The following is a 131,824-nucleotide window of genomic DNA, read 5'->3' as shown; positions in this document are numbered from 1 at the left end:
TACCAATCAGTGAGACTTAAAACGACCACAAAAGGAACTGCAAAGAGATACAAAATAACTACAAAACAAAGGAGACACAACCACAAAGAGACAGGAAATTTAAAATTTACCTAAAAAAGACACATAACAAAACAAAACAAACATAATGACCACAAAGAGATACAGAGTCAAAACCACCACAAGGTCTATGTTTCTTGCTCCTATGTAGGAGAGATGGTGGGGCCTTTTGCATATCTTTGCCCAGCAGCCCATTGTTTTATAATCCATTCATGGTTATATGCACTGTTTTTCAAGACATTTTGAGATATGAAACACACACACACACAAAGTTGTGGACTCCTGCAACCTATTTTTGTTAAACTATGCTGGAATAGAGTTGGGTGAATCAATGTTTAGCTGATAAATCTGCTGCATTTTAATCAATGCCGTAATTATCTGGTGTGCTCTGCAAATCAAGATCCCCAACAATGTAAAAAAAACAAAAAAAAAACTTTGTCTCAAATATTTTGAACTGAATATTAAGTCAACAGAAGAATATTTACTGAATGATATTAAATTTCTTCAGATATAAGCATAGATATGGGTTTTTTGAGAACATATTTGGGTCTGGAGCACCAGAAGCCACCCCTTGTTCTGCCCCTGCTAAAAGGACAGGAAAGACAAGAAATGAAGAATAGTTTTGTTTATTTCTTTGGGTGAATTTTGCATCAACTTGTACAAGTAAATTAAATCCAGTCACTTTATTTTCCAGTGGATTACACATTCTAAGAGGTTGAATTTAGTGTACCTTTTTCACTCTCACTCTAGGACATTTCAGTGTAAGTAAGACCCCATTAATGTTGTTAGTTTTGTCTGTGGCTTTCACTATGACTGCAGAGGCCTGGTGATGTTGTCTTGCTCTTATTACACCTGCAGTATAACAGGCAGGTGAGTCAGAAATGTCAGTGAAGCACAGTCTATACCTGCCCACACAGTCCTGAGAGCAGGTCTAATCAGGCAAAATAATTGACTGTGTGGGTAGAAATTTGGTGCGGAGACTTTTTAAAACAAGGACAGACATCTGTGGTGCAATAGGTCCTTTTTAAAAGTAGAAAGTTACCACTGGTAAATCAATTATTATTCTGTATTCTGTACTTGTCTATTATAAAAAGAGATGTATTTATCATAAGAATGTGACTTAAGATCGGTGTGTTTGTAAATAAATTATCACTGAATTGAGTTATTCTGAAGATATGGTCCCAGTTCTTTCATCTGCAAGATTTTTTTTCTTTTAAGCACATTTTAATTTGCTCCAGTAGTTGTCTATTAGACTATGGCCTATAAAGCAGTTTAGGACGAACAAACCTGGTGTACATTCAAGAAATTGTGTTTTTTGACACACCAAAGCCCAGTACAGGATAAATTTTCACCGAACAGTCAGCACCAAGGAGGACATCTAGTGTCCAAACATGAAGTAAAGCAACATCCTGCCTGTGTGACTGAGTCACATATGCATACCTCGGTGGTAGATTTAAACTGTGAGGGTAATGCATGGCACATATGCCCTATAACATCGATGGCCTCATGGTAAAAAAGAAAAATCACAGGGATAAGTCAGTGACCAATACAAAGGGAACAGTTACCAGAATCATCATAAATGTTTTCAACATTTTAAGTAAAAATAGAGTATAAATCATCATTAACATGACATTTTTTCATGACTGAAAAGTGTGATCCTTGCTGATGCACAAAATTGGTCTGTCTCACTTACATTTTTCAAATTTCAGCAGTTCAATGCCCTTTTAAATGCTGCTCAAACTACTGCGTCTCTCTCCCTGAATTCCACAAAGGGAAAGTTTGGCCTCTCTCCCACTACCGCGAGCTAACCAAACAAAAATGTTTGGGTGTTCTACAAACCTTTTCATTTCTGTCTCCCTGCCAGTGGTTCACACTATAACTCTCCACTCCACCCCAGACAGGTTCTATTGTGTCTGCAGAGCTTTTCCCGGCTGCCTGTCTCACCTCATCAGGCTAAGGAATCAAAGAATAACATCACAGCATGTCTATAATCATTCCGGCTGGTGAACAGTCACAGCAACAATTTGTCTGGCATACCATCACTGTGAACCAGGATCACTCTCCAGGATGAATCTGGATAAATTAGCATCAACACCTTCCACTCATAGCCTCGGCACCACATGATCCCTGGCCTCTCACCTCTCTACCTGCTGTTTTCTCTGTCTGTCTCCTCTTAAACAACTGGCCCCATGATGCTTTAGTTTAGGCCATTGACATTTTATGGTCACCACCATACTTACTACACTTACATACTAGTTTTTTTTAAAAATATAAAGCTACAGACAGCTTAGCATATTAGAGCGGGGGAACAGCAAATCTGGCATGGTCGTGGATGTATAAAGAGAACTGGATGGAGGCAGGGCCCCATTCATCACTATGGAAGTTGCCCAGTGGCGCATGAAGCCAAAAAAGTTCAACTGCCTCATAAAAAATAATAATATTACGAGTTTATTCTCATAGAATTCTGACTTTTTTCTTGTAATATTTCGAGTTTGTTATAATAATATTACTCCTTTTTCCCGCTCATAATTTTAGGACTTTATTCTTGAGTTGGAAAAAAACAAAAAAAGAATTCCTCAATGTGGCCCTAAAACTCTGTCATTGCTTCCAGATCACTAGGCCCATAGAGCAGGCTTCATTAAGACTTATTATTCAATTCTATTCATTTACGCAGCTTTTCTGGGCTTAAAAAATGTCATCAGAACAAATGGGTTAAATTTTGATAGTGAAACGAATCATTTTTGGGTCATAAGACTAAAAAAAAAGTATTCATTGATTTACAGATGTCTCTCTTCCTATGTAGGCCTATGTCTATGGAAAAATTTCTTTTTGGGCCACATAGCATCATGTGATGGATATACTTCCATAAAAAAAATAAAAGATTGCATTAAAAAAACTGCTATGACGTCACCCATTGGTTAAGCCCGCCCATTTGACGTCACTGCCCGCCCAGCTAACGTTCAAGTTTCTAAACAGGAAGAAGCCAGAGATGCTATGTATACAACAAACAAAATGAAAAAGCTTTCATCGGCAGAATTCAGATTTGAATAAAAAAATGGATAGGAATATGGTTTAAAACCAAGGACATATCAGGTGAGAGAGCTACAGCCGCTGACGACCCTTCACCTGCAGCAGCTAGCCGAGAAGTCGCAGGTGCTAGCTCATTTTTAGCTTTGAAAAACGTTCACCGAAGAAGTAAGCTTTATCTGCGCAAAGCTAATTCAACCCGCTTTTGAAAAGACTTGACCCATAAATACCAGGATGAGTGGAGGGACTGCGTATGGAGGAGTTTCAGCTCCACGGGAAAACGGCGTTTCCAGCTTTATTAACATCAACAAGGAGCGGAGCCGCACTGACTGGGTGAGTAGACTGTTTCCGTGTTTTTCTCGTGTCTGCTGTTCATTGCTGTGGATTATAGTGTTGTTTCTCTGTATTGCGTGTATTTGTTTGCTTGTGGTCAGCTGGTTGGACAAGTGTAGGGCTGAAACAAAGCTGTTGTGGTGGTTTTTGTTGCGAATTTAGCCTATGTACCTTTACACAATGGTTTGGGTCATGTTGTTTAATTATGTCACTTTACATAGTTTTACTGGTAATGCTGTTCAACTCTTGTTTATTTCTGCCCTTTTCTGCGCCTTTACGCAGTGCTGCTGGTCATGCTGTTGGGTTGATTTGTGCGTATGTCCGCGCAACTTGCGTCTTTACTCAGTGTTGTTGATTGCGCAATTGTGCGCCGTCTTCTAGCAAGGAGTGCACCAGTTACTGCTGCGCGGATATGTCCTGGAGCTGGAGCTGGATCAGCACTTCAGCTTTTGCCAAAAGTGAAAGTTTTAAGGTGAGACTCTGGAGCTTGGGGGAGCTATGGGTGGATCTGAGAAGCCGAGGACACTATCAGTAGACAATGTGGCCTATGTTGTTGTTGTGTTTTTTAAACCAGGCGTTGATCATGTTTATTTTAGCTGTAAAGTTGGGTGATTTAACATGGGTGTCTGTGGGGACTGACTATCTCCTGGAGCCAGCCTGAAGTGGCCATTCAAAGAACTGCAGTTTTTGGCACTTCTGTTTTGGCTTCATTTTTCAACCAGGAAGTTCCCGCTTACTTTTAAGCCCAGCGCACCTCCTGGGGGCCTGTGTTCAGTCCAGGGCAATTTTTGGAGACTCCAGGAAGTCGCTGTGCCCAGCCAAATAATTGTCCAACGCTTAAACGGATCAAACAAAGGACATACAACATAATTAGCTTTAGTTTTTGTTTTTTGTTTTGCCTTTCCGATAGAGTCTGGCTAGCTGTCCCCCCCTTCTTCCACTTTTTATGCTAAGCTATGATAACGGTCTCTTGGCTCCAGCTTTAGAATTAACTGGTGGAATCTTCTTGCCTGGCAATAAAGAGGACAAGCATAATCCCAAAAATGTTGAACTATCCCAAAAGGATTTGGTTCATAGCAGGGTCTAACTTGTGGCCTTATGTCCACACCTACAAAAACACACAAGACCAAAACTGCTACTGTGGAACTAAAAAACTTGCCAAAACATTTGTGAGTGCAGTTATTCTTTATACAAAGTCATCAACATAACCTCCTGGCTCAAATACTCTGTCGAGGTCTGGAAGGATTTTCCAGGAGAAAGTGGAAACAGGGTCTGCCGGGCGGGAAAGCCACCAGACCCCCCAAACCACATGTACACTTCAATGCATACACACACACACACACACACTCATAACACAGCCTGCAGAGATTGTTAATGTGAGGTCGAGGGGTCGGTAAACTGCATGTGGGTGGTGCAGCGCTCTAATGAATGCCTCCCCTCAGAGACACGCATCTCTGCAGAGAAGGGCTCATCAAACCAGAGAAACACTGTTTTATTTAGACTGTTTACACTGACAAAACAAGTCCACGGCTCCACGGCCTCGGCCACTGATTTAAAGGGAGGGTCAGAGGGAGTTAATGCTCAAACCGATGAAAGAAATCATTGTCTGTCATTTTAATTTTGCATGTTTGTGCACATGTGTCATTCATGAGATCATACAGTGTGTGTCCTTATACATGAGTGTGCAATCCTTAAAGATTCTTGTGAGTTTCATGTTCAGATCAGAGGCGCAGTGTTCATGTGGCCCTGCAGCCCACGCTCATTTACGTAGAAGCAGTAACCTCAAGGATAAACCCTCTTTTTTGACGACATCTGCGGTTTCTTCTCCTTTCCCTTTTTGTAAACTCCATAATCTTTCCTCTGAGGTTTTGGTCACTTTGCCAAGCCAGTAGTTTGCAGTTTCTTTTGACTTCTTGTGTTTTAATCATACATTCTATAGCTTTTGGCTGTTCTTGCAGAAAGACTTTGTTTCCAAAAACTGCTCCATCTGGATGAAATTTGGTACAATGAACATAACATATTTCAGTGCAATTCTTTATGTAACAGGTCTGAGGATGAACACTAAAGCTAGTGCAGTTCAAGCAGGCTTTAGTATAAAAAGAATCTGTTCACAATTCACAAAGTTATTAGAGAAAGAGAGATTATTCAGAATGTACAAGAGACATTAAGTCTGCACCCTGACGTTATATAAAGCTATGATACAGCTGAACAAAAACTAAATACAACTCAAAGTGCTGCAGCCACAATATTAGAAATACTGCAGTCATTAGTCCAAATTCACCAACCTGACCCAACTGAGAATTCTTCATATGTAAAAAAGTCATGTCATGCTGTGTGGGAGGGGGGTGACATCTTTTGATGTACACAGTCTGTTATCTCTATTCATAAAGTGTATGCACTTTGTCAAAGGAAAAAAAAAAGATAGCGTACAACGTCTAGTTTGATTTATTTGCACTATGTTTTATTGTATGTTGTCTTAACCGGTTCAGGTACATTAACATTTCACTTTGCATTGTACTTGTATGATTGTGTATGTAACAAACTTGAAACTTGAAACTTTCATTAGTTACGGTACTACGCTTCATTCTCTATAGGCATCACCCACACTTTGTAAGAGTTTAACAGTAATTAAAAATTTAAAAAATTCCCATTTGATGTTTTAATTATGATTTAATGCATTGAGTTTTTTGCTTGCACACATGGTTCAGTTGAAAAAAGACCACAGCTATGCTTCCTCCCACTGTACAAACATGAAGCCAGTTCACGCAGTAGCGATTTCCACCGTATCAGGTTCCCGTCCATTCACCCGTCAAAGCAGAGCCATTCACACGGAAACACAAAACTGTCAATCCTGTTGTCAAATCTCCTTTTTATTGCATCAAATAACAAATTAAAGTTATCAGCAAACACTCGAGCGTACATCAGAGTGACAAGGCCTAGTCTGCCTTAAATGACAGAAACCATCTTTGGGAAAAATATATTTGGCATGCATAATGAGTTTTTAGTTTAGCCTATGTCCCATTCACTATCATGGACGGGGATGGGTTTATGACCTACAATGCAGCCAGCCACCAGGGGGCGATCAAGATGTTTTGGCTTCACTTTTGGGGAGCTGTTATGTTGTCCATCTTTATATACTTTCTATCCTCATGCACAAAATTTAGTGGCAATTTATGTAGTAGTTGTTAATATATCATTCTGGACCACGGTGCATACATAACTAAAATACCAGCATCATTTAAAAAAAACAAACACAATAACGAGTCATTATATCCCAAAATTGCCTACAACTAAGGACATGGTGTCCTCAGTGTTCTTTTCTCCTACATTTGTGGCAGTTTTGCATGTGGTTGGCTGTTTTTCTGAGAAATGCCCAGGTTTGGACATTTGTGGGCAGTCCGCTTAAAATGATGATTGCTTGTGTTACCTCTGCTGGAGCTGTTCTCCAATGGGCTGGGCCCGTCACTGCGCTGAGGACCTGAGTGATTTATTTAAAGGGATCCTCAGTCACTGCTGTCAGCATCAGTCCTGGGTGGAGACTCCCTCTGTAATAGAGCATATCAGGTCACATGTTATTAGAGGCTTGTTGTGTGTTTGTTGATGGGCTCTGGTGTGGTTATGCGGTATCTTCCTCTCTACTTTGTGTCATACGCTCTCTGCCAGATGATCAAGTTATCTGCTAACACTCTATTACTCCACTGTTCTCTGTCAGCTGCTAACAGCGTCATAGCAATTTTTGGGTTACATCCTTCTTTTAAAAGCATTTAAAGCCAAGAAAGTCATTATACAAGTTCAAGATGACTTGAAAAAAAGTGTTATTGCTCAGAGAGAGTAAAAAATATATTTAATCGTATGGATATTTAGATAGATCATTATTAATTTATTTTTTTAGTTCTTTGGATCCCCATGCAGGGGAGCCCATAAGGGAGGTAGAAGGGGAACGCTCACTGGGGCCCCGCCACCAGCAGGGGTTGGTGGAGACCAGCAATAATCGTGCTCCTCCTAAATATCAACAATGACAACCAGTTTGATTAAAATATTCACCATTAGGCTACTTACTAAAACAACAAAAATAAAATTAGCATTTTCTTAAGAAAATTGTAGCCTGTTCCACAATGAAAAGCCCCTCATGAAAAAGGTGAGTCATTTTTTTGTATGCAACCATTGCAAAAAAAAAAAAACCAAAAACAAAGAACCCACAGTTTTTGCACTGACACTATGTGAAGTAAATAAAACAGTTACAATACCAATAAAGCCACCCCAAAAATGTTCATTAAAACACCTAATTTACAGCCTTAAAATAGAAAAACTGACAGTTAAGCATAAAAATAATAACGTATCTAAATGTATTTGCACATCTATTTTGCAGATAAAGCTAAAGAATACTCATTTTGATTGTGTTTTGTCTTATAATATATTATTTAGTTGTTTCCTAAAACATCTTTGTAGGGATTTTTAGGTAACACATTACTTTATTCCCTCTTTTTAGCATCTACAGGTATATTCACACTTAAACAATGTTTTATATCATATCATGTAGTTGTTGTATACAGATATTATCCTAAAAGTTAATGAATGATGAATAAAACAACACTAAACATGGATGTCATATTTAACGATACGATATGATACCATACGATACTGATCAAATAATTTCACACTTTGAGTGTTTACTTATAAATAATTCACGGCTGGGTTTAAAACTGTTTGTAATGTGGTTTAAACTCATACAAACATGTCTGTTTTCTTGACAACAAAAACAGCAGGATTGCAAAATGATCTTCACCCAAAGTCCATTTACTAGATGTCTTTCATGGCATCTGTTAGACTTAGTTTTTACGTATAAATGCCTCATGATTAAATAGAATAAACCTCTTTTTTTATACTTTATTGTACTTTACAATAGTTCCTTCAGGCTTTTCCAGGTAATTTGTTTACATTACACTTCAGTCCATTGCACATTTTTTATATTTGTTTTAACAGTTAAATTAATACAGATAACTAAGAAGCTCAAACACAAACATATTCACACAAAATAGACAAAGCTAAGAATTTGAAGCAAATTTGCACAAACCAACAACTAACCAAAAAAAAGCAAAAAGCACATAAAACAACTCAAGTGATAAAATAAACCAAAAAAGAGAATAGAATAGAAATAGCATAAACTTAATGATTAATTACATAACATTTGATTAACATTTATGTAACATATATCTTAAAATACACAAATATAGATAAATGATAACTGTGTCATATTGCCTATCACTCATTAACTATTTATACACCACTTACAGACATTTAACAAGAGGACTTAATAAACGTTTCTAATAGAGAGAAAAGAAGAGTCTCACGGCTGCTTCGACACTGTTGAGTTGGGCAGGAAAGAGTCAAAAAGGGCAAGAGAACATACGTGTGTGGAAGTATTTTACGGAGAGGCTTAACTTGTAATAATAGTGATTATAAGTCTGGGTTTCCCAATAAAACCACCTCATTATGCAACACATCTCATTACAGCTTCCTCCTCAGCAGCTCCACAGGACCTGATGGTCTATCAGTGTCCTTAATCCTCGACAGCGCCGAGGAGAGCTGTCTCTAAGCACGTATCTGTATATCAAACCAAACCTAACTCCTGTGGTTGAGGTCTAGAAATCCAATAGAGTACACCGACCGCAGATTTATACTGCTATTTTTATGTTGACTATAGGAACTAAATGCATCCTACAACCATGTCCTTGTGTAATATTGTTTTGTGGTCAGAACCTCACATAGAGGATGCCTCAAGTGAAGTGTTACCATCTCACCCCACTTTTATTTTCCTTGCCAGTCAGCACAATGTTGTGTCCCTCAGCGTAGGCAACGGCATGGCATCGACATTTGGTTGTAGATCCTACAGGAAGGGTGTCTAAATAAAGAACAGAGGAAGTGAAAATGAGACATTTCGGAAAATATGCCTTTTTTGTTTTACAGCTGAGAGTTACATTAGAAGATTGATGCCACTGTCGTATCTGTTAATAATGAAGCTAATATGCAGCTAGAAGCCTGTAGCTTAGCTTGACTGAAAAGGGGGACATGTATAAAAATATTACTTATTACTTATAAGACTCTCTTTACCTTTATTACCGAAGATGCCTGCGGATTGCAGATTTACCGTAACTGTCTGCATCGCTGTTTTTTGTTGCTCTCTTGTAGGGGTCGACTGTTATGGGGGCGGATATTTGGCAGTTTGCTGGCTATGTATTTCGGCGTTTTATTTTAATGATCACAGATAAAATTAATTAATGAAAAAGTGCAAAGAAAGTGTCAGCATGGGAGGAACTTTTACGTTGTAAACCCTCAGGGAGCTACTTTTATTTATTTTTTTTTAATTTCTATTTTGTATTTTGACTTTATAAAAAAGTTGTAGGGAACTTGCTGTAAATGATGTCGAAAGTCTAAGTTTTGATAAACATTTGCCAAAGGCATTTAAACAAGGTTTTGTGTTGGACTTTGTTATATGATTCACATTGTAAATATTGATAAAAATATTTACATTTTTATTGTAAATGCATATCAGTCCCAACTATCAGTCTCATTATCTACTAATAATCGGTTTGGTATCAGCCCCGAAAAACCATTATCAGTCGACCTCTTACTTTCTAGCAACAGCAGTCGTCTGGAAGAAAGTGTATCTCAAGCTAAGGTCGGTAAAGCAATCCTCTCTATTTCTGCTGGCCCCAGATCAGTGGTCTCATTGTCCTCCTTCAGAATGTGATCTTAATCTGACCTGAATAGAGTTCTGTTTCAGCGCGGACTTTCAACCAGCCAGACGTGAGACACACTGCAGTAAGCTGCTTTTCCACTGTGAGGGCTGCAGGCAGAAGGTTATAGCACTCTGATTTTCTGCTGGTCAGCGGGTTTTACTGCTGTCTTTTATCTGTGCATTGTATCATGGGGGTTCTTATTATACTTTTTATTGGTCTGCCTGCCAGAACTTTATCTTGTGTTTGTAATTTTCTTTTACTGAAATTCCTTTTCGTTTTTATTTGAAGGAGCTTTCAGTGGATGCTAACAGAGAAAAAACGTGTCTGTGTGCTATGTCTGTGCAGTCCATTGTCTCATATTGAGAAATAGAGGCAGCTATTCTGTAATGATAGCTCTGACTTGATGTGCTCGGCTAGGGGAGCTCTATTCTTGTAGCAAATTATTCTTTGTGTTGGATCAGGTGCCAGAAAACTGGTTTTGGGATTATTGTATCTTGCTAACCCTCTTATTTTGTCTTTCCTTTGGTTCTTCTTCTAATCCTGGAAGATGCTTTCTCACTTTCACTGCTGTCTTTCTCACAGTCCTTTTGCATGTCTGCATCCGCACACCCAGACATGCAATAATGCAAATGACGCAGAGACAGGGAGAATAATGGACAGACCAGGCGATGTGAACAGAATCTGTTTCCCGTGGCTTCTGGGATGTTTTAGGGCCCGGTTTGATGTTGTTGCCTGGTCCACTCCTCACTGGTCGGCTGCTATGTGAAGAATGCTTGTTGTGCATCTCCATAGTCAAAGGGTCTTTACTCACCTCATCTGCCTTACATACTTAACAACCTAGCCACTGCTGGCACAACTGTTAATTTTCTAAAAGGAGCACTCCACTTTCTTTTTCTACACCAACATCAGTTTACTTGTCCTGCAGATCATCACACAACCTGTGAAAACAGCTGTGTAATGACGGGAGCTCAGGGGAGTGTGAGAAAAAAATTCTGAGTATGTCATTGTCAGGCCGACATCATCAGCCCTGATGATGTCATTAGGGGTTATCATGGCTTTGGTTGGAGGACTTTTGTTAAAGAAGGTGTTTAAAGAAAGTAATACAAACTGGAGGCATGTTTGAAAAATGTTAGCAGTGAGGAAATGACATAAAAGATGCTATCAAGTAGGGGTTGACTGATAATGGTTTTTCAGGGCGGACACCGATTATTAGTGCTCAGTGAGACCGATAACCGATATTTGGAACTGATATGCATTTACAATTAAAATGACAATATATGAAATTTAGAATTTAGTATTTAAAAAAACAAACAAAAAAGTGAATATTAAATGCAAACTGAAACTTTCATAATCATACACAGCAAGTTCCTTGCAACATTTTTTATTCTAAAATTAAGTGAAAACTTAAATTAAATAAAGAATGAATAAAAATAGGCGTAAACATGAAGACCCAGAGCTGCCCACTTGTGACCGGATTACCCAAGACACGTGTTTATATGAGGTGTAAACAGTGATACATAAAATACACAATACTTTAATACTTTTGGTAGAAATTTGATTAATTATAACTGTTTCTTTATGTTAGAAACAGGCTGAACATGAGCATGAAGCATGTTTATGCAGCCCAGTGGCCTTGGGGTTAAGGTGAAGTCCATGAACCGCAACGTTGTTCCCTTCTTACCTGTCATCGTTCTCCTTTTTTAAAAAAATATTGTCACACTAAAAACTGCCAGAAATGCACAAGTTGTTGGAGAAACTTCAGTGGAAATTCACTGTTTACCATTTCAGAATGTACCAAATTTGTGGGTTCTTTGTAAACATCAGAAAATATTTAGAACAGTCCAGTTGGCACCTTGTTTACAATAACAACAAGTTGGCCAAGGATGTACAATAAGGTATGGAAACTGTATGAGTTATGAAGTCAGAAAGAAGACGAGAAATAAACAATGTCGTGAGGGATGAGAAGCCAAGAATATAAGACAGATATAAATATAAAACAGAATAGCATAGTGCCATAGATTCATATAGAGTGAAGCTGTAGCAGAATCACATGTAGGTATGTGAGTGTGTTTTTGTGAGTGTGTGTGTGTGAGGATGAAACCACATAAATCTATGTGGTTTCATGCCAAACTGTCAGCTCAGTTTAGGAGCATGTTCCGGGAAAACAACTGCATGCAGGTTCCAATAGACTTCCTCTGTGTGTGTGTGTGTGTGTGTGTGTGTGTGTGTGTGTGTGTGTGTGTGTGTGTGTGTGTGTGTGTGTATTATGCAACTACAGAAATGCCACTGTATTGTTAGATTTGTGATTTGTTACAGTCGCTCCTGAATAAGGTTGAGCTGTCAGTAAACAAAAACTGTAAGCCGTTCAAACGCTCAGGTGTGGCATCTCAGGTGGAGACCCAACGCTGATTTCTGGGGTTCAGAATCATCGTTTCACACAGCTGCTCCACTGTTTGGATATGAGCGTTCCCCTGACCCCTGGGTTTGGGCTAAGCCCTGAATGTTTACAATGTCTGGCTCCGTCCCTAGTTACCTCAGTTGTTAATTTGTTAAATGACTAATCAGAGTTCAGAGAAACAAACACTGGTCCATAGTGCAGCATGACAAATGCTATGTTAAGTGTACATAAAGTTCATGTGAAAGAAATTAACCCCTGTGGCAGATGCTGAAAAATAAAAGCAGATGTTAACTTTACAAACAGTGCATACATTGCTGAGCTCTCATGACAGCTCCCATACTACTAAATTTAAAATACAATATGTTCAGTAAATAAACAGTGAAAGACTACAAAAACGAGGAAAGGAAAATATTGTAACTGTTTAGTTCGAAACTGGGACTCAGCTTCAGAGAAAAGCAACAAACATCAAGAACAGATTTATCAGAACCAACTCTTTCCTTTGGAGATCAGAGGTCACATATGAGGGCAGTCAGCTACGGCAGAAAAATCCATTCAGGGAAATCACACTAGGAACAAAATCTGTAAATGCACCTTGCTGGCACCGGATGCCAAAATGACATAAGAAAAGACGTCAGATTCTTATTAAAGAAGAAATTAAAATTGGGCTGGCAATATCTTAAATGTCTGTTAACTTCAGAATGTCATGTTGTGTGGACTTTAACATCATGGCGCGTTGCAGACGGTGGGTTTTGTTTTCCATACCTTTCGACTAAATGTCTATAGGAATTAAGCATAAACAGCAAAACTAAAAAGTAAAGTTTAGCTGAAAAAATCTGCTACACTTAGTAAGATGAACTTTTGGTTTCCAGACAAAGAAGGTTGATGAAGTTGGTGATCCTGTGACCTTTCCTTTAATATCACCACCCAGCAGCCACCAGACATCAACATGACATCAGTTGATGCCAGACTGATGGTAAATTTGGAATGAAAAGTCAGTTGACAATATTTTAAATGTCCAATCCGTTAGAATTTCGTGTTGACGTTAACATTATGACATTTTGCAGATGTTGGGTTTTGTTCTCCATACCTTACGACTAAATATTGTCAAGATGGTGCTGTGGATGAGACATTTAAAAGATGTTGGATTTTGGTTTCTTTAGACGTCCTGACATTCAGTTTTGTTCAACTGATTCTGCAGCAAATTCAACCAAATAACAATTTCCACCGACGTCTATGGCTAGGTGGACATGAGTCTGACATTTGTGGCTTTCAGTTAGTGACACTATTGGATGGTAAAATAGAGTGCCCCAGGGATGACGTTTTTCTGTAACCTGGAGGCTAATGTCGCCCTGGTCCCCTCAGAAAATAAAGTCTGAGGTAAATAAATGTTTCTGATACTTACACATTTTGTTCAGCAAGATAATCTTCAAAAATGAACATCGCTTACAAAAAAGCTAGGCTAAAATAAACAATACTCCTGTTGTGTCGCCAGCACTACGGAGCAGTTAAGCTGTGTTTGGCGCGGTTTGGCGTGATGACCCATTACTTTGAAACTAGGGAATTAGAGGAGATGATAAACGGATTTCCAGGTTTTAGGACTCTGAGGTTTTTACTGGGGTTCTTTATGTGTTACAAACAGGACTACCATTTTCATGTAAATAATAATGTCTTCTACTATTGAGATATCTACCAAAAAGACACATTTGAGGATAATTACACTCATTTCTCAGTAATGTAAACTATCTCAGAAGTGAAGATTATCCAAGGTTCAGAGGGTTCAGTGTGAAAAGGTCTTCTCCTCCTTCCTCCCTCCTTTTCAACTTCTATTCTATTCCCTTCCCCTATATTTTAGGTCCTACGTAGAGATGACTGAGTGAAAATGACTTTGGAAGTACTGAAATTATAAGTCATGTTATAAAACTCCTGTGCCGGCTTTGCGTGTGTGAGCGCTGTTATGTCTTGTGTAGCAGTGGGTGCAATATTTAGCCTCAGGGGTGCCACTTCTTTTGATGCATGTTTACAGTTTATGTTATACATACAGTGCGGACGCACCAGACGCACCCACACGCACCCACACGCATTCCTTCTTCTCCTGTGGCAGACTGAATGTAGTCTTTTAATAGCAGAAAGGGCGCCACCCTTTTAAGTACAAAGTTGTAGATTTTCTGAATATGTTGGATACTGTATGTTCTTGTTTCAGTACAAGTGCCTTCATTTCATGTCACACGTGTCAACGCTGTGACGGTATGTTGATGATTGTGCTGTTGCGACCTTCTAAGGCTGAAGGCTATGATCTTGCTGTGCCAAAATGTTTCCACATTGCCGCTTAACATTAAAGGAATCATTTTACAGAGGAAACCATGAGAGAATGGAGTTGTTTCAAGCACAGCGAAAGCTAACTGACTGTAAAAAAACTGCAGTTAATCTGGAAATAGATGTGACAAGCATGGAAAGTTATTAAGATTTGAATTATGAATTCAAACGCATCAAGCATATAACTTTGGTGAGAGTCCTAAAGGCTCAGGATTATCTGACCTCAAACATCAACAACTGATTGACACATTGTGTTCACCCTGTGCATCGTAAACAATATTATGTTGTGCCATCAAATTACTATACATATACACATGAATATAGAAGCAGAGAGGGTTGTCATCCAATTAGCTAAATCCCCCTCTACAGGTGTGAGAGATCGTTGCGACCACATTGAACATTATGCACACAATGCAATTCAATAAGGTCAACCATATTCCTTTGATTTAAAGGGAAATTTCCATTATTTTGGAGAGAAGGCAGACATCTCTACAGCTGATATCTTCAACACTTTGCAGCTCACACCAAAACAATTAAGATTTATGAGTAGCACTACAGGTAGTAGGAAAAATATGTATTTTTAATTTTGGGGTGAACTGCCCCTTTAACCTTAATGCAACGTTTTGGAAAAGAGGCCTCTCTGTGGTAGCTACATTCTGATGCTGTTTGTCCTTTCCTGCCTTAGTTTGCGAAGTGAAATTGAATCAAACACAAAATTTCACACATCAATGACAGAAACAGTTTAATTTATTCAATTTCTTTAATTTTAGTGGTTTTCATTGGTATAAAAGTAGGATACCAACAGTAAAATAGTACAGTAGCTGGAAATAACACACGAATAAAAACCATGCATTGTTCTGTGTGTCATACTTAACTCTCTCTAGGAGAGTATACCATAAAAACTTGATATGATCCATCTTCACTTTTGCACACTTATTTGCACTTTTTTTTTCTTTTTTATCGCTCTTTCTAATATTTTGGCTTATTGTTTGTTTGTTCTCTGTACATATTGTTCATATTGTACATTTTATTTTATTCTATTTTATTCTATGTTATGTGCCTGCCTTTGTGTGTGTATATATATATATATATATATATATATATATATATATATATATATATATATATATATATATATATATATATATATATATATATAGTCTCATATATATATATTGCCCTCATTGACGAATATTTAATTCAATAATTTGGCATTTTGTCGATTACCTGTATCAACGTTTTATTTTATGATCACCGATCAAAATAATGAATTACAAAGTGCAAAGTGCAGTTTTGATTAAACATTTTCTAAAGGCATTTGAACACAGTTTTGAGTTGGAATTTATTCTAAATTCTATTCCAGCATTGACAGAAAGATTTTCACTTTTTTTGTAAATGCATATCATTTCCAAAATATCAGTTATCAGTCTCATTAACCACTACTAATCGGTTCTGCTATTGGCCCTGAAAAACCAATATCGGTCGACCCCAATACAGAAATATTGACTGTCTAGGAAGTCTGTCCAGGAATTGCAGCACTGTGCATATGAGCATTTATGAACATACATGTTCACATAGTGAGGAGTGCCCTGTGCAGAACAGAGCGGGCACTTCATCCAGTGGTGGGGGCCACAGTTTTTCATCATGCAGAAAATATGAGGGCTACATGCAGACTATCACTAATCATGTGAAGGAAGGAGCCTCGTACACAGAAGGCGCTTTCGCTGTTTATGCGTCGGAACGTAAACAGATGAGAGAGTCAACAGGCCAGGCTTAGGGTAGAGGAAGGAGTTAAAAGGCTCATCTTTCATCTCTAGTTAAATGAAGCCTTTTGATGGATGTTTTCTGTGAAACGAGCCTCAGTGATGCCTTAGTGAGTGCCCTTCATAAGGCCGAGCCCTGGCTCTACACAGGCCTGCTGTTCTAATGGGAGGCAAACACGGGGAATTCTCAAAAGTCCATCTGTCTCTTCCTGACCTGTTTGGATTTCTGCAGGAAGTTCAGCGAGCGAATATAGGTGTGACTGTACTATGATATTAATGAGTTTTGTAGAAAGGCCCCATTCAAAATAGGCCCTGAAAAAAAAGAGAAAAAAAACACGGCCCCACCGGGATTTCAGTTGAGCTTGCATCCTGCTTGCCTCTGAGAGAAGGAAGGAGTGAAATCAAATTTTATAAATTGCACACTTATCTTCTATTTCAGTGGCTGGAACCAGAAACAGCTCAGGACAAGTGTGCCGATGCCAGTTTTTCAATGGCTAAAATAACATTTTCTCCCATAACCGGAAGCAAAACCAGGAATATAAAAGCAAGGAGCGCATAAACACAGAACAGAAGATATAGGAAATAGACATAGACAAATAGAAGTGCCCAGAGGCATTTTTACAGACTCCAGCTTTAGACAAGCCTGTCATTAAGGTTTGGTTTACTGGGACAAGTGTGGCGGTTTAAGCCAGGAGGCTTCATGTGAGACAAGGCTGCATAAGACTGAAGCTTGTTGGGAAATGACAGTGGCCTCCGCCTGGTTGCTGGCACCAAAAATACACAGCTGGAGATGGCTAAGCATTGGGTTTGGGAACGTATATATAAAGTTAATTATTGTATATGCTCAAAGAAAAATATAGTAGGCTGTTGCTAGCTACTAATTTTCTTTCTGTCTCTTGACTATTAGACTTTCAGTAACAAGCTCTCTGCATGTACAACTGGATTATTGTATTTGTTTACTGCTTCTTGTTGTGGAAATATTACCAGTTTTTTTTCCTCTCTGTTTTTAAGGTCATGTCCATTATGTCTGATTGAACGCTGATGTTCTTTCCAATTGAAAGTTTTGGAAAAAGTCATGAAACTTTGTTTTATAATTGAATTAATTTGTACAAGATCCTTCACGGAAAACCTCCCTCGTAATGTATAATGGCAAATTTATTTTCTATAGCTGTAAACATCCAGTGTGTAGGATTGTAGAAATGGAATTTAATCTAAACTATGTTTTCATTAGTGTGCAATCACCTGAAACTAAGAATCATTGCGTTTTTGTTACCTTCGAACGAGCCATTTATATCTACACAGGGATAGGACCATTTGCGTTTTCACATTTTCATGTTGCAATAGTTCTCCTAAACGCTTGGCACACAAGAGATGTTTCAGTTCTGCAACCTCACCGCTATATGCCACCAAATGCTACACACTTGACCTTTAACATAGCTTTAAATGCATCGGTGTATGGTGTTTTGTTAGCATCCCATACATTTCTTCATTTCCTTCAGTTTCTCCCTCCATGTATGCCAGCTAGCTGGATTTATCTTAAATAGAGTTTGAATATAATGTTTTTAAATAACTAGGAAAGTGGGAAGTTTTTAAAATTTGTCCATGAAAATGTATGGGAGTCCTGCACTTCTGTGTCAAGTTGCAAAATGTATTTTTCTGAACTATAAACTGAGTGATTCTGCAGCATGCATTATGCATATACAACCACCAGAGGTAGCATTGTGCCTCTGTGGGCCCATCACTTGGATGCATCACATGAACACTTGCAGTCTGATCTCTGTTTATGCCATAGGTATTGATTTTTACACAATTGAAGACATTTACGCCATGATTTTTTTTGCAGTTTGCGTTTTTGCAAAGTCACACACTGGTGCATTAAATTGACCAAAATGCAGGAAATTCTATGTTAATCGCTCAAAAATCTTTGGTGGATGAGCCACCACACTGCCCGTTTCATATGTCCCCACTCAGCTTTGAAATGAAACCCATGCCCTTGGTTTAGGCATATCAAAAAAAACTGACACACTTACATTTTCAAAATGTATTTCAAAAGAGGATTAAAAAAAAAAAAGATGTCTGATATTTTAGTTGTTGAAAATGTCATGTCCAAATCTGAAACTCTGGTTGTGATGCTGCTGGTTTGTTGGTCAACAGAAGACGCGTGTCTTCATCCTCCAACACTTCCACCTTCACTTAAGGGTTTGTGCATTTTTACGTTGCGGTGTGGGCCGCTGATGGCCGCAGTCACCAGACTCTCTCTCAGAGCGTTCATTTACCTGGATCCAGGAAAAAGGGAAAGACAGAAAGAAGCAGTGAAAGGGTGTGTTTTGTGCTAAAAATGAAGAGACAGGAAAGAAGCAGTGTGAATGAAAGGAGAGAGCCTTATAAAATGAAAGAGGAGACATTCATTTAATTAGACAGGAAGTGAGTGAGAGATTAGAGTGACAAGAATAACCATGCGTGGAGATAGCTGCATAAGAGAGTCATATAAAAGTGACAAAGAGCACATGAGAGGCAGCACTGTGCCCTTCTTCTCCTCCTCTAGACCTTGGAGCAAGTAAGCATGAATCCAGCTTTTGTGATGTAACAGTGTATTGACCCTTGGAGGGGCCCCAGACCAAAAGAGGGTGTTTACTCGAACACGCAAGGAGCTCTAAGCGTTTCACAGCCTCCTGTTCTCCGAGAGGTTCCTGCATTCGTTGACTGCCACTTGAAATGGCACTGGACTGGCCCATCTCTCCTCAGCTCCCTCCCTCCCACAGAAATAACAGAGGCACATAGAGACTGTATTCAATGTAAGTATAAGTCACGCCGGCTACAGTCAGTCACATGTGCCAGAGCCGCAGATTAACATGGCTCCGTGTACAGTGGGAGTCCGGTCCAACACAAAGCAAGTCATGACTTCTGAAAGACTGTTTGTTTGGACGAGAATCGTACTGTCTGTCATTAGCGTGGACACTGCTTTTCCATAATTCACTCTTTTACTGTATGTAGAGTATTATCCACACGTAGAGGATCCCAGTGGGAGCTGATGTCATGTCTTAAAATATCCCAGAGGCTAGGAGAAGTCTGTCTCAGACCAGGAGGTGAGACAGATTGAAATTCAGAATAAAATAGAAATACTCTGACTTTCATCGTTTTTTTTTTTTTGTTTTTTTTTCTTCTTTTGTTTGGTTTTGAGTCTCTGTGGTCATTTCAAGTTTCTTCCTAGTTAATGTGATATTTGACATTCTGTAAATGAAGGCTAGAGGCCCCTCTGGAACATGGGCCCCTGAGACTATGCCCAGTAGGCCCATTCAGTAACTATCCACGGTGCTCTGGCATATAAATGCAAGATGATGCTTAAAAAGCACACTTTTTAATATTTTTATCTTGATTAAAAAAAGCTTAAATATAACTCTGAAATTTGAATATTTAAATTTGAAAAACTGGCCCACTTAAGATACCTGAGCACAAATAAATCCTGCACAATTTTATTTGGTGGTCCTTTGGTCTCTCTTGTGGACTCTCTTGTGTATGGAATCTCAGTGAGGTTATGTGTTTGTTTGTTGTTGTTGTTTCTTGATATCAACATAATCGACAACATAACCATTACATCAAGACAGGGAAAGGAGGCCTACTTCTCCCATTATGGCACCATAGACCCTAAAAATAATGTACATAGCTACCATGACATCACTCATGTTTGTGGAATTATGGGTATTGACTCGTTTTGAAGCCAGTCTCAAGTGGATGTACAGAGAACTGCAGCTTTTGGCACTTCCACCTCTGGAAGCACAGAGCACACAAGGCGCCCAGCCAGCCCAGGAAGTGTGTTTAGCTTGCTGCATAATTGTGCACCTGCACGCATAGTGATGGCAGAAGGCTAACATTTGTTAATAAGCAGTAAACACAAAGTCCTGAGGGTGATGGGGAATGGCATCATTTTGCAGATATTAGGGCCTTAAACCAAAGTATTTGACAGGCCTCAAAATGTTGACCTAATAATGGCGCTAGAGGAAAAGTCAGGGGATCGACAATATCATTAGGATACATCCTCTGGGAGCCGTGGATGTCTCGTCCAGATTTTATGGCAATCCATACGATAGCTGTCAAGACATTTTACAGAAAACCGAGAGTGTCAACTTGATAAATTGAAGATAAAACCGGAGGTCATATTCTAGAGAGGAAGAGTACAGAGTTAATCTTACATGTTCAGCTGAAAGTTAGGGAAATCCTGGATTTTCATTTCCAAATATGTGACTCATAGAAAAGCCTGCTCTGCAGAAACTGGGATGACTTGTGTGTGTATGTTACTGTGGTAATTTGTGCTCTATCCTGCTTTGTGTCAGTTTAACTTGACCTTAACCTGACCACAGTATAAACAACTCTGACTAAACAGTTTTACATTCCTCCTCTCAGGCTGCAAGTTTTACCCTTTATCTTATAAATCAGGGTGTGTAAACTACTTCTGAAATAGAATAGAAAAGTATGTTAAACTTAGCATGCAGGAAAAGTTTTGAATTGCTGGCTTTATGAGGTTTTTGGGACCGGGAAATGGGGCCGTGTCCCAAAAAAAATCAGCAACCACTGAAAATATAACAGTAGGATAATAAAAAACTAGGTAAATAAATCAAAAAAGCTGAGTCTTGGTGCATTATACACTAACACACATGCATCAAGGTTCATCACCACACATCAAAAAAAGTCTCATTCAGATTAACCCTGCCCATTACCATAAATCTTCTCATGTTTCACTCACTGGATGAGAAAGTGGAAACCAGCTGAAAAGCACAATGAAGACAATGTGAAGCAAGACGGTGGAAATGTGCAATAAAAGCAGTTACAGTTACAGTGATGTTATGGAACAAGCTCATTTACACTGTCCAAGAGAGGCACTTATTCATACTGTGTTGTAATTATTTCCTAAATATTTTGATGATGTATTACTCGCCTCGAAGCTTGCATCTGTTTTAATGCTGAGTTTTTAAAATGATCATTTCCAGATTCTAACACTTATTGAGCCATAAAACCATTCGACAATGTTTTACAGGAAGGAAATAATGCTGATTTAATTTGACCACTGCAAGCGTAGACAAACAGTCTTTGTGTCTTTAACGTCACAATAATTTCAGCTGGAATTAAAGTGATCTGACTTCTGACATCACGTATTTGGTTATCAGACATGGGATGTCAAAGCATTTGGTATAGGTGTTTTTGAAATGACAAAAATAGCTGAAAAACATCCTCTACAAATTAGTGCAATTGTGGTGCTTTCAATCAGCTAAAATATTTTGTCATCCTTCAATCCAATAGCCCTCAGTCCTTTTCACAGATGTCTTTGTGGGCGCATCAAGCTGGGCTTGCCATCCACGCCCAGCAATTCTCCCTCCGTTCTCACAGAGCCTCTGCACCCTAAAGGTCGTATCCGGCTGTATCATTATCATTTATATGCTCTCACAGGAACATGCCTCCATGCATTCCACTGGCTCCATGAAAATATACTCTTATTTTATCACCAAAAAGGGTTTTAGGATCAAGGAATGATGACTCTTTAAAAAAAGACAAGAGAAACACGCTAACTGTTTCTCGTTTTCCAGGAAGGTACTGTATGTTCTCAGAAACAGTGCTATAATAAGACCAAGTCTGTGGTCATAATTGCATACGTACTGCCCACAACATACTCACTGTGTATGTACTGTGTACTGCTTACTAAATGAACAATTTAGTAGCTTATGCTATTACCAACAGACTGTTTACTCTGAATTATCACATGCATCACATGATGGTATCACATACATGACAGCTTGTCTGACCCAGCCAGCGGCTCGCACAACCCTGGAAAAGTTGAGGCAAATTTCCAAACAGGTGTTATTTGGACACTTTCTTGTCTGAAAAAAAAAAGAAAACTCAGCAAAGTGATTTGTTAATAGCTTACAGTTTCTGCTGTTGCTAGCCGTCGCGCAGCCAAAAGAGACACAGTGCATTGTGGGACAGTTGAGTATTTCCAATTAGCTCACATCTCATTGAAAAGCTTGCTCATGCAGTAGGCTACACATCCAGGCATTTCTGATACACACCAAATCCATATACTATGCAGTGTGAACACACTACATTCTAAATTTTAGCCATACTTAGCATGAATGTAGTACGCTATCTTCCGAGGCCATGCAAAGGAGTTAACAGCCAAGCAAGATCAATGCTAACATCAGCATGCTCATAATCCTAACATTTTAGCAGCGCCTTTATAAGGTTCACCATCTTAGTTTAGCATTTTAGCATGCTAAAATTTGTTCATCGGCACTGAGCAATGTTTGGATATCTGACTTGATGAACGCACAAGATCAAAAGTCAGGAGGTCACCAATGTCAGTAGGATGCATCTTAGAGGGAATATGTGCCTATACCAAATGTATAGACTGTACAGTAAAAATGAAAGACATGACAGCTCCAAAAAAATGACGGTTTCTGTCATTTAATGTAATGCTTTTCGTGCTTATGTATGTTCTAGTGTTCGTTTTTTGGACAAGTTGTAGTTAGGGTAAGTTTGGTTTTCATGTTATTTGATACTATGAAAAGGCAGTGGCTCCAGATGACATCACGCATCAGTGATCTTTAAATGCAGTCTATGATCAAATGTCATGGAAATCCATACAGCTCTTTGAACATTTTACTCTGATCCAAGGAATTCCCCTTATTGGTGGCAACAGAGAAAAGGTCAAGGGTTCACCACAGCCTTGAAGATAATTAATTTCAGAACCGAGTATGGGTCACAAATGTTGAGTCAGTTGATCTCATAGATGTCAACACTGTCATCTCACTGAATCGAAGAAAACTTTGACCCACTGGTGCCACTAAAGAAAGTCTTCAAAGTCTTCAGTGTCATTGGTATTCATCCTCTTGGGACTTGAATATCTAAATCACATTTTATTTCTCAAATAGCTGCCAAAAGAATTCACTCTGAACCACAAATATTAACCTGCTGTTAGCATTGCAGGAATAGTCAAAAGATGACTAACGTTTGTAGTGAACATTCTCTAGGGACCAAGGATGTTTGTACAAACGTTCATAGCAGTCCAGTAGTTGTTGAGATATTTCAGTGATGGATCTACCGACAGACTTACATTGCCATCCCTAGAGCCACGCTGTTACTGTGGCTAAAAAGATGAGGTAATCCAGACACATGGAGATTACGTATTTCACCAATCAGACTTTTAAAATGAGAGCAGAAAGCAGCTGAAGGCAAGGTGCAGCTCTCAGATTAGAAACTAAAAGAATTAAGGGTTGAGAGCAGTAATGGGTACTTATTTGTCCAGAGGAAAATAAGCATACAGCCTGATGGAAACATCATATTCCTCTGATCCTCCAGCCATCCCACATACTGCGCAATGGTTTAGCAGCAGCATGGAAGATGGCTGTGTTTCATACCTAAATACACTGTAGGTAAATGCAGGAAACCTAAGTATTATCATTACTAGTATTTATTTTGGCTAGGGTGCATATGGTAATGTGTGCTGGGTGTAACAATCTGTTAGAATAATTGACAGTCTGGCACTAAGAGTAGAAAAGTGTGAAGGGTTCCTGTGTTAGTCTAGCCAAAGAGGGGGCAGAGCATTTATATAGGACCCACTGCAAATATCTGCATTATTAAAGAACTATTAAATAATTGGCTAAAGATCCACATATAGTTTCCAGCGTTAAACCCATTTTCCACCATGCTGACGTCTCACCTTGGACTGCCGCATTTACTTGGAGATCCCACTGAGATGCACCACCCACTCCCACGCCATGCCCACTTCAAAGGGCACAAAACTACTTAATGAGCAGGCAAAGGTTGCCAAATGAACATTTGAAAGTCAAGAAAATACCAGATTGTCACAGAGCTGCAAGCAAGTATCTTTTTCGCCGGAATGAAAAATCACTATAGGTGACAAAGAGGCTTTGTTCTACTTTTCCCATGTTTTTCTGGCTTTTGATTCAATTTCTGCTGTTCTCATACAGTAGCTTTGATTTTGATGGGAAATATACATTGTGTTTTTTATATATACTCTAAAGTTACAGTTCAGGGCCATTAAGTTCATCCTGAGGCATGTTTATGGGATGGGGTGGTTTTCTTAATATTTTTTGAAGTACACGAAGGAGGGAAGATCATAGTGTCAAGATGATGGAAGATGAATGGGAAAAAGTGCAGAGCAAGGTTTCTCTCACCAAGTACTTCAAAGTGCTCCAAAGACTTTTTCTTAAAGGATAGGTTCAAAAATCAATGTGGTCTTTATTCCCACCACTATGGGATGTGTGGCTTGGCTTCTTTGCACAGAAGTACAGTTTTCAAAAAACTTCCAGTGTCCAAAAAATATCCCATCTGTCAACCAAACTCTGTAATAATATTTAATAATAGTTAAAAGATTTGTATAAGGTCTTTTGAAACAGCTGTTAAGGACGAATGTCAAAAGGTGAATGTTCAAGTTGTGTGGAGTATTACATAAAACAATTAAAGTTCCTCAAGAAAAGTTTATGTCTAAATGTAATTGACAGTAATTAAACAAAATATATGACTGGAGCAGTGTAGGTTGTTTTCATACACTGTTAACAGGTATAATTACAAAAATACTGTTTGCTTAAAGTTTGCTTAAGAAGGCAGATCGGTCAAACAAACACAGGACTTTCCCCCAGGAGACCAGTGTTCGGGACCATATTAAAACAAGATAACTTTGAGATATTTTGAGGTACGTTGTCACAATTTCTTTACATATACCAATCCATTATCAATTATTTTCCTTACCTAAACATAACCTCTGTAACTTTATCACGCCCAACCATGGTTCTGTTTCATAAACCTTACCTGCGTAACTTTTCTTGTCTAAAGCTAACCTGCGTACCTTTATTAGGACCAACAGATTGTTCTCATGCACTGTTGGTAGCTTTTTCTACAAAAAACAATGTACCAAAATTCACACACATCCCACAAAATGATGAAACAGTAAGTTAATTATAACCCACGTATTTTGGAAGGCTCCGATCACATCACCAATGCGCTGACGAGAGTACAGAAGAAAGGGATCTACATAAGGGATCTACATAAGGTACATAAGGAGGTAGGTTGGGCAGTGGATGGGTCACAGAACACAGGACTTTCCCCATAAGACCGGTAATCGGAACCATTTGAACTTCACAGGTTGAACTTTGAGTCGTTTTAATATACATCCTCATCATTTTTCTTTTCTTAAACCTAACCAGAGTAACTTAATATTAATTACATAACTTTATGTTAAGGACATAACACTATGTCTGGGGCGCTAATTTGCAGGATATCATATCAGCTTACCATTTTTGTAGGATACAATACATTTTGTGAGGATACATTGTGCACAACCATGTTTCTTTTCCTAAACTTAACCTGCATAACTTTACATTAATTATGTAATTTTACATTAATTATGTAACCTGAAGAGATCATTCGTGGGCTGCTGCTTATTTGTTTAATATCACACATGAAATTGTATGAGTTGTAACAAAAAAAGTCTGAGGGGAAAAGGCATGAACTTTTTATTGCTTTTAATTGGGTACTACATTCTGTAACCAACACTGTGCAGTTGTCTGTCCTAACAGACCCTGTCAGGAAGGATATTTTATTTTAGATCATACCTAAATACATAATTTAAGATGGGACAGTGCAAATTAAAAAAATACACAAGGTATGAAAATACCAGAATATGCCAGGAGGCTATTTTTCATCTGTCATCAATCACATTCCTCATGTGATTCATTTGGACCTGTATCTTTGAATAAAACATGTACTTTTATATTTACTCTGTTCAGAATAAAGCATGTCTATCCCTCTGCAATAAGATAACCAAATGTCCTTCAGAATGAAAAGCCTCTTCATGCAGTGATCCAACCCTTCAACCGGAGGAATGAACCTGGCCTGAGAAACTCAGAATGACAAGCATTTTTCAGTCGCTATTTCTGCTCTTTTACATGATATAAGCCTTCCTATTGCTTGCCAGAGGAAATGAAATGTTTATTATATAGCCCTGAGGGCTTTTGCAGCGTGAGTTTTGGTGGACTTAAAGAAAGGATCAGCTCTTCCTCTCTCCCCTCCAAACTTGGATTCCTCCCGTGGCATATGAGAGGCAGGAGGTGGAGGTAGGGTCACAGAAATAGTAAAAGAGAACCAGCATTAGGAATGAAAGAGCAGGGAAGAGGGGGTGAAGGACTGGCAGAAAAGTCAAAGCTCTGCCATTCTCCTGCATGGGCCTTGGCCTACGTGCTCCGCTGGATGCAACCAAGCTAAGCACAAGGACATCTGGTCAAATAAGCCTTTCCACTCACCTGGGACAGCTCTGCAGCACGTTATAGCCTCATGACCTCCCCGCTGGGAGACTTGAATTTAAATGGATGGATCTTAAATCTGTTCAATCTCTTTCTTTCTCTAAAGAGGTTTTGATAAATGGAGGCCAAGCTGATAGATTTAGAAATAAATGCATTTAATGGGAGTGAACAAGGAAGGCTTGCCACAGGGCCTGTTTTGCTACAAACCCAATTTACTTTTTTCAATAGCAGATTTGAGAAAATGTAGTCTTCTTATCTGTAAACCTATGAGATATGCTGGAGATGTCGTTAATAGAAAGCCCTTCGCCTAAGGCTGAGAGCGGTACAGTAAGCCACTTTTTGCTGTGTAAGGACTTTGGGCTCCAAGTTAGGGTCACTTCAATAAGAAGAAACATTCAGGTCGGCCATACTAATAGCTATGACTTGTGTCACTGTCCGGAGGAGGAAGTTATCTCACTGTTGTGGACAGGACACGGGGTCATATGGCCCCATGACTCGTGTCCATAGGAAAATTCTCCAATTTCCTGCAGTCACTGCGGCCACAATGAGTCAGATAATATCCCATTATCAGAACCATCTGAAAGTGATTCCCAGGCACAGCCACTGGCCTGGAACAGTTTTGCTTTACAGGACAGTTAACGGCAACTATTCTCACACACATACACACATTTTGTGTACAATGTGGTCGCACGCAAACACACACCAACAGTGCATATTTGTAGTATGCACACAAGCACTTTTTACCTGCATTACATAACAGCCCAGTCACCAGAATAAAATGTTGGCATCGTAAGTTTTTGAAATCCACAGATATTATATTTGTATGTTTCATACATATGACTTACTCTGTATTACATGTTTATGAGCTAAGTTCATAAGGAGGAGGAGGGCATGGTGGTTAGCGTTAGACAAGACAGGCGAGATGGAGCAGCCGCAGACAGCACCAGACCATTGTTCAAGACCAACAAAAGCTGGAGCTGGGGATATGTTCAGCTATGTTTGTTGCGACCACGGTATTTTTAGCCAAAATATGATCTTTACTAACCCTAACAAAGTGTTTTTTGTCCCTCAACCTAACCGCACGCTAACCACAGAGTTGTCACAACATAAAGTTGAAAATTGAAACATTAAGTTTTATCATACAATGAAATGAACAAGTCTAACATATATGTGGTCTGCAGAAACATGCAGTGCCAACATTTTTGTGGTAAGTGGGTTGGCATTAATGGACTTCATTTATATAGCAGCTTTATAATCACTCAAAGCACTTTCCACTGTATGCCAAATTTACATTTACACACTGGTGGACGATGTTATCATACAAGATGCCACCTGTTTATCAGTTAAACATTTACAAGCACTTAGAATCTGGGGTTTAGTATCTTGCCCAAGGATACTTCGATATGTGGACTGAGGGAGCCACAGATCAAACCGCTGATCCTGCAATTAGTGGACAACCTGTTTTACCTCCTGGGCCAAAGCCACTCCGACCAACCCGGTCTCCAATCCTTGTGCTCAGTTCTGGAAAAAATGTGGTTTGATGTTTTAAAAAAAGTTCAGTTGGTCACTGTCATTTAAGGGAAAGTTCTTGATGATGAGAAGACTGATACCACTCTCATATCACTCATATGCCTCAAAAAATAGTTTGTACAAAGTGTTGTTGAGCCACTTTGAAAGTTTTTAGCACTATTTTGAGTGGCCACTCTCAGAGGCAGAATAAAAGCCGGCTACCACAAAGCATGTGAGACACGGTGATAAAAACAAATTTTAAAATGTAGATAAGGTGAAACGTCCTCAAGAAACTCAAGAAAGTCCATTTGCCTTTGATATAGCATCTCTCACTCACTCATTTGTACATACAAAAAAAATGTTGTACAAAGAATGGAAAATTAGGGAAGAAAGAGAAGTTCAGACTAAGTGGCAATCTCTGAGGCTGAAAAATGAAGCCAATGCAGAAGTGCCAAAAACTGCAGTTCCTTTCATGACCACTTGAGGCTGGCTCCAAATCAGAGTAAGTTGTTCCCATAGACCCCATGTCAAAGAGAGCAACTTTACAGCAAAAATAAACATGTTTACTGCCTGGTACAAAATGGTCTCTTTAGCTAATGTTAGTATTCATGACAACTGTACATGAGGTGAATTTTTTTGTATCTCGATGAATCGATCTACATTTTATTAAGGCTTAAAGTTATTTATATTTCAGGGTGGGTCCACTTGAGTGACAGGCTGTCTGTAAGGCGTCACCGCAGTCTATAAGTCAAATCCTCCCCTTGGTCCTTCACAGCTCCACCCTCTCGCACGATGGCGACGGCCAAAGTGCCAAACTTGAGGCTTCAGAATGGCTTTCAACAAACCAATGGGTGACGTCAGTCTACACACATGCATTATTTGTACAGTCAGTGGTTTAGACCATAGACACCTCCACACACCTGGCCAGTTGTTGCATGAAGTGGGCATGAATAGTTGTTGGTTTTGAGAGTACAGACATTTTTTTGGCGCTAAATAATGCAGAAATATTCCTTTAAAATCTGCAGCCGACCTATGGAGACTACATCAAAATGTATGTCAAAATGTCCCCTCCTATGAAGGGGAAACAGTTTACTGTAGGTAGGAAAAAAGATGGCTCTCTAGCTGGTCATCGGAGGAATCTGGGACAGTAGTGTGTGTGTTTTTGTGTGTGTGTGTGTGTGTGTGTGTGTGGGTACGTGTGTGGGTACGTGTGTGTGTGTGTAGGCAGGAAGGTGGGAGTGAAGGTGGAGAGGGGAGTACAGCAGTAGTGGAGAAATCTGAGTGAAAGACCATCTGTTTGGAGGGATCTGGGGGTCTTAAGGAGTGACACTTCCTGACCACTTCTGAATTATGTCAGAATGATGGCATAACAGGTAAATTAAAAAAATTGAGGGGGGCTCTTCCTCAAAATGCCCCCCTAGTGTTCAATACAGTTCTCCTCTGATTATCAAAAACATAGATATCAAACTCCTAATGCTCTGTGATTCTCTGATGGCAGTCTCTATTCTTTTAACACTTCAGCAATGCGGAAAGTGCATATTGTATTTCTTCCCGTTTGGCTCGTGTCAGGAAGCAGACAGAGCGGCTGACGGGGGGTAGGGTGAGCCATCTCTGGGATGCAGAAACACTGAGTCTGGTGTAGGACCTGGTTCCATGTGGGGAGTGGATACAGCATCATAATGACCAAGCCAAATATTTGTCTAGTCCATATTCTGAGAGCATAATGAAGTCCTTTTACAGAGGGCATCATTGGAATCTGGACACTGATTTTATGCCAGAGAGAGCAGGTTTCACTAGGCGCTGCTGTTTCCACTTAGGCTACCCAGGTCTCTGGTGGCCCAATCCAAATTCAATACAGAGCCTTGTGTCCAGAATAAGAATGAATTATGGCTCTGTTTGACACATGATAAGCAGTGAGTCGGAAATTGAATTTGGATTTAATCAGGATGTGAATTGCACTCTCAGGTGGGATTTCATTATACTGTGATTTGAATGAAAAACTTGCCTGGAATTTAAAAAAAAAGAGGTTTCTCCAACTGTACATGCTGTCAGGCTCCACTGTTTATGGAGGGAGGAGCTTGGAAGGTGGAATTTCACAGCACCCAATCCAGCCAATTTCTCCCTCTCACATCTAAGACCCTGCATACCTGTGCACACACTTACAGTATGTATATACAGTACATCTTCTATATACTCACACAGGTGTGGACTAACTTCCTAGTGTGTTGCGCCTTTCTGATGGTGCCAAGTTGGTCCTGTGTCAATATTCTCTCTGACTGCCAAAAAATGTGTCAGGAATGAAAAGAGGCAAAAGCAACACAGCGCGGGACTCTTCTGCTTCACTTTTAACATGTCGCAGAATATTTCTCCTGCAGCCTAGCTACCTGCGCAGAGTCTTTCCAAACTGGAAAGTATAGGGGACTGTATGGAAATGATCAGGGTGGGGAGGTGGGGGTGGCTGAACATTATGGTTCTCTCCCTCGGTTACGCTCCCTCGATCAGAAAGTTTGTTTGTGTTTATGTGTGATTTTGCTGAATCTGAACAAACCATTTAAAACACCAAACTCACACAATAACAAACAAACTAAGTGATCGAGGTGGTGGTAGACCAGCAGCCTCCATGTTCATCAGGGTAAAATACGCATTTTTGACAATGTCTAGCTTTGAAGAGAGCATAAATAAGTTTCACTTTTAGCTCAGGTCCCTTTCAGAAGGGAATGTTTGTTTGGGTAGTATTGAGAATATGACTGGATAAATGAGACTTGTATTATATATATGTAGACTTATATATTGTTGTGTGAGAGTTTGTTTTGATAAAGTTTTGCTCTTGTTAAACGTGGACCCCTGTGACTTAAATTCCTCAATAATTTCCTCTGCGTTTGTATTCTTCATTACCCAAAGGCAACGTTTTCCTCATGAATTCAGTGTAACATGGGGTGAGTAGTTAATATACATATGGTCGTTTGGGAGGTGAAGTATTGCTTTAAAGTGAGTATGATGTTTTTTTTGATCAGTAGCAATTTATCAAATGACAATGTGAAACAGCTTGCTGACAGTGATGAACTTACAGAGAATTATCACCTAAATCTGCAGCTCCTCTCAACTTTACAGAGCTCTGCTCATTGCTTGATCGTCCAACCTGCAACTTTACTTATTTTGGTTCACTGTCACTGCTGTCATAGTGTTGTTTTTGGCCACAGCAGGCAGGTATTTTCTCTGAAAGAGCTCTAAAAACTACCTGTACACTACCTGCTCAGCATCAGACGGACACAGTTAGCGACGAGGGAACATAGTGGAGCATTTAGCAGCTAAAGAGACAGATATTTCCTTCAGGATTTTGTGGACACCAAAAACAGAAGAGAGTGAATATTTGACATTCACCAGGTGGCCAAACAAAAACATGACCTCAAATGAGTCATAGTGTTGCTCTGAAACTGCTGGATGTGTAAATAGGCAACTATTTGCAAAAAGTCGGTGATAATATGTTAATATTGTGTGCAAACTTGTTTCTGCTGCCCTCCAGTGTAAAAAAAACAAACACCCTTGTAGCCAAATACAAGATGGTATTCTCCAATTTAAATCTAAAAATGTAGTAATTAATAACCTTTTTTTACATAGCAAACAAACTGCACAATGGAGATTAAATTAGAAAGTTAAATTATGGAGTAAAAATTATATTTTAAAAATATGATATATCCGTTTTACCAGATATTCCAGCCATTCTTTATTTTTGAACCTAGAGCTGTGACTGTCATTATATAAGACACATAAAAAAACAAAAACACATTTTAACTTGCTTTATTTCTGCTTTCTATTCAGATAAAGAATAAAGTGAAGGTGGAAGCTGCTGAAGGGTGGTAAAAAAAAATAACGTGCTCTGTGGAGAGAGAAGGTTCAACCACTTTCTGACTCTCCCATATAAATTAGACTACCCTCCCTTTAGCGAACACAAAAAGCACATTACCTCCGTCCCTTCCTCCTAATAATTTTAGAACAATCCCCAAACACAGGTGTGAAAGGCACTGTGTTACGATTACAGTAAACATGCATCATTTTAGCACCTTACAAATACACCTCAGCCCTGAACACAAAAATACAGCAAGAAAATAGCAAACACTGCAGAAATCAATCTAAAAACAGAACATGTGCAGAAACACGACTCCATATTTCACACTTCAACAAGCATGGGTCTGTGTGGTGTTGACACTTTGAATTCAGGGTAGCCAGGTCTGTGAGCCTGCCCCCAAAAGAGCTTGTCTCCCCCAGCAGGTTATTCTGGTGTTATTATGAGAACTCAACATGCTCATTATGGTTGTGGCACTGCTTTCGGGGTGGCTGTCTACTCTGGTGTGCCAGCACTGGAAATGCTTGTGGTGAAGGAATGACAGAGAGAAAGAGAGAGAGGGGAGAGCTAAAGGAAACAGGGAGAATATTTGCAGACAAAAATACAAAAACGAAAGAAGATAAGGGTGTCGGCATAGAGTAGGGTGTGATAGATAAAAGAGGAAAGACAAAAAGGAATGAAAATAGAAAGACAAGGACATGGAACTGAGCATAACACACATCCTGGCAGACAGCAGCTTGTTTGACCACTTTCCACCTCCTAGTGCATCACCAAACCGTCCCTATGCACAGGAAGGAGACAGAACCAGGAACACAAACAAGTGGACACAACCACCTGTAAAGGAAAAACACAAACCGCAGAGACGCTCCACATACACACACACACACACACACACACACACACATGCACATGTGCATTCACCCACTCGGCACACATTCCTGGTATGAACAGTCTGCTTGTGTGCAGCGGAGCTGAGAGAGACAGCACTGTCTGGTTCACCGCCACCACCTCCGTAACCTCTGCCACTGCCCAGCGTGAAAACACACCTACACAGAGGTGACTGTCTTTACTACCTATTTATTTGTTGGGTGACATGAGGATATTTTATGTCCACACGTGCTCTGAAAACAGTGCTGCTTGCTTTTTTAGGGTGTTTTAAATTGAAAAAAAAAGTGCACAAACAATAAGTTTTAGAAAAAAAAAACATTTGCAAAATTACAGTCATTTTCACTTCTTTGTCACCTGGAAACAACTTTAAAAAATACACCCAGATAAATATAAACCATAAGAAACATGTGAACACCCAACCAAGCCCAGCACCCAGTGTTTTTTGCTTTTAGCCTGCAAAACACTGTATTGGCTGTTTGTATGTATGTACAGTACACAGCTCACTGTAAACACTGATATCCAAACAGCCTGTGTTGCTGTTACTCTTGCCGTGCATCAAAGAACAGTCTTGTGTCCTCACGAGGCCCAGGCTGCAATTTGGGCTCAAGGCGTGGCTCAGCACCCATTGGGCTGTGTCCGCCCTGCGCACCAGTAATGACCCCTTCCCTATGGGGAGCGTTTGATCTGGGCTGCCTGTGTGCTTCAGCAGGGCCTATTTCTGGAGCGTGGGGGGGATAAAGGGAGCTTTCAGACTTGGTGCCAATGACCATAATTAAGCAGCTTTAAGGGGTGGCAGTGAGCGCGCTAGCAAGCGCAGAGTTTGTAATTTGGACGAAGGGGGCAGAGTCGCTGTGGCTCATTGGAAGTATATGGGAGGGTCGGGTGGCACCCAGCGCTGACACACAAGGGACAGAGTGTGTGAAGGGGACTGTAAAGAGGATGTTAATGACTTGCGTCCATTAGCACCCGCCCCTGAGGCAACGCTTACCAGCGGCCTGCACAGAGATCCATAGCTGACACACGCAGTCGGCCCCGCCCTGACATTGTGTCAGTCAAGGCGACCTTTCAGGGCTTAAGGCCTCTGGCCAGTCAGCTCAAAGACTGAGCGCTAATGGAGCCAAGTCACTTATTCTGTAGCTTTCTCAGCTAGTTGTTTGTCCACCGATGTTGCTGTGTGCAGCATTCATCACGACAATTTACTGTAATACAAATTTATTAAGTGTTTGGCTACATTCATTCAGATTTAGTGAGTTTAAACTGATAAGATCGTCTTATATTAAGGATCACACACACCTTTACTTCAAATTGATTTAATTGCAATAAAAACAGGATTTCTATTAAATTATAAGTCCTTATTTAGAAATGAGACGATGGGCTGAGGTCTAAGCAGGTGTGTTTTTCTCAGAAAGGTAATTAGTTTAGATGATGTGGGAGCTGTTAGTACTGTTTGTTCATTTGCCCTGTCGATTAAAGGTTCTGTTCACCAAAATTACAAAAAAAGAAAGAAAAGAAAAGGACACACTTTTACTCATTTACACCCAGCATCATCTGGCCATGCACATAGTTTTGGTTTTACTTGTTCATGTTTTGAGATTTTTGCTTCCACCCTAATGATAAAGGTGAATGGAAATTTGTTTGTGGTGCTCACAGCATGAAAAATTACACTTTTCAAATTCAACAGCTCTCTGGAAAAACTAAGTTCCTGCCACTCTGGATAACCCACAGACCTTCCTGTGAGCTGCTTTCTTGAGATCCACATAAAATCATTTTTAAAAAAGTTCTTATGTAAACTCCTTTTCCCACATTTTTAAGGAACACTTAATGTCTTATCACCTTGTTAAGCTGGCTGTTCATGAAGCATCTCAAACAGATGCCGGGTAGTAATTATTGGCTCTTGTGGCTGTGTGGGGGGCTTTGGTAGGCCTTATCCTGCAGCAGGCCATGACCCCTCTTAAGGTAATGGGAGCTGATCCAGGTGCTGCTCCTTCTCCATTAACACTTCTCTGACACAATGCACAAGACTTATGACAATGCTGATGTCTCACATGGGGAAATTTTGCAAAACAACCTGGCCCAAGACTTTGCACAGTGTTCAAACCGCATTATGATATGTTTATCTTTGTGTGTGTGTGTGTGTAACAAAATAAGAGAGAGATCTTTCCAGAAAATTACAGTGACTAAGATCTTAAACATCATTGTGAGTGTGCTTTGCAGTCATGGATGGATTACCAAAAAGGCCTACAGGGCACAGGCCCAGGGGTCCAAAGTGTTAGGGCCCCCCAGGCCTTCACCTGCAAAATGCCACTCAAAGAGACATGTACTGACCAGGAACAGACTTAAAATTACCATAAACAGATGCAAAGGAACTGAAAAGACACAAAATTACCCTATAGATACACAAATTAACTACAAAAAGATTAAAACAGATTTAAAAAAAACTATTACAAAAGGCTACAAAGCAACCACAAAGAAAAAGGAAATTAATACATAGAAACCTCAAATGGAAAAAAAATAAAAAAAGGGGGCGAACAACTACAAAGAGACACAAAACAACCTCAAAAAAAGACACAAAGGGACTACAAAGACACAAAATGACTCCAAAACGGGTGAAACAACCACAAACACACATAAAATGACAATGAAGACACACGAAATGACAAAAAAAGACACAAAATTACCTCAACGTAACAAAAAATTACCTCAGAGACACAAAATAGCTACAAAAAGGACCAAAAGAACCAAAAGGAGACAAATTGACTACAAAGAGAAACAAAATGACTACAAAAGGGAGGAAATCAACCAAAAGTACTGCAAAAAAAAAACACACACACAAAAAATGGAGAAATAATGACCCCAAAGACAAAATAGGTAGAAAGAGGGGCAAAACAACCACAAAGAAACACAAAATGAATATAAAACAAAAAGAGGCAAAACCACCACAAAGTCTGTTTCTGGATCCTGTGTAGTACAAGTGGTGGGGCCTTTCACATTTGCCCAGGGACCCATTTTCTCATTATCTGCCCATGTTTGCGTTGCTTTTCATATTTCAAGAAGATGGGACACATTTGCAAAGTGCACAGTGCAGTAATACAGATCTCCTTTGCTGGTAACAAATAACAAGCCATGCCTCTTCCAAAGAATTGGCTTGGATGACTGGAAGCCATCATAATGATTTGCAATAACCCAAATTGTTCCACACATGGAGGGATAATAAGGTGGCGAGTTTCTGAAGGAGCTGTGGGCGTCCCTATTTGGCAGTTTGAGTGTGTGCAGCGCTGCCCACCGTGTGTCACCGTGGTTCATTCATATGTTTACCGGTGCATGAGGCTTTGGGTAGGATCCATGTGGCCACCCCCTGGAGAAGGCGTGTAGTTGCTCGATGCAACCGCTGGGTTTGTAACTTGACACCTGGCCGCGCGGTGCATTTGCCATCGCTTTACCCACAGAAAGCCTATTTAAAAAGGAAAGGGATGAGTCCAACGCTCCTGACTCCGTAACCCCCCTCCAAAAAGAACCCAGCTTTCTCTCCGGCTGCGCGTCCCTCAATCTGGATCGGCATAAATGAATGAAACACAGGGGAATATCGACAGACAATCGCACAGGAAAACTCTCTGTCAAACCAGCCTGCTGCCAGGAGGAATTTATGTCGGGCTTGACAGGCAAATCAACATGAGTTTTTCCCTCTGGAACTTCATCTCAAGCTTGTCAAATGTGTAAAACGGCGACTGGTGTCTTCCGCCCCCCTTGCAAAGGAGTCACGCTGTGATTAACCGTCAGGTTTTTGACTGCCAGGACAAATGAATACAAATGAATTTAGGCACCCGAAGGAGAGATTGCAGAACCTCTCATCTAGACACAAAGTAAGTACCATTTATTTTTAATTTGTAATAGTGTGTGTGTGCTCTGATGAGAGGATGTCGGACAGATCTGAGGTGATCAGTGGCGAGTTACAATTGAAGGAGCTGCTTTCCTCCATGTGCGTACCTGTGAAGTGCCGGCTGGCTGTGGTCCAGCTCACCATGCAGGACTGGTGTCCACTGGGGACTGTTGAGGCTTTGCATGAGGTCTGTTTGTAGCGTCAGTTGTTTTAACATTTACCATAACTTTGCCAGAATTCGTTAATTTATCCATATGTTTGTTTTTTCAATTTCAATTTCCATTTTTTATATTTTCTATGATACAAAATGACGCAAAATGAACACAAAAGGGATCAAAACAACCATAGAGACACTAAATTACCACAAAAAGACACAAAACAACAAAATAAAACGCAAAATTACTGCATAGACAGAAAATGACTTCAAAATAAGCATAAAACGGGTAAAACAACACATTTTCCCCTAAATTTCGTATTGTTTTTGTGTTTATTAAACTGGACATACAGACAAGATATGATCGGAAACTTTGCCATATAGTTTTTGCCTCACTCGCAAACACAACAGGCAATTATTTAGACCCATAAAGTTTCATGAGAAGTCCATCAGCATCCATGGAGGGTTTGCTAGATAGGATGCTTTCCATGTTTTCCGTTTTACGCATTCAGTGTCCACAGGCGCTTTTACGCAGAGCAATTAAAAGATTTTATAAGGGTGGACTAGATACCCAGCCTCAAAGAAAACACTTTTACGGCTAATTAGCCAAAACTATGACATCAGCTTTACCCGACAACGTCCACTCATTTATTTATGTAAGAAAACATCTGCAACTGACATGAGTTTTACAACAACGAGACATAAAATGCAGATGTTTTACGCATGTGTGTACGCACTTATAATGTATGGGGCAAAATATTTGGTTTTGATTTGCGGCGACAGTGTTGACTTTTTTTTAGGCAAGCAGCCAAAGAAAGTCACCAAATTTGTGCATTCATTCATTTATGCATGCAATGCAATATTTGGTTTTGTTGCGCAATTGGGTTAGTGGCGGGATCCGTGGCGAGGTAGTGAGGATGCAGTCATTTAGGGAGCAGGAATGTGCGGAGATTTAATCCACAGTTGTGTTTCATGAAGACAAGTTGATCAAATTTCTATTTATCACACCTGATTGGATGTTTTGCAGGAAATCATGAATTAAGAAACCTCGTAAAATGTCTGTGCAGCCATTAAGAGACCGTTTTAACAGTGGTACAACCACATTATTCATGTAAGATGTGCATGACTGCGCATCTACCTGCGAGGTGTCAGCTGCATGGAGCATCAACATGTCCACATGGTGTCGCCCTTTATGCCTCACTCCTGGCTTTATGCATAAATGGGGTTTTGTGCATAGTATTGGTATATTTTGACTTTTATTTACAGTGGAAAAACAACTAGAGACTTTCATTTTTATGATACACCTATACACACAAACACCTTTTTTTTGGTCTTGCTCTTACTTGTAGTTTCAGTAGACACTATTTCCAGGCAGAGCAATATCACAGTGAGTCACATATAATTTTATCTGCTCTTAGTCATAATAATAATAATTGGAACATGACTTGTGTAGACAATTTGATAAGTAGAAAATGGTCTGGAAGTAAGCATCCTGAAGTGGGAGATTACTTGACTGCTTCCAGAACAGATGATGGACCGTCAGCTCCCCTCTCCTCCTCATCAGCCTCTGTTAGTGTCCACTCATCCATAGGAATTTTCCACTGTGTGTGACTAGGTGTGAGTGTGTCTGTGTGTGTTTGTGCTCGGGGTGGGGTGGGGGGGGGGGGGGTTGGGGGGCAGAATCGCCTTTGGGAAATCCTTTCAGGGAATCATTGAGTTGTCCAAACTTGTGAAAAGGAACGGAAACTATAGTGGCTTCTTGGTGTGTGTGTGTGTGTGTGTGTTTTTTTTTTCTCAACCTTTGACTGGTTGCTGGCCTACAGACGGACTGCTGTTTGAGTTGTGTGGCGGGGGCGGCCATGGTGGTTTTGGGGGTCGAGAGGTTAGAATCAGAGTTGGCTTTTGGATATTGCAGGTTTAGGAAAAAGAGAGCGCTGCTGCAGATGTTACATTGTGGCACCAGATAATTTAATGGCTAAAATTCTTTGCCACTCAGGCAGATTTTGCAAATATTGAAGGCAAAATTTGAATACTCTGACTCTTCATATTGTTTGGTCACACTCCTTTGTAGGGCTGGGCAACATATCAGTATTATATCAATATTGTGATATGACACTAGATTTTGGATATCATATTGTGTCATCTTTTCCTAGTTTCAAAGGCTGTATTACAATAAAGTTTGGTGATTTTTCTGAACTTACCAGATTGTTTTAGTTGTTCTGCCATTGGCCTTTACCCACAAATTAACCAAAAATCTCATTGTGAAGTATTTTAAGTTTTAAGTCAACCCTTTAATATAGTTACAATATCAATATCACGGGATTTAGTCAAATATATTCTGGTATTTGATTTTCTCCATATCGCCATTTTTAAAATCTATCTGCAGTTTCCTTTTACATTAAATTGCTTTATGATACCAAATGAGATGTATGTGCTAATAACATATAAGATGAGCTCAATAAGTAGAGGAAGATGTAATCAAAGTGTTTTTCTTCCTTATGTCTTTGAAATGTGAGTTCAGTGGCTCACAGCACAGTATATAGGTTAGACTGTCTGCTTTAATGGATGACTTCGGAGGAGGTATTGTTCATCTGGCCTCTATTTTGTCCACTCAGCTTAGCCGAGAAATCCCTCAAGGACTCATGTCATAGCTCACTGTTGCAGTCTGAAAACCACACCAGACAGGGTCAGCGTACAGATGTCAGCCCCACTGATTTAAATGTCCACTGTGCACAAATCCACCTCGCTGCAAACGCCTTCGACTGCTCCACTGAAGAAAAACCCAGACCTGTCACGTACACTTCAAAAAGCACCCTAATGAAAATCTAAACAAGCTACCGAGAGCTTTTAATATGAAAAGCCAAAGAAAACAGCGCTGTTGGTTTCCTAGGAAACTTGGTCCAGTTTGCACAGATGTAAACAGCCCAAGGGGACAGAATGAGAGTCGTTTTCACGGCAGTTATAAAAAAAAAACCAAAATCTCAGCATTCATGACTCATTTTCGGAAAGCGGATCTCTGCTCAGCTGATAACACTGAATCAGACTGCAACCAGCTGGTAGTCTGGGAGATTCTCGCTCTCTCTCTCTCACACACACACACTCACTCACTAGGCATCCTGAGTAACCACAGCCAGCTGTGTGTGAGGTTGATTGTGATGAAGCTTTATTAGCAACAAGGAACTGTTAGAGAGGTAGACATAGACACCACAAACACACACACATACACTTGGACATGTACATGCACTCTGATTATAATCACTCAGGCCAGTGGAGGAAGCAGCCGCTGGTTAGTGTGGAGGTTGTTTTGCTTTCTAAAGAGATCTCATCCTGGGATAGTGCAGGTAAATATGTTTATGCAACGGTTAGCCTCTTTCCAACGTCTTATGTATTTGGAGCCGCCGGCCTACACCCCCAACTGCCTGCTCCACTCTGGCCCTGCAGCTACAGCTGTTATACACATTTCCTCCTCCAATGTGTGTGTGTGTGTGTGTGACCATGTGTGTCTGGATGACCTCCAGCGGTAAACAGTGGCTCCCCTGCTTGTCACCAGATCTCAGTCCCCCGCTGAGCGCTCAGTCCACTTTCCAATCAGTCTCCTCAGCTCTCCTGCACACCTGGATGCAGTGAGGGTGTTGAGACCACTTTGTTTTTGTTTTCTCTGTGCGTGTGTGTGTGTGTGTGTGTGTGTGTGTGCATACACATGTTGGTTTTGGGAGGAGAATTGATGGATAGGTCCACTGTAGTATTTCTGTCTTTCAAACCACAACTTGAAGCCGTGTATGTGTGTGTGTGTTTTGGAGAGCTCTTCTTTACTCTGCGAGTTGTAAGTGCTTTTGCAGAGTCAAGTTCCCGTTTGTTATTCACATGGTATCAGTAGCTCAAATGCAAAGCATATGACTTTGTTTGTGATGTAAAAACAATGATTACAGATTATTATTCTAAGATTGCATGATGCCTGAATATCCAGTTTTGTAATCTCAGTCCATTTGATGATGTGAGTGTCTGTAGAGCGCTGCAGGGATGACGTTTTTTGTTGGCTGACTCGGAAGTTAACGTCGTCACCGTTTCCTCATTAAAAACCCAATGGGAATTTTCCATTTGATTTTGGATTGATGTAGAAAATGAGCTCTACATCAGACATTGATGATACGTACAGGCTTTGTTTAACAAGATAATCTTCATGACTGATTATTTTTTGAGTCTAAATGCAATCGCTAAAAAGAAAAAATAACATTTGGCTTACAAAGAAACTGCACCACTGTCACGTGATTTTAACGTCACCACCACAACAAGACTGTGAAGTCGTGTTCTGTGTGATGGCGTTCTGTAGTCTCATTTAGCCACTTGTTAGCAACCGCCTTTTTTAACCACCAAAATGATGCTAAAGATATGCTCAACATCTACCTCAGTAGTCCTGTTTAGCCATTTGCAACCACCCTTTTTACACGTAAAAGCTTAAAAATTCACGAGTGGGGTATTTACAGACTGATGTTATATTACAAAACAAAACATGAAAGTCTCTTAAACCTGTGTTAACCTTAGACCTTAATTCTGACATCCAACCAAAAACCCAATGACTTTGAGGTGAGAGACCCAGTGCAATGCAAATATAACTCATTTTGCGGGTTTTAGGACTCATTCCTGCAGCGCTCTGTTAAGACACATGCCTCAGCTTTCCAAATGACAGATATTAAATGTTTATTTAAACACACCGTAAAGCTCCAGTGTGATGGATTTGTGGGATATATTGGCAGAAATGGAAAATAATATTCATAACTATGTTTTCATTTGTGTATAATCACCTGAAGCTAAAAGTTATTGTGTTTTCATTACCTTAGAATGAGTCGTTTATGTCTACATATGGAGCAGGTCCTCCTAAATGAAACCTGCCATGTTGTAGCCCATAACAGACAAACCAAACACTGGCTCTAGATTTGTGTTTTTTGGCAGCCAACATAGTTCTCTCTTGGCATCCTGGAGAAGTTTCAGTTGGTTGCAATCTGCAACCTCACCACTAGATGCCACCAAATCCTACACACTGGATGTTCAACATGCTCCTCCTGTGGCAAAATAGAAGCAATTCCAATACAAAGACACCCTTTATAAAGGGGTTCAAAAACCTTATGGTTTCCTTAATGATCAATAAATCATCTCCTAATATTTTATGTATCTACAACAAGCATCAAAAAGGACAATTTGCTTTGGACTTTTTGAGCCCCCAGACCAAAATCCATTTATAAAAAACAATTATTGCAGATTTAATTATCAAAACCCTTAATTTACACCTATGCCTTCATAAGTTAGAGGGTTATTAGAGACTGAGAAACCCAAGAACCTTTATAAATTGATTACCAACCATTATAAATGTATTATTAGCAGATAGAAAGGATAAACACCAACAACCAACCTGGCAACCCAAAACTAGTCCCTATTTATTTGCCTGTTATTTAAATGATGTATCAAATGATGATGAATGTGATGATGTATTTTATTGTACGAGATAAACAATTGTAAGATTCAATGACTGCTGCCGCTTTCTAACATCCTCTTTTCTCTTCCCCCAGGAGAGCCCTATTGCTCTGTACCGTATTATATTGTACTTGTTACCTGGGACTTACACAAGTACACCCTGAAGGTAAGATGTGTCTTCATGTCACCTCTACTTCCCTCACTCCACTTCTCAGTCACTTCTGTCTCTCTCGCTTTTTTCTTTTTTCCTGAAAATTTACTGGTGGAAAAAACTGTAAAAGTTCTGGGAGCACTGGGGGGATTTTGGAGTTATTCTTCGCCTGTTTGGTCATTGCCCAAGCACGTAAACACATTGCTATGAGAATTGGGGCCAGCCGTTGCCATGACGACAAGTGTTGAGTAAGCTGAGTGAGCAAAGGGAGTGATCAGATCATAGATTCAAAGCTGACCATTGCGGAGAAATGTTAGTCTCAAAACACTCCTGTCTCACCTCTGATTTACAGCATTCAGGGGACGGGACATAAAGGTCACTGTTAGTGATAACTCCTCAATATTTTTTTTAAATTAATGTATCAAATGTGACAACAGTTGCTCTTTGTGAACCTACAGAAAGTTCTAACCAAATTTGCTTCCTCATCTTTATGGAGCTTTACAGTGAGTTTTAGCTCATTGTTTAACCGTACGGCTGCAACTTTATGCCTTTGGCTTACCCTCACTGCTCTTATTGTGTTGTTTTTAGTGCATCTGTTTTCACAGAAAAGCTCTAAAAAGTCATTGTGCATTACCTGTTAGGCCCTAAACAGACACAGTTAACAACTAACAAGTGAACATAATGAAGCATTTAGCAATTAAAGAGCCAGATATTTTCCTCAGGCATTGGTAGAGAGCAGAAACAGACTGCAAAGACTACCAAATAAAGGCAAAATGCAAAAATTTCTTAAGGGGATACTTATCCAACATTCAACCGGGTTTGTATCATAACAGTGTGGTTGAATGAACTGTGATAAATTTCTCCCCTTCTTAACAGCACCCAGATCTCCCTGCTCATCTCCCAGCTCAAAACCGCAGCATAAAGTTTGAATTACAGATTGTACTTCTGCATTTTTGTATGCCCACCACAGCGGACACAATGAGTACAGAGGTAGATTGAGAGAGTGTCGCCCCTCTCTCCCTCTCCCTCTCAATGTCTGAACAGTAAAATTAGGCAGTGCTGATCAAATAAAAACCAAGATTCTGTTACTGTGTTGCCCTTTTCTCACCTAAAATATCTTGAGAAACATGATTTAATGCACTGTTTGGTTGTAATATGAGAATTTGTTGATGAAAAGTGGGTGCCATACTGTTTCCTGTATTGTAAAAGAAGAAAATACTGAGATCAAATAGTAAAACTGGGCAGTGCTACTAAAATATGAACCAAGATCCTGTTACTGTGTTGCCTATATCCTCAGATGTTTTCAGAAATATATTTTAGTGCATTGTTGGACTATAATTTGGAATCAGTTGTTACCAGCCAGCCACCATATTGTTTTCTGTGTCAAAATGGTCAACCCCCCTATATGCCCCGACCTATTGGGAGCAATGCATTCTGGTAATTGTAGGTTTTCCTCTGGAAGCAAAAACAAATACTGCAGAAAAGTATTTGCATTTTTCTGCTGTATATAAAGTCCAAATTTATGAATATAAATACTTATGTAAAATGATACTCTCCCACATTTTGTCTCTTAAGTAAATAACAAATTATAAATCATGAATCCCAATCTGATATTGTGGGAATTCACGCGACTTGCTATTGCGGGGATGATTTTTTTTTTTCCTCTCAGAGATATCGTACTGTAAATGGCTCACTGTGGACCCGGATAGGCCAGCCAAAGAGCGATCTTTTTGAGTGTGTTCAAATGAATCGGTGACTTCATCCTCTACAAGGGATAACATTACAGAGTGAAGAGCCTTGGACTTTCTCTCTGGCCTACTTGAGTGACTTGGCACAGTGCAAGGCTATGAACTCCAGCCATGTGTTAAACACAAGGCTGTGTGTGTGTGTGTGTGTGTGTGTGTTCACATCCATACAGTACGCTGCATATCTAAAACCACATGGTTGATGCATGCCCCAGTAATAGTACAAGTGGTATTTAAATAAAGAAGTTTGGAGACAGGAGTCTATGTACAGAATAGATACATGTAATGCACCCCCCGCCTCTCTGCCAAGTCCTGTTGTCCTTTACTACAGGAGAGACCACACAGAGAGGAGAATCCGCCATGTGGATGGGTATACACTGTATCCCATGTAGGTCTCGTTACCTCTGGCTATTTTATAAAGCCTTAGTGTTTTGAGGTAAGGAAAATATTAGAGCCCTTTACAGAGCATGAAAAGGCCATAAAGAACTGGCTGCATATAGAAGAGACATGCAGCTCTACGTTTCACTGTGCAACAAAATATTGTTTTAGATGTGATGTGCAGTGCAGTGTTTGCTTTGAATTGTGTTAAAAACCTGCTCTGTATCAGTAGCACTCAATGATTCCAGACTTGACAGCTTGTTTGACATGATGCATGCGAGAACACTTTCTGCAAAAAACATTTGCGTTCGGAGCAGCTTGCTCCCTCAAGTCTAATTCCTTGATCACTACCACGACTACCAGGGATCACATTCCCACTCTTTTTTTTTTTTTTACTTTCCGTTCAATTATATATTTCCAAAGTCTGAGCCCCCCATCCGTGGCCTAATGAAGCAAAAGCCTTGTATAATAGAAAGACAAGAGTCTCATTGAAGTCCTTTCTCTCCATGGCTTACCGACTGTTAGGACATCCCATCTGTCTTTCCCTTCATCTTTCTGTCATGTCATCAACATTGCTCGTTTCTATCTTTTCACAAGCAGGGCTTCTATATGCACGTCCCCATTAGACAAGGCCCAGTGACCACAGGTCAGAGTAAGCCCAGAGACAATAAAGATGTTGAGGGGCCTGGGCCTGGGTCTGGGATCAAAGGTCACATAGGGAACGAGTCGGGACCCCTGAGACTCAAGCACTGAATAGAAAGTCAAAGTTGACGTAAAGGCTGGAAACTGTATTCTGCCTTCAGGCGGGGAGATGCTGCGCTCACTTGCAGCTGCTGTGGTCATGTTCTGAGAATCCGAACAGACTCTATTGATGAGAGGGGAGGTTGTCTGATGATGCCAGTGTCCTTTGGTTCATTAATCCCCTATAGCCTTAAAACAAAGAGGCCATGACTTGATATTAGAAAAGGGGACAACACATATACTTTATTATAGAGAACAGAGGGCACTCTGATGTGCTAATTGGTGAGGCCGTTATATAATAAATGTACATTTAGAACCTGAACTCTGTCCCTTGTGCCTCAAAATGCACAAACACATATTGTTAGCTTTATACAGTGTCCAACAGTCCCTCTGCCCCCTGTAGGGGAGAGTGTTGGCCAGATGGTTATAGGAAAGGATTAGGGCTTTTAGCCCGATTGTGCGTTCCTGGTACTGGTTGCTGTGGCCTTGACTGAGCTCCCTTTGCAATTACATCAACCAGTCGTCATGTTTCCATCAGCACAGGGTGAACACCAGCGACAAAGACTTGCCTCGTGCCTCACAAAACCATTGGGAACTAGATGCCAGTTATTGGAAATAGATTCTTTATAGAAAGTATTTTTATATGGTGAAGGGATGTAAAATTGTTCCTGTTATTTTTTCTCTGTTGCATGGGCACAGATCTGGGCAATATATCAAAATTAGATCAACATTGTGACATGAAACAACATGTCATGTTAGACTGTTCTATCTCTTCTATTATTGGCCTATACCCACTTAGTCATCGTATTGACAGATTAATCAAAAATCTCATTGTAAAGTACTTTTCAAGTCAATCCTGCAATGTAGTAACATTTGATAATTAATCAGAAATTTGATCTATCCCAAAGCCCAAAATGACATCCTTGTGTCTTATTTTTTTCCACAACCCAAAGATATTTTGTTTATTGTCATAAAAGAGTAAAGAAACCAGAAAATATTCTTGTTTAACCTCTTCTGTACTGGGTCTCTGGTTCAGACCTTTGCTCAGAAAATTAAAAAAAATGAAAAGAATATTTCTCTGCAACTACAAGGTCTGCACGGATATTTTTTTCCTCAAATTTAATGTAACACTTGATAGTTTAACTGCATAGGAACAGATGTTTAAGAAGCTGGAATCAAAGAATTTTGACTATTTTTCTGAAAAAAAAAAGATTAGCAAATTAGCTGCCAATTTATTTAATTGACGGCTAATCGATTAATTGTCGCAGCTCAACAATTCTGATGATTATTTATCAAACATCTAATTTTGTAAGTATTTTGTGAAAGCACCAATAGTCAGCCCTACAATGTTGTTGCGATATCAGTATTGAGGCATTAGGTAAAAAATGTTGTGATATCTGATTTTCTCCACATCGCCCAGCCAGTCACATGCAATTAAATGTTCATAAATGCATGTAACTTGATTATCAGTAGGAATAAAGCATTATTTATTGTTGTTTGAATAGCCATTGCATCACTTTGCATGCTTAAAGCAAATCAGACTTCACATGTTCATATTTCATTAAAGTTTTGCTAAATGTAACCCCCCCAAAAAAAAAAATTCAAAGTTTTTTTTAAATCTCACTTTGATGACCAAAGACAGAAGGGCAAACTTAGGAAAAAATATTCGATTTGGAACCTTAAACCAAATATTTGGCTTCAAAACTTAAAAATGTTTTTCAATGTATATTTAAAATACTATTTGATTACATTTCTTGGCCTCTATTCTCAAACTTAGGATAGCTTGTCAGGGTGTCCCATTTCACATCTATATTATGTCTGGTGATTTGTACTTGTACTTTAACTATTTTTGTGAATAAACTGAACTTTACTGAACTTTTTCTCCCTCTGGAGCTGTTAAAATTAGGCTTACATTTTGTGGTGAGCAGCACCTTTCATAATTCTCAGACCTGTACAGCAATAAACATGCTGTATTCTGAGGCCATCTGTTGCAGGTATGCTTTAAGCTGTTTCATGCTTCACATAAGACACATGGTCAAAATGATGCCACAACTTGCAATTCTGGAGGGAAGCGTGAGACTGCAAACCGCTGACATTTGAAAGAAAGGCCACCGCAGCACCTCTGTGCAGCATCCACCCACTCAGAGAGCAACCATCCAAGGTCACTCCATACTCCCCTATCATCAGCCTACTTTTATGTCCTTGTGGACCTATACATAGTCATTTGTTTACCCCTGAAGTTGTACTAGACAGCCTACAGAAGCAGTTTGGTGGCCTCGAAACCCAGTGAGTTTATTTATCTTTCTATTTCATTTTTTGCTTAAACCATCTTTTTTTCCATATCTCTTCCCCGAAGTGTTTTAGCTGAGCGTTGGCAAGAAGACCAGTCTGACTTGAATGTACGGCTATGATGCCTGTTGTGTGATAACAAAAAATAGACTAATGGGAATTTATTGGAAAATTGGCAGATAAGTCAGAGTTGTCATTTTAAACGTTGCCACTGTCAAAGACAGCTACAACATTTTGCTGAGCCTCGCTTGTTTCAGGAAGAGCAAATTCTCACAATGAGTCCAGAATGGCCTATTAATAATTTTAAGATGTTTAACAGTTTCCCTCATCGTGGTTCTTCTCATCCGTGTCTGCTGACTGTTAATGGTTTTGTGTGTAATCAAGTGGCCATGTTTCTGAGTGTTACTATGTCAACACAACTGGGGCTCTTATTCTGCCCATTTTCCCCTGTGTTTCACTCCCTGTTAACATGGATATTTTCACATTCAAATGTAAGAGGATGTACTTTGTCCCTGATGATGTATTTCAAGGTTCTGGATTATGGCGGAAAATATTTCCATCTGTGTATAGTGAGGTTACAGAACGTGGACAGACAAAACAGATGTGGTCAGAAGGACAATGTAAAGTCTTTAAACTTAAAATAATTCTTAAAATATACTTCAGGCACCAAAGAGAGTACTTAATAATAGCCTTTCATTTTCACTTTTGTCTAGCTGCCCTGGTGTGTAACCTTCAAAAACAAACCTGTCATAATTATTTGCACCTCTAACACCACTCTCTCTTTTTGCCAGATGTGGACATCCTCCAAAAGTTGGGGCTCAAGGGAGAGAAACCGTCGCGCTCGGTGCCAGCAGGGGTCATTCCATTCAGATCGGGGATCATCCTCAACCAGCGGGCGCACATTGAAACTCCATTGCGCTCAGTCATCCCAGCGGCCATCTGGCCCAACCTGGCACTGGTCCTGAGTGTGCGCTCACACCGTGTCAACAGTGCTTTCCTCTTCACCCTGCTCTCAGGCCGCAAGAAACTCCTTCTCGGTCTGCAGCTTGCGCCGGGCAATCTGGTCCTTCACACAGGACCTAACACCTCGGTGGCACTGCCCTACGAGCCCCATGATGGTCAGTGGCACCAGCTGGCGGTGGGAATTAATGGACAGAGAGTGACTCTATATGCCTCCTGCGGAGAGCAGAGTGTTCATGCAGACTTTGGGTGGGACAGTGAGGAGGGACTGGCTCCAGAGCTCCAGGGCTCCTTCCTGCTGGGGCGGGCAAGCCAGCAGCAAGCCTCAGCACACTTTGAAGGAGCCATCTGCCAGTTTGACCTGGTCCCTTCTGCACAGGCAGCTCACAACTACTGCAGGTACATTAAGAAACAGTGCAGGGAAGCCGACACATACAGGCCTAACCTTCCTCCCTTGTTGCCTATCCTACCACGAGAAAGAAACATCACAGCTACCGCTGCTACCCCTAAACGTGGTGGCCCTGTAACACCCAGGAAGACCACTGGGGTGAGCCTTGCCAGGAGTGTCGCTGCCGCTGCCTCGGCTGTCAGATATGTAGCACCTGCCCAAACAATAAAACCCACACCTGGGACCATTCCTACACCTCTTTTGGCAACTGCAGTGCCAGTCACAGTCCAATTTGGTTTGGCCTCCCCGCCTCCCAAGGCCAGGACTGAAACTGTCACTGCGCCACTCAGGACAAAAGTACCCCCAACAAAACCACCAAACCCAACGCCCACCAACACTAAAGCTTCAAATCAGAAACCCTCAAAACCCACTCCCCCAAAGCCCACTCCTCATAACTCCAAAAAGACAACTTCAGTAACAGACAACAAGAAGAAGCCTACTATTCCAGCCACTACTAGCACCAAACCCTCCAAGACAAAGCCTGATTCTACCTTATCAGACCAAGGTGCAGTCCCAAAGAAACCACAACCCACCACAGCCAAGAAAACACCTACCAAGCCTAAAGTTACGCCATCCAAAGCCACTCCGTCCAAACCCAAAACAAATTCTGTCAAAGTTGTCCCTTCTAAACCAACGATATCCAAAGTCAGCCCATCCAAATCAACAGTCTCCAAATCTACAATTGCTAAAACATTCAAGCCAGTCTCCAAACCGGTCATCAAACCAACAAAGCCAGCCAAAACTACCAAGGCTACGGTTACCCCGCGACCAACCAGACCTTCATACAACGCAGTAACACCACCTGCTACTGATGGCTTCCAGAGCTGGGAGGTGCCACCTACTCAGTTCTCCCTGCTGGATGGACCTGTAGGACAGAAAGGAGAGGAAGGCCCATCGGTAAGCTCCTCTGGTCTGTTTGATTGGTTTGTAAGTGTGCTTGTTTGCATATACACAAAAAAAAGGCAAATTAAGTATATTTACAACAGATGCATGTGTTGCATATGATTGAGCACTCTTTTTTGACTTAGATCAAGGGCTCGCTAAAGCAAAGTGCCTGCTTGGTGAACTGGTACGGACCAGTGTAGGGATATCAAGGAGGGAGAGGCTATGGCTAAAAAAAGCACCGTATAGTCCCTTTCCCACTGTACAAAAAAACCACGAAGCATTAACGCTCGCCAACATTTAATGTCAAAACCCGCGGCCCTTTGCTGCATGTCATCCCCTGTCTCTCCCACTTTCACTTAAGCTGTCCTACATGATAAAGGCAAAAAGCCAAAAAAAAAAGAAAAGGCATACTTGTCTTCTGCAGAGCTGTGTACGAAACACGTGCGCATGCTAAATTTGGTGGGGAAAAAGGGTATAAAATGCTTCTGAAGTTGACAATGTGACAGTGCAGAACAGCTAAGATTGAGCCTGACTGTAGCTTTTTTTTTCTAGCTGAAGGCAAGACAGACTAATATGCAAGTACACACATATGGAGACTTAACGTCATCTTGATTTTGCAGAAGTTAAGCCTCTAAAAAATTAAGAAAAGCAAGAAACATGCAGTCTGTGTCTTAGCTGTTTGTGCTGGCAGTTGTGGGTGGCGAGTTTGATGGTTTACATTTGTAAAGTGGTGAGAGTGAATGAAGCATGTTTCCAGTCTGTGCTGGTCTTTGTCATCAGTAAAAGACCAGGTTCGATTCACGTTCTCTGGAGCTGGAAATAAGAGACCACAGAGATACTATGTGGGTCAATGTGGCACTATATCCTTTCCCACACAGGTTAGAAATCCTACTTTTTTCCTCCCTCCTCTGTGCTCAGAACCCTCCAGGCTGGGTGTGACGTGTCAGGTCTGACGCCTTGCCGTCTCTGCACCAGATTCCTCTGTCATAGAGGACCAGTGGAGGTCTCATGGCCCTCTTTCAAAGCTAGGTCAAGGGTCAAAGCAGTCTGTAAACATCATCATTCAGCCTCTCAAAGGAAAGGAAGGCTATAGTATATCACAAGGAGCCAGAAAACTGAGCCAGGCAGGTCTACTTTCACCTTTTCCATTTTCACACCCAGTATCAGAGTGCGTCTCAGTTGCATCTTGACTGACCACTGGAGACTAAATGTTGATTCAAAGTTTGATTTTATTTGTGAACAAAGTTTTTACAAGTTGCTTGCCATAGACAAATCAACTGTGTTTGGGAATTGTATTGTTTTTTTAAGCTCTGCATGATCATCTACCCAGTTCTTTACCTTTTTAATATGGTCTGAGTAATCAATCCTCAGTGTCTCGTCAGCACATCCAGGGTGTGTTTGTACTTGTATTTAAAGCCTCTGACTGAGTCATTTTAGTGTAAGGTGTGAGCACGGCCTCAGTGTTTGATACATGTGCCTCGGTTATTCTTTGTAGTGGTCTGTAATTTGCCGCTGTAGATTGCAGAGTGCGGTGTGTCAAGGGTTTACTAATTTACATCTACGCTGTGTCCACACCAGACTTGACTGTAATTACAGTGAACCAAATGAGTGCCATTTAGAAAGCACGACCTGCAATCTCAATATGAAGTGCTGCAATCTAGTAAAGAAAAGTAGAGATGCACTTATTGCAAGTTTCTTGGCCAATTTTTTTCTTTCTTTTTTTTTTTTTAAGTCTAACCTGCCGATACCATGGGCAATTTCGATTTTCAGTGGTGTGATGTAACAGAGTAATCATACTTCATTACAGTACTTAAGTATTTTTTGGGAGTATCTGTACTTTACCTAAGTTTTTATATTTCTGTCAACTTTTGCTTTTACTCCACTACATTTTGTAAATCAAATTTGTACTTTTACTTAACTACATTTTCCATATACACTTTAACCTATGCCTGGGTCATTTTCTGGTAAGATATCTGTACTTTTACTCAAGTACGGCTTATATGTACTTCATTCACCACTGCCAATTTTCTTTCTCTCCAAAAATTATAATTTACAGCATACACAAACATATTTTGAACTTTTCTTTCAAGTGTTTCTTTAAAACGTGGCTTAGAATAGTAAAAATGCATAAATGTGATCAAAGATGGGTCTCATTGAGCATCCACAAAATGTGAGTGCAAATAAATGTTCATTTAGAGCGAACAAATTTCGTAAAGGACTCACTTTGCTGCTCAATCCATCTCTGAGGATTGAGGGGGCGTGGACAGATCATGTTTGATTGACACCTCCCTTTCAGCTGAAGAAATTTTATTTTCCTTTCAAACACAGTTAAAACGTTTTGCCACCACGGAATAAACTGCCAAATCTATAAATTGGACCATAGTTGGTAAGAAAGCTTACTAGACTTAACAGAGAACTAGATATGACAACCCCGGTCTGAGTTTTATTTAACTATGCCTCCCCATATATGGCGCTAATTGTTTTAGCATTTTTCAGTTAGCGGAACGGTTAGCATGTGACTTTTTTAAGTTATCTTGCTAATTTTTTTTTTTTTAACAAAGGAACAAGGTAGGACCACCTTTATTTGTGTTTTTATTGAGTTATACCTCCTGGCCTGAGACGCTAACGTGAAGTGTTTTAGCATGTTCTGCTCACTTACTTTAAATGGTTAGCATTAGCTTTGCTATGCTATTAGCTTTGAGCTAAGTATCAACTTCGTGACTAACATAAGCTACATAGGTCAACACAAACCATTTACAGCATGCATGGAAAATAATTACAAATTAAGAGAAGGGTTGCGGCTCTGACAACAGTCAGTCTGTGCTGCTGCATGTAGTGCAGGCAGTCATGTAAATTTGATCTGCATAATATTGGTTATATTGGAAATTTGTCACTGTCATGGCCGATCATGTGGAAAATCGGCAAAGGTCACCTATCAGTGGTGCGTCTTTATACAAGAGATTGTAGAAGGATGATTAATTGATGATTACTGAGTTATTGTCTGACACTTTTAATGTCGAGGCTATGCTGATGCCAAAAAAAAAGCATTTTAGGAAAATAGTAGCATGTGCCCCAGTTACGTCTCCGGAGTATTCAGAATCTGAACAAATGTTGCAGGCTGAATAAAATATGTACGTTTTATCTGATTTGTGACAGGATGATATATTTAGAATCACATGGTTTTATGCTGAGAATTTATCATGGATTAAACAGGTGCTTCCTGTCAAAGTATGTGCGTCTTTCTAGGCATAATATGTGAATGTGTGTGAGTGTCTCTGTGTTGCCATTCAGATCCTCGGGAGATCCCGGATGAACCCAGCCATGCTTCCTTTTTAGCCGAGTTTGGATTTCATAAGCACACATGCTATGTGTATACTACTCTGTCTCTCACTCCCTCTCACAGGACAACACACACGCATTCATTTTAACAAATATGAAAGTCAGAAGCCAATGAAAAGCATTCACTGAGGTTTAAGCCAATTGCTTAATCATTCATCACTCTCTCTGCCCAAAGCATTAAGAGTCTTATACTGACAGACACAACAGTCCATGACTCTGACTCTTTTTTTCACTGTGCAGATTCTGCACTCTGGCTGCCAGGAGAAACATCCAGTGCAGGAACAGATACAGCACAGTTCCTTATCCAAAGCACAGTTGCTTAAAAAACCTGTTCTGCTGTTCTACTGGCTGAAAGTGAGAGTTGGAGTTTTAATCTGATTACTTTTTAATTGGAGCTGGAGCAGTGAGTTTAAATTAGATTTAAATTTGAACTCATAACTCTCAAGACTAGGGTTCTGTATTTAGTTAAATTGCACTTGCAAAACCGCAGAAGTACTTAACTGTTGCCACAATAAGAATGTTTAGTTTGCTTTAAAATCATGGCAAAAAATTACTTTGGGAGTTTGCCGATTTGTACTGTGTTTTGAGAATTCTTCAACAATAGTATAACAAGTAAATTCATGGAATTTCTTTATAACTTAGAAACAATTGCTTTCACAGAACGAAGCACAACTTTGAATACAAAATTACGGTTCAGTTGTCAGGTGGCACAAATCATGCCCTTACTTCCTCACAGGCTTAGTCAGCAAGTCTAAACCCTTCTAAATAAAAACAGCCTTTGACACCAGACTGTATTTGAAATGTGGTGATTGGTAAATGCTTGCTAATGTGAGAATTTTGCGAGACTGCTACCTTCCTGGCTGGAGAGCAGTCAACAAATGCATTCTCCTAGAAAAGAAAAATATGTTAAAGATGGACAGGTGCAAATGGGGAAAGATGGTCAGAGTAAAAATAAACAAACAAGTATAAGGTATGAGATTCCAGAGCAAAGGGTGGAGGTGTGAGGATGGACAGGGGCATTTGTTGATGCTGACAGGTCCTGAGGCCACCATAGAACATGCCACCTGTAACAGTGGGGGTGGTCTCAACCATGGAGGTCACCCTGGAAGAGATAGTGGGGGGCCAATTATAATCTTTAGAGTGATACACCAGACAAACACACAAACATATCACAATAACCTTCAAACTCAGGTTGGCGTTTTCAAGTTCAATCGTTCTTGAAGTTGCCTCATATAGTTCATAGGCTTGTGAAAATTCAGCTGAGGAAACTACAGAAAGGGTACAACTTTCACACTACAGTAACTGCACTTTATAGTAGAAGCTGCTGTTTTTATATCTGTGTTATCTCAGGCATCAAATTTAACAGCTCCATAATACAGTGAAGAAAGCATTTAAAAAATGCCCTATAGAGGCTGTAATGTGCATTTACATCAGGATCCAGGGCACTGCAGGTAGCTTTTAGCTACCCACTGGCCCTCTGCTTTTCCTCCTTCTCCCTTTCCTCTTTTTTGATTAAAAGAAAACGAATGAGGCTGATAAAGCCACACAGGGGGCATTGAGTGGCGCAGGAAATGACCTGTTATTTCTAGTGTTTCTACGGTTTCCTGCCACACAGGCTCAGAACTTCCTGATGGATAAAGCTGAACTCTCATCACCTTGAGATGGAATTACTTCAGGGGGAAAAAGGTGCCACTTTTTACTCTGCAGTCTGTTTGTGGAAAACCACAAAGGAGCCTTAATGACCCGATGGTTTTGATAGAGTGTAGAGCTGGATTGCTTAGGTTTTGAATTAGATCATCTGTATGCTGTCACTCACTGTTCTCTCTCCCTTTCTTCAGGGACTGCCAGGACCTCCAGGAAAGCCAGGCCTGCCAGGCAAGAGGGGTCCACGGGTAAGTCTCCTCTCAAATACCTCCCGCCACATTGCACACACTGCCATTTTTAACCTCGAGGAATTATTTTTCTTTTGTTTGCCCTCCAATGTATCATTTTATGGAACCATGTTAATAAGCGTGCCTTTATTTGGTTTTAGTGTGGGTATCTCTGCGTGCACAAGTGTTTGTTTGTGCTTTTGCTACTGCGGCTGACGTACATGTCGACGAAAGCTCAAACACAAACAGTGAATAACCCCCCTTGGCAGGAGGTGACTCAGAAAGACAGACAGACAAACAGACAAGGACAGAGAGGACAGCGTCTGTGTGTTCCAGCCTGGAAGGCAAAGTCCTGGACCATTTTCTAAAGTTACAATAATAACCTGCCAACCCAGGCTCCCACATCACTTAAACTCCCTCCCATCACCCAGCTGACACACACACACACTCTCACATACTCACACACAGTTTTCCTATGCAGGCAGATTGACCATATTCAGCACGGGGCTGTGAGCGCTGACCTCCCACCCCTAAGCATAAACAGGAAAGCTCCTATAAAGACGGCCTTTCAAAAGGCTGCCTGTGCCACAGGATGCCTAATAAAAGCACTGTAAACAGACAGAGAACACATGGCTCCACTGGACTTTCTTCTCCTCACTGAGCTGTTGCAGCAGGCTGCACCCACACTTCATAGGAATCCCATTCTGGACTAATGAAAGGCCTCTTTCTCCAAGGCAGTTAAATAGATATAGTCTCATTCGTGGGTCTTCTTTGAGGAATTCTCCTTGACTTCCTCTTTTTCTCTCTGATGTATGGATTCATACCGTATTATTTTCAAATATCTTAACAACTATTGGATGAATTCCACTGATTTTTTTAATACACATTCATGTTCCCCAGGGGATGAATCAAGCTAACTTTGATGATCCCCACACTTTTCCCCTCGTGCCACCATGAGTGGTTGTGGTTTTAACAGAAATGACTCTGCAACAAAAAGATGTATTAACTTGAAATTTTGTATTCACATTCATGTTCCCCTCAGGATGAATTGTCATCACTTTGGTGATCTCTTTAATTTCCCTCTAGAGATGAGATACTCAGCTTGCTTTGCCTGGGGGCCACTTTTACAAAATGACAGGAGGCCAGGGTCCAGTTAATGAAAGAAAAGTATTTATTAGTGTGTGTGTCTGTCCTCACTCATCTCAGCCGAGAGGCAAACGTAGTTGCGGCAGCCCAGCACAGGTCAGGTGTGTATATAGGAGCATTTCAAGGGTTTGAGAACATTCAGGGCTTAGCACAGTCCTCTGTCGGTTCTGGGGAAATGTCCTATGGCACTTTTTTTGTTTTTGTTTTTAATGAACTATATTCTTTCTTTGCATTCATTGTTTACATTCAAAGCAATAAATGTCAAGTGTGAATACATTTATTTTTATTGTGAATTAGAAAATGGACAGGCAGCAAGTTGAGAATCACTGCTCTATCTCCTCTATCCTGTCAACATGTTTTTATTTGCTCAAATTTTGCAGTTTATGACTAAAGAGACCACTCTATAAATTAATGAGATTCCCATTAGCCTCGATTTTAGACAGACTTTGTTTTTAACATTGTTAAACAATTATTAGCATGCTAACACCATAACTAGTTACTAGTTATTGTGTGCATGCATGCTGACGTTGATATTTAGCTCAAAGCACTGCTGTGCCTAAGTATAGCCTCACAGAGTTTGTAGCATGGCTGTTGTGTACATTATAAACCAGACAAGCCTCTGGTTCCTTGTTTTACAGTTTAAATTTGTAGGCAATGCTACAAACAAGCTAGTCAGTCAGTCTAGACCAAAAAATAATCTAAATGCATCAGATGTAGTGCAAATGATTGACACTTTATGTCTGTGGATGCACATGCTTGTGTCTTTTTATGTCTGTCTTTTAATTATTACTTACTGTTTGTGTCTGTCTGTGTTTTAGAGACTGTTAAGCTAAAGTCTCTGTGATCCCCCACAACTATACATGTATAAGGAGGTCTTTGTCTGGCTCTAATTAAAGCTATTTAAGCCCCAGCAGCACCTCCCATCCCGTCTCTTGTAGCTGTTCCACAACATCAGGCCCACTTAGGTGGATTTCTTATGATCCAAATCAAACTTACCTGGAATAGAACTTTAATGGGGCGTAAAAATGTAAGCACAGAGCTGCGTTTACTTTTTGAAAGTGTTATATAAGTGTGACTTTGGGTGGAACGAGTTTTGTTTGACGGGGCAGCAGCTTTTTTAAAAATATGCAGCATATTTAACTTGAAGGTCTTTAGAAGAATTTCTTTCTTCAAGACTTTCAAATATGCACTGCTGCACAGTGCACACTCAGACTTCACCAATCACAATCAAACAATCACCTCGTGCTGATTTATATCCTGATGGCTTTGTCGACCACAGCAAACCAGCTGTTGAACTGTCTGTGGCATTGTCAGTGGAAGTGGTTTATTTGCAGAGTGCAAACAATGAAAACAAGCGTGTTCAATAAAAAAACACTTGTAAAGGATTTTGGTTTTGATGCCACTTTAACAGAGGTCGCCTGCAAACAGGCCGCCAGTGTCTGACTCTGACCTCACACTCATTTTGTTTAACGTGCATAAGCACACACCAGCGCTCACACGGAAGTGCCTACACGCTACAGCACTAATCCCACACCCTTGTGGCACAGACATACACATATGTGGCTGTGTTTATGACCTGCCTATATAAAGAGTGAGACAGATTATGGAGCTTTCCTGTAAACAAAAGCATTTATCAAGTTTAATTGCTGCTGCCATGTGCAAACACTGAGCTGCATGTACACACTTGCAAAATCGCAGTCACATATGTCTTCCCTCTAGGCCAGATAGGAGTGTGGTTTCAATTTGGGAAAGAAATTCACTTGTTCATCACTGAAATGATTAAATCTGTATTTACGCTGCAGGTTGTTGACGCTGCAGACTCACAGGTGGCGTGGCATGATTTGATCATAAGCATCCAGTATTGGGGGGATGGTTACTTTTAAGTGTAGTCCACTACAGATAACTGAATACTAAAATGTAATTTCTAACATATTCAATTAGATTACTCTAACAGTCTAAATTCTTTGGATTCTTTGTATTTTGAGATACTTTAAAATTGTCTTACTGAGCTCATTTGCCTGCGTCTCATATTTTTATGCTGAAAACACACCAGCAATGCCCTGGCTGTGCATCTCCTTTGCCATTCTCATGTTGCAGATACTACACTGCACACGCTTTCCTTGATCTGTTAACAGGAAATGCGTGCATCATATGAATTTTACACCATGTCCTAAAAGCAAGCAACATCTCTCTCCACGCAGAATCTGTTAAATACACACTACTGTTGTGTCATTAAAAAATACACATAGGCTACCTATCAGCTGTACTTTTGACTCAAGATGTAACCTCTTAAAATACAGGCAAGTAGTTTTCTTTTGTCTCATGTTTGTAATTTATGAGCAAAAAAAAAATCCCAACATGTTTTATAGTGTGATATGTACTGGAAATGACATAATATAGCCAACATCAAAAAGGTCGTTATTAGCGGTGGTCATCATTCAGAAACTTTCAATTCCCTAGTGATCTCCCTCCAGCCAGCTGACACCTTATTTAGGTTTTGCAGTTAAATGAGGAGACGTGTAGATAACTCCTCATTTCAGCTTTATGAATCTGCTGTTCCTCTGCCATTGCAGATTTTTCAAAGCGATTGACAGGAATAAATAGAAACAAGGTTGCGTCGCTTGTTGACGGTTCCAGGAACATTCCAATAAAAAACAATGCAATCAAAGTGACAGCGGCTCGCGTCTCATTCACTCAGGACATGGTGTTAGAGCAAATTAAACAAAACAAATAAAGTAATGCCTTCAAGAAATCGATCATGCAATATAGTAGCTGCATTCAGAATACTACCAATTTAAACTGTAATGAAGCACAGTTACTCATAACATAGTTGTATTTAATTACTCCATAACCCTGTAAGCAGCATCTTCTTACGTGCAAAACTAAATTTCAGTGTGAGGGCTTTTGCTGGAGAGCTCTGCCAGTTTTTTTTTTTTTTTTTTTTTGCATGATCCTCTGTAGCCTTGGATTACTGGAAGTCTGCATGTTGACACACAGAGCACCATTGAGCCCACCGAGCACCACCCATGAACCTTGACCTCTGATCCCACACATGTGAGTGTGAGACGCCGTCGCTACAGCAACCACTGAAGCCTGTGCTAGGTGTCCGCGAATAGTCAGGGTGAGCTCTTTCGAGTCTGTTTGTAGGTGTATAATGACGACGGTGGTAGAGGGGTGTGAGAGGATATGGATGCATTGCGGGTACACAGGCCGCTATCTATCTGAAGACTGGCTGTATGGATTCGTCTGGAGCCTGCTGGGTCAAAGGGGTCTTTGTCTGAGCAAAAAAAAAAATCTCTGTCGCCCATCTCTACTCATACTTCTCCTCCGAACCACTCCTCTGTCACTAGACAAAATCCTCCTACCTTGCTTCATCTGCCTGTAAATTCAGATCCCAGATGGGCATTTCATATAAAACCTGTAAAACTATGACTGTAAAGAACTTTTAAATAAGTAAAGGTGTTGAGTTCTTCTTAGTTGGGCTGTTTTGGTTACACCAGGCGACAGATCAGCTTTTTAAGGGTCTGTTTAACCCCAAGTGTCAACTGTGTATATGGAGCTCTCCTCTGGAACGTAACTGTAACAAGCTCCAGTAAAAATCACAGTCCATGATCCAATTCACTCTCCCTTTGGGCACTTTAATATTTTTTTAACACCAGATTTTAAAATTTTTGGCATAAAGTGAGCTCTAGGTTTCCATCGTAATCTTCAAAATTGTCATGGTCATGATGAGCTATTTCTGTTATTGTTGTAAATGGCTAAAAAATACTTTGGATAACTTACCACTTCCTTTTTCATATACTCTGGCCACTGCATGATGCATTTAGCTTTAAAAATGTTGGCTTTCAAAGCAAATAAATTTTAAATGGTTGGCTTTTTCCCAGCACAGCTTAATTCATTCACCCCATCTGCTTCTCTTATTATGAAGTTTTATATAATTTATATAGCATTGGGCTGCGAATTCTGCACTCTTCACATAGTGATAGTAAGGAAAGCCATTGCGACTTTAACAAACAGTGAAATATTTCCCTGACTCATCAGAGGCAATATTTCAAGAGTGTGTGTGTGTGTGTGTGTGTGTGTGTGTGTTGACCAGGCTCTTTAATTAAGAAGACGTCCAGCGGTTTCACATGCTCTTGATCTAATGTTAGTTTATCAGACATTGGCCCTTCGGCTCACATTTGGCACGACATCACACAGAATCTCTTTTATCTTTAATACGGTGACTGTATATACATTTAAACTGGCTTTTACAAGCCAGTGTTGAAAGTCAGACTATGTTTACAGCATTGCCCGTTAAAAGGCATCGTCTAAAATATTCTGTGTGGGAACGTAACCTCTGGAGTGACGTCATGCGTCCAGATTTAAGATCCACAAGTGCATTTACAGTATTTCTTGGCTTTAAGTTGCACATATGGCATTGATATAGAATTTGTAGATTTAAGCATATATATTTATGTACCTCAGAGGAGGTAGCACGCACGTTACCATAACATGAAACATTAGGAGCTATGATTTCTTCAGATTTTGACCATTTTCTCAAGTTAGAATGGTAATGAATTGTGCAGAGCAAGCAGCAATATTACCACAGGAACCACAGTAACGCCCTGTGTCGCCGTTCAGAGGTTGGTGGTTTTTCATTTGATCGCTCTCAGCTTGAGTGTGCCCCACCCTGGTCTTCTCTAATTAGACACCTGTTGTGAGAGAGAAGGACACGACATGTAGGCTAGAGCAAAGTACCAAATGTCGGTGGCAGCCCATGCCTACCAGTGTACTGCCCAAGTTGTGGTAAACCACAGGGTTAATTTCGAAGCATGTAATTGAAACATGTCTAGTTTGTTTAAGTTTATTTAGGGCACAACAGCGTCCCTTAACACTGTCTGGACGCAGTGACTCTCGAGGGAACGCCAGCTGAGTACAAACCGAAAATGAAAGGGGGAAGACAATGTGGGAGGAAAAAAAGGCAAGATCTTAAAAACATGAGAATCCTTGGAATTTAAAAACCATTTGTAAAACAGGTTAAAAAAGATCAGGCGTACAAATATTTCAAATCTTATAAAATCATAAATTTTTAAAAGTAATATTTCACCAAACGAACAATAATTTGTGTATCGATTACTCACCCCAGATTATGCAGAATTTTTGAAGAGAACTGGTTTTCTTGCATGGCTTCACGGTGAACAAAGGATCCAAAATCAGAGAAAATTCTTGATGAATTGAAGTCATAGGGGTCAGTGTTTAACAACAGCTAAACTATATCAAAAAATAAGTTTACAAACTCTCACACAACTCATCCAGAATAATCAAATTCTCATTTATCCATTTGAATGCTCAGTGCCTCCCAAACAGACAGCTCTCTGCAGGGGAACTGAACAAAAAGTGAAATGTAGCTATGGTCGAACAGCCAGACTCAGTTGACAAAAACAGTCTTTTTACCTCATTTATACAGTTTTATGTGTGTTTTTTTTGTTTTGTTTTAGATGCGTGTGTCCCTTTGTATCATTCTATGTCTCCTCTAAATGCAGAGTTTTTTAGGCTCGTTGAACACAGCAGTGGTGGAGCTTTCAATGAGTTGTCTTTTTCCTCAGCAGCAGTTGATAAGATCAGTTGATGAGAGGAGCAACTGGTGCCAGTGAATGCAAAATTAACTATTAGTTTCACTTTCAATGCACCTTACGTTCTTCTGCTCCATCTGTGCCCAGAGTACGCTCTGTGCTCTGACAGTGTGGTGCAGTGAATAACCGAATGATATATATATGTTTCAGTAGTGCACCTAATGAAGGGTCCAGCTCCAAAAATAGATAATCGATTTGTGGCGGCTGGTGTTTTGAACGTGGCTGGCTGGCACAAATAAATGAATGTGTGGGAAACCCTGTATAGGGTACAAATGATCATTCTTTGTTTTTGTTGAAGTCTTGTGGGGTATCTTTTTTTATGTCCGTTTTGAGTGTGGAAATCCTGTGTGTTCTGTGTTTCCTATCAGAGATAACAGCATCTGTACACATGCTTAGTAACATCCTGTTCATTCATGAGTAGCTCTGTCTCAGGTGAATCAGACATGACTGTCATCAAAACGCCCTTTGAAAAGAAGAGCAGTCAAAGCAAAAGGCATTTATGTTGTCATGTCTGCCTCCGACCAGTGTGTCTGTTTTTGAACTTTGCTCAAAGGGCTTTTTTGTTGAGCTAACCCAGCCCAAACCCCACATTACTTTTCTTTTTTTCTCTGTTGGATAATAAAAAGCTGCCTGTCTGGGTGTCACTAGATGTTGTTTTTTGATGCTCACTAAAGTAATGGTTTCCTGATTTGTTTTGACTCACCTCAGTGAAACTCGCTGACCCAGCTCTTAAAGCAATTGTGGGTCTTTTTCCGCCCTCTCTGACTAGTTTGACCCTTGACACACACTGGGGGTAGGTTAGGGGCCCATGGGTGCCACTACACGTGGAGGGCAGGAGTGAGGTCAGAAATCCATGGAAAAAGTCCCCTCAGATGAAGAGAAGGTAGACAGACAGAGAGATAGATGGTGTAGACGTAGAAACATTCCCTTTGTTTCTGTCTGACTATTTTAACCACAGAAAAATTGGTGCAGAATTATTCTCTGTCATCCAAAGAGTTTTCTGCTAAATGGTCCCATGGGGGCCGCTGGACGGGGCAAGATGGTTCACGTTACCAATATACTGCTACTGTAGATCTCGCTTTGTTTGCCTTCAGACACAGTTGTGTTCATTTCCTCAGCAACAGCCAATTTGGATAGAAACACACACCAGTGGAGGAATTTCAAAATGTTATGATACGAGATGATCTGCATTACTCATTAAGATGCCTGGCAAATGTGTGTTTGTGTGTGTGGAGGAGGGGGAGGCGGTTGTGGAGTGTGGAGGCAACAGGAGGCAGGGAAACCACATCCATATGGCAAAGCAGCTCCACAGAGCCCCATTTTCCATAAGCTTCTACCCCCAACACCACCAACCCCAAATACCTCACCACCCAACTCACACACAGCTGATGTATAGGAAAATAGGTTAAAGAAGCATGAGGTTCTCCAGACAGACAACCCGCCCCCCTCCTCTTCTCTGGTCTCATTCACAGTAGCAAAGCCACGGTCTGCATTAGCCCTTCCCCAAATATGATGATTGATTGAGATCTCGAACACTGTTTGATTATGTTTTTCTCTCTTTCCACAGGGCGCCCCTGGTCCCCATGGAAACCCTGGCCGACCTGGTCCACCCGGGCTCAAGGTATCACTCTTACTCCAACTCATGATCACAAGTCAGCCTTTCTTTTTTTCTTTCTCTTTTTTTTTGGTTGTTTTTTTGTCAAGAACCCAACAACCATATTAACTTTTCCATTACATGTTATGTACCTGCCTCTAATTCAATAAGAAGTTTACGATCTTGCCTCTAACAAAAATGACAATCTCAAGAGAATGTGTTAGATTTTCGTTTTTTCTATATCAGCTGGAGTCCATAAAAAGTAACGAGTGTAGTGGAGCTTTGCGGCTGAAGAATCAGAGCCGTCTAAGTTCACGCCAGTGCAGCCACACCTGGCAGTTTGAGACGCCACAAACACCACAGACCTTAATACTGAAGAGCTGTATCATTTTAACATGTGTGCTGTAGAGGTGAATGCTGGGGCTCCCATTTATATTTAAAGTTCAATAAGAGTGTTCAGATTCTTGGAGGAGATCAGCTTGATATAACCTCCAAATATGCTCCAAGATGTTTATGCAGTTATACGCTGTGTAAAATCCTATGTGCTACCACAACAACCTTAGCGGAGAGAGAATAGTAGTTGGACACCAGGGGAGTTAAAGTGATTTATCAGAGCTCCAGGGAAACCCATTACGAGTCGGAAAGTGAGAACTCCAAATAAATCTGTCTCATTTTAACGTGTGAACAGGAGATGACCCTGCCCAGGACAAATTCCCTGCATCCCCCATCATATTGTCTGGACTTATGTATGCTTAAGCAAACACCCTTGACCTCTGCCACCGTGTGCTCAGAGTACATAGTGACGAGCTCTACCTGTATTTAAAGTGCATTATAAAAATGCCTTGCATAAATGACGACTGTGCAGCTGACCTGCCCTGCCCAGAACCTTGACCTCCCCAGGTCACCCTAAGGGACTGTGTTTGTCCTTGTCTTCCTGATGTAATTTATTTTATCCTTGTTACATTCTTCACTTTTTACAGTCTCCTTCCCATTATTATGTAGCCAATTCAATCCCTCATTTGCTATCTAATCAGCTCTTATTTACCTAAGGGAATAGTTTGATATTTTGGGAAATATGCTCATTTGCTGTCTTGCTTTTTGTATTTATTTATTTTATTTTTTAAGCAATTTTATTTTTCACATAAAGCTAGTTGTAGGGCAGGGTACTGAATGCTGTAGTTTAAGGGTATCAAATGAATTACATTGGTAGCTTACTACCGAGAACTTATTCATGTTCATCCATCTGTGCCAATTGTTGTTACTTTAGAGCGCATATGTGTGGGAACGCTGGGTTCAGATACGAAACTGAAGTTCTGCAAAAAGTCTCGAAACTTGGGAGCTCCGAGGTTGGTAATGAAGCTCCACAGATCCACCAGGTTCAAGTTAAGACAGGAAGCAGAAGCACCCTGAATCCGGGAAGCTGTCCATTAAGATCCACAGCTGCTCTGTTGGCTTCCCAATGAGCCAAAACTGCTGCAGATCTGCCATGATAGTTTTGACGCCTGGACTATATTCTTTTCTATGCATGCAGTAACAGTAATGGTAAAAAATACAAAAAGGTAAATATTTAAATCAAGATTACTCAGAATTATAACATACAGTTACAATAATTGTGTTAGCGCAATCCGCCCCAGTCTCCAGTCTTAATGGCAGCTTTATATTGACTGCACAGACAGGAGAGCTGTAGCTACAGTTATCTTCTAATGTAAGAAAGTGTAGATGTAAGAAAACAACAGTATTTTCTCCCAAAATCTCTTCCTTTAAGAGTTAACAACATCCATCACTATATAGGGCTCAAATCTGAAGCTTTGGTAGTGGTAGCTTGGCTTAGCATAAAGACTGAATGCTTGGGTCTTTCCAAGTGAAAAATCCACTTACCAGCACCTCTAACCTTCACTGAAGAAGCTTGCTGCTGTTAAATCCTTACAAAAACTACAGTGTAAAATGACATTTTGTAGTTTTATGTGGGGTTCTGTACCAGACTGTTTCTTGGCTGGGAGCAGTGACCTCCTGGAGTTCTTAGGAAGTCAGTGTGAAAAGATTTAGTTTTAGACTTTGGAAGTATTTCATATATAGCTATATAAAACCCCCTGGCTAATGATAACAGTGGAAAATTAGTAGATGATAAAAGTTACCTTAGTTATACTCAAATATGCCAGATCCAAGAGCAATCAAGGAACACTGACAGAGTAAGGGAGCGCATATATTTGAAACCCTGCCTCAGTGAAGGAAGACTTGAATAAATTCTCTGTAGAGTAGTACAGAGCACACTTTTTCTACCTGGCAGGTGCATTGAGCGAATGATCCTGAAGTGTTTGATGTCCCAGTGTGCGCTGCGATCTTTGCTCTTTCATCGTTAATAAATGAAACACAGTTGTAAATAGCAGGGGTCCATGCTCTCAGCACTAACTCTAATTTCCGATCCGTAGCTTTGATGTGCTGAAGCCCCGTTATTGTTACCTGCTGACAATGAAGCCTGCTGTGTGTGTGACTGCAGGGACACTGAGCCCATATGATGCATGATAACTCAATCCTGTTTATTGGTTCATTGTAGCTTCCTTATATTTAGTGTGGGATTTAAAAAGGCAGCCTTTTGTTGTCCTAACCCTTGTCCAACTGAAAGGTGCTGGCCAGTGAAATTATGTTGTTAATGATTGTTAGTGAGATACCTTGACAGAGGGAAGAAAATGTGGGTAATTTTCACTCATACAAAGTCCTCCTTTGTGCTTTTCTTCTTGTTAGGGGAGAAAAGGAGACCCTGGCATCTCACCTGGGCCAGCACCTAAAGGAGAAAAGGTATTATGCCCCTCCTTTTATTACACGCCACATTAATTTCTAACAGCGTCCAGTTTGGCAAGCTCCTAACACATTTATGATTGCTATTATGCAACCACTCATTGCTGCATTTGTGCCTTTTGACATTCTCACCTTCTTTTTTTAGGGAGACCCAGGGATTCTTGGCCCGGTTGGACTAACTGGCCAAGAAGGTCGGAGGGTAAGAGCGAAAAATACTCCTGAAAAACCATGCACCAATTAAATTTATTGTTTATAAATGCTGACCTTTAGAGCTTCCATGTTCCCAATGATTTTATGAGTGAGTGAAGTGTTTATCTGCAAACTTTGAATAATAAGGCCCTTAGAAAGTTTGGGAAAGCCCGGGAAAGAATGTTAGCATGAGTCACTGTCACCATTTCATAACCCTTTTGCTTTTGTGTTGTGTCTGTGGTGATGTTTTGCATATGTGTGTGCACTTGTGTGTGTGTGTGTGTGTGTGCGTGTGCGTGTGTGTGCGTGCGCACTTGTGTGTGTAACCCCACACACAAGTGTCTTACCCTGTCCCCTCCTCTTTAATTCTCTCCATCTCTCTGTCTCCTTTTGTGCTGTGCTCACCATTTCTTCCATCTGTGTTGGCTGAATCCAGTACAGAGGGGTTTTAATGTTGGCAGGAAAGATGTCGTTGGGGGGAGGGGGTTGTCATCAGCGAAAAGGAGGTTGGGGACCCTGCATTCAAACTAGAAATCACTAGTGTCTAAGCTGTTTCTTAAATCAAAGTGTGAGTGATTCATGAGTGCAGGGAAGAGAAAGTGTGACATAGCTTCTGCTAGACAGGAGCAGAACAAACACAGACCAAGAGTGAGTCCATGTTCATTCCTGTGTGCGTGTTACTGATAGTGCACATTCAAAAGACATCAATACGAATACAGCAGCGATTCCCAGCCACATGTACCTGTACCTCCACAGGTACTTATGCAGCTGCCAGGAGGTATGTGGAAAAAATGTAGCTTTTTTTTTTTTGAAAGAAAGGAGAAGAAATAAACAACAACTAGTTAGCTTGCAAGCTGCCAGCTAGCTAGGTAGGTAGGTATCTGGCAGAGAAGTCTTAAGTATGTTAACATTAATGCTCTAGTGCTAAAAATATTTAACCAAAAGCAATGGGAAAAAATCAAAATGTTTACTAAAAGTTGTGGATAAGTTGTCTAAATAGATGACTTAGAGTATAAATAGAAAGAATAACTTGTGTTAAATGTTTTGGATAAAAGGTTGATAGTTAGCTAAAGTAAACAGTTGAATAGTTAGCTAAAGGTAGTGATAAATGTTTGAAATATAGCCATATGTATTAAAGAGTTGGAAAAGTTACCTAAAATATAGGATAAGTGTTTGAAATACAGCCAAAATTGTGCTATTAAATGGTAGAAAATTGGCTAACAGTAAGGGATAAATGTACAGCTAAAAGAATTAAACAGGTGGAACGTTAACTTAAAGTCATAACTCTTGCCGGAGTTCAGTGCCTTTAAGATAAAATCAGCTGAAATAAATATGTGTGTAACATGAAAGCAGGTGTTGATGAGGAGTATTTGAGTTCATCTGACAGATCTGGAAACTGCTACAATGTAAGACGTGATCACCATAACTGGCTTTTTGCTGGCTGAGTATTGTGTCTTCTTCATGACTAAGCTAAAATAATCTTTTCTTTTCACCTGTTCTTAAACAATCAGATGTAAACATGTCTCATGATGGCAGCTCGTAGACTGCATTCAGTCACATTCTGTATGAAACAGAACTGAGCCATGTACGTATTTCAAACACAATAGGAGAATTGATTAAGTAATAAAATATAGAAGGCAGATAGTGTGCATTTCATTAACAGTGTAAAGTGCCTCAGCATGTATTCACTGACTTCCCAGAGCCATGGTGCTCTGTAATACAGTGTCGGACTCAAGTTGGATGGCTGCCTCAAACTCAACATATGGCTTTTGTTAGGAGTCAGCTTTTCTCTCTGTGTGTGTCTCTTTGTCCGGTTGTATGTCTCTCTCTTTCACACACGCAGACAGAATGGAAAATGTAAAGCTGGTGGAAAACATTTGGGGATTTCTCTCCAGCTTAATGAGTTTTGGCATTGATTTGACGGCCGATCAGGAAGTCAGTGACATGTGAATGAGAGCTGCAGGTGAGACTGAAAGACAGACAGCTGAGTGACCTCTTAAACTACTCTGAGATTAGCTATACATGATTGTTAAGCACAAGCTCACCTGGCTGGGACAGACACTGAAAGTGCATATACCTCTAAACTGAGATGAGCAGTGCAGATACTTAATACATTGTATTCTTATAGCACAAGGGACGTTATAGCTGTCCTTAGGAGTATATTAGAATGACATCACATCATCATGTCTGGGAAGCTGTTGCCATGACTTCTTCATCAACACACACTCTGACACCATCACAGCATGCCTCAGGTATTGGTCGATGGACCACAGACTTGATGACTGCAGAGGAAACTTGTTAAATTATCCGCAAGGAGTTAGCCTCATCCAAGTACAAAAACACTTGAGTTAATTAACCCATTTGTGCTGAACATGGTACAATACCTCCTCAGAAGTCCTAGCAGTGCTTTACACTGTTGATGTTAATGAATCCTGATCCTACATGCCTAAAAGTTGCACCATGATGACAGAGACGTGAGTCAATGTCCAAACTGTTCTGTGGTAGCACAGACTGTAGAGAAACAGGCTTTGTTTTGTTCTGTTCAGGTGGAAAGTCCCGTGCATGTCCTGTCCCGATGCAGGTCTCTCCACTGAGACACTGAGGCTCGCTGCAAGGTCAATGCAATATTTAGAAGAAATGCTGACCTTCGCTGCAATTACATTGCTGCAGTGGGCCACCCTGAAACACCCATGTGCTGTTTCTTCCTCTTCATACCTCTTCGAGCTGTTCGTCTCGCTCCCTTGGCTCATTACGCTGAAGCTGTGGTTTAGGAAAACGGGACAACGGCAGCTTTTCCTCTGTTCTGCTCTGTGTTTTTCCCCTCTAGCTTCGCTGTCTCTCTCACACACACACCCAAATTCACACACACACACACACACACACACACACACACACACACAGGGTCTCTATCAGCCTTAGCTTGACACTTCATCCGGGAATTCTGGAATTTGGCTGCTGGTTTTCCATGGAAAACTTTAATGGGGAAAGCAGTGGTGCTTTGAACGTGCGATAGGAGAGTGTGATTTTACACCGTCAGACAAGCCAAGCATGTTCCGCTCTGTACAACATTTGTTCTACCGAGCAGACTCTGAATGGATTTTCAGTATGGTAGGCAAGGTCAGGGAGAGGGGACACACACGGGGCCAAACCTCAACTACAAGGCCACATTACAAGCCACAAGTCTTACCTTACTGCCTTCGTCCTTCTTTTTTCTATGTCTATTCCTGCTGCTCGTTGATCTGTGTCTTCTCACCGTTTGTCTCCCTTTTCAACATCTGTCTTTTACACTAACACTGCTGTTTTTCTTCCTTAAAGCAGAGACATACCATACAGCAGCATTGTGACATAGCTTTGCAGGGTTTTGAATATATTTTCTTTCATTTTACTTTGACATATTTAAATAGAAGTGCTGGACAGGGTGCAGTTTGTGTCTGTACTTTTAATATATTACTTTGTCTCAATAACGTAAGAGTTTTTAGGGTTTGCAGCTGATTGAGAGAATGGTTGACGTCATGGAAAAATATATTTATTTGCCTATTCACTTATTTTCCAAAATTTAGATGAGAGGATCAATACAGTGCATGCAAGTACACAGCTAGGAAGATGTTGTCAGCATAGCATAAAGAAGTCGCCACACCTGGCTTTTGTTTGCCAGGAAACAGCACGTAACTCCAAGTGAATACAAACATTTACATTTTGACATCTCTGTTTGTGCACGAATAAATGAGCCTCAACCCCTGTCAAGACGGCAAACATCACATCAGAGTTGGGCTCATGTACTAACAGAGTTCATGCTGACACTGAATTGATAGTCGATACTGATTTTGTCTTTTCTACAAATTTTGAGGTGTCAAACAGCGAAGGAACAGCCAAACCTTTTGTGTAGTGTGAAGCAGCTGCAGTAAATGCGCGGTGTAGCTTACAGTTTGCCCGTGGATAAACATTGCAGTTCCTCAGTACCTGTGAAATCACAAAGGAAAGCAGAGTGCTGTTCTCCAGCTTTTTCACTGCTCCGTCTATGTTGCAAAATGTAAATAGATATATTGGTTCAGTGGTTTTTTATTGGGCATTAACCTAGTCCTTTCACATATTGTCAGGAAAATAGACTTGAAGTGTCAATTAATGCTTTAGGCAAGTGAGAGGGTGTTGAGACGCGAGCCTGCACTGAGCTGCTGTAGACAGCTGCATAAATAAAATGAGAATGTATCTGTTGCGTGCGCCATAAGAGTGATGAACATATCTTATACGCTTGGGGTGCATACACACTGTTATGGGTGCTGGTAGGTTTATTTGTAAACTTTAAAGAGAGCAACGCTAGCAGTTTTCCCAATGGATATGTAAAGAGAACTTGATTCAGCGTGGGAGGCAGGGCCCCATTTCCTACAAGAGTTACTCAGTGACACATGAAGCAAAACAAGTAAGATTTCCAGGTGTAAAATTACCACTTTGTTGGGCCCATAGAGCAAGCACACTAGCGTTTCCTTTGACTCTGCCTCCCAACTGCTCGGCCTTTCTCACACAAATGACAGTTGGAAGACAACCATTGATTTAACTATTTATGAACTTCACAATACATAAAGATTTAAATGAGAGCTATTCATGTGTGTACTGGGAAGTTAATGTACATGAGGAAAAATTATGTCTCTTTCAAAATGTAAGTTTATGAGAAAAAGACTTTTTGTGTCGCATGCGTCACGCTACGATCCCAGAAGTTGTAATTCCACGGTGTGGTCACTGTGTCACATTGGCTTTATAACCCAGTGCTGTTCCTGTGGGCTTGGTTGTCCTCCTGTGTCCAGTCCTTGTGCTTTGATAAAATAATTGCATCCTGTCTTAAGCACTTAAGCAAATGACTTCAAAGTGGGATCATCCTCTTATCTGATGCTTGGCAAGAAAGTGAATATGTAGATTTCTTAAAATGCATTGATTTTCTTTTAAAGCATCAAAGTTTTCTTTATCTGCTTGTTCATTTTGGTGCAGTTCTTGATTTTGAGTAGACCAGAAACTATGGCATTTACACAGTCTAGCATTGTCATTTTAGGATTGATCAACTTTATTAGATACAGCCACGCAGACACAAACAATCATCTTGAACATCAGGTGTATATCATAGCCATGTTAATTGTCTTAGTCGCCAGTATATTTTTGAAGTCATTTATCGAAATAATTTTTACTAGGTCAGAGTGGCAGGCAGTTATGAACACTTAAAGAGAAATAGCATTGTCCCAAAAGGTCAGTAAGAGAGCCAGTATGCAGCAACAGTAGTCAGCTAATCAATAAACACTCACACACTCAATTTCTGTTCTGCTGCCTTCTGGGAAAAATATGACTGTCTTGAGACACACTATGTTGGGTCTTTGTTTATAACAAGTGCCGACATGTGCATGTGCCTTTCACATGCAGTCTGTGCCAACATACATGTGCAGGATTTCAGGGTCAATGATGGCTGCATAGACTGTGCATGCACCTTTATGCATTGCCTCCCAGCACACAGTGAAACATTTGTGTATGTAAATGTGTTATGAATTAGTGGATAGTCCAATATCTTTTGCTGACTAGTTTAAATTTTCTACACTTAATTTTCCTTTCAAACTAATCCAAACCGTAGTCCTTCGAACAAGAACATCCTACAAATACAAAGTAGAGTGATCTTCTGTAATTTCCCTGCAGGGGCTAGACAGTGCATTAATCATACTCATTTCCATCACTTATGCAAGACAGTTTATTGTAGACATTAATCTGTCTGAGGCTGCCTAAGACCGGTTCCAAACCAAACTCTCTCCATTCAGCTACTGCCCACTGTTCAAACTAACAAATCCACATGCTCATCATCATTGTAATTATGGTAGGATTCAAATCAACCATCATTTTCTTTGCATGTTTCTGAAGAAGAACAACAAATCCTCGCTCTGTCTTCCACTGTGCTCGTAGCTAATAGTGATACTGCATGCAAGTGCAACATGCTGCTGAAATTGCGGTTCAGACAGGGATGAGATGAGGTTGTTTTTCCGCCGGGTGGATTTCAGCTGAATTGTCTGATCAAGTTCATGCAGTTGTTTGCTACGTCTGTACCCACTAGACATCCGTGTGTAGGGTTTATCTTCTGCTGTACATGAAGTGCATGCATGGAGCCAGACAATTGCTCTGAGCAATCATCCGGCTCCGTGCTGCAGAGGGGATTTGCAGCGAGAGAGGTGGAAAGATGAAAGCAGAGATTAATGAGGTGAGGGGTGTATTTCTGCTACCAGAGCGCTGTCCAGTGGAGGCAGACACTGGATGACACATATTCATCATTTTGTGGTGTGCAGTTGTGAACAGACATGAGGCCTGTGCTCATTTGAACACCCACAAAGTTAAGTGTGTACAGAGTGACTGGTGACGAGTCAGAGGAATGACATGTCTTGTGCAGACACAATATGTCTTTTATTTTAATTCTGCCCAAAATGCGCTTAAGGTTCCCTGGGGCACTCCTTGGCTTAGCGCAGTGGGATAGAGGGGAAAAAGTGTTACAGGGAGCTGTTGTAAATGAAAAGCATTCTGGTGGGTTTATCTGATTGAACACATATGCTCGTTAAGCAAGTAGCACTGTAAACACAGGGAGGGCGGGTGGGAACGGCGGCTCTCATTAGCAAGCTCATAATGAGCAAGATAAGGATCTGAGATGGTCTGGCTGGGGTTGGGAGGGTATGGTTAATACCCAGGACCCACAGCATGTGTGTGCGTGCATGCATGTGTGTGTGTGTGTGTGTGTGTGTGTGTGTGTGCGTGCATGTGTATGTGGCTTGTGGACCTCACAGCACAGCCTGGGAACATAAGCCGCTACACATGTTTGTACTATAAGTAAGCCATGTAATAAGATGCAGTGTACATGTATCTTTGTGTGTGAATGTGCATGTGTGTTTATCTTCCTGTCTTGGCTTACATGCATATAAGGTACATATATGTGTGGATGGAAAAGAAAAATCAACCTAAAGGAGAAAAGCAGGCAACAGATGGACATTCAGGCACATGTAGGCGAGTCAGACAAACACAAATTCATCAACACGTTATTATGCTGCCCAACAGGCCAACATCAAATGGAAATTTTCAAAAGGTCAGACACAGGCGCCATGCGTCTGCAAGTGCATCCATCCCTGCTTTCTCCACACACTGTGCACCAAAAGGGCTTTCACAAAATTATGGAAAACGCACTAGTTTTTGCTTGTGTTTCGGCAGCGGTCTGTCAGCACCTGGTGACATCTCTGTTTGTTTAATGTGTATTACTCATGCATTTTAATCCACGCTCCAAGCGTCTCCTCCTAGTGGTCTTTTGATGATGTGCAACAGATGATGTGAGGTGACAGTGAGACAGAGAAGTACTCCAGAACAAGGATTAGATACAGAGACAATGGTTTAGTGTTTGAGGCAGGGATACTCACATTGCTTTGCTCAAGGCTGACTTTTGAAAATGACAGGAGGCCAGGAACCACTTAATAAATAAAAACTAAAAAATATTTATTTATTTAGTTTTACTTTTCAGTCTGTTAGTGTTTGCTGTCCTCACTCATCTCTGCAAAAGAAGCAAATCTAGTGGCAGTAGCTCCACACAGGTCAGATTTACACAGGAGCATTCAGGACATTTATCCAGACAGTTTATCCAGGCACTTTATTTTTATGTAAACAAGCTGTATGTTCATGTGTTTTTATACACCCTGGCTCATTATTTACATCCAAAGTACAAATAACATCCCAGTGTGAATCAGTTTATTTTCAGTGTGAATTAGAAAATGCTCGCTGGGCAGTAGGTTGAGTATTACTGCATGATTCCCTAACATTCATTTATTTGTGGCTGCCCGCCATGTTTAAACATCTGCCTCCATGTATTAATTTAATATTTTTGTACCTGGACCGTTCATTAGGTGCACCATTGGAGTATACTTTACATACAATTTGGTTAGTAATAGCACCACACTCGGAGTGCTGAGGACACACTGAGAACACTCTGGACACAAATTTAATAGCAGAGCACAAGGCACAGTGAAAGTGAAACTGAGATGGGTCTAAAAGTTTGCATTCACTTGCCTCTGCAGCAGCTGTCCCACTAATCCTTCGATCTGATCAGCTCTGAGTGGAAGTGCTGCTGAAGGGGGGAAAAATGATGAGCTGTTTGCAATGTGTTGATAGCTGTAAAAATATCAGGATTTACAGAGGGAACACAAAATGATTCAAAATGTAATTCTCAGGGAAACACTGCACTTGTTTAAAGGATTATAGGTCTGATAAAATGTTATCTGTAACATATCTGTTTTATTTAAACCCTTATTTCAGGATTAAATTGATTGTTTACACAGTTGCTGTACCTATTTAAGCGCTGAATGTGGAGTATAATGCTGACAATGGCATTTTAAAGTGCTGGTATGAAGGTGTTGGCCAGTGAGTGTGATCATGTAACATAATGAGAAGAGGGATGCTGCGTCTTCTTCCCCTCCTGCAGTCAGATGTCAGGGTTAAAGGATGGTTTACAGGAACTCAGGGAGTCTTGGCTGGCTCTGGAGCTGTGGTTTAGGAAAACAGGACAACAGGAGTCTTTCCTTTCTTTGCATTTCTGTTTTTATTTTACCCCCCTTTCCTTTCCTTTCTCTCTTGCTCGCTCACTCTATTAAACTGTGGTCGGGAAAGGCATGCCCTCCCACCTTTGATTTAGTTTTTCTCTAGTCTTTGTTGGGGGTCTGTGTTGCTGGAGTCAGCAGAACTGCAGAAAAGCACTATGTCAGGCTGTCTTCAGTGTTGTAGTCTGCTCTGCAGGCGGAGGGAGGGACCTGCTATCTGACTCAAACAGGAAGGCATTTATATCCTCAACATGCCATGATCCTGGCACGGCCTCGCCAGCACCATTTCTCTATGAACGTGGCCAGTGGAAAGTCTGATCTTTTGACAGAAGGGCAGATTGATTCCTTGCATATGGCACTGAACATGTCTGTTGGTACTGTTATCATTAACATGCATGCTTTACTTTGCACAAAACTGCACTTGTCGTACCCACACAGAAGGAGAAATGCTCCTGTGAACTGTTTCAGAATGTGTGTGTGTGTTTCTTTCACCAGTCCATTAGTCTATGCTTTAACTAACTTCCTATATCTCTTTATGTTTTTGTCTTTAGGGACAGAAAGGTCACCCTGGTCCACCTGGACTCCCTGGAGAGCCTGTAAGTATCTCTTTACTTTTCTGTTCTCTTCACTTTGATGCTCTGTACATGTTGCTTTCTCACACCACTGCTATTCTTCACACTTCCATTAATCCCACATTAAAAAAAAAATTCAACATTCCCGTATCTTGCTACTCATACTACGATGATGTAATGTTATTGTCCTAATTTCATTCTTATGGATATGGCATCTCTCTACCTGATTCACATCTAATTACCTGCACTCTATGCCTTCATGAGTGTCTGAATGTAGAGGTGTGGACTTGGGTCACGTGACCTGGGCTCGAGTCGAAAACTTGATGACTTTGGACTCAATTTGACAAAATCAACAAAGATTTGCAACTCAACTTGGACTACACCACCAATTTGAGCTTTTTTTTTTTTTTTTTTTTTTTTTTTACTTAAAAAGCACTTGATAGCTTCCTTCAAGGCCAAAGATTACAAAGCCTGTTATTTAAAAATGTATGCTTATCAATTCATTTCCCCTAATTGCCTGAATCATCTCACATTAAGAACAAGTATAGTTGCAGCCACGTTCCATCTTAAGCCTACATAATACGCCCCCTAAAAACCAAATAAAGTAATAAACCACTTTATCCCTTTTTTATTCATATTATATTAAGATGTGATTTGCCTTGTAAGTAACAAGATTAAACTCTTACCCTTAACCTTTACTCTAATCCTAACTTTAACTGCCTTTCTTTTAACACTTCATAGCTAGCTAAACGCTAATTCTGCAGTTTCTTCAGGGTTTCTGCTTACGGACCAAGAAGTAAAGGGGGTCTGATTGTGGACTAATTGTAGGCCAGTCATATAGCTGGTGAGCGGGTCACGTAGCTGCTCCAGCCACGGCTATGCCAACTCAAACATTAATGCGTTTAGCTTATTGTAGCTGCACAATTAAGGAAGTTTTTAACAAATGTGTTTTTGCAAATAAGTGCAAATTTTAAAAAGCATGCATGATTTTTGTAAATTTAAAATTGGCATTATATGACTTTATTAGGACTCAAAATTCAAAGTTTAGGACTTGGGACTTTACTTTCATCTTTCCAGCCTCGACTTCAGACTTTAACTCAGGACTTGTCAATCTTGATTTGGGAATTGAGTGTGGGACTTGGTCCCACCTCTGAATGTTTTGCTCGAATGGAGTCCACCATCAAGACCTTTATCGCTGACTAATCCCTCGTATTCTTACGTCTCACTTCATTCTTTAAAAGCTCACTCGTCATTGGCTCAGTCTGTGTGCATGTGTGTGTTTGTGTGCGCGTACCGAGCATGCCTGCAGTGAAGCCAGATTAGATTAGCCTGTTAGAAAGAACTGGTGAGGACAGACATCTGGCCAAGTGCTGTGCTGCAGCGATGCTCTCCAGGATATCAGAAAGTGATGCCAAAGAGAGAGAAAATAGAGAGAAGAGAAACACGAACAAGCCAACTAGGCCAACAGTGACACACTGACGGCTGTTATGCTGCAGCTTTGGAGAAAGTCCTCTTTTGTGTGACTTTCTTTCTCTGGACCGTTCCTTACCACAATGTTCAGCCTCTCTTGCAGAAATTTAACTTGACGCTTAATCGTGTGCATGCATTTCATGTCTTTTATACTCTTTTCCTCCTCTGTCTGCCCCTCTTTTCCCTTAAACTGTCAGTTCAATGAACTCTTTTATTCACTGCTACAAGTGGGAGGAGACTTTAATTTGGCTGTTCAGTCCAGCCCAAAAGGACTATTTTAAGTATGGAGCATCCAGCCGCATGTCCGGAGCTATTTTCAGTCGGGCTGGGTCATACTACTGTTGGTATTAAGAAAAGGCCTGAGTCATTGAAGGCAGAGTGGAACATTCTCCTCATTGTCACATGGTTTTAAGTAAGTCCCCGTTCTCCGGATGACGTCATCGGCACAAGGAGTTCCCGCACGACTCATCATGAAGGAGTACTCATTTTCTCTCACCGTCATGTCCTTCCACTCTGTCCATCCTCAAACGCCCCCCATTTTCCCACAGAGCTGCTGCAGTTGATGACCACAGCTCTAGCCTTGAATCACTGCAGCACCAGTGACAGAGTAATAAGCACAACTGTTTGGCAGAGTGGGCCTTTGAGAGCAAAAACCAGCTGGTGTGCATAAAGCGTTGATGACTCTTTGTTACTGTAATACACCGTGGGTCATGCTCTGAGCCCCATTTCACAGTTGGCCAGTTAAAGACCCGAACCTCACTCAGCCAAATTTTTGTCTGGTTTTTAGCTGGCTGCATTATGCACTATATATATCCAAGAGAGAGGGAATGACAAGCAGCGCTCATGGCTGCACATCCAGAGTGTGTCAAAGGAAGTTATATATGAACACTCACACACACATAAACATAAATATATCCTAATTAGCTTCTATGTACAGTAACCATGAATCCTGGTACCCTGGTATTTGGTAGCAATGACTAAGAAAACATAGAAAATTCACTAAAGTACCATACTTTAGTACAAGTTTGAGGTACATGCACTTTACGGATGTGTTTTCATTTCATGCCGCTTTATCCTCCTACTGCACTGCCAAATTTTGTAGTCTGTACTCCCATTAATTGATTATTTATTTCTACTTTAAGTTCTTTCTGCTGATAATACAGTACATACTTTTACTGAAGTAGCATTTGCAATGCAGGACTTTGTCTTTTATTGGAGCACTTTTACAGTGTAGTATTACTACTTTGGGTTAAAGGTCCACTGTGTAAGATTTAGGGGGATATATATGCAGAAATGAAATCTTATACAGGTATGTTTTCCTCAGTTTATAATCACCCGACAATAAAAATTGTCGTGTTTTCGTTACCTTAGAATGAGCTATATATAAATCTACACAGGGAACGGGTCCTTATTTGTGGAGATGCCTTGTTCACTGCCATGTTTCTGTAAAAGATTAGAATGGCGAAACCAAGCACTGGCTCCAGTTGGTGCCTTTTGCATTTTTGGCCTCTGAGGTTAGCTTTGTCTCTGCAATGAGCAATTTTGGGTCAATTTGCTTTAGAGAGTAAAAGACCTCTGTGGTTAATTCAGCTCCTGGTAAAAACCTGAACAATGAACACTGCAGGAATTATAATTAGGAGAAGTTTCAGCGAGTCGCAGTCTGCAGTCCTCACCACTAGATGCCACTAAATCCTACACACAGCTCCTTTAAACAAAGTATCTGAATCATTCTTTTATCAATGGCAGAATGGCTAAAATCCTTTGTCGTGGTTGGGGCTGGCACTATATCACATTTTCACTGCACAACTATTCTGACCAAAAGAGTTCATAACGATATTCTATAATAACAAAGTATCTATAAGAAAAACTGAAAAAAATGCTGTCATTCAAATCCATCTTTAACTTTGTTAATTGTGTGTTTGTCTCTTTTTCATCAGCTAAGTATCACTCAAAACACGAGTGTAGGGAGATGTCGAGACAGTCTGTAACCATAACTGTACAATAGTGTATAAAAGGAGCAATTGGATGTGAAAAAGCAAACAGATAGCACTGGAGGTGGGAGACAAAGCGAGAACGGAAATAATTTTAAGAAGCAACAAATTATTTTCATGATATTATCATATGTGTTTAATTAAAGATATCAAAATTTATTTTTTAAAATACTGGTTATCATCAATATCGTTGAGTTGTGACACACCTAATCATGGCATCTGCAATATTAAATCTTTTTTTTTCCTTCCAGTTGAAAGACCAGCTATAGATACAATAGCTAGTTCAGAGGGGATAGTGATAGTAAGTGGGTTTCAGTGATTTCAGTATAAAAAAAACTGACCATCAAAATAATTTACATCCTGGGGACAAAGTCATGCGCCCCTGTAGTGCATTAAATAACTGTTATTGTACTGTCAACATAAAAGTCCACATTTCTGAGCAGTGTGTTCTACAGCAGTGTAGTCCATCTCCTCTGTCTCAGTCTCCCACTCTGAAACTATCTGCTGCTGTGCAGAATGGCCTGGTTGTGTGTTTGTATTACTGTAATTTTGATCACCTCTCTCTCTCTCTCTCTCTCTCTCTCTCTCTCTCTCTCTCTCTCTCTCTCTCTCCCTCTCTCTCTTCCTGCAGGGAGAACAAGGTCCAGTTGGAAGCCCAGGTGCCAAAGGTTATCCTGGCAGGCAGGTGCAGTAAATCCTCTGCTGTGACTGGTACAGTTGTAGTAAGGGCTGAGGGCCAAGTGGAATTAGGTTATGTTGAACAGCTGGTTTGGAGGAAAATATTTGGGTCAACACCATATAGAGGAGTTGGAATATTTAAAAAAGAAATGAGGCGGTCCAAGAGAACAACATCACAAGCTGCAGCTTCAGAAATGACCATGAAGCTGAATGGCTACATTTACTGCAGAGCAACTGAAATGAATTGTATTAAATTGTTCAGGTTGTTGTGTCCATCCCCTCTACAGCATGTAGGCACACTGGCATCCTTACAGTGATTAATTGTCATAAAAAGGATTTAAGAATTATATAGTTGAATGCAATTTTACATTTTAAACAACCTGATGGCATTTTCAATGTGTTTGATAATCTGAAAGTTGCAGACTCTTTAATTTCATCTTGGTGTACAATGGAAAACACATTCAAAGTGTATTTTGGTAAACACTATTTCAGGTGTATATTTTTTTAAAAAGCGTTAAGCCATTGAAGTAAAGTTTCTCTCTTTGCTTTTAGGGCTTACCAGGGCCTATAGGACCAATGGGGCCTAAAGGCGTTCGGGTAAGTAAACTCAACGTCTTCCCTCCAAATGTGCTGCTCAAGTTTGATTTTATCAGTCTAAATTACTAACATTGGTGCTTTGACAGGACCAGCAACTAAGTTTATAGGGATGGCGGTCAGCCTGACAGCTTTCTGACACTTTTTATTACATAATATTTATAGAAAGAGACTCAGTTAAAACACGCAGAGTTGTTTAATTAAAGGTTGCACACTGTTGGTATTTTGTGCTGCAAACCTGTTGCAGCATGAGAACACGCATGTGCACCAGCTTCCGAAGTGCATTCATGTACGAGAGCACGCATGCACTTTGGCGCGCCAGCATCCACCTCTGCACACATAAACACATTCATACACACTCACTCAACCAGTGTGTGCCACTATTAATAGTATGTTAAACTTAGGAGCCTTTACTTGTAATGTAAACATTGTATTACTGTATACAGACACTTATTGAAAGACTGACTGTTGATAAGCCTCAGCATACAAACACACACCCTTAAGGTACACAAACAAAGAAACACACACTCACGGACACAAACAGTGATTTTTATGTTTCGTTCCAATAAAGGTTCTTTATCAGCTCCCCTTGGCTGCTCCAAAGCCTCCCCTGCCCCCACTGGCTGGAATTTCCTGTTTAAGCTCCGTATGAGGCCCTGCTGTCTTAAGGAGGCATTCTAGTCCTCTCTCTCTTTCACTGAGCCACCTTTCCAAATATTCTGCACTCTCTTTTGCAGAAATATCATGCGCACGTAAACTCAAACTAGCATCTAACTGTTCCTCCAGGGTTCTACTGTTGTGGTGTTTGTGCCTGTCTTCCTCTGTGTGTGTCTCCCCCCCCTGCACCGACAGCTCACTGTGATGTCCTGGCTATCTTCAGAGATCCCTGGCGTGAGGGTATGTGCCCTTGGACTACATCGTGGAAGCCAGCACCATGCAGTCCATGGGCATATACACTTGCCTCATGGCTTGGTTCTTCAGCCCACCCTATCCATGCTGGACCCTCGGCCCTTGAAACCCAGCCCTAGAGCCAATGGGGAGTTGCTGTTCTTCCTGCTGCTTTTATGGCGTCAAAATACTCACATCTTCATATTCCTCCTCTCTCCTCTTTTTCCTCTCTCCCTTTCCTCTCCTGCAGGGTTTCATTGGAATCCCGGGGCTTTTTGGCCTGCCTGGGCCTGATGGCGAAAGAGTAAGTTCTTATCAATTTGTCTCTTTCCTCTCAAGCACAGTCAATAATTGCAAAAATGTACAACTGAACCCTGTTAATGGGCCCTGTGAGATGAAAACAGTGCCTCTCCCGCCATTTCACTCAGCTGTCTTGTTGTTGTTATAATGTGGAAAACAGTCCCCAGCTGTCCGAGATGCTGCTGCACAAGGCTGTGTGGGAGTGTTGATGACTCATATGATAAAAGCCCCCTCTTAGAGCCTTTGAACTGCCTGAACTCATCAAGGCCTCCTCCTTCTGTATAGCCTCTAAAACATGAAGCGATTAGCCTACTTATGACATGCTCCAGGAGGTTGCGTCAGCGCAGGGCAGGCTGTAATCAGGACCTCCTCAGCCAGCCAGCCAGTTAGCGAGATGGCTCATACCTTAGCTGCACACAACAGACGGGGTCTGCCTGTCTTCCCCCAGGAGAAACGGGTGTTTATTTAACATATATATGTAAGAGATGGAGACCTAAATCCCTCATAATAGGCTGGGAAAATGTTGGGTAGGCTGCTGTCAGCTGTTCCTCACATCTGTTGAAGCAAGAGAAGCTTACAGCTATGGCTTTTTAATTGTGTGTTTTGGGCTTGAATCAGTTATGCCCAAGAGTGTTTTGCTTTGGTTTTGATATGGGTTTTTACATAATGTCTGTCTTTCTTCTTTGTTTTTCTGTCTTCCTTGAACCCTTTCCTTTCCCCCCTCTGCTTTGTTTTCTCTTCCACCTCCGCTCTCTCTTGATTTCATTTGCAGGGCATTCCCGGTGAACCAGGGAAGAGGGGCAAGATGGGTAGGCCGGTAAAGTTTTGTCTCAACATACTTTACAGATAATCATTGTGATGAACTGTGTTCAGCTGACTGTGAAAGTATAATCTGTTATAAATGGCTTTTGAAGCATAAGAGTTGGGGAGATGGTGACAGATATCAAACAACATTAATTCTTCTATTTGGGTCATATTGAGAGCTTTTGGTGCAACGAGTCCAACACCTACACTACACATGTGAAAATTTATAAGGTCTGGATTTACGTCATTGTGTCAGCTCAGTATTTCCATGGCTGTTGGAAGGGTTAACTGCAGCCTGAGTACATGTGGAGTCCCACCAGCCGCACGTCGGGGTCTTGGATGCAACAAGAAAAAGGCTTTTGTTGAAATAAAGGGCTTTTGGTCCCCCCCAGCATGGAGCCAAGCCATTTGGAGGAAGCCGTCGGTTCTGTTGTGTGTGTCAGATAGTGTTCAAAGTCAGTTTGACAGACTGTGTAACCCTGAAACTCACTGCTGAGATCATTCTGCAGCTGTTGCTTATTGGCTTTTCAGTAAATACGGCATTTATAGACCAAGAGGTCTGAACACACGCGAGCCGGTGTCCGCTTAGTGTGAGGTTTTGAGAACTGCAGTTTATTCTGTAATTAGACAAATGTTTGGGAAGTAGCTGTGGATGCGGATTCACCATGTTAAAGGCTTTGGATCACGTCTTTGCATTAGATTTTTTTGTGCTGCGTGTGTGTGTTCTTCCCACTTAGAAAGTAGTGTGCTGATTCAGTTTTTTATGACATTTTCCTGCCACAAAGACAGTTAACCAAAATCAAGAATGCATATTTTTCCTCTTTCTGTAGTGATATTTATTATTATAGATTGTTTTGGGGTAAGTTGTCAACTTTTCAAGATATTGGCTGTAGAGACATCTGCCTCCTCTAAAATATAATGGAGCTAGACTGCACTCAGCTTGTGGTGCTCAAAATGCCAAAAAAAATTAGAGAATTTTTTTTTCCAGAATTTTATAAATTATGACCTCATTACTCAAGATAATCTACCAACCTCATTGTGAGCAGTTTCATGTAGGAACTGTTTTCTTTCATCCAAACGACACCCGCCATCACAGCACAGAAGGAACCCTGCATTCACTGCTTGCTCACCTAATACTGCTACCCACTACTGCTGTCACAAGTATGACTCTTTCGCTCATGAGGAGATACACGCTTCCCTCTGCACAGTGATGCAGTTGGCTGGTGCAGTTTGGTAAAAAAAAAAAAAGCTGCTAAGTGAGGCTCACAACAAGGTCTGTGGATTATTTTGAGTAACTCGGTCGTGATAACTGGAATAAGACATTTCTGTTGAGTTTTTAAAACTTTTTTGGGCGGAGGGCTTTTTTGCCACCCCAAGCTGAGTGCCATACAGTTCCATTCATGGAGGGATTAATAAATGGACCTACATAGGCCGAGGGTCCCAAAATGTAAGGTGGCCCTCTGGCCCTCACCTACAAAATGCGGCTCAAATTAACACTTACTGACCAAGAAGAGATTCAAAATGACCCCAAAGAGATGCAAAGGAGTAGCATAGAGACACAAAATAACCATAAAAGGAGGTAAAATGACCAAAACACTAAATTACCTCTAAGAGGTAAAACAATGACACCGGATTAAGCTAAAGCTAACGCATGTGTGTGTTCTGCTTCTATGTAGGAAAGGGATGTGGCTGGGGGGCTTTTGCAGATCTGTGCCCAGGGCCTCATTGTCTGATAATACACCCCTGGTTCCTGAGAAGGCAGAAACCCTAACAGCTGATATCTCCAACACTTGGCAACTCACCAAGACAATCTAGATTTTATAAGTAGCACAAGGAAAAAAATGTATTTTAAATTTGGGTGTAAGCTGTCCCTTTAAGGCCGTTCACAGCTCTGACACAGGTCATGCAAAAGCATTGATATGTTAGTACTGTCATTTCTCACTCTTTTGATGCTCCAAGCACATCCTGGAAGATTTTACATCAGCAGCAGCACTGCTATTCAGGGCCAAAAAACAAATTAATGACAGTGTATACCAATCCATATCATTGTTTATGCAGCGTCTTACTGAACAGAATAAAGGAGCAGCACAGTCCTATAAATCCTTTGAATTCCTATTAAAGGTCATTTTACTGCTATAGCCTTTTATAACTGACCTGCAAACGTAAATGGAAAACACACATCTTATTGTCGTCATTCGATTTCAGTGCTGCTGCATGGAAAATGGAAAGCTAGGACACTTACAAGATGATCCCTGAGAGATCATCCCTCTCCTCCCTGACGGAGGAGAAAGAACAGAAGAAGCACCTGAACGGGGGCCAGACATTTTAATGGCCGTAACCACAGTGCTTGTGCTCTGTCGAGGAAACACACACACACACACACACAAAAAGCCCGCCATCTACCAAAGAGTGATGAGGGAACAGATATATCTAAAACATTGGGGCGCATAAAAAGTTTCCGAAGTGCATTGCCAACAGTCCTGCATTTCACATTAACTTCTATTTTGCACTATGTAGGCTTTGTTTGTGGTTTTTTAAGTTGTTGTTATCAGGCTCCTGGTTGCAGTCCTTTCAATTAACCCTGTATCTGACAGTGGATGCTGCTGCAGTGTGTTAATATTTCACCTCAAAGCTGAAGAATGGGGTTCTCTGACATCATGTAAAAGCAGACATACACTGTAGGCTCATATTACTCTCATCAAAGGCCTTTTTAAGTGCTATACTTGGCGAAGCTACGTTTCCCACATTTGTCCTTAGTTTGTACGGCAGCGGTGACAGCTGTATGATTCATCCATTGGGCCACTGTCATGCTTCATGGATTTTTGTTGCACTTGTGCTTCCCCCTGTGCGTACAATCCCTTAGAACCATAAAGCAGTTCCATGCAGTCTTTTGGGGGGGATCCCAAATGTCATCCAACAGCCTCAAGAACAGAAAAGAGCTTTTTGTTACACAGTAGAATTTCAGCAGTTACTGCAGTTATACATGCACCATTGACCTGATGAGATCTGTCAGTAGATTGAACGATAGTTTAACATTAACAAACCATCAGTCACAAGGATTTGTAATCGTTTGAAGTCAAATTTATCTCAGACTGGATTTATTTAAAAAAAAAAAATACAAATACCAAGAGTTACAGATAGTCAGCAGTTTCTATTTCTAAAGCAAGTCAAAGATTCAGATAAATACACATGCTGTATATTTAAAACAACTCGGCTGTTACATAAATAAATGTTTTTTCTAGAGGTGGCAACAGTAAGTAGCATTTGGAATAATGTGTGGAGGCCACAGGAACAGGACCATTCATTACACTGTAAAAAGAAACTATTTAACTTAAAAAAAAGTCTGCCGTCATTTTTTTGTAGGTTGAATTCGAGAAGACAAGTTGAATTATTACAAAAATCCCTCAACTTCAAATTCAGTCATCTTGAAAACTGAATACACTAACTTTTCTAAGTTAAAACAAGCTGTTTCTTTTAGTTATATGAGTGTTTGTGGTTGGTGGAGGTTTCAGATGCGCTGGCCCTCGTGCTTTCTGCAGACGCTTTGCAGCACCACCAACTCTTAGCATTGCTCAAATTAGCATCCCTTTTACTGCTAAATGGACGGAGTAAATTCTTGGCTCCTCTTGTAGCATTTAGAACGCGTACTCAGCCGAAGTAGAGCAGTAGGCTGCCCACAGCCTGCAGCTGATAGCTTTAATACATATAATGAAACAATTATGCTCTTATTTTGTACATATTTCAGATTACTTTTTGTCTAATGTTATGTTTGACGCAAATTGTTATGATTACTGTGCAATTACAGTAGCAGCACTGTTGGTTCTGTGACAGTCAGCTGTATTTGTGAAGACATGCTCAGTGAATTTGACTCCATGGTTAAAGACATAATGGTTCACTCTGTATTTTGTGGTAGTGAAAGTATTTAATTAAAACGCACCCTCCTCCAATAAAAAGTACATTTTTGTCATATTTTTCCAACAAGTTTCTGTAATTCTGTAATTGAGTAATATGGGTTTTATTATTGCAGCAAAATCATTTAACTATGCATTTAACAAATTTATTGTACATTAAAATAGCTATAACCAAAAATATGTGTATATCAAGAATAGATGAACTTATTACTTTATGTGATTTATGTTCCCCTCAGCTCTATAGAGATTTCTAGCATCTTTCAGCTCATTGGTTTTTGTTTTTTTTTTTTTTTGTCTGGCCTGTAACTGTCTTGTTTCATTCTCAGTGCTCTCACAGTTTATTATTCAGATACATCAGGCAGATTTCATCAAAATATTCAAAAAACCTCTGTATGCTAGCTGCTCAGTACCAAACAACAGACAGACAAAGTTAGCAACTAGCTGGTGAACATAGTGAAGCTATTAGCAGCTAAAGAGCCATTTTTTTCTGTCAGGAGATGGTACAGACCAAACAGAGCTGAAAAAGAACTCCAAATGAAAGCTAATGCTGCTCCGCATCTGCTTGATGTATAAATAAGAAACTGTTTGCCAACAAAGAGGCCAAAAATTTAATATTACATGTTAATAAAGCAGACAGTATTTATATTAAGCAACCCTTTTAATTCAGTGTATGTCTGAGTTTGATTTTCTAGCTTTTGTGCAGCCGAACATAAAAGCTACTTTCTCTGTGTCCTCAGGGGTTTCCAGGGGACTTTGGAGAGAGAGGACCACCTGGACCAGATGGAGAGCCAGTATGTTCCTCACAAATAGTCACACACCTAAATACATAACCAATCCACAGGCTCACACACACACACACACACACACACACAAAGCGACAGCCCTCCCACAAGCATGCACACAAACTGAGAGCAGTGGTTTCACTCACACACGAACCCCCTGCTGTTTTAGTACTGACATCTTGGCTGTGCTGGTGAGTAAATCACCTGGCAGTCCAGCAGTTTGCCTCTGTTTTTCTCTTTCATTTGATGTTAGTTTTTTACTCCGGACAAGTTTTATTGCTGTATTTAATTTCATCCTATTCTGATCATTTAACTTGGCAGTCGTTTTCAAAAACCTGCAGTCTTAAGGGGGGATCAGTTAGCTGGCTTTCAAATACGGCCTTTTCCATTCCCCAATGTAAACTGGCCACCAATACACGCTTAGACACATGCGGTATAATTAGAGGTGATATCCAAGAATAGTAAATGATGTAATAGGATGTTGTCTCGAGTAATTGTTTCCAATTCAGTAACGACAGGTCAGCAAAGACTGCTGGCCAGCCTGTCGTATGTCTGCGTGCGCATGGAAGCCATCAAATTATTCCATATCAGCATTTTCTCTTTTTCTGGATATTTTCAGTCTGACAAATTTAGCACTTCATCAGTCGGAGTGGTAAACTCCGAGATGAATGAAATAAAAACATAAACACATCAGAAAGTTGCTCTTAAACACTCTCATAAAAGTGAAACGCGTTTTTGTTTGAAGAGCGACTGCTCAAATGTTGCTGACTTTTCCAGTGGTTCAGTCTTGTAGAAAAGGAAACCAAATTTCTAATAAAATCTTTCTTAGCCCAGATGCTTTTCTTTTTACTGCCAGTACAGCCTCAGCATGGTGCATCAGATGAATGCTTAACAAACCGGATGCTGCAGCCATGCTATTGGCTCCGTATTTATGGTGCGTTCCATTTATCTCAGAGGTCGGAGGTCAGAACTGGGAGTAATATCAAACCCATATTAATAGCGTTCCAGTACAGCGAGTCAGAAAACCAAGATGTTAGCAGTACAAGTTGATAACAAGCCATTACACTGTGTTTTGTGTGTAGAAATACTGTAGCAACATGTCCACTGACAGAAATTGGGCAGGACTGTGTGTATAACACAAAAAAGACAGAAGTGCTGATAAATTGTGTGTTAGTGCAGCTTTTATGAGCATTGATGCATGGAGCAACCATTTTGGATTTTGAAGTCAGGGTTGGTGAGGTTCCTTGGACTTTCAGAGGAAAGTTCGGACTTCTCAGTACAAATGGGACACACCATTAGACGGAGGAGTTCGTTGAGCTAAATGCTAACACGAGCATGCTAACACGCTGGTGTTTAGCAGGTATAATATTTACCGTTTTAGATTTTAGCACGCTAATCTAAAATACACCAAACACAAAGTACAGCTGAGGCTGATGGGGAAATCATTAGTTTTGCAGGCATTTGGCCATAAACCATTAATGATGGGGCTCAATGAAATGTAAGGCCATCTGCAGTTGTCGCGACAGTTCACTAAACTCCCAAAAAATGTCAACCTTGTGGTGGAGCTAGAGGAAAAGTCAAGAGTCACAAGGATACATCGTCTTGAAACCATGAATGTTTGCACCACTTCGTCTGGTAGATTTTTAAATATTTCACTGGACAGGATGAAAAACAAAATTTGTTCAACTGGTGGCACCACAGCAGTGATACGCAACTTATGGCCTGTGAGCCATACAGTGGTCTGGCTTAAGCCCAAATCGTCCTAAAATCCTAGAAACACTCATGCATACACCTGACCTCTGCTGGGCTGCTGCAACTGAATTTGCCTGTTGGCAAAGATGACTTAGGATGGCAAACTCTTATACTGATAAATATTATAATATTGGTTTATGAACGAATGACAGTGGACCCTGGATAAAGCAAGCTAACGTATTCCTGTTCTCGAGGACAAGTCAAGCAATCATCAGTCATTTGGATTCATCCGCTGAGGACATGAACATCCACACAGAATTTGTTTCTCTTTCATTTTTGGAGAGAGAACAAACCTGCAGATTTAAAAAATCCTCAGTGGGACGATGGGCTCACATCCCCCTCCACCTTGACCTCAGACTCACACATACACACACGCACATGCACACAGCCCCCTCTCATAAGCTGTGATGAACACTGAGCCACTCTTCTGAGCATGTTTGTTTTAAAAAGAGCCAATAACCCCAGAAACTTGCTCCTTCTCCCTCTCCCTTCATCTCACTGACTCTCTCTCCTCCTCTCTGAACAGGGTGAGCTGGGAGCCCCCGGTCCAAACGGAGTTCGTGGACTTGTTGTGAGTAGCAGTTTGTGTGTGTTTCTGAGTGTAGACTGCGTGCTGTCCTCCTCAGTCTAAACATCCTGTTTTCCCAGACACTTATTCTATGAATATAAACCTGTAAAGGACTGTATTTAAATGAAACACAATATACCTGCGTAACTGAAAAAAAAAACTCAATTAGCTCTCAGCACCATCATTTACACTGCCAACCACTTTGGTGGGAAACTAACCGCTCTCTGTAGGTTCTTTACCACTGTAAACATATCTAAAATAGAGAAAGTGGATGGGTTTTGGAGTCCAAGATGGAAGAGAAAACTGTTTTTCACCATAATTGTAAAAGCCTGAATTATGCATTTCTTCCCTCCTACTTCCTCTCATGGCAAACATGACAGGGATCCATGGATCAATCAAACATACCTTAACGAGGCATCTTGTTTTCCACTTGAATCTCTCTCTTATTAACTATTTTTGAACAGGAACTCCCCCCGCCCACCCATCACCTTGCCCTCCACGCCCGCCCAGCCCGACAGCCACATAATTGTGTGTGATTATAACGTCTCCCTGGTTTCTCTTGTCGTGTCCCGTCTTCATCCGTCGCTGCCGCTCCTCCCGGTCTATTCTAGGCCACCAGTGGTGGAAGTAGGCCTGTAATTGGAGGACTCTCTGATTACAGCTCTGCTCTGAGCTCCATGTCCTCTGCATCCGTCTGACCCGACAGCACACTGTACAGAACGCACCAGCAACAACTGAGCTGCACTTCAGATGTATAAATATACAAACACCCCTCTCAGGGGAACTTTGGGTGAAGGAAGGTCACTGTTTGAGAAGGGAACATGTCATATGTAGACAGCTCATCGTGAGGATGTGGAGGGGCTTTTTATTTTGCCGTTTCTGTCTATCTTTCTAAATTTCTCCATGCTTTGAGTTATACTGAAGAGGTTTTGTTAAATATTTTTACTCACACTATCTTCCGCTTAACCTGCTTTGTAATGATGAGAGTTAAAAACCTTGTGGTGCAGGCCAGGATTGAGCCTGGGCGCCCCCTGTGGCATGCATTCAATCAAACCTAGAAATCTGAATTCAATTAAACACATTAGACGCTGTAACATATTGTATTTCTTCATGCATTTCTGCAATTTGGACAGGTAAGCAGGAAATACGTGGCTGATAAGAAAAGTTGATAGGGACAGCCATAGAACAGACACTGTTAGGTTTTTTTTTTTTGCTGTTTTTTTAAGGCAAATCACTCCAGTGAATTAAACTTTGTATTTTTACTAATTGGAATGAATTAGGTTTTCCCAGCGAACAAAAAGAAGATTTTTAACCTTTTCAACCTTCAACACCAAATTAAGATGATCTGGGAAGATGGTCTTCTCATAAAACTAGCCTTGGTATGCAGTAGAAAGACAGAAATACTTTTTAAATTTGTTCTACATAACCAGAGAACACAGAGGCAAAGGGCTGTGGCGTTCGCTTTAGCTCAAGAGGATAAAAAACATAAATCTACCAGAATACACTGCGCCCCAGCTGACCAATAAATGCTCCCACTGGTGGGTGACCTAATGTAAACTCATCAGTTTTACAAAACAGTGGCCGGCCGGTAACAAACAATCTCATATTGCAGTTAAACAACAGTAAGCTAAAACATGTTTTAGCATTTGAGGTGAGAAATATCTACCACAGTAGCAGAATCTTGGTTTATATTTGATTGATGCTGCTTAGTTTTGTTGTTTGGTCCCACTCATTTTCACCCTCTGTTTTTACTGTTCAGGAAACAGTTGGGTACCCACTTCTGTCTGTTGCAGCTAAAAGGGGCATTAAGATATATGTCTGAAATCAGTTTAGGCAAGAAATAGGCTGTGCAGTAACAGAATTGTGGTTTATATTCAACAACATGCCTCGTTTTACTGTTTGGTCTGGGTTTGAGAGAGGGGCGGGTCTGTCTGTTGATCCTCTTCTGCACTCTTTGTGTCCATGGTGGCAGCACAGGTGGCAGGCGATATGAAAATAAAAACCTGTAGTTTGAGCAATAAGCCTAAGATCTCGGCACTGGACAGATGGAGGGAAGTTTACCACAGTTCATTTACACACACTATTCACATTGTTCTCATACAAAGCTGGCTGAAGTGTCCCGTTAAGTGAGTTGTTGTCAGGGACATTTTTGCAATTCAATAACATCCTCTGTCACACATGCGGATGCTACAGTTTTCACAGAAAGACAAATATCCAACACATTGAGCCAAAGGCCACCCTGTAAGTGTTTGCAATTATTTCATGCAGAGCAGCAGAGAATGAAAATTAGATAACTACTAGCAGCTTGTGATGCTTAGACAATAAAGTCTCTCTTACTCTCATACTGACAAAAAAGCACAAGATCCAGTTAAGTCTTTAATCACTCGAAACAAATGAAACCCAATTCTCCCTCATCAATATGACTTTTTTTTCTGCACTGGGCAGTGAATCCTGTTGCTGGTTCCTTTTTTTGCAGTGGTGGAACAGATGTTACCTTAAGCATTTATTCATTACATCCACATCATTCAGGCTTCAGATGAAACAATCTTGGCTTCATACGGCAAAATTTAGTCTTTATCTTCTCTAATTTGGTCGTATATTATCATCCATTGTCTTGTGTTGTGTGCAGAGTGTGTGATTATCTGGAAGCAAGACAATGAGGCCTAATTCTCACGTTTAATGAATGCCAAAGTGAAATGAAGTATATTCATTGTGTGTGTGTTTGTTTAATGAAAGTCAGGGGTCTGAGACGTGTTTATCTGTACTTTGTAGATGATATCACTGAATCTTAATTTCTTATTTGTCACTTCTTCTGGCGGCAGGGTGATATGGGACCTATAGGAGAGATGGGCCTTCCAGGACCAAGTGGACTGAAGGTATTTTCACACACACACACACACACACACACACTTAGACACACACACACACACACACACACACACAGAGAAACTAGGGGTGGATGATATATGGAATATACTCAGTTTATTGTGGCTTGTTCCATGTGGAATGTATAGAAATAACTAAATCACAAACATCAAGTGTAAATTGTCACATAATTTTTTTTTTCATTTTTTTAAGCCACTGACGTGAGACTCACCTGCTCACAGAGAATAAATTCTCACTTTTAAAGGCATCATACTAACAGTATGATTTTCTGCTAACTGCTAACCAGAAGCTTCAAGTCCACAAAACAGCAGTTCCAGCCCGAGACAAGTCAGGCGCTTTAAAATAAAAACACCAGTGGTTCCACTTTGATTTATTTCATTATTACAAGATTTAAATTTAAATGTTATTTATTACAATGGTACTTTATTTAACTGTATTATAACAGTATTTTATTGAACTTATTATTGAAACAGGATTTAATTTAACCATTTGAAACCTGGGCAAGTTTGATTTTTTTGCAAAAACATGGGGAGAAGGCAGTGAGCAACTAGACAAGACATGGGCCAAAAATAAGTAAAAAGTTACAAGAAAATTACCTGAAAATAAGCAGAAAAAAATGAAAGAAAAGGTAAAATAACAATCATTCATATCATAATTTTTTTAAGCCATATTGCCCCAGCCTAAAAGAAACATTATCAAACAATGTTTTAGCTTGTATCATATTGTGTGCACTGCCTTTTAGTATATTATACCAATAAAAGGCGAATAAGCAGAGTTTGGAGACAGTTTTTGGGAGCCTGAGGATGACTTTTAGGTGAGGTTTGGTTTTGCAGTACCTCTCTGACCCATCTGTTGGTGCTTGTTCCAGGGGGTGCCCGGAAATCCAGGAGAACCAGGACTGAAAGGTGATAAGGTGATCTGAATATTCCTGTTATTGGCCTGTGTTTGAGCAGCATGTGATGGATATGTACTCCTTTGCATCTCTGTCTGACCTTAAGACTTAGAGCATGCTTCCGTTAGGTCGCACCTTCACCCACACAGATATGTTTTTTACTCATATAAAGCATGAGATCTGACAGGTTTCTTTAATTTCCAGTGATATGAGACCTTCTTGTGTCTTTACTATGAAATACATTTTGTGATTTGTTTTGTTTTTGTAGCAGTCAACAAGGCGGCGGTCCTAAGGAAATAGTTTGGCATTTGGGGCATGTTTAATTTTTGTTAGGCGAGATTATGGATGCTACTCATGTCTTTCAGGAGATGGTTTGCTTAGCTTAGCAAAAAAATTGCAAACGGGGGAGCAGCTAGCCTGGCACTCTCCAAACAAAATCAGCTTACCAGCACCTCAACAGCCCTCTACATGACACAAGAAGATTTGTAAAAAAACAAACACTATCTGTAGTTTCACGGGGTATGTGGTTGGGGCTATTTCTTGGCTGAGTGGAGTGACCTCTGGGAGTCTACGGGATACTAAACTATAGGGAGTCACTTCACCTCAAAAAGAAATAGCCCAGCACATTCAAGTTTTTGTGCAAATTAAACAAACAAGAGATAAAGTGTTAAATGAGCTTCAGAGGTGTTGGTTGGCAGATGTTGTAAGCCTTTGGACAGAGCCAGGCTAACTGCTTCCTCCTGTTTATTGTCTTTCAAACTAAGCTAGGCTAAACAGCTGTTGGCTCCAGCTCCGTACTTACTGTGCAGACACAAGAGTATTACCAGTCTTCTCATCCAACTCTCAGCAAGAAAGCACATCAAATTATTAAAAAAAAAAAAACTATTCCTGTAAGTTAACTTAAATGAGAAGCACTTTTATAAATAAGGCTACAAGTTGTTACTGTTTAAAAGACAATTGTGACTTGAAAGAGGAACATTTAATTTTGTTGGACTGAGATCCCTAGGCGGGGGGCATTCACAGCTTAGTACAGCAAAGTCCCTTTTAACCTTGACCAGGCCACTGCTGGGAACTCAGAATCTCAAGAACTGATCGAACTCATAGATAGAGTCATAGATTTAAGCTCTTAAAATCACTCTGCATTAGCTGTATTCAGCTGATGCTTCTTCCTCTAAGACCAGACCACGGTGCATTACAATAATTAAACCTGGAAAAGATAAAAGCATAAATGATGTTCTCCAGATTCGGAAACGACAGAAAAGATCTGAGTGATGAGTTGAATAAAACATGATTGCGCCACTTCAGTTACTTGAACTTCTGATGACAGGTCTGAATAAAAGAAAACGCAGACATGATGCACTTTACACTTGTGAGGACTCAGACCAGAGATAAAATAATAAATTATCTGTAATTAAGACTTATGGGGTGTACAGGATGGAATAATTACCATCAGCGCCTTTCATAAGACAGATTGCCACCATATGAAGAACTTGGCTAATGCAGTGCTCATTGTATGTGAACACGCATAATGCACAGAGTGGTAATTAGTATTGTCTGTTGAAAAAGCTGAATGTGATTGATGAAGTAGGAAGTTGCAATCTCCCCTAATGTTCTTCATTTCTTGTTCTTTTTGTCCATATGTCTTCCTGTACGTCTCCTCCTCACGACGTCAGGGTGAGGTTGGGATTCCGGGAGAGCAAGGGGAGATCGGGTACCCCGGAGACAAGGTAGATCACCCCTGCAACACATGTGCATGTCGTAAATGTTTGCACCAGCCTTTGTTGCAGAACTGCACCTTAACAAAATGACTTCACTGGATGTGTGCTGGACAGTTTATGGAAATTCTTATGTAAACTCTCCTCATTTGTCTGTGTGTGTAAGCAAACTCTAACCCTTTTGGGAAAAAAAAGAAAATACTCTATTGTCTACTTTTGCATGCAAAGGAACAGAGTTGTCCCAAGAGATGATAGACATACTGAGCAGAGTCATGCATGTCTAATGTCTGCTTCCCTAGAAAAGAAATCGAGGTTCTGCTCTTTGCTTCTGAATATCGTCCGACTGTCTGTCTAAGTTTTCATGTGTGTGTTTGTATTGGACAGGGCATCCAGGGGGCTCCAGGGTTACCAGGCATTCGTGGGAAACCAGGACCGCAGGTTAGCCCTGGCTTTAATGATTAGACATATATTAAATTGCTAAAATGTGGACATTATGCTTTTCATGTAAAAGGTCTTGGGAAATTCACTTTTTTCCTTTCTTTCTTGCTGAGAATTACATTAGAAGATCAACATCACTCACACATATCTGTTTGATTCAAGGCTGCAGCCAGAAACTGGTCTGCTTTACTGCATAAAGAGTGGAAACATGAGAAAGACTTAAGGGCTGTCTACACCAAAATTGATAACTATTACAGTGTGAGCATCCACGCTGATGGACAGTAGCATTCTGCAAACAGTGGTGCACAGCTGGATTTTCATTGGCTCTCAGTAGTCCTTTTTACACATAGATCACACTATAGGGCTGCTACTAAGTCCCTCCTCACTGCCTCCTTTGCGTTTTTTGGCACAGAACCAAACAACAGAGCATCATGCCGCTCCAGAGTGAGATCTTAGACAGCATGCCAGGGTGAAAAGAGGAGTGACGTGCATGGCGAATAACACAACAGCAGTGGCCTCTAGTGTGACATACAACATATGTATTGCCATTGCTTTATAAGCACTAACAAAAATATAATATGGTGCTGGTTCTGCCTTCCACAGCAGCTTAAGGGCGAGACCACTCTGTCCCCCGTTACATGAGGCCAGCGGGTTCGTACCAGGAACTCTCTTGATATCAAAAAATCCACCCGCTAACAGATCTTAAGCTCTGTAAGCAGTAGCCTTTTATTGAAAGGACAGATATGCAAGGGAATGATCTTTTCGTGTAAGTCTCGGCAAGAACGCAAACAACCATATCACAACAAATTTCCAGGTCATCTTTTAAGACATTTCTCATGTTTTTCTTTGTCACAGGGCAAGCAAGGAGAGAGAGGCCCTACTGGTGCACCCGGTCCGCCAGGCCCTGAGGTTTGTGTTTACATTGTTGGACTGAATGTGTGATTCTGTATTTCAGACAGACAATAGAAAACTTTTTTTTTTTTTTTCATCATGACAGGGTTTCCCTGGTGACATGGGACCACCGGGAGAGAACGGCCTTGAAGGAACAAAGGTGAGTACAACCATCATCTTGGATGATCATTTGACGCATGTTTCCAAAATTAAAACACAACAAAGACAAAGGGTCTGCAGTCATGCTAGTAGCTCTGTGAGGAAAGTGCAGCAGGGCTTTGAGCTAAATGCTAACATCAGCATACATAACTAGGCAGATATTTAGCAGTTTTACTAGTATGCTAACAGTTTCTAATTAGCGCTGAAAGCAAAGTACAGCTGGGGCTGATGGGAGTGTCATTAGTTTTGTAGGTATTTGATTGTAAATCAAAGTGTTGGACAAATTAATAATTTGACCTCATGATGATGTTAGAGGAAAGGTTGAAGAAAATCTTAAAGGTACACTGTGCAGAGATTTTTAGTAAGTGATTATAAACAGTTTCACCAGTGAAAGTAAAAACCAAAAATCACTCTCATTTACTGTATTTGCATTTTTTGGTGCTGTGTCAGCGATTATCGTAGTTTCCTCTTGGATATGTGCCACTCACCGTTTAGCACCCGACCACCACATTTTAGAAAGTCCCAAACTCACCTGCCTGTTGTGCCCAGGAACGCCCTAAACACCACAAAATAATAAGAAAATACAGGCAGAGGGCAGAGTTAATGCAGATAAACACACCACCACTCACCTCTAGTGGGTCATAAGTGATGATCGACAGAGATTACTGTAATATTAGTCTAAATTGTTTTTTAGGAAAATCCTGCTTATTATACCTTTATGGATTCCTCCTTTGGGCACTGTGAAAGTTTTCCATTTTAATCCATCCAATATTTGAGATATTTTGGTATGGATCAAAGTGGTGGTGCGACTGACTGACCAACATAGCCTTCACTAGAGCCACACCACACTTGGCTAAAACATCTGTGTAAATACCACATTTACCTTTACACGTCAGCATTAACACGACTGCTCTTTATCCATCCAGGGAAAGCCGGGGGCCAGAGGTTTACCGGGGCCACGAGGGGTGCCTGGTTTGGAGGTAAGAATGTAAAGACACCACCAAATCAAAACAACCCCAAAGCTCCAAAAGGCATTTAAAGTTTTATGGTGCTGCTTTATGTCCCCCAACATAATTCATGCTAAGATCAATGTCATCTGTTTCCAGGGAGACGAGGGTCCGATCGGACCACCCGGCCCAACAGGACTGGAGGTGAGTTGTAAGATAAACACCTGGTGTTGCATGGCTGCAAGAGAGGAAGGAGAGAGAGCTTACTGTAGCATGTGAGAAAATAACATATGCATATTTAGTCACAGAGAAACATTAAGTCTGTTGTGTAAGTTCTGTATGCTGTGCAGGACAAACCATCTGTCATGTGCATCATTTTGGTTTCCATTCATATCATTTGTGTACGTGTGGTAAGGAAATAAAGAGAGAGGAAGAGAAAGAAGTATTGCTGAGTGTATGCAAATCAAACAAAGCTCAGAGAAATAGTTTAGATTTTTTGAAGTTGGGTCATATGGGGTACTTATCCATAGACAGAATATTACATACAGTAGATGTCAGTTGCCAGTTTGCAGAAGCAGGCTGGAGTCAGGCATGGAAGAAAAAGCAATCTACTGCTGTGTGTGGGGTCAACAACAAAACGTATTTTAGCCATAAAAATCAATATCAGTTTAATTGTATGCTGTATGGAGAGTTTTTTTTTATTTCTTTATCTTGTTGTCAAACAGCACTTCCCAGTGGAAAATTAAACCATTATATTGCTCTCTACATAGTCAGAATCCATTGAGAAAAACAGTGATTTAACATTGCTGAACAAAGGAGCTGCCGGTCTACTGCTGCCTCAAACACTTATTTATTTGAGTTATCGTGACACTTGGGTTTTTTTTTTTATAGGTTAGTTCTGATTTACCAAATTCACACAATAACACAAACAAACTAATTAAAGCAGCGGTAGACCAGCAGCTTCACTTGGGAAGCTAAAATTACAAATTTTCTTAAAGGATTCTGGTGGCATTGACGAGAGCATGGGTAACTGAGGCCATTAATGGCTTCCCTGTCAAATCGGCTGTCTGACGGAAAGGTAGAGCGGTCAAAATACTCTCAATATAGCGTACACTTAATATGTCATTGATTTTTGTTTTTAAGTGGCTAAAATAAATTTCGTTGCTGATCCTTATCTGCAGCAGTACATTGCTTAGCTTCTGTATCAGACTCCAGCCTGCTTCTCCAAACTGGGGGTGTGCCAACAGACACTGTACTACTGCATGTAATATACTGACTATGGGTTAAGTATTCTATGTAACCCAACTTCAAAAAACTCTGAACTGTCCCTTTAATCTGTTTGCATGCTTTTGCAACAAATTCACAGTCTTGTAGTTAGCAGAACAATGAAATCCATGCATGCAGTGCAACTCCACATGAGTAAATGGAATTAGATGTGTCATTTCAGACCGCTGCGATCACTATACGGCTCACTCTAAATCATGTGTAACTCGCTCTAAGTCTCAGCGCCCTATACAGCATGCACTATAATTTAATTGCTACATTTCAATTGTGCATTCAAAAGTTTGTTGTACCACAGTGAGAGGTAATCTGAAATTTATTTGAGGTAATAAAGTAAGTCATGGATTAGGGTTTTTCTTAGTTTCCATTGGAGAGTAGCTGTGCATGTGTGGTGGGAGTTTTATGAAGTCTTTATAGCTCGACTCGAGACATCAGTCCTCTCACAATGGAGGGCTGCATGCAATCCATATTCTTGGCCACCAGGGGGTGATAGCTGCCATCCCCATGGTTATAGGTGACAAGATTTATAGCTGCTATAAAGTGCTAATGGGTCACTGCAGAAATGAAATATTTGTTGATTTAATTTCACAAACGCCTCATTGAATGACAACAGAAACTTAAATTTATTGGCATGCTTTCAACCCTGTTCCTCTAAATTAAAAAAAAAAGTACTATCCCAGATCCTACCTGTTTTCCTTCGTCAGTTTATCTTCTCCCCCCTGCTGTCGTCCTGTACTTTCTTTCACTCTAGCCCCCTCCACCCTCTGTCTACAACCCACTCTCTGGTCTCGTTCTCTAACCCCCTCTCTCCTCCATCCGAGGGGAAGTGGTGTATGACTCCTTCAGGAGCTGTGATTGATCTCTGGCCAGGTGCCACAGGTCCTCCTCCACCTCGTCTTCCTCCTCAGCCAGCTGTCTTTCAGCTTCGCTGCTCTGCACCGAATGACACCCTCTCTTTACCCTCTGTCTCTCTTTTTTTTCTACCATCTCCCTCACCTTCTCAGTTGCTCCTCATCCCTCTTTCTTAATGCAATTTCTGTTCTTTCTCCAAGTATTTCTTTCTTGCTGTGGTTAATGCGGTCAGACGGAGACATAAATCTATATCAGGTGACAGCTCATATTAATTCTCATGTCGCTACAAGAATCAGCTTTTACTGAGTGTTCCTGAGTGAAATACAACATTACCCTGTATTGTCTTATGAAAGCTGCCAACCTTCCTGGATTAAAACTTTGGAATTGTTGAGTCACTCAGTCTTTAGGAGTTTGGCATAGACATCTCTGACCTGGAGTTAATGCTGGTAAGAAAAAAAAAGCACTTAGCCCTCCTCTTAACCCGGGGAATTACTGTCTGTGCAAGAGGAACATAACAGTCATTGAAGACTTTCACAGCCTGCCAGAATGTACTGTCAGCATTACCTGTACACGCCACTGCACGTTTCTGCAGCATGCACAGCTGCAGACTACTTCCCCAACTCTCTCCTCAAACTGTCATCTGATAGGAAACAGATCCTGTGTATTCATCGGGAACTTGTGATTAGTGTAAATGATGCAAGTGGATGTCTGTAATTCCCTTTTCTTTTTGTCCTTTTTCAGGGTAGAATGGGCAGAAAAGGATTTCCTGGGAAGGTTGGGCCAGAGGGAGTTAAGGTGAAGGAAGTCAATAATCGTGATTTTTCTTTCTCTAACAAAATACGTAAAAAATATTGTCTTAATTATTCTAACAAAATGTGGTGGTAGTAATAAATTTGTCCCTGCAGGGAGAGACTGGTGTCACAGGAATAGTTGGAACCATGGGAGAAAGAGTAAGAAACACTGACGTAGCCACTACTGTTTTTCCAAATGTCTGTCCATTCATCCATTTAACACTGAGTGTGTATTTCAGGGTTTGGTGGGTTTCATCGGACCTGTGGGAGAGGCGGGACTGGCAGGAGAGAAGGTGAATAACTCATTATTTCCTTGTAAATGTATTAATTTAAAGGGAAATTTCACATCCAAATCAAAATACATGTTTTTCCTCTTACCTGTATTACTATTATTCAGTGTAGTTTGTTTTGATGTTAGTTGCAGAGTGTTGGATATCAACTTGCTTGATGTCTGACTTCTTCTGTAATATAATAGAACTTCATGGCATTTGGCTTGTGGTGCTCAAAGTGCCTAAAAATACATTTGACAAACTCCAGAAATCATGACCCGGTTACTCAAGATAATCTACAGACCTTGTTGTGACCAGTTTCATGTTGGAACTATTTTCATACAACAACCGCCCAGAAGGAAGCATGTATCTATTATATGGCTAAGTCGCCTTGCACAGTCGTTACAGCCCAGTCGAGGAGGGTGCCATTAATGTCTCCATCTTGCACTTGCAGGTGCCTCTTGTCTATGAGTAGATGCACGCTTACTTCTGTGCAGTGAGACTGTTGAGTGCAGTTTGGTTGTAAGAAAGTAGTTCCTATATGAAACTGCTCACAGCAAGATCCTTGGATTATCTTGAGTAACCGGGTCATGATTTCTGGAAGGAGACATCGCTGTTGAGTTTTTCAAATGTATTTTTTGGCGCTTTGAGCACCACAAGCTGAGCACCATCTAGTTCCATTATATTGGAGAGAAGACAGACATCTCTACAGTCAATATGTCCAATACTCAGCAACTCACACAAAAAAATCTAGACTGATAAATAGTACAACAGGTAAGAGGAAAATATGTACTTTTGATTTGGGGCGAACTGTCCATTTCAAGTCCTCGCAAGGTGACATTGAAGACTGAACAATGTGTTTATGTATATTTAGGGGGACCGAGGGGAGATGGGCCTTCCTGGGCCACCTGGAGAAAAGGGATCAACGGTAAGACACAATTAACAAGACAGAGTGGAGGGATGGAGGTCAAATTTAAGGGGGCTTATATATGAGCATACGCTTGATTTTGTGGGTGCGGTTTTATTTCGAAAATACTAAGAAATGGTCATCTTAAACTAAACTGTGTGTGTTATTCCCATGGGAATAAACCATAAGAATATGGCAGAAGAGGAAAGGAGGCACAGCACCTCATGGACGATTAGAGACGGTGTTTTCTTAGCAGTGTTATAGCACTCGGCGGGAGGCCTCTAGCTGGAAGAAGTCATAACAAAGAAGAAAACTGTTTAAGTGGTACTTGGATTTGCTGAAAACAAAGCCAGTGATTTATTTTCAGACATCCATTCATATTTTGCCTGCAGGACAACTGAGTGCCCCTTATGGTGTTGTGTTTTGTGGGCCTTAGTCTACCGCTGTCACACAGCTACTTCACAGAGCAGGTGACCTCGCTGTCATGTTGTGTCTGTATCTGATATGGACTGCCTAATGCAGACTGTATGACCGGCTGGAATAGATAAAAATTTAGTCATCATTCTCGCTGAAACAGGGAGAAGTTTCCTGCTGGCTGACAGCCAGTTGGATTTCTCTCAGGACGTAACCACACACACACTCATGAGGAAGTTCTCTGTTGTCCCACTCGCTCAGCTGCAAAACAGAAACAGACCCTCTGGAAAAGACGGCATCATACAAAGTGAAGGGAGCTGACCAGCAGACGTCTGTAGCTGCTAACACAGAGCTCACACTGCGGGCATTTATGATCTCTTTTCCCGTGGATGCATGAGATCAGAGCCGTCTACTGTGCTGTGGGTTTGCATATTGGATGGGTTTTATCGCTCTCAGCTGATCTAAGCAGTCTGAGAATAGTCCCCATTACATAGTTATACTTTTACAAATGGTCCGGCCAAAAAAATGAGGTCCAATAAAGGTTAAAGAAAAGCAGCCAAAAGCAGTATGTTTTCAGATATAAAATCATCTCCTCAGGCTGTCTGTTTTCCTCTTTTCCCTGATGTCTCTTATTGTTACAGTAGATTTGCTCTCCGGTGTGCAGAGCGTTTCTGCAGATGTATGTTTGTACCATAGACTACACATAAAGATGGACAACGTGTCTGTACTTCCTCCCACTGTCCAAAAATGAAGCCAGAATATTTCGGATAAGAGTGCTGCCATCTTTGTTATTTGGACTCCCTATTCATGGCATTACCTGTCTACGTAAAACCAAACTTATCCGAAAAATAAACACTGGATCCATTTCTCATTTGCCAACACAGAGGAGGTAGAGTTTTTGAGCAATACTGCAGCGAGTCACCAGGAAATGAAAGAGATGTTTTGGCTCAGCCCGTTCTCATTCCATACATTGTCACTTTGTCAGTGATTTCGGTGTTAGACACCAATGCAAAAGGGCACCTTTCGCAGCTGTATGATGAGCCGCCAGGCAGCATCTGTTTGTAACACTGTCATTAACATTACATAAGGAGCTGCAAAGAAAGAGGGAGCTGAGGTGGATGGGTCCAAGATGCCCCCTGTTGCTTCCTGTGTGAATGTAGAGCCAAACCATGATGTTTTTTTCTGAGCCTAACCACATGCTTTTGTTGCCTAAACTTAAGACATAAAAATAAAAAGTCGTTCTACAGACACCATAAGTGTATTTTGAACAAGACTGTATGCATGCAACAAGCAGAAACTGCACATTTTATGCTAATTAAAATCAGTCAGTCTAGTCTAATTTGAAGTTTTACAGCACCCATGTGTAATATGTATCATACTGTTTTCTCTTAGTTGTAATCCATGTACTGCATGTGTGTTTGTGTCTGTATACATATAATAGGGTCATCCAGGGACACCAGGTGAGACCGGGCCTCCAGGACCACCAGGAAGACCAGTAAGTCACCATTCCTTTGTCCATTTTGCATTTTTCGCCCTTCTTTTCACTTGATCTTTTCTGTAGATTATAGTCAAAAAGCTGTATGTTTATAAACATCTAGGTTAGGCTTTGGGGTTTGAGTTATTTTCCCCTGAGCCTTCGAGTAGCAAGTACTGCTGTGTGAGAGAAAACTGACTAAAAAATAATAGCTCAAAGGCTAACAGATGAACAGAGATGTCTTTGAGTAACTGTGATGTCTCTTTAGATGACAGATGTATGTGGTGTCAACAACCTACAGGCTGCAGCAGAGATTTCTCTGAGCTTTATGAAAGCTGGCAGCCTCCTGCTGAACCTGCATTACCCTCCTGTCAGTCAAAAGCGCAACACCTATAACCAATTAGAAGCTGCCCCTGTCTCCTCTTGCTCTGTCCTCGCCACGTTCAGGTTTGACAGAGTGCGGGCTGACTGTCGGTCGAAGGTGGGGGCCACTGGGCCACCAAAACAAACATAAATATGGGGCTCAGGGGTGCAGCAGGACAGGATTCCAGAGCAGGCCCTTTAATTGGTGTGAGTGACAGATCTAACAACAAACCCCATAGTGTGCTCCCGAGGTCAGGCTGCCCCCCTGGGTCAACAACCAGGGGGCTCTGCGCTCCGTCAGTTTAAACCTTCGCTTTATCTCTCCTTCCCTTTTCCTTTCCACTTCTTTTTCCCTTCTTATCCCCCTTTTCCTTTGTTCATCAGGGCCCTCCTGGGGCGGCTGGGCCAGCCGGTACCAGAGGACCCAAAGGCTTACGGGTGAGTTTGAAGTTTCACACCTGGTGTTTTTGCAGCTTAGCTGTTGACTCATGTTCTGAAGTCAGTGTATGGTAGTTCCCAGCCTTAAGAACAGCTCATGTACTTTGTAAAAGAGCATAGATTGGCATCATTTTGCTGTTGCTGTGTGTGTGTGTGTGTGTGTGTGTGTGTGTGTGTGTGTGTGTGTGTGTGTGTGTAGAAGCCATGTGCCGCTGCTGTTGTTAAGCCATTGGAAAAACCTTAGAGGGTGAACATAATGAAGTGATATGAAACTGCCTCTGAACTGAGGTCATGTGTGTTTAATGGACACAGGCGCTTGCATAACGTGCTCTTGAGTTCAGAGTCAAAGCATGAGTCTGTTCCATCCTTTTCAGAAAGTCAGCGCTCATTATAACTGCTGGAAGAGCTCCAGTGATGTAAAACAAACAGCTCTTCTTTTTTTTATTCCACATAAATGGAACAATGACTACTAGTTGAAGGAAGGACCCATCGTCAATCCAGCTACATGACATATGTCGTGGAAAATGTGACTGTGGCTACTCTGGAGCTTTCTTTGCTGATAAATTTAGCAAACCATTATTTATGGCAGGATTAGCAAAGCAACGTTTTTGAATAGTTCTGGGATAGCAGAAGATTTCAAACTCGTAAAACACCATTCACAAAAACCACAATAGCAGCTTTTAGATTTTTAACTCTTTTAGAATCCTTTGGGAGCTTTGGAAGTCGTTTTTATATTTTTTCTACATGTAGTACAGTTTTAAATGGAATATTATGGTGGAATTTTTATAACATTAATTTTTGTCATTTTCCATCACATCACAGTAGTTTATACACGTGATGTTAAGGCAATTAATGTCTGAAAGCCTCCAGTGTGGTCATTTTGCATTAGTATTACACTCAGAGTCAGTGTGCCTAAATTGTACAACACTGTACTTCAACCCACCCACCCTCGACGCTAGAAATGACTAATTGTATATCAAGTTCTTTCCCCATGTTACTCTGAATTCATGAAAAAAACGTTTTTTTGCATGGTGAACAGAAAATCAAAAAAAGGAGAAGATTCTTGATAAATTGAAGTCAAAAGGGTTTCCGACGGGGAACTAAACTAGAAGATAAACTTAATTATGCTCTTTTCTAAAGCCAAACTCCACAACAAACATAATTAAGTAATTATTCCTCACTTGACACAGGAATTGTTGGTCTACCACTGCCTCAAACAGTTAGCTAGTTTGTCTTATTGTGTGACTTTGGGGTTTTAAAGAGTTAGTTTGGATTCAGAGAAATCCCACAATAGCACAAACTAACCAATTAATCAAGGCACAGATAGACCAGCAGATTCTGTGTCCAATGAGGTTAAATTACTGTTTCTCTAAATGGAGTCTGGCTTTGAGGACCGCAGAGATAAATTACTCTTGTAGTTCGTTCTCTGTTGGGAAGTTCTGCGCATACAGCTGGATAAGTGAGATGTGGATTATACTGCAGTATTTTTAGAGTTTGTTTTTGGATTCTTTGTTTACTGGAAGCATGCAAGAAAGGCACATTTTTCTTCACAAATTCAGCCTACCACAGGGTTCGCTTCAATCCATTTTTGGGACTCACTGACACTCGATTGGCTCAGTGATTGGAGCAATCACTGATACATCCGTGGTTTTCCTGTTAAAACATGTGAAACACTTTGTTGCGGAGATAAAAATGTCTATTAACAAAAATGTTGAATAACACAAGAGCGTTCAGCAAAAAGAAAACAAATATACTATAGATACAGAGGCCAGTACTCACCTGATATTTTTAAATTACACCTTTGCAGTTTCAATAAAAGTGAAATTGTATTTTTTAATTTTGTGAGACATGGAAACAAGGTGGTAGCAGCTGCAATTTTAGGTTGCTAAATATCACTAACAGAAAGTTAGGACTGCTGAAAAAATATCCAGCAAATTAATTTTTTTTATTGCGGGTATTTAAACTCTTAGAGCAAGTCGTGACAATAATGACAGTCACGATAATGGCTGTAACTATAGCAATGATACAGTAAACAGTGATTTATGGCAGGATTAGCAAAGCAAAAGTTTTTGAATAGTTCTGGGATAGCAGAAGATTTCAAACTCATAAAACATCATTCACAAAAACCACAATGGTAGTAGTAATAGTAACTATGGCAATGATACAGTAAACAGTAAATGAGGTGTTTTTGTGATCAGCTGACATACCTAAGCTTATACTGATAATGTAGTAAGATCCTCTTTCCTTTATGTGCTCTCTTGTGGAGGTCAGACGCAGTTTTCAATCTTTTTTAAGGGTTTTTAAAAAATGTCTTTTATTGCTATGGTCCACTGAGCCAGCTGGAAATTGGGATAAATTGGCACTGAGCTTCTCTATCTGAGGCATCCATAGGAGATGGCCCTCGCTGTAGCTGGCCTGGACACACCCTCCAATCTCAAGCTGTGTTTTCAATTAATACTGCTGTCAGCAGCTACCAGTGCTGGTAAATCTGCCTGCTGCTTTATGACTTATGTTGGATAGTCCAAAGTGAGAGCCCAGAGTGTAGCAAGCCAGAAGACTGTGAGATGGTTCTCTAACAGACAGTAAAATTTGATATGCGCAGCCACAGATACAAAATGATGTTTCACCCTCACCCCCCAAACGCACACAAACTGTGTCTGCACAAGAAATGACACAGATTTTAGAATGAAGGTTTTCATATATCCTTTGTTTTCCTGGACAAACAAAAAATTCTGTTTAACGTAACAAGCAAAAAAACAAATTGGATTTAACTTAAGAGATGCTAAAAGTGGAAATCTGCTCACTGATTTGTCTGTAAAAAACAAAACATTATTAAGTCTAAAGCCCGCTGACACACCGCCTGCATGAGCCGCCTTGCTGTTGAGAGTGGCAGACATCATTGACATTATACCTCCAAACACAAATATCTAGTATCAGCTTTTAATTGTGGAAATGCAGTTGTTACAGTACAGACAATACAACAGTACAGTTGTTACAGTAGGCAGACAGTTGTCCTGGTTGCCGTGACAATCCTTGGCCACCCTTTGGTGGAGCCTCTGAATAACAGATCTTAGTACTTCATAACTGGGTTGTTTTCTAACATGAAAGAGATAAAAGTGCATGTTGGCATCAGACGAGCCAGGGAGCTATTACCACTATCGCCTCTCTGTTTTTCTGTGTTCATGTTTTATTTGCCTGTTTAAAGAAAGCCACCTTTAACTTGTGGATTCAAATTTGTGGACGTCAGCCATGAGGAATCACCAGTATGACTAATCATGCTTTGTTTCTAATAACTCCTCATGATGTCTGACCCACAAATCCACAGTTAATGTTTTCCACATTGAAGAGCGTATTAATCTCATCATCCTTCCCTCCTGGCGGTTAATGTTGAGCTAGTTTAAAAAGCTGTCTTTGACTGTTTTGAAATCCTGCTCCTGGTGTTCCTTTTTGAAACTTGTGTTACAAATCAATTTGATTAATTAACTTCTAAGCATAATATGGCCTGGTGAGGTGAAATATTTTCCTTAAACATCTATCAGTTAATCCATCTATGTAAACTCAAGCAGTGGGTAGCAGGTACCCCAGACAGGAATGTTAATGAGTGCTGCTTATCCAGCTCAATGTATAATAGGCTTATAACACCCCAGCTAGCGGCGTTCTCTACGGGCCAAACTCCCACTTCACCCCGTCAATAACCACTCACACAGCAAGGCTGCCTGTGTGGCTTTGTCATGTTGCTGTTATTGACAATCACTATTACACTGACCCATAGAGTATCAGAGGGCCTTCACAGCGTCAGTGAGCAAGCATCTTCCACTGTATAGATGAGAGAGTTGTGAAGGTGCAGGTGCAGAGCAGATGGACCGTATTGGTCCACTGCCTGGCTCCCATTTATTAACAGTGCTCACTGGACTAGCAGGCCTCTAAGCACTTTAGATTGATTATGTTTGACAGTTGCAACCATGTAATATAAACAGTGAGACAGTTTGACAGCATGTGTGTGTTGAAGTGTGAATGGTATGTATCTGTGTGTGTGCTCAGGCTTTGTTCCCTTATTATTAAAATAGTGCAAGTCATAGACAAGTAACTTTCACTGCCGTGTATAACACCCAAGGTTTGTTTAGTCATGAAAAACCTGGAGATGTCATGGAATTTGCAAATGACAATTTCCAGGCCTGGCAAAGTTTTGGAAAACTAAATATACCCTAAAAGTTTTGAAATAATTGTGGAATTTTGTTTCCTAAACCTGTATAACAACACATGATGCTTTCAGGACTGTTGCAAATTTGAAAATCCAACAGCAATTTCTGTTTTTACAGTTTCTGGCTTTGATAAATGTTGTAATTTTGGTGACTTTAAAGAAAAAATGCCTTCCATACCTATGGGCTGCCTTCCCTTTCATGAATAAAAAAACAGTCCCTAAGTTATAATTAAATATTCAGTTCTAATCCCGTTCTCTGTTCATTATATTTTTTAAATAATACATATGTATTTAAAAAAAACTTTTATACAGGTACGAAAAGGGACTGATAAGCAGTAGCGATAGTCATTTCAGACAGTGGGTGGTATTGAAAATTTGACTTAAAGTCAAATTTATAGGTAAAACACCCTGAACCCTGAACACCCTAAAGAGAGACTTGGAGCTGTTTCTACACTCTCCCTTTGCACATACATTTACTTCTACATACTTCCTTATTTATCTTTAAAAGTGTATTTTACAGGCCCTCATGCTGCCTCTGACATGGGGGCATCAACAACCTGTACAGAGATGTTTATTTACAGTACTTTTTTGGCTGTGTGGTGGTGTTACAGTGACCTCTGTTGGTGAAGTGACAGCTGTCTTGTGTTACAGGGTGCGATAGGGCCTGACGGTCCAACAGGAGAGATGGGGTTAGAGGGCAAGGCGGTAAGAAATGTAACTTGGTTGCATGCATTTCTTGCAATTTTCTTGTTGATGTATCAAACTAGACATCTTCACAAAGTCAAACTGTGCAGACACAAGAGTAATAACCATAAAATAGCATGAATACATGTCTCTGTAATAAAATGTATCACCAAAAATAGCAAGATTCACATTATCTCCATTCACGAAATACAGCACACAGCTGTCTCTCATCCTTGCCTCTCTCCACAGGGTGCTGATGGTCCTCCAGGAAAAATAGGCTTCCCTGGACCACAGGTGGGGTACTTTTCTTATTTTCCTCCACTCAATCTCATATATTTTTTGGTGCTTATGTTCCTCTGGAGAAGCGAGGCATCAGAATGATTTAGAAGACCTACATGATACCAGCAGTGTGGAGGCCCACAATCAGACATATGACTCTGGAGGAGAGAGCTGTCCTTCGATGGTCTCTGCAGGCTGTGGGTCAGATTTACAGGCATGACAGTTGAACGCACGGCCCCTTGGTGTGATTGGAGAATATTTACTCAGCCTATAATTAAACTCCACTTCTGGAAAGTATTTGGGCATACATTGCTGTAAATTCATATGAAGGGTCAGTAAATTGTCTTACAGGCAAATAGAAAAAGATGGAGAAAGACATGAAATGACAAAAAAAAGAGAAGAGATTGTATATGCAAATAAATGAAAGTTTTAAGAGTACCCTATCAAACAAGTGCACTTGCCTTCGCTCAATGAAAGTCAAGGTCAAGTTAAATATTTTTTATAGTTTTGTTTTGTGCAATGGTTAGATATTGTGCTAATGTGTCATTATGACAGAAATAACACGTCTATATCCAGTCTTACATGTTCTTCCTTTTACTGTGTTCCTATAGGGGAAGATGGGAGAGCCAGGGGAAACTGGGCAGAAAGGTTTTCCTGTGAGTTCACTACTCTGATACATATCATACATATATTACTTAAGAGAATTAAAGGAATACTTCAGCCCCCAAATGACCATTTGTATATCAGTTACTCACCCCATGTTACATTGATTTAGTGAAGAAAACTGTGTTTTTCTTGCATGCCACGGTGAACGAAGTGTTTAAAATGGAGAAGATTCTTGAAGAATTGAAGTCATAGGGATCCGCATTCAACAACAGCAAAACTGTACTTTAAAAAATCAGTTAACAAACTTTAACACAACTCGTGCATTATAATCCAAGTGTCATTTATCCTGTCGTATGCTCAGTACTTCCCAAACAGACAGCCCTTTCCCACAGGGACCTGAACTAAAAATAAAACTTAATCAATGCTCTCCTCAAAGCCAGACGCCACTGACAAAAACAGTTATTTTACCTGGCTAACTTTGAGAGGTTCTTGTCTACCACTGCCTCTATCAGTTAGTTTGTTTGTGTTATTGCGTGACTTTAGTAAGTCAGAATTATTTTTTTAAACATCAAAGTCACACAATAGCACAAACAAACCAGCTGATCGAGGCAGCAACATACCAGCAGCTCCCATGTGCAGTGAGGTAAAGTCACTGCTTTTGTCATTGGAGTCTGGCTCTGAAGAGAGGAATGATAAGTTCCACTTTTAATTTACGCCCTCGCTAGAAAACACTGTCTGTTTGGGAAGCACTGAGCACACGACTGGATAAATGAGACTTGAATTGTACTGCAAGAGTTGTGTAAGAGTTTGGAAACAAATGTTTTGGTATAGTTTTGATGTTGTTAAATCTGGACCCCTTTAACTTTAATTCATCAAGATTTTCTCCATTCTTTGAATTGGTCATTCACAAGAAAGGAAATCAAAGTTTTCTTCACAAAATGAATGTAACCTGGTAAGTAATGGAAATAGAAATGGTCAACTGAGGGGTGAGGTATTCCTTTAAATGCACACATGGACCCAACAACAGCAAGCTTCATATTATGCATACAATATGATGTAAATACTGTATAATAGTGTATATCATTTAGTTATCAATGCATATTGAAGTCTAGACCTTTGCTGTCATGTTAGCTAAATTCTGTCACTGACAGTGAAAAACTTCCGTGTAGTGTTTTATGAATGTGAGATGATGTGTAGGCATGTACATGTGCTCTGAACTCGTTGACCCTTCTGTCTCCAGGGTATCCAAGGGCCGTCAGGGCCTCCCGGGGACAAGGGAATGGCAGGCGAGCCGGTATGACCCTCCAGCCATCTATCCATCCTTTCATATATTTTGCTCCTATTGTCTAATCGTCTCTGCATCCTTACCGTTTGACACATCTTGACATCCCCACTCGCCTCAGTCTCTTTCCCTCTCTCCTTCTTTTTCCTCTTGTTCAGGCCCAAACCTCTGCAGTTTTCTCACTCGAGCTCCTCAAACTTTTCCTCTCCCTTCTTCATAACCATACTCATTAGTTTTATTAGACTCTCTCTGGCAACTCTCAGCGCCGTAGTTCTCTCTGCCCAGCCCTGTTAGCTCCAAAATATTGCAGCCAGGAGGAAATTTAATGAGACGTTTTTCAGTAGTTATTAAAAATATATTTGCCTGTATTAAAGGTTTCCTCCAGAGCAGCCAGAGGCTTCTCTCATCCTTCACACATCCGCTCTGCAGTGGCAGGAGAGTGAACTGCATGCATGCAGGGTGACTGACGGAGTAGATTTTTAAAAAAGAAACATCTTTTCTACAGCTCGGTTAGACTGCTGATCTCGTAGGGAAAATACTCGTGAAATAACAACATTTCTGTGGGTTTATTTTATGCTCACTAAAAGCGGCAGAACAGGAAAAAGATTTAACACCAATATTTGAGAGAGGCGCCCATTCCTCTAGTTATTACTATCTCAGAGGGACACACTGAGCACAAGTGAGCTCTTACAGCAGACTGTTTATACCGCAGAAACAGGGGTGGAACTTTGATTTCGGAGGCGGGGAGGACAATGCCTAAACAAGACACTCCAAGCTCCACTTTAAAAGACACCGGTATCTTTTTTAAAGATGCCCTAGTGTGTGCAGTTTCTCCTGTTTTGTTAATATAACATTACTTTTTGTACTGTGAAAAGAAAAATTACACTCCTGAATAGAAAAGACAAATATGATGTGAGACTGAATTTCAAATGCATCTTGGTTTTTAGCAGTGGAATTAGCAGGTAACATGTGAGTTCAATGTCATGTCAATGACATAGATTCTGTGGTTATTGTGGAAGAAGATTTGATTACAGCAGGAGGGCAGATGGGAGTTTCACAGCCAAACATCTATAAATGTAAATCCTCCTTTCCATACACTGTCCAAAATTACCTCTTTCCCTCCTGATCACTCTCCATTGTCTCCTCTCTTGTGTCGCGCCGCTGCTTTCACAAATGAGACAATACACTTCTGAGCCCTTCTGTTAACTGTCTTTGGAATATTATGAATTAAAGACTACACAGGTGATTTCACTTATACCATCACCATAATTTGGACTGGAGGCAAGTCGACCAGAGAGCAAGCGTTATTCATATGCACTGAGATGAAGTATTCATGGCAAAGCCTCAATGTTTTAGAAGTCTAATTAGTAACACACTAAGTCATTGTACTCAGAGCCAAACTGTATACAGATGGTTTACTGATGTATCTGCTGTTGGCTCATCCATGATCGACATTAGACAGAGATTTTCTACTTTTTTACATAACAGAGACGATCTAATGTTGATAAGCGTGAAATAACCCCAGTTGGTTATTCAGGTTTTTGTGTTGCCATCTCACAGGGACCACCTGGGCCGCCGGGAACCATGGGACTGTTGGGAGAAATTGGTCAAAAGGTGAGATCTTGCATGCGGATGAGGTTACTCATTTTAATCCATTGACACAAAAAGGCTATTGTGAAGTCTAAATGATTAAATGTGTGACATCTGTTGTTCACCCCGTGAATCAATAATGCTCTCTGATTGAAGTAATCTGTCCAATTAAATTAATTAACCCACATTACAAATGTGTCCTCTTTCTCTTTGTCTCCCATGATAATGCGTAATGGAACTCACCCCTGACATATCGTACATATCTAATGCCAAAAACTCATTAGCCTTCTTTTTTGGCCAGAATCATTCAGCTTTTTTTCTGTCTTCCATCCTCTATGTATTTATAAAGGGTCCTCCAGGCAAGGTGGGGGAACCAGGACTGCCAGGCGAGCCAGGGGAGAAGGTGAGACAATATTTTGTTGATTTTTTTTTTTTTCATTGCAGGATATAAGTTCACCTTAACCCTTTAAAACTTTGATCGACATCAGTTTTCTTGCGCTGCATTCATGCAACTTTCACAAGCATTTAAACCTTTGAAAGTTCAGCAAGTTGATTTCCTTTGAAAAACAATGAGCAACTTATCAAGACACATTTCACAAACTGGGATAAATTAGCAAAAGGTTGCAGGAACATATAGATAGGTAGATAGATGCACTTTTTCAGATGATCTTGTTTGCTTTTCTTTGTTGTGTATTTTCCGTTTGTTTTCTTGTAACTTTTTACTTGTTCCCTTGAAATTTTGGTCCATTTCTTTTTTAATTGATTTTCTTTAAAAGGGTTTGATCAACAATTACATGCTTAATGTGATCAAGGAAAGGTTTTATACTAAACTGATTCGTATCAAATACACAAGAAAGACAGAACTTTATTTGTGTCTTGATACTCATGTGTATGCATCTATGTGTGTCAGGGAGCCATTGGACCTGCTGGGAACATCGGGGAGCAGGGCCTGATAGGACCGAGGGTACGTTTATCTACCCAGTACTTTGCATTCCTAACAGATGGAGCTGTTCATTAACTTTTGTATGTGTGTGATAACAGGGAGAGCCAGGCCTGGAGGGAGAAGCTGGTCCAGCTGGTCCGGATGGAACCAAGGTGACATATTACCCTAAATATTCTTCATGTTATATTATCAGGATATCAAAGAGACTCCAAATGCTGATATGTACTGCACTAGTGATCTTACCTTGATGTTTTTATGTACTCATGCTCAGGGTGAAAAAGGTGACAGGGGTCAAGAGGGCGACAATGGAGAAAAAGGTGAAATTGGGCTAAAGGGAAAGGAAGGCCCGCCTGGCAGTCCTGGACTCACTGGCGTTAGAGTAAGTTGCCTGTCGAATGTATATGCCCACATTTTTGCAAACTTTTCTATAACTTATCATTATGAAGCAAATCTTGATTGCAGAGTGTAATTGTGATAGAATAATGACATCATTAGCATTCCCTAAATTCCCTAAAAGGCTCGCTTTCACTTTGCAATTTTGTCTGCCACTGGGTACAACCTCTAGGAAAATGAAGGTTCAATTTATGGCGCAAAGAAAGTGTGTCAACCATTGCACAACCAAAACACGAAGAGAACTGCACTTTTGTTTTCCCTGATAAACTATGGGTAGCTCTCCACAGTTAGCAAAGAGTATCAACGCAAGTACTTTGCAGTTACTATCCCCAGCAACAGAAATGCTCGACGATGAAACAATCAAAGTAACCGTTGTTGGTAGTTGCTAGGTTTTTAGGAAAAAGGAAAGCCATCCAATTGTCTTTGTGATAGCGGCACAACTTTGAAAGGTTAGAGGGGAGGGGGGATGTTGTAAAATTGTCAGTTTCCATTTTGAGCTTCTCCCAAATTTTGTTTTCTCTCTGAAGGGTCCAGAAGGGAAACCTGGCAAAATTGGGGAAAGAGGCAAACAAGGGTCAAAGGTATGAAAATCAAATAATCTCTGATGCCAGTTTAATACTTTGGAAACCAACCATTTTCACACACAATGACATAGAAATGCTATGTGATCAGCTGGTCAGCAACTTCTCCTTTGTGAATCTTTAGGGTGCCAAAGGTCAACAGGGTCACCTCGGGGAGACTGGGTCGGTGGGGAAGACTGGACCGCCAGGTTTTGTTGGGCCGAAGGGATCCAGAGGAACCATTGGACACGTGGTAAAGTGGAACAGTAATGATAAACATATTTGTCATTTATACCTTAAACCGTTTTCATAATATATTTGAATGCCATGTAATGTTCTAAATATGTATAGTGTGACTGAAGACACAACATTTATTGTCTTTAGGGAGCTCCTGGTCGAATGGGTCAACAGGGGGAACCTGGTATTGCAGGTTATGAGGTAAGATGACCGATGACCGTAGTTTAAGTAAGTGTCTGTATGTGGATAGACATTAAACACTGAACAAGCATCTTATGGTTATTAATGTTTGGTCATTTTATGTAAAATAATACAGTGTTTTTGGAAAAAATAGAATTAATGTGTGGGGATAGCAGAACTTGTTAACACAAAACTGTTTTTATTTTGTGTGTCCCTTTTTCATCATTCTGTGTCTATCTGTCTAAATTCTGACAATTTTGCTGGTCCATGAACGCAGCACAGGCAGAACTCGTTCTTTTTTTTCCTTAGCAGCAGTGGGAGAAGTTTTAGTCAAGTGAAAGCAAACGTTCAGACCCAGCACAATAGCCGGTGAAGTTTCACTTTCACTGTGTCTGGCTTTCTGCTGCACACCTTTGCCCAGAGTACACTCTGCGCTCCGAGAGTGGGGTGCAGTGAGGGAAAAACGAAACTATGGCGTCAGTAGCTTGTGCTGAATCCCCACGTTCACCATTGCTATCCAGCTCCTCCATGTTTGTTTGTTTTGGTGCATTGTGTAGACGTCCCTTGGTCACACGGATGGATGCAGAGCATTATCAGATGACCTAAACGAAATAAACAATATAGCAAAATAGGTAACAACAGATGTCTTTTTATATGCATAATTCTCTATATACATATTTATTTCTCAGTAGTGTCTTTACAACCAGTATACAGTATTAAAAATGCAAATATTTCAGAATAAAACAACCTAATTAGGCTTAATCTGCAAATATTTACTGTGACCTCCATTTCCACTTAGCATGTCTTGAACTCTCTTAGGCAGGCAATATGAGATTTACAATACTAATTTCCTGGTGTATTTACACAAGGTAGCATTCAAGACATGCCCAAAGCTCAATATTGACTGTTTTAGCTACCTTTTGTTATGGTTGTATGATTCCATGTTTCACACTAAATATCGACTTCAATCAGAAGAAGCCATTTTGTTTTGACTTTTTTGCTGTTTTAAAACATTGTACATGTTCTCTGTGTTCTTTGTATCTTCATAAAGAGTCTAAGCAATAAATGTATATTTTATGTCCTCATTACAACTTTTCTACAACAAAAAATCTATGGTGGCCTAAGAATTTTGCACAGTACTGTATTTGGTCATATCACACAGCCCTAATTGCCACAAATAAATGAGTGTGTGGGAAACCCTGTAATTTATATTGTCTGTCTTTGTAGGGTCATCAGGGACCACAGGGCCCCATGGGGCCTCCAGGACCAAAAGGTGAAAAGGTACACCTCGTTCACTTTATGTGTTACACTGATCTCTTATACGTCCTCATTATTTTATGCTATATTCTACATCGTAGCTCCGTCTGTTACCCGGATATTGTAGCAAAAGCTTGTATTGGGGACAAAACACCTGAAAGTGGTTCAATGACACCAGATGTTTTTTTTTTTTTTTTTTTTTTATTGAGTAAAGAAATAAGCATCCTGAAATGCACCTCTCTCTGTAAGCAACCTTGTTTAGAAACCTCAGCACCTTCATCAAAGACAATATGTTGTTAAAATATTCTGGCCTTTTATCAGCAAAGAGAAGTGACTTTGTACACAGCGGGAGGTCGTTCGATTTTTTCTATAATGATGTGAGCGCATCTAAAAGAAGCCGTACATATGCAACATTTTGGGAAACATCTCAAAGTCTAGATACAGTGTACTGCACTCATGTCTAAAGTCCAGCCCAGGGTCAATTGTGGCCCTCAGTGTGATTTCAAATGGCTCTCAGCTTTTAGTTCAAAATATACTAGAATTAACACAATATTGATCAATCAAGCAAGATCACTTTGCTTGTATTTTTTATTCACCTCACGATGGCAGGACTGTCATACAATTTGTAGACATGTAGACTTATCTGGCTCCCATTCAAAAAGTTTGGACACTGCTGGTGTGCTGAAATGGCAGAGACATGTTTTACATATAAAATATTTAAATGTTTATTGTTGTTACTTTCATCCGCAGGGCGAACAGGGGGATGATGGGAAAGTCGAGGGTCCTCCTGGTCCTCCAGGTGACATAGTAAGTCACACCTGACTTACTTTTGTCCCTCCCTCTACTGTTTGTCTGGAATCAAATCGTTTTTAGTTTGCTCATATATTTCTTGTTTTATCAGGGTCGTCCAGGTGACAGAGGAGAAAGAGGGGAATCAGGAGATCCGGGGTATAAAGTAAGTACCGTCGCTCCCGATGATTTTAAAATGATTTATTTGAGTTCAGGAGGTTCATATTTTGCCACTCTTTCTCAGGGTCAAGTTGGTGTGGATGGAGAGAGGGGCAGGTCTGGAGCTCCTGGACTACCTGTAAGTGTCCAAACTTGTGATTTCCATACACAGTTCTGTCATTAAGTCTACATAAACAACTAGCGGGCATGCTCACACAGGTCGTCTTTATGTGCTTTCATTAACATAACTGGCAATTTCAGGGACAGCCTGGACCTCGCGGGCAACAAGGACCCAAAGGGGCCAAAGGAGATCAAGTAAGGATGTCGAAACAAAAACATTTTTTTTGTCTTTGCTGTGTGGAAGATGGTGATTGGCCTCTGTATCAAGACTATGTGCATGTCTGTATATTGTCAGGTTAAGAATGAATGGATGAGCTGTACCCTGAAAGTCTGGTCAGTTGTGAGAAAAAGGAAAGAAGCACCTTTAACAATATCAAGAGCAAAGAAGATTGACGGGAATGTGGATTTTTTTTGCCGTGTAAATAAGATGCTGGGTTTAGGGAATAAGAAGCAAATCATCTCATCACAATTAACCAAATGTTTGATTGGGAAATTTTGAAATCATTTAAGCAAATACAGGATAATTTTGGTTTATACTTCAAAGATTTTTACAATTTATGAATTACTTAATGTCACATAGCAAAGATAGGTAAATGAAAGTGTACTCAATGGAAAAAATAAAACAAAACTCTCTGTAAAGATCAGCAGGTTTTTGAATCCTCGGGCCCCTGTAATTACCTTTTGTAGATTCGTGATAAGGTGCTTTATTTATGTCTTTGTGAATTTGGCCCAAACTAATAATGATTCCTTTAAATGTATTTTTTTTTTTTTGTTTCAATTTTATTGTGTTTATTTATTTTCTCTACTTGGATGCACATGTTGCCATGGTTTGTGTTTGTTTGACCAACTATAATAAGTTTTACCTAGTTTCTATTTCCTGACAAAGTAGCCATGTGTAAACATTGTAAACATTAAACATGTAAACATTTTGTTATAACAAAATAAAAAAAACTGTCTCCCTTTTCAGGGTCAGAAAGGAAAAAAGGGTCAGTCAGGACAGAAAGGAACCAGAGGACTAGAGGTAAGTCAACCATTCTTCGAACCTGCTTCAGTGACTTACAGTATTTCATTACATGAAACAACAGATCTTTTGCTCTGCCAAGTTTGCATTTATGACTAAAGTAGTTGGAAATAGAGCAATTATAAGCATATATACAGTAGATTAACCTGGACAGGGGAACGCTGATTGTGTTAATTTAATGGAAAAACGGATTATAAAAATCCCATTAACACACACTGTCACACTCAGTTGAGATTTCTGATAAGTCCCGTCTTCTTCGTAGGGTGGAGGTGGTCCTCCCGGTCCCAGAGGTGTGGTGGGCCGCGAGGGACTGGAGGGCATGCCCGGGGCGGATGGGGTCCTAGGAAAGGATGGCAGTAAAGGCATGCCGGTGAGAGAAACAAAGCAATGTTTGCATGTGTTGGACAGAGCAAACGACAACTTGAAGAATTTGCTTTTAGAGACTTACCTGTAATGGGGCTAAAAAAAAACCTACAATAGTGTCCTTAGGATTGTGCTAGAGGAAAGTCATTAAAGGGACTGGTCACCCCAAAATTATCTTATTTTCTCTATTAATCAGTCTGGTTTGTTTTGATTTGAGTTGCAGAGTATTGGAGATATTAGCCGTAGAGATATCTGCCTTCTTTCAAATATAGTGGAACTAGATGGCACTCTAACTGTGGTAGTCAAAAAGACATTGCTGCTCCATTATAGTGGAGAGAAGGTAGACATCCCTACGGCTGATAACAATCGGCAACTCACACCAAAACAATCCAGACTGATGAATAGCACAACAGGTAATAGGAAAAATGTGTATTTTTGATTTGGGGTTAAACTGTCCCTTTAACCCTTTGAAACTTGGGCAAATTTTCTTCTTTTAAAAACATGGGAAGAAGGCCATGAGCATTTTAAGAAGTGACCAAGAAAATGGTAAAAAAAAAAAAAAAACAAGACAACAACAAGAAGAAAAATACCCTGAAATCAGTTATAATAAATACATAAATATAGACTCAAAAAAAACAACCAGATAACCAGGGAAAGTAAATAAAAAACAAACAAACCATGAAATGACCTGGAAAAAAAACTTAAAATATAATAAAATAAAATAATGCCATAAAAAATATTTTAATTTTGATCATTTTAAATATAGCTCTCTGGAATTTTTTCCCTAGCTTTCCATTTACTTTTCTAAATTTACAAATTTCCTACAATTTCTTGACGAGTTGCTCTATGCCTTTTCCCCCATGATTTTAAAAGAACTCAAATCGCTCTCAGTTTAAAGGATTAACTACTTGTGAAAGGCATCTGGATGCAGCCCAAGAAAAGTGATGTCGATCCAGGCTTCAAAGGGTTAAACTCTTAAGTGGTTTGTCCTCTTGCACCCATGAATGTTATCAGCAAATTCAACTACTCTCTATTAAATTATGAGATTTCTTGTGCTTGAATAGTGCCCAAAATGGAAGTGTCTTATTGATCCTTGGGTCCTGCGGAAAAACAGAATAATATAATTAATCTTTGTGATGAATTTTATTCATTTTACTTATATAGGGAGAACACGGTGATGATGGGGAGGCTGGTCTTCCTGGCAAAGCTGGCTCGCGTGGTAAAACTGGCGTTCCAGGACTTCCAGGAGAACAGGGGACCATTGGACCAAAGGTAAGAGGGATAAGTTATAATCTGAATTACTTTAATGCCACATCAGTGATGTGCTGCTGTGCAAGGGACACGACTGGTATGACTGCTTTGGTCATGAGATGAATGTAGAAATAACTATGTAACTGCCCATGAGTGATCTTCACTCAGTTATTTGGTTATTTATTCATCCATCCAGGGTGAGCAGGGTCTCCGAGGCCAAAGTGGACCTTCAGGGAAAAGAGGCTTCAGAGGTGGAATGGGACTGCCAGGGTCACAGGGAGACCAAGGACCTAAAGGACAACCTGTGAGTAACATATGTAATGTAGACAATGAACTACCAAGACTTTGAATCGTATAATTTCGTGACATTTTGGAGAGTCTACTTTTCTGATTGTTGACTTCATTGTTCTTCAGGGAGATGCAGGGGAACCAGGTTTTCCAGGGATTCTGGGAGTTTTTGGACCGAGGGTATGTTCAGCGCCAAACACAACTGTTTATTTACAATAACTTCAGGGTAGAAAACCCCCAGGTCATGTACATATTATCAAACAGCACTGAGCAAACTCTGCCTTCATTGATTAGTTTTAAGCCACCTGAAAATAAACAATATCAGTTTAAGTGTAGCCTATGCTATATTTAGAATATTTTCACTGCTTTATGTTGCCATACCCACGGGGATTTAAAGCTGTATCAAAAAACACCAGACTCCATAGAGAAAAACCAGCAACTCCACTGAATGGCGGAGTTGCTGGTCCACCGCTGCCTCCATCAGCTGCTATGTACAGTAAAAAGCAAATATTCAAAAATATAGTGTATACTTCAACTGACATTGATTTTTTTAGGTGGCTAAAGTATGTTTTGATGTGGCTCTGTCAACATTAGTACATTGCTTAGCTTGTGTGCTGGTATTGTGGGACTGTATTTTATTAATCTGAGGAGGGGTGTGGCTGGAGTGTGACTTTTTCATTTAAATTAAATATAAAACACTACCTTTTCAAGTTGTATGTCCCTCATCTAAATTAAAATTAAAGCACAAGTCCTTCCTTAGTGCTTACATTTTTTTTTTTAAATGCCTGACCCATTTTGCAGCACCTCTTCCCCTCTCATAAATAAAGCACAGTCCCTATTCATAAACACTGAGGGAAGCCTGCAACTAGAAGCGAGCACAGAACTCCTTGTCCAGTTAAAGTCCGACTAATGTGTGCATATAATGGAGGAAATCGACTTGTATTATCTAGGTGTTTCCAATTTAGAGAAATTCAATGTAATCTATTTTCAGTATTTTCAAACATACTGACTGTAAGTTACTCTGTAAGACTGCATCAGCAGGTTCCCTGACTGTTCTGCAAACAGCAAACAAATGCTCCCCTCTCTTTCTGCCCATGGCCCGTTTGTGTTGCTCCTTTCTGGAACAATCACCACTTTTAAAAGCACGTGTGCTTCTATACAACTTTGTATGATTTTAAACAACTGCTTGCGTGAAGCAAAGTTTCCATTATGTGCCATGAACACATTACAACTGTGTCTGGTTGATTGGCAAAGTAAAAAAAAAACACTCTATTGTACTGAAATCACTTTATAGAAGTCAAAGCCAAAATCTGTTAGGACAGCTGGAAACACTGTCTTAAACGTGGAAACAGTTAGTGGGTGTCAGATGTTCCGTGATGAGACGTAGATATAGTTAGAGATAGGAGTTGGTGTGTAAAAAAAAAATCATTTTGCAAAGCTGACATCAAGGATTTCAGTTTTAAACAGGTGTACAGATTGTGTGATGAGTCTGTATAAATATTTATCTCTGCTGTTCTCAGGGGCCTCCGGGAGACTTTGGGCCAAAGGGCATACGGGGACCAAAGGGGCCTCAGGGCACAATGGTTAGTAGAGTTGCGGTCGAGATCACACTGTTGAAATGCGTTAAATGCCTAGCTTTATTTAATTTTCTTTTTTCTCCCTCCATTAGGGCAGAGGAGGAGTTGTAGGTCCTATGGGAATCATCGGTCCCAGTGGGAGCGCAGTATGTATTATATCAGCTTAAACAATCCTCTGTGCTGTTTTTCTTCAGCCAGCTGACTGTGTACGTCTCTTCACAGGGTCCTAGAGGAGAGAAGGGCAATCGCGGAGAAACTGTAAGTTGTCTTTACTTCTCACCACACATATTCTTTTCCATTTCTTTTTAACACTTTTTCCATTTTTTTAACAAGTGTGTGCAAAGCCAATTTGATAACAATATTTAGGTTAAAAAAATGTCTTTTCTTTCTCTGAACAGGGATTGCAAGGCCCAAGGGTATGTTTCCACAGTGTATCAATTTCTATTTTTTACACATCATTTGTTTTTTTTTTCTGTTGTCACTTTATTGGCAACAGATAACCTCATGCAGCATGTGTGTTTTTCTTCTTTGTTAGGGGTCTCCTGGACCTCGTGGACCCCCTGGACCTCCAGTAAGTTTACCACCTTCATAGGTTTAACGAAATGTCAATCACACATACTCGAGCTGCATCATTCACTGTTTAAATAACTTTTTTTTTTGTTCCTCTGTTAGGGTCGCCCGGGTATCCCTCTATCATTTGTAAGTAGTGTTATGTTTGTTGATTTTCTTGCATCCAATAAGGTTTAAGGGAATACTTCACCCTCCAAATAGACATTTGTATATTATTTACTCACCCTGTTATGTTGACTTAGTGAAGAATTTTATTCTCGCTGCCTCCAGGGTGAATGAAGAATCCAGAAACAGAAGATTCTTGATCAAAAGGGTCTGCACTAAACATCTGCTTACAAACTCTCACACAGCTTGTGCAGTATAATCAATAACTGATATCTGATTCATTTAGCTGTATGCTCAGTGCTTCCTAAACAGACAGCCCTCTCTGACGGGGAACTGAATCTGGTAATCTCTTTCTTCAAAGCCAGCCTCCGTGGACAACAACAGTAATTTTACCTCACTGAACACAGGAGCTGCTGGTCCACCACTGTCTCAATCAGTTAATTTGTTTGTGTTACTGTGTAACGTAAAGTTACTGTTTTTGTCATTAATTCTTTATGAGAGCACACATAAAGTTTCACTTTTAGTTCAGTCCCTTAACGGAAAGGGCTGTCTGTTTGGAGAGCACTGAGCACACAGCTGGGTAGATGAGATTTGGATTATACGGCAGGAGTTTGTAAACAGATGTTTTGATATTGTTTTGCTGTCAACAATGTCACCTATGACTTTAATTCATAAAGAATTCTGCATTCACCAAGGAGGCATGTGAGAAAAACAAAGTTTTCTTTATGTAACACGGGGTGAGTGATTGATATGCAAATTGTCGTTGTCCATTGCACATGTCCATTACTTTTTTTCCATTCATTTATTCTATTGATCCCCCTCTACGTCTATCAGTGGGGCTTTTACCATTTTCTCCATTTCTACCATTTTACCAATGAAATATATTTTAAATAGTTTGTGACTAAACCTCCTATCTCCATTGGATCCTTTTAAAAACAGTTTTTTTGTACTTTTTGTACTGAAAAAAGGCACTTTTGGAGATGGATGGTTTGCACCCAACAGCAGTGCAATGGTCATTTAGGGTTGAAGTATTCCTTTAGAGCAGTAAGGATATACTGTAATGTGTTATCCAGAAAGATACAATGACACCGGTGAAATAAGATATTAGATAAACCTGTTTTATCGCTGCAGAAGGACGATGGTGTTTTGTTTATGGATTCACACACTCCACTCAGGACTGAGGTTAGTGGACATCGTATGACATGGACATTTCTCTGCACTGCTGCATCTTTTTATGTGTTGCAAGCCGCACGGACTCATTTCTTTGCCTGTCCCCCAGAATAAGCCAGTGATGGACCTGCCGATGCTGGACCAGGGCGCAGAGATCTTTAAGACCCTCCACTACCTCAGTAACCTGATCCAGAGCCTGAAGAACCCACTGGGCACTCGGGACAACCCCGCCCGCATCTGCAGGGACCTGCACAGCTGTGAACAGAAGCTAAAAGATGGTGAGGATGTTTGTGTGTAGGAGACAGACTGCGAGCGTTTGTATGTTTGGAAAGACTAATAATCACATATGTGTTTGTATTTTCAGGCACTTATTGGATGGACCCAAACCTGGGCTGCTCGTCAGATACTATAGAAGTCTCCTGTAACTTTACTGGAGGTGGACAGACTTGCCTAAAACCAATAACAGTATCCAAGGTATTAAAGACACACTAACACCCCCCACAACAACAGCAAAGTCTACACGATCGCACAGTTTAAAGAAATATTGCACACATGAGTGCATACCAGACTTGTTAACCAACGCCTGTTCGCCTGTTTGAGCAGCCAGCCATCAGCGTTGGTCGTGTCCAGATGAACTTCCTGCACCTGCTGAGCTCAGAGGCAGAACAGCACATCATCATCCACTGCCTGAACTTCTCTGTGTGGAGACCAGCCGAGGACCAGCCGGCGGACCAGGCCTCTGTGAGATTCAAGGCTTGGAGCGGGGAGGTGTTCGAGGTGGGAGGAGAGCTCGAGCCAGAGGTCATAGAAGACTCCTGCTGGGTAGGACCAACACAATGTCATTTGGCGTTGTGCCCTTTAGTTAACATCGTTCTTGACATTCAAGCCGTTTTTACAGAGAGGTGGCACTATAGGGACGTTACGAAGTCCCTTCTTTATGCCATCTTTGCATTTTTTACACAGAACCAAATGACGGCAGCTTCATTATTCTGCTCCTGTATGGGATTTTAGAAAGCAACTGTGCATTATGTTTTTTTAGTTGCAATAATTCTTTATACACTGTCTAACGGTGCAATAATTGGTGCGATAATTACTACACATCTTGTTTATCTTCTTATTGTTATTCCTACTTATGTATATATTGTGTTGTACATTGTCACATCATACCGTATTTTATATGTCTGACTTTACATACAAGCTTTATATATTGTATTGTAGCATAAAGCACATAGTTTGCATTTTTTTACACACTTTACATGCTCATCACATTAATCATTTTCCAGTGATTCTCTCTCTTTTTCTCTCGCTCTCTCTCAGCTATTTTTTAGATCATTTTCTTGTCACCTTTTACTTGCCAAGTTGCTTACTGCCTTTATTTCCATACTTTCTAAAGATATCAAATCAATTTGCTCACGTGTCAGAGGTTTAAATGCTTGTAAAAGGTGCCTGATTGCAGCACAAGGTAACTAATGATCCAGGTTTCAGAGGGTTAAGTCTGGGGTTTTTTTGTTTTTTGTTTGTTTGTTTGTTTTGGGGGGTTTTTGTAAAAAATTTTTGCTTTTAACTTTTTCTGTTGTGATCTTAGTCTGTTCCTTTATCTGAAATTCGTCATGCTGCTGTCTTGGCTAGGACTTCCATGAAAGAGAGATTTTGATTTTAGACTTTCAGTGGGACTACTCCTGGTTAAATAAAGAAATTAAATAAAATACAGCACAGCGAGGCAGAATAATGGCGCTATATTCCTGCCTTGTACAGGTAGTGTAAACGGGGCTTCAGACTGTTAGACTTGTTGCCCTAATTGTGACGCTCAGGTTTTGGACTAAAAAAAAGACTTACCGGTATGTATCTGGATTTCAGGTAAACGACGGCCGCTGGCACCAAACCCATTTTGTGTTCCACTCCTTGGATCCCTCCCTGCTCCCTGTGGTCGACATCTACAACCTCCCTAAGACTACACCTGGATCACACTACCACCTAGAAGTAGGTCCTGTATGCTTCCTGTGAGGGCTGCAGTTCTGAGCACGGAGGGATGTATCGTCACGCCTAAGTGACACCCTCACGCGGGCGAGGAGAGCGGCGCAGTCTCCTCCAGGCCTTGGCAAAATAATCCAAGCCTCCCTCCAAACAGATCCTGCTTCACTCTTCCAAACTCCCATTGGACTGCAGACACAGAGGTAGGGAGCACGAGGGAGCTGGGGGGGGGACGAAGAATAGCTTAGGAGGAGCAGGGGAGTTCTTGCACTAATAGCTTCTCCGTACGGCAAAAGCTCTACAACAAGGATCTCCATACGTACGCCCGCTTGGAGAAAAAAAGGCTCTACGCCACACTATCTCTCGAGAACATTGCTAAGTGAAGGGAGACCAAGGCCAAGTTAATCAGCGGACATCATAGTAACTTATTTTTATAACTGTATACAGTCTGTATACTGTGTGTACTTTTTTTGGAAATACCAGGAATTTAATTCTTTTACAAGAGAAGAATTTAAGTAATTGGGATCAAATAAATGTACATATGCTTATTATTAACTTTTATACATGTATATCTTATGTAAAGAAATAATCTTCAAGTGCAATAGAAAATGAGAAGACAATTTTTTATTTTTTTTTTAAAACTTTTAAATATGGAAGGATTTTTCAGGGGTGCCGTTTTTGCCTGATTTTGCCCGTGTGAAGTCATCCAGAAGCAAGCTCATTTGCTTAAATTGAGCATTTGTATTTACTAGTGCTCCGAATGGGAGATCATGGCGTTCAGTTTCCTTCCTACTGTGGGAAAAAGCCAGTGTCAACTCAGTGATAACGTCTGAAGCCACACACTGATGAACACAAGCCGTCCACATGGAGAGTAAGTGCATTAAATACTTAACCCATACATTATTGAACCGGATGCCACTGATGATTAGGGAGAATATCTGCGGTTGTGGAGATTAGAGGTCAGAGTGAAAATACGAGTGTGGAGCTCTAGTTCTCAATAGTGTTTTATTATTTTTACAACTGTGGAGTGTGGAGTGTCAGTCCCTTGCTTCTTTACTTACTTTATAAGAGATAAAAGGGTAAAAGTTATTATTTACTCTGCACCACATGGGACCAGGAGTCTCTTCTTCTACCCCACTTACAGTAGACACACTACAGGTACAGGCATTTCCTTAGAGGAGAACTGAGCCACAGGAGAGAGGAGAGTGGATTTATGAATCAAAATCAACCCCCGTCTTCTATCCCATCCTCTCTCTAGTGCATGGTGCTAAGTGAATTATCTAAGGTGCTAACCATAGTGCTGTAATTACACCACTTTGCTGAATATTCTGATGTCTATAGTGCATGCTTGCTTAGATGAATAAAAAAAAGTCCAGAAAGTATATTGCCATAGCTTCCACGATGCACTATAATGTTAATATCCCATCCCAAACTACAAAGTTCCCTTGTAGTCTGTTCTAGTTCAATGCTGCAGTTTAAAAACATGCTTATTCTGATTGAAAAAAAAATAGTGATAACTATAAAAAAAAAACTCCCTTTGTATCCAGTATAAATCACAGGGTTTGAAGTATTTCTTAAGAATAAAGTTTTCTTTTTCTCTGTACAAAGCCCCCCTCAGCTGTATGTAATATTTTTTAGAAACACAACTAGTGGAAATAGTTTTAATAAAACTAAAAGTTTCTTTGTTGTAGCTGGACACAAGTGTGTATAATTGTGCAAACCTTGCTGTATACAGTGGATCCCCTCTTGCTAATTTAATGTTATTTAATGTTGTTAACGTGGTTGCCGACTGAGCAAGTTGTCTTGGTTAAAGCAATACTACTCTTTCTGACAACTTTATATATCAGTTTGCCCAACTGGTCTTGGAATTTATAGATTTTTTATGTGTAAATTTGGGGCTCCAGAGAACAAATTTATTGCAATGTTAATTATCTTTTATTTTTTTAATTTCTGTTATTTTACTTTATGATGGTTTTTTTTTTTCCTATATGATAATCAACCATGTACTGTACCAGGACTCTGTGCTATACTATAATTTGTGTTTTAAAGAATTATGCAAATATGTGAAAATTGTTACTTCTTTTTTGTAAATCTGTTGTAGACATTAAAACGAGCTAAGAATACCTCACATTTTTACACGACTTCTGTTGCCTTAACAATTAAAGCCTGTTTGGAAATATCAGCCAAATACAGTAAATCATCAAACTCTGAACAAGACAATTTTGGTGCCAACATCCTTCATTTTCTACTGTTTATTCATTGTTCATTTTCCATTTGTTCAATAAATACTTTCAATTTGTGTGTGGATTATTACTTTTCAACTGTTTGGATGGGTGAATATCCACAAACAAATCAAATGTAACACCTGATTTGTAAAAACCAAATATTATGATTTCACTTAAATAATTAAATTCATTTTAATCCATGTAAATCAGAGCTTCACAACGGCGGAGGGACCCCTCAACCAGACCTGCATTTGATGATGTGTACAGCATAATAAATTAGAATATAGACTCGCCATTTGAAACAACAATCATAAAACTATAATAGAAATATGACTAACAAAAGTTGTAAATGATGTATATATTTTACTATATATTGTTGTAGCAAAAAATGTCTACCATCAACTAAAGCTGGACATAACAGTAGTGTCATTACATGTGAAAATTAACATGATTGCTCAAGTGGTAAATTTTAGACAAACAAAAATAAAGGGTGTAAATCACAAGGTTTTGGGATTTTTTTTAAACTATTTATTTTATTTTAGGTATTTTCTTAAACGACCAACGTGTTACCATATCCATGTGACAGAAACAGATGTTGCTGTATGTATGTTGAGTGTGAGGGAATCAGTGACAGTTGTTAGAGATGAATCGATAGAGTGAAATAATATCAGCCTCGTGTAGCTAAAACAATCAGCAGAACACCGCAGGGAATCGAACCCCATCCCAGTAACCAGGAGTACCATTACCATCCCAGTAAGCCAGGAGTACCATTACCAGTGCCTTTATCCTGCTACACAAGAGAGAGAGGAGAGAGGGAGGAGGGAGGAGAGAGAGAGAGAGAGAGAGAGAGAGAGAGAGGGAGAGAGGAGAGAGAGAGAGAGAGAGAGGGGAAAGACAGAGGGAGAGAGGGATAGATAGATAGAGAGAGAGAGAGATAGATAGACAGATAGATAGATAGATAGACAGATAGACAGATAGATAGATACATACATACATACATACATACATACATACATAGATATACACCTCAATGAAACTGTCAAATTTCAGCTTGTAAAATGTCAGAACATGAGTTCAACAATCCAACAAGCTTTTACAGTTAATCATAAGAGGTGTGTACATTTGTTATATTACTAACTGATTAATGAATGAATTCATTAATCAGATCAGTGCCACCACAGTAGACTACACACAAACTCAGGAAGACTTAGGCCTGGAAATCAGACCTTCACCTTCCAGTTCTGAGGTCATGCTGTTGACCCCCGAGGTGGCCCTGAGAGCTCAAGTCCTGCCCCACATCGAGGTGACCTCCTGCTCCATTTGTTTCTCCTTCTATGTTGAAGGACGGAGCAGACGATATCCTGAATGAGAGGCAGGAGTGGAGCTCTTATTTGCAGTTATTTTGAAGGAAAACCAAAACCCCAGAAATGTTTTCCTTCAAAATAAATGCTACATTAAAGATAGTTTTTTTTTTATCAGTTGGTAAATGTACATACTAACTGAATTTGGGAAAACCAGAGCACCTGGAGAAAACCCGTAATATAACACCACAGTTCACTTACCCAAATCTGCAGACGCTGGAGATCGCTCTGCCCACCGATGAGAAAAACCTGCAGATGGCACTACGCTTTTTAGGTGGTGACACCACTCGATTTTTCACATAGCTGGCAATGTAATCTTCCAGTTCTGTGTCTTGTAAATACATGAAGAGCAGCACATTTGATTTACTGCCACACTTCTCACATAAGTCCTGGTAAATGGCCTTATCAAGTTTTTTGAGCGTTTTGGTGGTGGCATCAAAGTCTAAACCCTCGACTTCTGCCCATAATCTTTCCACCAAACGCCTAATGATGGCCTCACACTTGGCAGGGATCACTGTCTGTTTTGCCTTACTAAATACGCGCGAAACCAGCTGGTCCACGGTATCGTAGATGAACTTCTTGCGCCATTCTACCTCTGCCGTGTTAACCATCACTGGTTCAGCAACGGCCTCCTCAATGACGATGAGTTCTGGTATTTCAGACAGTGTCTCACCGCCCACAATAGCATGTGCCATCCTTTCACTGTGGCTGCCGGCCTGTGTATTCAGCCACCAACTCATAAGTCCAAGGAAACGCCACACTCGGTCCCTGATGTGTGCATACATTTCCGTGTCAGAAGGAGGGACAGCAACCTTCCTGCAAGAATCCCTCCTCCTAAAGTGTCCTGCGACAAACTCAGCTGCCGTCCCATAAGTAATATGGCGGTACAGCAGGTCACTAAGTTCCTGTGTGAAAATCAGGACTTTTCCACAGGACATGTTCTTAAACTTTTTACACACACAAACCTCCTTCACAGTCTGTGCCTTTTCATCGATCTCTTTTGTAATCAGATCATCGATGTCAGTAATTAATAACTGCACAGACTCTTTGCTTACAGTTTTGGAGTCTCGGTGGAATTTGCTCCTCAACTGTGCCATAAGTCTGTGAACAAGTGCGACAGCAAATCGCTTTGCAGAAAAAAGACTTAATTTTTTTCTTTATCCCGTTCACAGACTTACGCTTTTCTGTGACTGGACTCTGGTCAGTGACAGCTGTCTCCTCAGAGCTCTCACTTTTAGAGACTGATTGAGCAATGTCTGCTGCGACAAGCTCAATTTCCAGTGACCTGTCGGAACTGAGCAGCTCGTACTCTGTGTCCGACACTTCCTCCAAAAGAGGGTCAATAATGTCACTGATCTCCCTGCTAAGCTCATTCTGGATAGATGTAGCTGAGTCAGTGTCAACTAGGGGACTGTAGGCTAGGAAGTCATTATATGACTCTGGGGTTTCCTCAGCCAGTGAACAGCCCATCGTCACTTCTCGAGAGCTGTTCGCACACTTCCCCTCTGTTTACGTGGTCGAGGTGTGAAGGCCTTTTTGGTTTTGCCTGCAAAAGCCTTAAGCATTTTGCAAGCATGCTTGATCATCAGATTAAGCCTGCGGGGAGGAGGGATGGGCTGATTCACTGCAGCCTCAGCGGTGGGTCCAGTAGAGGAGAGGGCAGATTTAACACTCTCCGCCACCTGTTTGCCTATCAAGGCTGTTAAGGACTCACCGCTGTCTGATTGAACTTGGCCCTCCACGCCAAGTCCCTCGGCAAAACCCTTTGAGAGCATGTCGCCAAGGCCAGATCTCACACTCTCTTCCGACACATATGTCTGATTTTTCACAGACCCTAAAATAGCTTTTATCAGGGCTGCAATAATATCAAAAATTAAATCTGCCACCACAACTTTGGTGGCATCATCAGGGGTACCTGCTTTTAACAGTCCCCACTGTTTTGATGTCATCTTGTTGAGGTAAATCTCAACAAGATTTCTGATAGCAGATCTAATTTCTGATATCTCCAATGCCTCCTCTTCCTCCTCAATCTCTACAGCCCCTGGCAATGGCGTTTTCATTGTAAATGTGGTGTTAGCTATAACTATAGTTAAATATATTTAGTGCTAGGAGGTTTGTTGACTGGTCAGCGGGTAACCTACAGGCCTGTTAGTGTCACACTAACCGTTGAAATTCTGCTGTTTTTGAAATAACCGGAA

At 40.5% G+C, this 131,824-nt stretch overlaps 1 protein-coding gene across 1 annotated transcript; it reads left to right on the top strand.

The window, feature by feature from the left end:
- Positions 1-36,667: 36,667 nt before the first annotated feature.
- On the top strand, positions 36,668-128,339 carry col27a1a (collagen, type XXVII, alpha 1a). The gene is made up of 61 exons (XM_042509286.1): positions 36,668-37,042; positions 42,778-42,848; positions 48,778-50,291; positions 55,457-55,510; positions 63,818-63,871; positions 66,587-66,640; positions 66,786-66,839; positions 75,969-76,013; positions 80,082-80,135; positions 80,681-80,725; positions 81,861-81,914; positions 82,683-82,727; positions 87,363-87,416; positions 89,686-89,730; positions 92,550-92,603; positions 93,482-93,526; positions 95,179-95,232; positions 95,605-95,658; positions 96,514-96,567; positions 96,656-96,709; positions 97,635-97,688; positions 97,815-97,859; positions 100,530-100,583; positions 100,694-100,738; positions 100,819-100,872; positions 101,723-101,776; positions 103,611-103,664; positions 104,391-104,444; positions 109,297-109,350; positions 109,579-109,623; positions 110,220-110,264; positions 111,455-111,508; positions 113,057-113,110; positions 113,436-113,489; positions 113,997-114,050; positions 114,128-114,181; positions 114,301-114,408; positions 114,950-115,003; positions 115,128-115,235; positions 115,367-115,420; positions 116,627-116,680; positions 117,407-117,463; positions 117,558-117,611; positions 117,690-117,743; positions 117,866-117,919; positions 118,692-118,745; positions 119,008-119,115; positions 120,273-120,380; positions 120,556-120,663; positions 120,774-120,827; positions 122,168-122,230; positions 122,317-122,370; positions 122,447-122,482; positions 122,623-122,640; positions 122,760-122,795; positions 122,897-122,923; positions 124,031-124,081; positions 124,179-124,347; positions 124,434-124,543; positions 124,673-124,891; positions 125,927-128,339. The coding sequence occupies exons 1-61, from the start codon at positions 36,990-36,992 to the stop codon at positions 126,071-126,073; spliced, it is 5,298 nt and encodes a 1,765-aa protein (XP_042365220.1). The 5' UTR covers positions 36,668-36,989; the 3' UTR covers positions 126,074-128,339.
- The last annotated feature ends 3,485 nt before the right edge of the window (positions 128,340-131,824 follow it).

The sequence above is a fragment of the Plectropomus leopardus genome, chromosome 20 (genome assembly GCF_008729295.1).
Source record: "Plectropomus leopardus isolate mb chromosome 20, YSFRI_Pleo_2.0, whole genome shotgun sequence".
Lineage (NCBI taxonomy): Eukaryota > Metazoa > Chordata > Actinopteri > Perciformes > Serranidae > Plectropomus > Plectropomus leopardus.
This window is presented reverse-complemented; position numbering and strand designations above follow the sequence as displayed.

What these genes read in the sequence shown, in the direction of transcription:
- col27a1a (XM_042509286.1), top strand. Translation starts at nt 36,990, where the DNA reads ATGAATTTAGGCACCCGAAGGAGAGATTGCAGAACCTCTCATCTAGAC. An exon ending in TACACAAGTACACCCTGAAG is followed by an intron (nt 42,849 to 48,777) that starts GTAAGATGTGTC and finishes TCTTTTTGCCAG; the next exon opens with ATGTGGACATCCTCCAAAAG. An exon ending in AAGGACCTAAAGGACAACCT is followed by an intron (nt 120,664 to 120,773) that starts GTGAGTAACATA and finishes ATTGTTCTTCAG; the next exon opens with GGAGATGCAGGGGAACCAGG.